The sequence below is a fragment of the Rosa chinensis genome, chromosome 5 (assembly GCF_002994745.2).
Source record: "Rosa chinensis cultivar Old Blush chromosome 5, RchiOBHm-V2, whole genome shotgun sequence".
Lineage (NCBI taxonomy): Eukaryota > Viridiplantae > Streptophyta > Magnoliopsida > Rosales > Rosaceae > Rosa > Rosa chinensis.
Genome location: NC_037092.1, coordinates 15579544 through 15693599, shown reverse-complemented (window position 1 = coordinate 15693599; position 114056 = coordinate 15579544). Strand labels below are relative to the sequence as shown.

Sequence of the window (114056 nt, the reverse complement as noted above, 5' to 3'; positions counted from 1 at the left end):
TAGAAGTTAGATACAAAGAACAACAATGTCGTGAACATTGTAATATCCAACTGTTCCATATGATAAATTTCAAAAGAAGCTCTTATCTGATACTTACATGTGGCTTCAAGTATGTTCCTTGAATATATACAAACTTTCTGCATTCCTCAACATTCCCTGCACATTATTAAAACAGATGAAAAGAAAACCGACCTGTCACTTAGATAGCAGAAATGGCATTCTTAAAAATTAATACTTATTGAATAATTTGTTGTCATAAGTTAGTGCAGATTAAACAAAATTATGAAAACCAACTACTCTTGAGTTGAAAGCTGATAAGGGGAATGTAAGTTACCTTGAATGACTAGTTGATAAAGGGTAATAGCATCTGCACCAGAACAGAAGGCTCTCCACCAGGGAAAGCCCATTGTGTAGCCTCAAATGCTACTTTGATTGATTGTTTCCAAGTTCCACCGATATCTTTTGTATTTGTTTCTGTCTTGGACTGGCTCGGATCTTCCATTGGTAACGAATAACCCGAAATTAGATGGCCCACCTAGACATCATCTTTCCTGTACATGGAAAGAATGGACTAAGTTCACAGACTAACAAAACCTATTCACTATGTCCACCATCAACAAATAGTTCTATATTTCATATAAAATTCCAGAAAGCATGCACAGACTACTATAAGTGGCTACAGAAAAAAAAATGAAGAAGAAGAAGAAGACCAAGTCAATTGATGTATTTACATAGTAATAGCACACACATTCAGAACAAGGGGTGGGGTTGGGAGGTAAGGAAGGAAATGGACGGAGACTGAAGCTCCGAATGGAATGAAGAAAGTTTAATCTACATTCTGGAAATTTGCTTGCATTTGCAGTTTTTTCAGACTTATTTACTTAGACGTTATCAATAATATGAAGGGTTAGAGTTCACACTTGATATCTAATACTCCATGACAAAGGAAAACAGAAAGGAGCTGGAGTATGTTGCTAATTAATAATTGGTTTGTAGATTAATTGAAAGAACAAAATACGACCAACTTACATTAACTTCTTCAGAAGAAATCTCAAAAGAAAAAAAAAAACTTGGGGATAGTAGAAATACTAAGAGGACACCATTTGAAAGCCAAAAGTCAAAGAAAAGATAATCGAATAAGGGAAGGAAAATGATTTATTGAAAAAACCAAAAGGCAAATGGCAATGACTGATGCTCAAGATAATCCACTAAGTGTTGGCTTTCTACTCAACTAGAGCCATAACTTCAGCTGCATCCTGCCTCTTCCAGTAATCATCTGTACTGCCTATATCAAAAACAAGAAACAAACCAAATCTCAAAGAAACTCCCAATGAAAGAACACAATAAAACAAATTGTTTCACCAAGGCCTTATAGGAACTTCAGACTGAGCAGAAGCAGTAACTATATCCTTTGCACAAAATATATGATATCAAGGAAGTAATCACCAAATCCATACAACAATATGTTCATGAGATTACTAAAACAGACACTGGCGCAATTTTAAACACTGAAGCCATGTCCATCCATTTTCCGGTTCAGTTTAGGAACAATTCATTCATCACAACATGATGTCACAAAAAAAAAGATAGAAAGGTCCACAAAGACAGTGGAAAGTCTGAAAACTCGGCAAGAGTAATGCAGAAAACATCACAGAATCATCCAACAAAGTTCACACAGAGCCTACCAATCAACATTAAAAAAATCCATTCACTTTGTCCATAACATATCCAGGCTATCCAAAACTAACTGAAATGGCACATAGCTAGAGTTCACTTAACTCACCAATCTCCAGGAACATGGCAGGCGTGTTTGTAATCGGTCCATGATGTGTAGCCTCCAAAGTCACCTACATTCAATTCACTATCATCCACAATTATCGATAATGACCTGTGCAAGACTGGGCTTCAAGAAACAACAGCAGAATGGCATATTACCTAACTATAAAAGGAGAAACTAACTAAATCACAAATTAACATGATAAAGAAAAAGATTACAGAAGAAAACCCAAAAAGGCTATCATCCTGTATCCACATAGGCATTACTCCTTCCATTTGACTAGAAGAAGAGGAAAAGTACAATAAACCATAGCTAATAAACTCATAACACACAATGACGATCATTATAAGCAAGAATAACTACCGATTTGTATAGCGATGATCCCAGAATTGCAGCCAATGTCAAGACAGTCCTTGCCTTCAAACCACTCCTTCTTGAAAACCTTCAATCTAGGATCTTCCTTTACAGATTGACAGTCAACATGTGCAAGAACTAAAATCAAACACAATCAACATGCACCAGCTCAAAAAACCACAGCTTTAAGCCATTCAAAGACAAACCAAACTTAAGTACACAAGAATTAAACAAAAAAGACTGAACTTTAGATCAAAACCGGCCAGGAAAACAGTATTGGTGGTCACCAAGAGAAGAGAGAGAGGACCTACGAGACTAGACGTTGGAGAACTAGCTAGAGCTGGCTCAAGTTGTAGAATGACAAGCTCAGGTCCGCTAATAAGCTCGAGGTCAGATCGGATCTCAAGCTCGAGGTCTGGAGAACGAGATCGGGGACTCGGGGTCAGAGAGAGAGGCAGGGGAACACGGGGTCAGAGAGAGAGATCGGGGACTCGGGGTCAGGTCGGAGGCGGCTCTAGTCGGCTTAGGTCGGAGAATGAAGTCGGGCACTTGGAGTACTTTAGGTTGGAGAAGGAGGTCAGGGACTCGACGCAGGTCAGCTTGGAGAACGATGAGGTCAACAAGGTGAATGAGCTGCTGAAGTCAAATTGTGAGAGTAGGGTTCGAAAGTTTAAGAGAAAGCGGAAAAAAATTAGAAGTGTTGGGGGGAATGAAATAATTGGTCCCCGCGGTTCTCAAACTTTAAAACTTAGGCCCTCCGCGTTTTTTAAAATTTTTCGAACAGGACTTTTCTCATCGTTTAATTTAGTGACTGATGTCTATAATAACAATAGAAATCGTTTTTTCACAAACGGATGTTAACATGTTTTTTAACATTAGGTGCAATCCTGACCGATTTAATAGTGGCGATGTCTAATGACATTATTCTAGTAGTGTACAGAGCATCTGCAAGGTCCTACCATTCTAATAACGATCTCTGATGACGACTCCTCGGAGGATGAAAGCGTGGAAAGCCACTCTGAGACTTCTGCCACTTATGAGGAACTAATGACGACAGAGATTCTCGCGGCACTAGAGGTTCAAGAGGTGAATGAGGCGGGGCCTCTTCCTCTTGACCACGTACCAGATATTGACCCGACAGCTCGAGAGGTAAGCCACTGTTTGGCCAATACTTTCCATTTCCCTTTAGATCCAACCCTGCTCTCTGACATTTCTGAACTTGACCAGGATTCTGTTTGTACCGAGGAGGTGGATGCAAACGCTGCTGGTCTTATCAGCGGGACAGTCGCCCCAGAGATGGAAAATGATACTAATGGTGGTGGTGCCCCCCAAGTCTCGCGAACAAATGAGACAACCGTCGAAGCTGAGGGTTCTGTGCTTGAATCTGCTCCACTTGCCCATGGTGAGCCGCGAGTTGAGTTTCCAGATTCCCCTGAGGCTGAAGAGATAGACCAACCTATTGAAGATGAAGAAACTGAGGAAGCTGTCCACCCTTTTGCATTGGTGGTTCGTGATCCTGTGGCGCCTCTGCCGCCTCCTCCTCCTACCAGATTTGAGAGATTGATGAGGGTGTTGGAGGTTACTCCTCCTTCTGCTGTGGATGAGGCTAAGATGGTGCTTCGCGAACATCTGGGTCCTCAGGTATTGGAGACTGACATTCTCCCGCGAGTCTTAGAAGCCCTAAGGTATCTTTGTCAGGAGAAGGTATTGACCCTGCAACAATTTAGTGCTATTGACGATCTGCTGAATGAACTTGGTAGGGCTCGCTGCCATCAATCAGCTGCGAACGCTCAGGCTCACGATGCTCGAGAGGCTTTGAATAACCTTTCCCGAGAAATGGACATCCCCCGCGGTATTTTAAATGAGCGAGCCATCCACCTGCGGGAACTACAAATCCAAAGGTCCGACTTCAAACTTCGGATCGAGGATTTCCAAGCCCGTTTAGCCTTTGTTGAGAATGCGATTGTTGCAGAAGAAGCTCAACTCGATGAACCTTTGGCTACTTCTGAAGAAATGGGCCGCAACTTGGCCCGTATCAGAGATCGGGCCACTCAGGCCGAAGCTGGTGCCATTGCGGCGAAACGCCACGTGGAGGAACTTTGTTTGAAATTGAGCTTTGCAGGCCAATCTTTGTAGGCCCCCTCATAAACCGGTTGGTCTCCTCAAATGCCAATAATCCCTTCTTTTAATAGCTAACTCCTCAAAAACCGCTCCTCACATGCTACTAGTCCCTTTTTTCTCGAGATTTGGAATTACTAATCTCGATTTACTGACATCGGTTTGACTTTTTAACCATCCATCCAAGCGTGGGGATTTTCCTGAAGTCCCTTTAAATAGTTGTATTTTAGGCAAGGAATACTCACAACAAATTTTCTGAAACATTCAAGAAATGGCCTTTCAGTCCTTGCTTCTCTTTCTCCTTCTTCACAAATCTTCCCCTCATGAAATGACCTTTAGCCTCTAAATTTTAGGCTTTATGGCGTAATCTTAAGCCTGGGTTAGGCCTTATGGCGTAATCTTAGGCAACCCCTTGTTTCGCCTTTCTGGAATTTTGCAACAACAATGCCAGGCTTCAGATTGGTTTAGAAACACGAGGGGGCTCCGAGTGTGAGATCCACGATCATGCGAGATCATCTTTATTAGGATCCCCCACTTGGAGCAAATCGGGGAAGGGAGGGAAGCCAAATTGAGGCCAAAGATCCTTCCTCGAACCCCTTCCTTCTGGAGTCGGACCAAACTGAGTCCTCCAGATGAGAAGGGCTCTGGTGGTCACCTCCTTCTCCCCCTTTCTCTTCTTGACAGAATCTTGGAGGGATGAGAAGGGACGGACTCTTTGAAGGAATTGGTTCAAGCTACAGAATGGCTATTCCCATGCTTCACGTCCAACTAATGGTGGTTACCAAGGCTAAAGGGGGTGCAGAGACTCGAGCTGATATTCTGTTTCTTCACTCTCTGCCTCTCCTTGAGATAATGGCGCGGCTCAACCCGACGTTGAATTCCATAGCTGCTTCCAATTTAGGGGGCTTGGAGGCTCCATTTTCTTTGACTGGAATCTCCCCTTCTCATGGATAATGGCGTTGACCAAGCCTATGTTGTATTCCTCTGCTGCTTCCATGTAAAGGGGGCACGGGGGTTCTGTTATTCCTCTTTTTCCTTCCCTGAAGTCTGCCCTTCCTTGAGAGATAATGGCGCGGCTCAACTCGACGTTGGATTCCATAGCTGCTTCCACTTGAGAAAAGATTCAGAAGATATCTGAAGATCCCTGTTTTGTATTCTAGCCACTTTTGGCTTTGCATGTAATGAATGTACTGCTTTTGGCCGCAAATTCACTTTATGAATACAATAATATTTTCTTATTTTGAATATTTGAATATCCGTGAGAAGCCAATAATTGTGTCTTGCAAAGCCTCAAATATAGGCCCCTATAGTTGTATATTGAAAATAATATGAACTTTTAAAATATGTTCTGCGTCAAATCGAGCCTCTCGACGAGGGTTTTGAGAAAATATTTATCTTTTGGATCCACTTGCTGGCCCCAACTCAATTCGCATTAATTAGCTGTTAAAAACTCCACCGTGAGAAGATAATATTGAAAATGGAATAGTTACATCCTCGAAAACCGTTCGGTTCCCTCATGCGCCAATAATTCATTCTTTTCCGAAATTTAGGGCAACTTTAATCACACTTTACTGACACTTGACTCTTCTCTTTGACCGTCCATCCAAGGGTGGACATTTGCATGCCTATATCTTCCTCCACATTATAAACCCAAATTTCCAATCCCAAAATCGTTTCATCAACATCAATCTTTATTAATTACTTATCATCATCACTCTTCCATTCTCACATTCTCTCAATCCATCATCAATGGAACCACAAAACCGGCATCCAATTGAGGATGGAGGAAGCAACAAAGCAGCCGAGAGTAGTCCTAACATGCATTGCAAGCAGAGTAATACTAGGTGGCTTCCTACTAGAGATCAGATAAGAATCCTCAAGGAGCTTTACGATGACAAGAATGTCTTTTATTGGTTCCAGAATCAAAGGGCTCGGGAGAAGCTGAAGAACAATAAGCTCACTTCGGATGTTCAAGTGCCCAAGCAAAGATCAGGGCTTGTTGGTGGATCTATTAATCTCAATTTTGGGTCAACTAGTTCTGCTGGTGTTGGTGGATCCATCATGGAACAACGAGGAGAAGATCACTAGGAGATTAAAACCCTTCCACTGTTTCCCATGCATGGTAAGGACATCTTTGGCAACATGAAGACTACTTCCGATGGAGGTCGTGGTCACGGTGGTGGCTCTTACATTTCCCTTGAGCTCAGTCTTTCCTACGAGGACAAAGCTGGAAAAAGTTTCCGGAGCCGCTGACTCGGCTTAGTAGCTTCGCGAGTGTAGGAACACTTAGAATTGCCCCCGAAGACTTGTATTTATGACTTTTGTTTTGTTTTTTGTTTTTTGTTTTTTGTTTTTTGTTTTTATGCTAAATGGGCTTAGTATTGTATAGTGTTGTCCCCCTAGTGTTGCTAGGCATAGCGAAGAAATGATTATGGGCCTCAAAAACAGGCCTTCATGAATGGGCTTTGCAAGTGTAGGAACACTAGAATTGTCTCCCATGTCTTATGCGAATAAACTGTCTAGCACTCCTCCGAGTCCCAGACATTGAGAAAGTATTTCTTCAAGTATCTCCCATTGATAGGGTTATGATGGACATCTCCATCCAGGTCCTTGAGATGAAAAGCTCATTTCCCTAAGATTTTATAAATGATGTATGGGCCTTCCCATCTTGGAGTCCATTTGCCGCGACCATCTAATTTTTCGTCAAGCAGGAGAACTGCTTTCCAAACCAACTCTCCTTCGCTGTAATTCCTTCCCCTCGTTCGCTTGTCATAGGCTCGAGCGACTCGTTGCTTTTCCATGACCAAACTATCTAAAGCCTCTAAGCGCTTTTCGCTAAGGTCTTCATGTTCCTGCCACATAGCCTGAACGTAGTCTTCTCCAATGAGATGATGTTGCTCTTGGACTCGTAATGATTGGATGTTGACTTCCAAAGGCAGGACTGCGTCATGGCCAAACATCAAAGCATAAGGTGTAGTCGCGGTGGGATTTCGTTTCGATGTGCGGTAGGCCCAAAAAGTCTCATAAAGGGTCTCATGCCATTGTCGCGGATTAGCTTCCAACATTTTCTTCAGCAAAGTGATGATGATTTTGTTGCTGGCCTCCGCTTGACCGTTAGACTGCGCATAATAAGGACTAGAATGGACGAACTGTATTCCCCATTCCTTTGCCAGTTTATCAACTTCACCACCCATGAAAGCTGCCACCCGGTCCGAAACAAAAACTTCTGGGATACCAAATCTGCATATGATGTTCCTAAACAGGAATTGTCGCAACGTACCACCAGATGCTTCTTTCAAAGGTTCTGCTTCGACCCATTTTGTAAAGAAATCGGTCGCGACGATGATGAACTTGTGCTGAAGTGATGAATGTGGGTGAATCATCCCAATTAAATCTAGCGCCCATCCTCTTGCGGGCCAAGGCTTAATAATGGGTTGCATTGGAACATTAGGGACATGCTGGACCGGCCCATGAGCTTGGCAGTCCAAACAACCTTTAGCGAATGCGATGCAATCCTTCAAGATACTGGGCCAAAAATATCCATGTCGTCTGAGCAACCATCGCATCTTTGGACCTGCTCGGTGAGCACCGCAAATGCCGGAATGAACTTCGAGCATAAGTTGTTTCGCTTCGCAGCCATAAACACATCTGAAGTCTATGCCATCTTCGCCGCGTCGTCGCAGCTCGTCACCTCTAAAAAAGTAATTTAGTGCAAGAAAACGAATCTTCCTGTCGGCAGTGGGATCTGGCTGCTTGAGATAAGCGATCAAAGGGATGCGCCAATCCACGTCAATGGGTTCCAGGGTCACGATTGAGGTATCATCTGGAGGATCTCTTCTCGCCATCCATGAAGGAAGCGTGCGACGCTCGACTTTAAGGATTCTCTCCCGCATGCCATATCTCAATGTTACCCCTGTTGCCAGCTGGGCCAACTCGTTCGCTGCAAAATTTCGCTCACGAGGAATATGCTCAAGATGCATGTTATCAAACTGGTCCAACAAGTCTAATGCCCTGTTCCAATAAGGAACCAACGTGAAGCTATTGCATCTGAACTCGTTGCACAACTGATTGATAACCAAGAGAGAATCGCCAAGTATTTGTACATATCTGATTTCCATTTCCTGTAGTACCTCTAGGCCTATAATGAGGGCCTCATACTCTGCTTGGTTATTGGTACACCGGAACTCCAACTGGAAAGAGTAGGAAAATTGATCGCCGGCCGGGTTTTCCAAGACAACCCCTGCTCTTGCTAGCGTATCTGTTCTTGACCCATCAAAATATAACACCCAAGGCTGGAGTGAGACTGTGGCTTGATAAAGCGTGGCGTACTCTAGCAAGCACGCTAAATCCGGGTGATCTAAAGTTGTGGCAGCGACCTCTAAATCTCTAACCGCGGGGATATCTAGCATAGGGTGATGTGCCAGAAAGTCTGCGATGGCTTGCCCCTTTACTGCTTTCTGTGGCACATACTGTAGTGAGAATTCTGATAGGGTGAGCACCCACTTGCCAATACGGCCTCTCAAGATAGGTCGCGATAGCATATATTTGACTAGATCGGTTTGAGCAATGATGCAAGTAGTAAAGGACAACATGTAATGCCGCAACTTGCATGCTGAGAAGTATAATGTAAGACACAGCTTTTCCATTGGAGTGTACCTTGTTTCGCAATCTGTGAGTATCCTACTAAGGTAAAATATGGCATGTTCAACACCATTTTCATCATCCTGAGCGAGGAGACTGCCAATGGAAGCCTTAGTTGCTGAAACATACAACTTTAATGGAAATCCCGCTCTAGGAGGAACAAGCACTGGCGGGCTTGCCAGATAGGCCTTGATTTTGTCAAAAGCCTCTTGGTGTTTAGGTTCCCACACAAACTCATTATGTCCTTGCAACTTCAACAGTGGGGAAAACGGATGGATTTTGCCTGAAGAGTTAGAAATGAATCGTCGCAAAAAGTTGATCCTACCCAATAGTCGCTGTAATTCTTTCTTCGTTCGCGGGGGAGACGCATTGATGACCGCGTTTGCTTTATCCTCAGGGACCTCAATGCCTCTTTGATGGACAATGAATCCCAGGAAATCTCCTGACTGAACTCCAAAAACGCACTTGGCGGGATTCATCTTAAGCTTGTGTAGCTGCATGCGCTCGAAAACTTTTCTGAGATCTGTGAAGTGATCTCTACTCTTCTTAGACTTCACGACAACGTCATCAATGTAAACCTCTAAGATCTTCCCAAGTATGTCGTGGAAGATCAGGTTCACGGCTCTCTGATATGTTGCTCCGGCATTCTTCAGTCCAAAAGGCATGACCACATATTAGAAAACTCCTGCAAACCCACGGCAGCGGAATGCGGTCTTGTGTCTATCTTCCTCCGTGACCGGAATCTGGTGATATCCCGCTGTGCCATCCATGAAAGACAACAATTCGTGCCCTGCAACTGCGTCTACCAACATGTCCGCAACCGGCATGGGGTAGACGTCTTTAGGTGTAGCCAAATTAAGGTCTCTGTAATCTACATAAACCCTCATCTTGCCATTCTTCTTGCAAACAGGCACTATATTGGATAGCCACTGATTGTACTTGGCTACTTTGATAATGCCTGACTTGTGCATCTTTTCAACTTCCTCTTTGACCAGAACTTGGGTTTCCGAGTTCATTCTTCGCGGTTCTTGCTTCACAGGCCTCTTATCAGGAAATGTTGGTAGTTGGTGGCATACCAAGTCTGATGATAGGCCTGGCATGTCCTCATATTTTTCCGCAAAGCAGTCCTTGAATTCCAACAATAATTCGACGAGCCTTTGTTTCTCGCTAGGCTCTAAGTAAGTGCTAATAGCCACTTCTATAGGCTCATCAGTTGTTCCCAGATTGACCTTTTCAGTAGGGTCCCTAACCTTCGGAGGTGTATCATCCAATGCTGCTGGAGCAAGCTGAATCTCTTCTTCCTCCTCTTCTTGGTCCGTGAACTCTTCATTAACAATTTCTAAGGTCGCGACTCGATCATAGGCCTCTTTTTCCACCAAGTATGAGGATAGCCTCTCGTACAAGGAATGGATGGCCTCTACCTCTTCCTCTATGAGTTCGTGATCCATTAATTAGCACTTGGAGATGGCACCGCATATCCAGGCCTTTCGAGGTCCTTTTTTGCGACCGCGAGCCCCCATTGTGCCAATTCAGAGGTCATCACCCCTGTGGGGCGGCCCTTATCATCAATACCAACGACTTGTAAAGGAGAGATTGGTTCTAGGTAATACCTTGCGTCCAAGTAGTTGGCAGACACCGAAAAAGGTCGGGGGTCTGCTTTAATAATTTCTGCCTTGTCCGCGACTCTGTCCCATATGATCAGCTCCTAATGAAAGGTGGATGGGACACAATAACTCCTGTGGATCCAGTCGCGACCCATAATTGCGCTATATGCCGCATAGCAATCTGTAACAAAGAAAGTGTAAACCCCTTCTGCTGGACCCACCTTGACTCGTAAGAAAATCAAACCCAATGTTTTGGTCACAGTCCCCTCGAAGTTCTTTAGCATAAGGGAAGTGGATTGGATCTTCTGATTCTTCTCTTTCTTGATCCCTAGTAGATGCATGGTTCTGGTAGTAATGACATTCACAGCTGCGCCGGTATCAACCATTATCTTGCTGACCTTAGTCCCATTAATTTCTGCTGTGATATACAAAGGTCGCATGTGTTGCACCATGGCGGGTGTGGGTCTTGTAAAGCTCATGAAGAAACCCTTGTTGTTAGCATCTTCAGTCTCAAGGAACACTGCTTCTTTCACCAGCATTGTTGCGGTTGAAGTGATCTGCAACTGCTGTTTTCCAATCGCGTAAGCTTCTACACATTCCTGCGCAGCGACTGGTAAGGCATACTTAGCAGGGAGCACATAAACCATATTGCAAGAGGTATCCACCATTTCTGTTTCGTCCATGTCATCATCAAGATTGAGCTTGGGTTCATCTGCTGGGATATCGGATTTGAACCTTTTAACCATGAAAGCAACCAATGATTCCTCTGCAGGGATCACGACCTTGGCTTGTTCGTGCTCCTGTACCATGGAAACCTGGTTCAATGATTCAAAAATTTGTTTTGCCGCTGGCACTTCCTCTGGGAGAGCGACCACCAAGCTTTGAACTTTCTTCACAATTGCGGACCGATTGTCTTTGCCCCCAGCCTGTCAAAGATGGAAGGCTCGCTATTTCTTTCTTCGCGAGATACTCTCCGCCAAACATTGACTTTACGAGCTGGCGGCGGTTCTTGCCTCGCGGGAACTAGGGACTTCTCCTGAGCGCTGCTTTTGGGGGCACGTGGCTTTTGCTCTTTGTGTGATACCTTGGGCTGCTGTTTCTGAACTTGCGGGGAAACGAATCTCTTGGAGGCCAGTGCCTCCAATTGTCTCTGATACTCTTCTGGAGGTTTCAGTAATTGCGATGGTTTGATCAGTCCTTGATCTAGTGCTTCCAAGGTTCGGTTTGCTTCTCCAAACCTCCGCTGGAGTTTTCTCTTCCTTGAAGAGCTCATCTCCACCGCCTTGCCCTTCTTCTGTGTATACCATCTCCCTTCTTTGATGGAGGACATCGACACTGGCGGAATGTAAGGTCTGGTTAAAACCCCTTGCCACTTATCTACTTGCTCTTCTTCCCTTGCGGTCTTCAACTTTTTGAATAAGTTTGAGTCCCTTGGAGAAAGAGTTTCTGAACCACTGTATACTCTTGGGCTGCATGGTTGGAAGTTTCTAGAGGATGATGCTAACCGTATTGGCGGCAGAGATCCAAAGCGGACAGTCTGGGATGTTTCCTCATCCAGGGCTTGAGTATCACATTCTTCCTTGCACCGCGAGCATAGGACGATGGGTAAACGAGTCTTGGATTCCCGCTTCATGACTTTGTCTCCAACCCTTTTCAAATCCTTAGCTGCATAGTCTGGACTTTGATTCTGCTTATCTTTTTCACCCCATGCCACGTCCACCATGTTGATGCCGGTATCTGGGAAGGGATCTAGGTCCACCAACGCTGCTGTTGTTGTCGGTGCCTCTACTTGCAAACTACCGTTATTTAACCAGATTTGGATCCGATCCTTCAGCTTAACACAATCGGCTGTATTATGATTCCACATATTATGGAGTTTACAGTATTTCTTCCCCCTTAGCTGCTCTGGTTTGGGAAATGGGCCGAAGTCGGTTTTCACCATCTTCGCGGCGATCATTTCATCCAAGATTTCATGCGCTTTGTTCGCATCGTAAGTATAACTTGCGAAATCTGGTTTGGTGAAAACCACCGACTTGAGCTTCACCGGCTCTTTGCACAGCTTCAGTTGCTTTAACGTTGAAGCCTTTTTCCCGGTGAGCTCCAGGGCAGCTATCTCATCCTCTTCAGACTCATCAGCCTCTGCTGTACTAGATTCCTCACTCTTGTAGTAAGGATCAAAGGAACTGGATTGATGGCTGAGTGCAGCCACTATTCGGCTTTTCCCTGGGATATATGTCCCCTTCGAGGCGTTTTTCATAGCGTCCATCTCTCTGAGAAAGTGCTCGAAACTTCCTACTTCTGTGATCAGTTCCCCCATGGAATTGAACATGCTTCCATGCTGTTTTTTGCGTTGGCGTGGCTCTAAGCCTTTGATTGCCAATTTCACCAGTTCTTTCTCCGACAGAATCACGTTCAACTTTCCTTTCTGGATTTGAAAGCGCTGAAGGTACATGACAGCGGATTCAGTTGGCTGCTGAGCCATCTGAGTGAGTGAAGCCAGATCTACTTCCGGCTCGATAGTCCCAAAGGTTTCCTTGAACAGCTTCTCCATCGCGGGCCAACTCGCAACTGACCCAGGTTGCAGCTTAGTGAACCAGGTGAAGGCAGACCCCGATAAAGAAGTAGCGAAGATGTTACACTTCAGATTGTCGTCGTTCTGGTACTGGCCACACTGTACTCGAAACCTAACCAAATGGGCCGCGACATTTTCGACTTCCTCTCTCGAGAAAGTAGAGAACGTAATGTTCTTATATCCCCTAGGATAAGGTGTCTGTGTAATATGCGGTGGGAAGGGACCTTGGTATGCCTCCTCTGGTTCGCGGCCTTGATCATTGCTTCTACCTCCTCTCTCCTTATATATCTTGGATCAGGAGGAGGTGGGTGAACCACTGTATCATCAACTGGCCAGATCAGCGGTGGCGCCTGTGAAGCCTGATTAACCAAAGATATGCCGCTCGGCCTCCATGGGTGATTTTGTGTCGGGTTAACGTCTGCGACATAAAACCCACTGCTGGCTGACCCTTTGTGGCTGCGGTGACCTTCGCTGGACTTTCAACCCGATCGATACCATAATGACTTGCTGGAGGTGGATCGTGGTGCACGTATTCAACTCCGTCGCTGTCATATTGGGGAAACAGGCTATGACCAACAGAGGCCCCTTCATTGATTTTCAAAGTCCTGGTCCCTTGCGTGACTGATGACGCAACGTTGTTCTTCCCGCCAGTTGCCACAGCAGTCTCTTTTCCTCTGACTGATACAGCAGTAACGGATGTGGCTGTACTGCCGCCGCTTGCTCTTTCTCGAGCATTTGGTGGTATGTACTTGCCAGATATGGGGGACTGACCTAGAGAGCCTAGAATGGCACTAGGATCTTCCAGTGTTTTATGTAGAACCTCTCTAGCCTGATCAAGGTCAGCCTTCTGCATGGCCACCTGGGTCACGACGTTGGATCCTTCTTTGCGAATCGTCGCGACTTCTGAAGCGATGTGTTTGCTTGCAATCAACAGCTCTTCATGGTTCTTCTGCATTCTTTGGTTCATGCCATCCAATTGACCTTGTGTTTGTTGTGCCCCTATCTCAAGCCTCTTGACCGAGATCGTGAACTCATCAAGCCGTCGACGGTCCTCCGCAAGGGCTTTTTCCATCTTCTCATGGTATGCAGTAGAATTCTGTTGAAGGATATTAATCCGCTCTTCTATGGTCGCATTTTCTGGAACGAGAATAGGCACAAAGTCAATAGTTGTAACTGCGCTCGCGGCTACTTGGGTGATGCTAGATGTATCGCCAGCCTGATTAGGCTGGGCGGCGGGAACTTTCTCGCCTTTAGTAGTAGGATGCTCCTCGTTCAGTTGACATCTCTGTCGATGGAGGGTGGGGAGAAAATCTTTGGATTACTTCTTCTTCAGAAAGACCACGACAATCTGCACTCAAGTGCAGTTTGTAACTGGAGGTCTTATGTTTCGGGCAGTTAACGTAAACCTTTTGATAAGGGTTTGCGCTTGACTTCCCAATGGCTTCTGGAAGTCTGAATTGAAAGTAGCTAAATTCAATAAGACACTGTGAATCAAGGTTTAGACTTGCGGCCCAAGTATAGTCGCTTAGACACAAACTTTCTTTCAAATCCTTTGGGCAACCTTACTGAAATGGCCAGATGGGGGAGGGCGAACAAAAGAGGCAGAATCCATTTTGGCATGAACTACTTCCACATAGTGGTTTTAGGCCCATTTGCACGTACTTCTGGATTCAATAACCTGTTATGAACGTTGTCCCCTTTCTAGACACCATTTCACATAGGCTATACTTACTAAGATGAGAAAGATCATAAGTGTGAAGACAGTTCAACAAGTGTTAATAAAAACCGCCCTTAACCTTAAGGGATCTGAACTAGGCACCAATAAGGAGTTTAGGTCAATATTAACAAAAGAGACTTCACCTATTCCGTTATGATTCACAACCCCATACCAACCTCAATTTCTTAATAGTGGTGTGATTTACAGCTCACAGTATGTCCCACTAGGCGTGCCAAAATGTTTGGCTCCAATTTTGTTGCAGCTGGTCAACAGTCTCTTTTCTTGCGCGGGCGTGCCAGCACCGTTCGGGTGCGGTCGTCGGGGGTGTCCCTCGACCTGACTTCTTTCAAGAGATTGTGGACGAGGAGAGCACCAACCTCGTCATGGGATTCTTTGTGCCTCGTGGTGAGGACTTTTGCTGAGCTTCTTGAAAATCACAATCGATACTCGATGTTGTAGATCGAGCAGAGCGAGAACCACTGGGAAGTGAGGAGAACTTGCTAAAGAGTGACTTTAGCTTGGCTGGGTTGCTAGGGCGTTACCCTTGCTTGGCTGGTTCTGTAACCGTTGTGGTCGCAGCACTACCGTCGGCTCCCGAAGAGACTAGGACCGAAGTACGTTGACAGAGGGTTTGGTGGCACTGAAAGTTGGCTTCTGAGAAGACTAGGACTAGGAGTGTGATCACCGGTAAGAGAAAGAGAAGGAGAGGATTTGCTCTAGAGAGAACTTAGATCATCTTAGAGAAGTTGTTGTTGTGAATGTGTGTTTTGTGATGAATTTGTAACCTCTATTTATAGGCTACCATGCCAAAGCATTTAGCATTAAACAAATGATAGTGAGCATTAATTGGAGATCAGAAATGAAGAATTTTGGAGATAAGGAAGCATAATTGGAGATAAAGAATGATGAATTTCGGAGATAAGGAGATAAGGAGGCATAATTGGAGATAAGGAATGATGAATTTTGGAGATAAGGAAGCACTTTCGGCTCCTTTATTCCTTCAATTATATCTCCATCAAGAATTCCGAATTTGACCGTGACTTCTTCATAACAAATGTTCCACTATGAGTGTAGATCATCTTGGTCAAATTTCAGAGCTTTTTATATAGTGGTTGGGCCGGAAACGCTGCTGGACCTCTTACAGGTCCAGTTTTCCAGTTTTGCTTCTGCAAAAGATTGGACTGATTGTTTGAAGGCCTTCCACTCAAATTTAGCTCTGACACTCTTCATAAGAAATGTTCCACTATGAGTGTAGATTTAATCTGGATAGTTTTAGCTCATTTAGATTTAATTTGGTTAGTCTGCCACCCCTCCTTCCTTGTTTAGCTTTGTTTCTCCTAGCCAAAGTAGGAAAATGTGCTAAAGTTGACTTTTCATGTTTCCATGCTTCCATGCTTCCATAGTAGGCTTTATTTAGCCTCTAAATATATATTTAGAACTTGTCGACAATATATAGCTTGAGCCACTGACATTGGCTCAATTTCTCCAAGACGTGCCTTGTCAGGCCAAAATGCTCATTTTGGGTCCAAACAAGCCTGATATCTCGCATTTACGCATTTTTGGGTGTGCCACCTATGTGCCTATTACGCCGCCACAGCGTACTAAGATGGGTCCACAACGACGAATGGGCATTTATGTTGGATTTGAATCTCCAACGATCGTCCGCTACCTTGAACCCTTGACAGGCGATCTCTTTACCGCTAGATTTGTGGATTGTCACTTTGATGAGACAGTCTTCCCATCGTTAGGGGGAGATAAGAACACAGATGTTCAACAGGAACGATAGGAATTGTCGTGGTCTATCCCCACTATGTCTCATCTCGATCCCCATACCGCACAGTCCGAACTTGAAGTGCGAAGAATAATCGAGCTCCAGAACATAGCAGATACTCTGCTTGATGCGTTTTTTGATATTGCCAAAGTGACGAGATCACACATACCTACTGCAAACGTGCCTGCAAGGATCGATGTCCCAAATACTGGACACCACGCCACTCCTGTGACATCAGGGGATGGCGCCATTGCCCAACATGGCAATGATGTGGCATCTATGGTCGCAGGTCCCGCAAGGAAGCGCGGTAGACCAATTGGTTCGAAGGATACTCGCCCTAGAAAGAGAGCGAATGAGGCACAAACAAATCCTTTGATCATCGATACTCAAAATCCGTCCTATGAGAATGTTCCGGATTATGGTTATGTCCATGAGACATCATTGGGGGACGCCTCAATGTCAGAACCTATCCCTGAGAACGTAGAGATCTCTGTTAATTACACTAGTGTACATGGGACGTGGGAAAGAAACTTCATCATCATTGATGATGTATTCGCGTATTCAGTGGCGCGTGAGATTATTGAGACCGATGACATCGAACCACGCTCCGTTGATGAATGCCAACGTAGAGCCGATTGGCCAAAGTGGAAAGATGCGATCCAGGCAGAACTTGATTCTCTAGCGAAAAGAAAGGTATTCGGATCAGTTGTGCCAATACCACCCAACACCAAACCAGTTGGTCACAAATGGGTATTCGTTAGAAAGCGTAATGAGAAAAACGAGATTGTAAGGTACAAAGCTCGCCTTGTGGCGCAAGGTTTCTCACAGCGCCCTGGAATCGACTACTAGGAGACCTATTCTCCCGTAATGGACGTCATAACGTTCCGCTACCTTGTCAGTTTGGTAGTTTCCGAAAAACTGAACATGCAACTTATGGATGTGGTTACTGCGTATCTATATGGAGATCTAGATACAGAGATATACATGAAGATTCCAGACGGAATTCAATTACCCAAATCAAGTGGCTCTAAACCACGGAGCGCGTTTGCGATCAGATTGAAACGCTCACCATATGGATTGAAACAATCCGGACGGATGTGGTATAACCGTCTAAGTGACTACTTGATTGGAAAGGGATATGTCAACAATGAACTATGCCCATGTGTGTTCATAAAAAGGACAAGTTCCGGATTTGCAATAGTAGCGGTTTATGTTGATGACATGAACATAATTGGCACCCTTAAAGAGTTAAGGAAAACCGCTGAACACTTGAAATCCGAGTTTGAGATGAAAGATCTTGGGAAAACACGGTTTTGCCTCGGTTTAGAACTCAAGCACCGTAGAGATGGTATCCTGATTCATCAATCAGCTTATACCCAAAAGATGCTTAGGCGTTTTAACACTGATAAGATTAAGCCTTCAAGCACCCCAATGGTCGTCCGTAGTCTTGATCCAAAGAAGGATCCATTCCGTCCAAAAGATGACGATGAAGATGTGCTAGAGGCAGAAGTGCCCTACCTAAGTGCAATATGCGCATTATTGTACTTGGCACAATGCACAAGACCGGATATCTCATTCGCTGTGAACTTGCTAGCTAGATATAGCTCTGCGCCTACATGACGTCATTGAACTGGTGTTAAAGATATCTTTCGATACCTAAGTGGTACGATCAATATGAGCTTGTTCTATCCCTACAGAGAGAAGATGGATTCGGAACCATCAAGTGCCAGGGACGCCACACATGGTGGACCGCGTTCTCTCTCCCCGTCCTAAAACGATATAAGTGTTTTGGAAGGTTTTGCTGATGCTGGGTACCTCTCCGACCCACACAAAGGTCACTCCCAAACTGGTTATGTTTTCACCATGGAAAAGACCGCGATATCTTGGAGATCTATAAAATAGACCTTAGTCGCTACCTCTTCGAATCATGCAGAGATTATTGCTCTTCACAAAGCAGTTCGTGAATGTATATGGCTTTGATCCATAGTTACGCATGTTCGAAGCAATTGTGGTTTGAAGTCTACCACAGATGAGTCAACGAGCATTTATGAGGATAATGCTGCTTGCATTGAACAAATGAAGCAAGGCTGCATCAAAGGCGACAACACCAAGCATATATCGCCCAAATTCTTCTACAATCAGCAACAACAGAAGTACCTCAAGATCAAAGTAAACCAGGTTAGATCTGAGGACAATGCAGCAGACTTGTTTACGAAGTCATTGCCCAAATCCACGTTCGAGAAACATGCGGCAAGGATTGACTTGTGGAAATTATCTGAACTCCCATGATCGTAATCGTCAGGGGGAGGCGCAGACATCAGGGGGAGATGTCTATATGATTCGTTTCGAATCGTGAATGGTGTGTTGTGCTCTTTTTCCCCTTCGACCGAGGTTATTTTTGTCCCACTGGGTTTTTGTTACTCGGCAAGGTTTTTAACGAGGCAACGAGAGAAGCACCACGTTTGGGCAACACAAAGGGGAGTGTTCAAGGAAAACCTAATTTGTGTTTAGCCCAAACTCTAAGTTACTTGACCTAGTGGTAATAGGATTTAATTAGAAGGATCTAGAATCCTAATCAATGTAGAATTACTTTCCTTATATGATTGAGATTCTATGTATTGTAATCCTCTATATAAAGAGGCCCCTATTATCAATGAGAATACACAGCAAATTCCTCTCAAATTCAGTTTCTCTAAAACAAAAATAAAATTTCCGAGATCTCACCGTTTCGTTTGATGAGAGAGAAACAAACTATGGTTATCAACTAAAATTCACTCAACAAAAATGAAATTTTTAAAAAGAAAAAAATGGACTAAGATATTAGAGGATATTAATTGGTTAATTTGAGAATTGGTTAGACATTTGATTGTCTCGTAGTTGCCAACATCAATACTCGGCACTGCAACTATTTGACCTGCGTTTGTAAAACTAGAGCACAACCTAATAAGCTACATAGTGTTGGGCTAATAAGGTAGTAAGCTATGAACTGTTTGTTCATCTAATTTCCAAAATGCAGCCTGTTTTGTGTTCAATTAGGGTTTAGATGGAGGTTATAAGATATATATTATTTGCTTAGGTATGACAGTTTGCGCTCCAATATGCATCATCACAATTGCAATACAGCTATGGCAATGGATGCGGTGGCAACCAGACAATAGGGCAGCTGGCGAGAAAGTCATCACTACACTGTTCTTACGGAAATCATTATTCATGAGAATTTCTTCCTCTCCCATTTCCTAGTTCCAATGACTCCGTCTACACGACCCTTCTCTCTCACCTGTCGTTCCCTTTACGTTACAGCGAGCTTTGAGCTTTGAGAGAGAAAGCTAAACCCTCTCTCTATAAGACAAACAAACGTCTGAAAACCCACCAAACCAACCTTTCTTATTTTCCAATTTTCCACTCCGCTCCAGTAGAACGTTGCCAAGTCCTTTCAGACACGTCCCCTCCACCTCTCTTCTTCTCCCACACAAAAACACATACAACACAAAACCCATCACAGCAAGCTTTTGTAGCTGATGATAATCAAAGCCTAACTGCATGGATTTGTTAGCGAAGTTTACGTTAATTTTTACTCGTGCTGTTGGCTGTTCTTGAACAACATGTTGGTGTTTATGGACGGTTTGTGGTGGAGACGGGTAGTATTAAAGTTCTGTATCCAATGACTGTAAAGGGTAAGCATGATGGTGCTATTGGAAACTTTGGTCTGCCGGACTATGGAGGCTCCTTAGTGGGTACTGGGTACTGTGGTGTATCCTGAGAAAGGGTCTACTGGGTGTGAGGCTTTTGAGGGTGATAAGCCTTTCCGGTCTCAGAAGTCTCGCCCCACTATTGTAGTTCTTGATCGTGGCGGTAAGCCAATTCTATCTGTAATCAATCTCAACGTCTTAAATTCCAATTCTTTTTCCTATTTGGGTTCTAATATCTTGTCAAATTTTTAGTTGATGGCATAGAAATGGGTATTTGTTTGTTTATGTAATAGTTATCTCGTTTCTGGTATGAAAATTGATTCTAATAGAGTAACCAAATTCAGTGGATGCTGATTTTACTTTTGTTTCAGTGTAGACAGTGTTGAGGCTATGGGTGAGAGTTTTCTTTATTTGGAGATTGTGGACTTGCTTTTCACGTAGATTGCTCTGCTTTTCCTTGTTCTCCAATTTAACAAAAGCCTATTACTTTATGGCTTAGCCTTTCCAATTCCTCTGTGCCAAGGCACTATCCTCTTTTCATTTTTAAAAATCCTGGTAAATTTGAAATTTCATTTACCTCTTCGTAAAATTTTGTTTTTCCGTGCTACAAAGGAGATTTTCCTAGTTTCATTTCTTCAGGTTATGGTTATTGCTCTTGAAATCCACAATGGGATGATATGATTGAATAAAATCCGGATAGGCTTGTCTTCAAATTGTTTAATAAGATTAACACTTTTCTTAACTTAATGCTTGTGAGTGATAGATTGATTAAAAGAGAGAGCTTTATGCTTCCAATTATGCTACACAGATGTCCTTTGATGTTTATCCTAGTGCCTTACTGCTCTCATAGGTTGCTACTTTTGTTTGAAGGTGTGGAATGCTCAAGAGGCAGGAGCTACAGCCGTTTTAGTGGCTGACAATGTTGAAGAGCCTCTAATTACAATGGACTCCCCAGAGGAGAGCACTGATGCAGATGGTTACATAGAGAAGATTGGAATTCCATCAGCTTTGATAGAGAAATCATTTGGTGACAGCTTGAAGAATGCTGTGAAAAACAGCGAAGATATTGTAGTAAAACTTGACTGGAGAGAGTCACCTGATCAAAGAGTTGAATATGAGTTCTGGACAAACAGCAATGACGTATGCGGGGCTTGCTGTGATGAGAAAATGAGATCTGTCAAAAATTTCAGGGGTCATACTATATAACTTGATTGGGTTATATAGTATGAGAAAGGGGGTTACACCCTCTACACTCCACACTATATAACTTGGTATTGTCCCTAGGCTTTTGTCCTTACCGCTCAATGCAAGTCTCAATGCATAAACGAGGGGAGATACTGTGCATTAGATCCGGAGGAAAATTTCGGAGACGGGTACCAAGGGAAGGATGTGGTATTTGAGAACTTGAGGCAGCTTTGTGTGCATAGAGTGACAAGGAGAGAAACCGGTCACGGGTCTGGTGGGATTATGTGACAGACTTCCATATCAGATGTTCCATGAAAGAAAAGCGTTACAGTAAAGAATGTGCTGAGGATGTCATGAAATCACTTGGTAAATGCTATTTCCTTGTGATTTCTGCGTACTGAATAATGTTTGTTAGGCATTTCTACTAACTCGAATATGTTTGCAACAGATTTGCCTATTGACCAGATAAAAAAATGCATGGCCAATCCTGAAGATGATGTGGAGAAAGAAGTGCTTAAAGCTGAACAAGAAATCCAGGTCATACATATATTCCTTAATGTTGGTTCAATGTATAGGTTATTTCAAATTTCAAAACCACATATAGCCCAAGTGGACTGATATTAGGACATATAATCTTATTGTTGTTTCTTTTCTTTTTTTGTTTGGTTATATTTGATTAGGTTGGTCGAGGATCTCGTGGTGATGTTACCATCTTGCCAACATTGGTGCTTAAGAATGTTCAATATCGAGGTTTGTAGAGCTTTCCTAGTAGTTTTATTGATTTACCAAATCATTATGTGGTGATCACTGGTTTCTATGAGTTGATATATTATTTGATTATGCCTGCCTATTCATGATTTTTCTGAATTTCCTGTCCTTCATAATATTAAAATAATCACTTAATTTTCACCTGTTGCCAGTACCTATATATGAATTTGCTTAATGAGAAAGCTGAAGTTTCTTGGTTTCTTAATCTGAAGGAAAACTGGAACGAAGTGGGGTCCTAAAGGCGGTATGTGCTGGATTCAAGGAGACAACTGAACCCCAAATTTGTTTGAACGGAGGTGAGCCTTTTGAGGTTTGGATAATGTACTTGAAAGGAATCAACAAAACTTACAGTTTATGAGAGAACTTGAAGAAGAAGAAACAGAATTGTATTGCAAGATGAATTCCCGAATACAATGAATAACTGCAGCTTTAGTTCTTTTAGAAGAGAGCAACAAAGAGTGCTTGTTTCAACCGGGAGGAAGCAATGGCAGGGATTGACATTGCTGATAGCTTCTATTGGAGTACTGATCCAATATTTATAAATTGGTTATTATTATCCTTTTGGAGGCCTTGTGATGTTAGGAATGAGCTGTCTAAAGTAGTGCTTGCTAGCTGTGGCTTTGGATACCTTATAGATAATGACTGAAGAATTGGACAGCTCCTAGCCTGGTTTATTCACCTATATATGTACTAGTCGGTTACCATGTTTAATTATGATATATCACAGCTTTATCTTTCTTCTGCTATTTCCTCGCTCTCTTCTTGTATTTTTGGGTTTGGACCCTTATTATCTGGTATCAAAGCCTAGTTATCATGGGACCGGCGCGTAAGGGCGGCACCACCCATCCTACGTCGAAGGATCTTTCAGCGGTGGAAATGGATTCTTTGGCGCAACAGACAGTGGCCGAAGCCCAACTTCAAGCAGTTCGCGACTCTGTCGACGAGATTCGTGCTTCTCACGAGCGTATGCGTTCTGAGAACGCTGAAATTCAAGCTCAGAACGCTGAATTTCAGTCTCAGTTGCTCGACGAACTTCGTGCTCTTCGGGTTATATCGGTGAATCATTCTTCACCGGCTCCGTTGTCTCCTAACCCGCTGCAATTTGGATCTATCCCATCTTCTGAACCGTCTACTTCTACGGTTTCGGCTCCTTCACCTATTTACCCTCACGGTCTGGGTATTTTGAGCTTCACTCCCGGTGAAATTTCTTCAGGTATAATCGTTTCTTTGACAGCTACTACTCTGCCCATATCTAATTCTCCTGCTAATACTCATGTTAATTCTGGAGCTAGTGCTAGTATTCTACGTGGTAAAATGGTTGCTACTTGTGGTAGTCCTGTTGTTGTTAGTGATGTTCCTAGTGGTCTTGCTTATACTGATTTCAATTTTCCTAATCATGTATCGCATTCATCCAATATTCCTGTTCCAAGCATGGGTTACCCAGGGTTCCATTCTCATAATATGCCTGCTCCTACTATGGGTTATATACTTGGCAATTCTTTTCATGGTGGTTCCATGCCTCTTGGTCCTTCTGGTGCCTCTTCATACTACCCTCAGTGGCAGGCTAATTCTAGCAGCGATAATGTTTCGCAATGGCATGCATACCCCAGCAACAATAATGGACCACAAAATAGACCCACCTTGCCTTTTGCTGTGAACCATTATCTTACCACTCAGTCACCAACTCAACCACATACCGTTCAAGCTCCAGCTACTTACTCCACCTATCCTACATCTTATCCTCAGTTTCACCAACCACAAATTCACAACCATAAGTATCAACCTCAGGGTGCTCAATTTCCGTTGCAACCAGACATGGATCCCAACCTCCCTACAATGAGACAGATGCGTCTTGACTTCCAGACTTTTGGTGGTGGTGACCCGCTTCATTGGCTGAATAAGGCGGAGCAGTACTTTGACTTGTATCAAATACCTGAAGCTCGCAGAGTTGCTATTGCTGCAATGCATCTCGTGGATGAGGCTGCAGATGTATGGCATTTATTTCGGCATCATTATCCAGGCACTTGGGTTGGTTTTACTGAACTTTTGATGAGGGAATTTGGTTCTCACAATCGAACAGATTATCAAGCTGCATTGACAAAGTTATCTCAATCTGGGACTGTTAGTGAATTTAAGTCACAATTTAACAAATATGCCAGACGAGCACCTGGATTTTCTGATGATATTCTGTTGGCTTGTTTCTTGGGTGGTCTCAAAGAGGATATTAGTGTGGATGTGAGGGCAATGAGGCCCACGTCTCTTTATCAAGCATATGAATTAGCTATGATTTTTGAAGAGAGGCATATGAGGCAGCGAGGAGGAGTTTCTCAGAGAGTTCAAGTTTCCAGCTCAACCCCAACCTATAATCAACGAAGCACCAATTTTTCTTCTTCTAGTGGCAGAAACTCATCGCTTCCATCCAACAGATTTACTTCTGCTCAAGGGACGAGGTCGAATATGCACACATCTAGCTCTACTTCAGCTGACAGAAAATTGTCTCAGCATGACTACCATGATAGAAGGGCAAGAGGCCTTTGTTTCTTTTGTGATGAACCTTATAAGGGTGGTCATGTTTGCAAGAAGACATCTGGGCAGGGAAGAGCCTTACTAATTGAAGGGATTCCAGAAGAAAGTGAACTTGTCACACCCCCACCTGAACTTGAAGAGGGTGATTCAGAGGGAACAAGTAGGGATAGGAAACTTGATGAACTCACAGTATCACTACATGTTATTGGTGACATTGACAATCCCAGAACCATGCAACTAAAAGGAAGGTATAACAATAAGTCGGTTCATGTATTGATTGATGGGGGGGCAACTCACTCATTTATTCATCCTAGTTTGTTGCATAATACTAGTCAGCAGGTAAATAAATTGAGTTCTTTGAAAGTGGTAGTAGCAACCGGACCACATGTCAAAACCTCTGGAAAAATGCAATTAGAGATGCAGTTACAAGGGACACCCATCGACACGGAGGTATTTGTGTTACCTATCAATGGTTGTGAAGTGCTTCTGGGAGCTTCGTGGTTAAGGACACTTGGTGATATTATCTGGAACTATGAGAAAATGACTATGAAGTTTTCTGTACAAGGTAGAGAATTTATGTTGCAAGGTATCCTTGATAATGACACTGCCTTGGTGAGTGGCGCTACAATGACTAAACTTTTGAAACAAGAAAAACAAGCAATGCTCATACAATTGATGGAGATTTCGAGTGCGGACAATGGTTCCTTGAATTTTGTAGATCCTGCTATAGTGACATTAATCAACAAGTTTGCTACCCTTTTTGATAAGTCTACCAGTTTACCCCCACATAGAAGGCAAGACCATAGAATTGAGCTTCTACCAGGAACTACTCTAGTAAGTGTCAGGCCTTATCGGTATCCTCAATTTCAAAAGAATGAGGTCGAAAAAATCTGCAACGAGTTACTGGTGGAAAAACAGATCCAACATAGCACAAGTCCTTTCTCCTCTCCTGTTATTCTAGTCAAGAAAAAGGATGGCAGCAATAGAATGTGTGTGGACTATCGATCTCTTAATGTGGTGACAGTTAAAGACAAGTTTCCCATTCCGGTGGTCGACGAACTCTTAGATGAGTTACATGGAGCAGTGTACTTCACCAAGTTAGACTTACGGTCTGGATACCACCAAATCCGTATGCACCCTAAGGATGTGCATAAAACAGCTTTCAGGACTCATCAAGGGCATTACGAATTTTTAGTTATGCCATTTGGTCTCACCCCTTCAACTTTCCAATCCTTGATGAACGAAGTATTTCATGACTTCTTAAGAAAATTTGTTTTGGTATTTTTTGACGACATATTGATCTACAGCAAGTCGTTGGAAGAACATCTAATGCATCTCTCTCGGGTATTCTCAAGGTTAGAAGACAATCAACTTAAGGTAAAACTGAGCAAGTGTGCTTTCGGTACAAAGAGTGTGGAATATTTAGGTCATATCATCTCAGATAAGGGAGTTTCAGTTGATCCGGAAAAGATTGAGGCCATAAGGAATTGGAAGAAGCGCATGACTTTAAAGGGATTACGGGCATTCTTGGGGTTATCTGGTTACTATCGCAAATTCTGCAAAAAATTATGGTATTACTGCCAAACCATTAACGAACATGCTTCAGAAGGACAACTTCAAGTGGACTCTAGAAGCCGAAAAAGCTTTTGAAGATTTGAAGTTGGCTATGACAACCACTCCAATACTTGCACTCCCTGATTTTTCAAAGGAATTCACTGTGGAGTGTGATGCTTCTGGTCATGGTTTGGGAGCAGTTTTGTCTCAAGAGGGACATCCCATTGCTTATCTCAGTAAGACTTTGGCTCCGAAACATCTCGCATTAAGTGTTTACGACAAAGAGATGATGGCAGTGGTGTTTGCGGTTCAGCATTGGAGGCCTTACTTGTTAGGACACCGTTTCAAGATCCTCACTGATCATAGGACTATCCAATACTTTCTCAACCAAAGAATCACTACGCCGGCACAACAAAAGTGGTTGCTCAAATTGTTAGGATATGACTACAGTATTGCTTATAGAGCTGGACCCCAAAATATTGTTCCTGATGCACTTTCAAGACAAGCTGAGCTCAATTCTTTGATGGGAATTTCAAGTCCTGTCATGGACTTCATGAAGGAAATTGCTGCTATATGTCATACTCATCCTGACACCATAAAAGTAGTGAGTGACATTGAGAACGGTACTTCTTCACAAAAGAATTTCACTATCATGAATGGTCAGTTGATGTATAAGAAGAGATTCTTTGTCCCAAATGTTGATGATTGGAGAGTCAAGATAATCAAGGAACTGCATTGTGGGAAAGAAGGGGGTCATTCAGGATGGTTGAGAACCTACAAAAGGATCTCAAGGAGTTTTTTGTGGCCTGGTATTAAGAAACAAGTGAAAACCTTTGTTTCCGAGTGTATGGTTTGTCAACAAGTCCACTATGAAACTATAGCACCTCCTGGCCTACTTCAACCTAATCCCATTCCTTCTGGTTTTTGGACTGACATATCAATGGACTTCATCGATGGTCTTCCTCGAGTTGCAGGTAAGGATTCTATTTTGGTTGTTGTGGACAGATTAACTAAATATGGACATTTTGTTGCTCTTAGCCATCCTTATACTGCAAGGTCTGTGGCTGAATCCTTTATCAAAGAAATATTTAGATTGCATGGAATGCCGGAAAATATCATCAGTGACAGAGATCCTATTTTTCTGAGTGCTTTCTGGAAGGATTTCTTTGAATTGCAGGGTTCTAAGCTTTGTATGAGCACGTCCTACCATCCTCAAACTGATGGCCAGACAGAGTGTCTAAACAGAGTCTTAGAGCAATATCTCAGGTGCGTAATATGTGAGTAGAAGGAGCAGTGGCCTGAGATTTTACCGTGGGCCGAGTGGTGGTATAATACTACCTACCACTCAGCAATCAAGATGATTCCATATGAAGCTTTATATGGGGTGCCCCCTCCTCGAATTCAAACTTATGTTCCTGGTTCTACATCAGTACATCAGGTGGATATCACGCTAAAGAATAGGGATGATCTTTTGGCTTTATTGAAGACAAATTTGCAGCAAGCTCAGGGACGGATGAAAACTTATTATGATAAGCATCACACAGAGAGGGAATTTGCTGTTGGTGACTTTGTGTTCTTGAAGCTTCAACCTTATAGACAGAGGTCTGTTCAAGTAAGAAAATCTTATAAATTGTCTTTGTGTTCTTGAAGCTTCAACCTTATAGACAGAGGTCTGTTCAAGTAAGAAAATCTTATAAATTGTCACCCAAGTACTTTGGACCATTTCAAGTGATTGAGAGGATTGGAAAGGTTGCTTATAAGCTTCAGCTCCCAGCTACTGCTAAAGTGCACCCAGTTTTTCATGTATCCCTACTTAAGAAAAAGCTTGGAGATTCTGTGGTTCCTTCCCCAAATCTGCCTCCCAACTTGGACTCAAACAAGGAGAATTGGGTTCCTGCTAAGATTTTGGAGAGAGCTTTATTTAAAAGGGTAATTCACCTGAAGTGCGTTGGTTGGTTCAATGGAAAAATAGCTCGAAGGAGGATGCTACTTGGGAGAGTGCTGAGTCTTTTCAACTTCGATTTCCTGAGTTCAAGGGTTAGATCATGCAATGTTTGAATGGGGGATGGGATATTGGAGTACTGATCCAATATTTATAAATTGGTTATTATTATCCTTTTGGAGGCCTTGTGATGTTAGGAATGAGCTGTCTAAAGTAGTGCTTGCTAGCTGTGGCTTTGGATACCTTATAGATAATGACTGAAGAATTGGACAGGTGTCCAATTCTTCCTCCTAGCCTGGTTTATTCACCTATATATACTAGTCGGTTACCATGTTTAATTATGATATATCACAGCTTTATCTTTCTTCTGCTATTTCCTCGCTCTCTTCTTGTATTTATGGGTTTGGACCCTTATTAGCTTCATCGGATGAGAGGCCTGCCTATAATATAGTCTTTTATTCGGAGGAGTAGACGTGAGCTGCTTAGTGACTTTTGTTGATAAAGCTTCAGTTTCCTTGAGCAATTCATGTTGCCATTCTGATCTCTCAGAAGAGTTTCAGAAAGAAAAGCATTGTCATTTGAAATCCCAATGGAAGCTGAAGGATTACTGGACATTAAAGTAGGTTAAGTAGGAAACTAGGAATGGATGCTGCCCTTGATTGAGAGTAGGAATGGACATTTGAAATCCCAATATATCCCATTAGGTCACACCCCACCAACATTGATTCTAACATAAATCTCCAAGATACATAGTTAGAGTCATCTAAGCTTACTCTGATTAGATTGGTGAAGTTGGAGAGAAGACAATTCTGTAGCACAGTGTTCTTATACATGATTCAGTGTACCACTGAAGCACTGTAGTAAAAACTAGTTGCTTGAATGTAAAAATACAAAAACAACAGTAATGCCTTGGTCCAAAGCCTGGAAGTCCTCTCTTACAATTCACAGACGCACTTTAGACAAGTCTATTGCAAATCCATGAAATCCTTGTCAATCAACTATGAACAAGTAGCAATCTTCCATATCAAGAATCTTCATTAAACAATAATGGTTCTTCTGTAACTTTTCTACAATGCTTCTTCAAGAAACGAACAAAAATTTATCAATTAATCTTGCAGACCAATAGAGTAGACCAACCAAGAATATCTCAATGGATGCTAAACAATCAGTGTAGAGATAGCAACCAACAATGGATACAAGAAATGCTTAACCAACGTGGAATTTTGTAGATGACAAAAAGCTCAACTATCAATGGATACGAACAACTTGCTACACCTTGCTTGGTATTGCAACACAACAATATCTCATCATCTACTTCCATGTATGTACAAATCAACAGAGAACAAGCATAATTCGATCAGTCATCACTTGTTCAGCATACAACACCACTCGTCTCAAATAGAATTACTGATATAGCATGATTCAAGAACCATTCCAGATCGAAGAAACCTCCTATGTTGAGACAAATCCAAAAATCGAACGAGAGGTAGTCCAACTGAGTTAAGATTGAAATGCACAGTAGGTGTTCGACGAAATAATTGCGAGAGATCTTAGTCCAATAGTTGCAAATCACTAGCAGATGCGGTGAACGCTTCAGACTTATCTTGGGTTTTGTAACCTCAAGAACACCAAATTTCACCGAGCTTCAACAATTAACAACTTTTTTTTTCTTTTCTTGAAGAAAAGCACAATCGAACACTGGATATATGAAAACAAAGCTTCAGCAATTATCTTTGGAGATCACCCTGTCAACACCTCAACGCCTACAGAAAACGCCATGGGTATGCTTCTCTTCAAGAACCCCATATGCTAATTTTGGCTTAATCGATTTGTAATTATACCGTTTTACTGTGTTTTGTTTAGACTTGGTGTGTTTTACTGTTTCCGTTCGACTTGATGAAACCAATTATCACATTTGGTTGTTTCCGATGCAACATTATCTTTGAGGCCATGGTTTACTCAAATTCGTTGATAGTTCTTATTCTTGTCCATCTCAATTTCACGTTGAAGATGATAACACAACGTGGGTTGGAGCAGGATATCTCTTAATTTGTATGATTACAAATATGCATTCTGCTGATGCACTTACTATCGTGATTGGATGTCAAACTTCAAAGGAAGTATGGGCTACTCTTAAGCAAAGATATGGTTCAACTTCTGAGTATCACATTATGCAATTGATGTCTAACTTACATAATATCCATAAGGGGTCTGATTCAATAGAGAAATACTTATTGCAATTTAAAAGTGTTAGAGATCAATTGGCTGCTTTAGGAGTGAGAATGTCAGACCAGGATATGAAAATATGTTGAAGGATGTCGACATAATGTGTGCCTCTACAAACTAGGGTTCAGAGTTGTAATAGGAAAGTGATCTAGGTATTCAATTGTATTCGGATTCTATTACCTATTGTGTACCTTGTAACTCCCTATATAAATGACTCCTATTATCAATAATAAACACAATTACAATCCTCCTACAATACGAGCCCTAACCCTAGCCGAAAAAAAAAAAAGGAAAAAAACCCCAATCACCAAAAACTGCCGCAAGCCTGCAGCCCTCCTGCCACAAGCCCTACAGTCCCTAGCCGCACACTCTGCTGCTCCCTGCCGCAAGCTCAAGCCCTACGCCCTGCTGCTGCCTGCCTCAGCTGCAGCCTCCGCACGCATCCGCCTACAACCTGCTGCAGTCCTGCAGCTACACTGCAGCCACATCGCAGCACCAAGTCCCTGCTGCTGCTCGACTTCTGCCGCAAGCCTCACCACCCTGCCCAGCCCGGTTGCTGTGCCCCCCCTCCGCCGCTGCAGCCCACAGTCCTGCAGCCTTACCCAGCGCGCTCGTGCGCCTGCAATCCTTGCACGACTCCCCCGCAGCAGCTAGCCACTGCTGCTGCCTTTGCACAGCAGCCCCCGCCAAGCACTTGCAGCCCCTACGCACCCGTGGCCCCTGCAGTCTGCCCCCGCAGCAGCAACTCCTACTGTCGAAAAAAAAAAAAAAACCCAGCAAAACAGAAAGAGGAAGAAGAAGACGCATAAAAGAAGAAGGGAGAAGGAGTGGGCCCAGAAGAAGAAAAGAAAGAAAAGAAGAAGATGGTGGAGATGTCAATCTCACCATAGAGGACTTCAAAGCTGAAGATGAAGTGCACAAGGATACAACAGATTTTGATTAGATTAGTCCTTTTATTTTTCCAAGAACTTTTGTAATGGCAATACGCCTTAGTCAATAAATGACAATTGTATTAACTCTTTCTTATGTGGCGGACCCAATAAAATGTGATGTCTAGGAAAGTCATTGAGATTATTGGTACTTAAGAGAGCCTCGCTCCACCAACATCTCTATCTACTTTCCTGGTCATATTTGATTGGAGTTACCAAACGGATAGAGTGACTAGAATGTGTCTTAGTTTGATTTTATTTTGGATTAGATTTTGGAAACTTTGATGTAATCATTGGCTATTAATAAAGTGTCAATTCTTTTACTTAATGTCTTGGACATACCTTAATTCGAACTTTATTATATAAGAGCCAATAGTTTCATGTGGAAACACATTATGAGAATGGACAGAGTTCCTTTGCATCACCTCTAATTACTACGGACATAAACGAGTATTAGAGAAACTTATGTGTCGCTCTAGTGGGTTGTATGCAACCACTATTCGAGTTATTGAATCCAACCATGTCATGAGAGATGACTTATGGGATTCTGACACATATAGGCTTTGGCATGATGATCCGTGTATTAAAGACTTTACACGGACATCCATTTTTAGAACGAAGAAAAGTAAGAACCAATAATTGGTTCGAGGAGCTGCACATGCCCCTCATGGTGCCATGATTGTGCAAAGACCAGCCACACATGGTCGACGCCGCCTACCCCCTGCGGTAAATACATGGCATTGACGCCATAAACCCTTATTCAACTCCTCTCCCTACTTCTCAAGTCCATTGTGACATTGTGGCTTAACCAAAACCTTCATTGGTTGATTATAAGGCCCATGTTTCATTCTGTAAAGCATGTTATTTAGGATTGAGACCATCCTATGCAAAGGAGATTGAGGAAATAATTCCATTCTCACAAAGAATCTAAGGGAATTCTGTGGATTTGATTAACCAACTTGCGGACCGTATAGATGTTTTATGGTGTTGGTTGATACGCAAACACGATTGTTCCGTGTTGTGCCATTATCCACTCATAATGCTGCTTACACTACATTCCTAGCACATAACATATGGCTACGGGCTCACTACCCAGATCATCCTGTTCAGTTAATTTGACTTGATAATGGTAGAGAGTTTACATCAAAAATTTTCGATGACTATTGCATATCATTGGGTATTGATATCTACACACCCAATTGATCTCGCGGAAAAGCCACAATTAAACGACTACGATGGTAGCCCGGACATTGGTAATGCGCACCAATATTTCCGCTTGGGTTATGCAATATCGCATGCAGCTATGCTAATTCGTCTACAACTCATAGGAGCCACTTAACTTTTTTTTGCATTACAGATAGTGACTGGGTTCGAGTCTAATATCTCGTATTTATGCATATTTGAGTGTGCGGCTCATGTGCCAATTGCGCTGCCACAATGCATCAACATGAGTCATTGTAACGAATGCATATATATATTTGTTGGACATGAGTCTCCAACTATAAGTCTGCTATGTAGAACCCTTGACAGGCGATCTCTATTTCGCTGGATTTGCGAATTGTCACTTTGATGAGACAGTCTTCCCGTCGTTAGGGGGAGATTAGAACGTCAATGTTCAACAGGAACGACAGGAATTGTCGTGGTCTGTCCCCACTATGTCTCATCTTGATCCCCTAAAAGTGACGAGAACATATATACCTGCTGCAAACATGCCTGCAAGGATTGATGTCCCCACAAGAGAACATGGTGCCACCCAGAGAAGATGGGTACGGCAACACCACCATGGATGGTGGTATGGTGACGCTGCAAAGATGGTATAATGGCGTCATAGGCCATGTGTTTCGCTAGAGAGAGTAGGAGACCCATAGGTTCGATGGATTCTCGCCCTAAGAAGAGAGCGAGTTTGGCACAACTTGATCAATTGATCATTGATACTCAAAATCCGTCTCATGAGAATATTTTGAATTGTGGTTATGTTCAAGAGACATCGTTGGGGGACGCCTCAATGTTAGAACCAATTCCTGAGAATATAGAGATCTCTATAAACTACACTAGTGTACATGAGGACGTGGAATTGTTGAGACCAATGACATCGAACCCCTACTCCATTGAAGAATGCCAACGTAGAGAAAATTGGCCTAAATGGAAAGATGCGATCCAGGTTGAATTGAATTCACTAACGAAGAGGAAGGATTTCGGGCCTTAGATGCCAACACCTCCTAACATAAAACCTATTGACATTAATAGGTCTTCGTTAGATAGTGTGATGAGAAAAAGAGAAGGTAATCTCGCCTTATGGAGCAAGGTTTCTCACAACGCCCTGAAATCTACTACGAGAAGACATATTCTCTCGTAATGGATGTCATTGCACTCCACTACCTTGTCGGTTTGGTAGTTTCCAAATAACTGAACAAGCAGCTTACGAATGTGGTCACTACGTATCTCTATGGGGATCTAGATACGGAATATAATGAAGGTTCTTGTGGACTTCATTTATCCAAGTCAAGTGGCTCTAGACCACGGAGCGTATTTGCAACGAGGTTGAAATGCTCATTAAAATGACAACTTGATTGGGAAGGGATATGATGAACTATGCTCACACGTTTCCATGACAAGTTTCAGATTTGCAATTGTCGCGGTTTATGTTGATAAACATAATTGAAACCCTTGAGAGTTAAGGGAAACCGCTGAACACCTTAAATCTGAGTTTGAGAACACAGTTTTGTCTAGATTCAGAACTTGTATACCGTGTTAATAGATGCTTAGGCATTTTGATAAAGTCAAAAATGCACTCCCATGTTCGTCTGTAGTCTTGGCCTTAAAAGGGATCCGTTTCGTCCCAGGGATGATGACGAAGACGTGTTAATAGCAGAAGTGCTTACTTATGTACAATAGGCGCATTATTGTACTTAGCACAATACAAGACCGGACACCTCAATTATTATAAACTTGTTGGCTAGACATAGCCCCGCGCCAACGCAACGCCATTAGATTGGTATAAAGACAATCTTTCGATATTTGAGAGGTACGATTGATATGAGCTTGTTCTATCCCTACAGAGAGAAAAAAAATGACGGAAGTGTGGGATCGGACCCCACAAGGCAAAATGCCACCTTCCGTGCTCCTCCTCCCCTCCATCAAAATGACAACAAGTACGTCTAAATATTGAAGTGAACCAAATCCGATCAGAGGATATTGTAGCGGACTTATTTACTAAGTCGTTACCAAAATCCACCTTCGAGAAACATGTGAAGAGCATCGGATTGAGAAAGTTATCCGAACTCCCATGATTGTGGCAATCAGGGGGAGATATTGACAAAAGGGGGAGGCATGATGTCTACATATTCGATCTCGAAGAGTGAAGGACCTGTTGTGCTCTTTTTGTCCTTCGACCAGAGTTATTTTTGTCCCACATGGTTTTGTTACCTGGCAAGGTTTTTAACGAGGCAACAATCAAAGCGTCATCACCGAGTTTGAGCAGCACAAGGGGGAGTGTTGAAGGATGTCGACATAATGTGTGCCTCTACAAACTAAGGTTTAGAGTTGTAATAGGAAAGTGTTCTAGGTATTAAATTGTATTCGGATTCTATTACCTATTGTGTACCTTGTAACTCCCTATATAAAGGGCTCCTATTATCAATAATAAACACAATTACAATTCTCCTACAATAAAATATTAATTCTTGCTGGACTTCCTAGTGAATATGGTCATATCAGACAGATTATCAGAGGGAAAAACAATATGACTATGGATGAAATAAGGTCATTGCTGTAGAATTTGAGATCGAACTTGAAAATAGGGCAATACCTTTATCGTCTTTAGCAGCTATGATTGCGCACAACACATCACCTAAATTGTTTGGTACTAATGGTTATGTTGATATTCACTCTGGGTTTGTAACACCTAAGTTGCCTCATATTTGGTGTGCCACAAGCAACTTACAATCCACATGTGACCAATTGCCATGTTATGCCAACTGGTGTTGTGAATACTTGTAGAAACTATGTAGCTGGTCCTACTGGTTCAGTACCTTAAATTGGATTTGCTCCACTTGCTACAAGTCAACCTACAACCGTGGTACAAGTTTCTGGCTTTGTTCACAATGGTCCATTAATCCCAAATGCTGCGTATACTCCAAATGCTCTGATAAATAATGGGGCTGTTGCAACACAAAGTGGCTATGTCATGAGTACTGTACCTCAACTCCAAAATAATGGATTCATGATGAAAGTACCAGCTTCTAGGCCTGCAGGACCAGCTCAAATCAATGGCACATGTCTTTCTCAATCACCTGGCCGGTATTGTACAAGAACCTCTTTACAACCATCTTCCTAGTGATTACACTTGGCATCATGGTGATAGGTCTCTAATACAAAATGGAAACTTAATTGGGTCACATGGAGATCTTGTGCAGCACAAAGAAAAATTTTCAAATAAAAATTTCACTCGGCAACATGAGAATCTCATACGGCAACATGGTGGAAGTAACAAGTTTAGTCCACAAGGAGGTTCTCCTTACTTTTCTGATGACTAAAGTCAAGGCTATTCAAACGGTGGATGCAATGGCAATGGAGGCAGAAATTTTAACAGCAAATCAAGATCTCAGTTCAACATCAATCAAGGCTACAATAACAGTAGTGATGGGTTTTCCAACAGAGGTTTTAATATGAACAAGAGCAGAAATTTTAACAACAATGGAGACAATGATGGCTTTACTTCTAGCAATTATAATATTTACAGCAAGGTGATGTTTATCCTAACTTTCCTAATAACAACTTTGATGGAAACAGAGGTAAACATTGTTTGTCAAATTTGTGAGAAACAATGTCATGGGGCATACAAGTGTTATTACAGGAATTCTCAACAACAGCAAGAGGGATCAAGTTCTTCGGTTGTATGCCAAATTTGGGACAAACCTGGTCACTCTGCGTACAAATGTTATCATAGAAATTCTCAACTTCCTTTTCAGTCTAAAGTTGCGGCTACACCTCAGTTATCCAGCCTTACTCAGTCTCCTTTAATGATCACTCCAGCTTCAAATGCAATTTCCAATCACAAGGGATTTGTTTTTGCAATTCCGGATAGCACTCTACTACATTGTAGGCATGCCTCTCATTCTGTGGTATGTCAGGCACTACCACTCATTCCTCCTGGTTGAAACTGTTTGTTTGGTTCCAAAACCAGTCTGGTTGCAAACATTCTCTTTTGAGTGTGTGCGCAGGCATGCCAGCACCGTGGGGTGCAGTCGTCGGGGAGTCCCTTGACCTAAATTTTGTCAAACGCTGTCGACGAGGAGAGCACCAACCTCGTCACAAGGTTCTTTTCTATGACTTTCAGAAAAGGACTTTTTGCCTTACAGATAAGGGCTTTGCTTGTGATCTCTTCGAGTCACTGAATCGATACTCAACGTTGTAGGTTGAGAAGAGCAATCACCGGGAAGTTTGGAGAAAGAACGAGTTTGCTAAAGCGTATCTTTTAGCTTCGCTGGGTTGCGAAGAAGTACCCTTGCTTCGCTGGGTTGCAACTAGGTTGCAGGCAGATTTGCTCCGGAGAGGCTTTGATAATCTGTGCTATTAGTTGATTGAAGAGTTGTGTCGTTTCGTCCTTGAACCTGGTATTTATACCCTAGGGTTTTGACTGTTCCTTTCCATAGAAGGATTATTGATTGAAGTTTCTTATTCAATCTCCGCTACTTGATTCCAATAAGGGCTCGTTTTCCTTATGGATCTCGGAAAGGATGAAGCTATAACCCAAACCCAAGTAGACTTAATTTTAGGCCGCAAGTATCGGCCTGCTATGCTAAATCCCCTAAATGGATCTTGCCAAAATTACTTTTGGGCTCAAACACTATTATCAAAGGACTCTGCTGCAACCTAGTGCTTGGCCCTACCACCAATAGTTTGAGGGGGGATGTTAAGGGTCAAAGGTAAAAATGTAGAAGGAGAAAATTAAGAGATAATAAGGACAGAAGGAGGAGTTCTGGGACTCTAAATAGCTAAGTTTAAGGGTAATTTTGTAAATTGATTAAGGGAGTGTGGTTTGTAAAAATTGGAGTGCTTATTTCAGTAACCTATAATATACGTGTTGTTCACTCTATATTTCATATGTATGAATATTGAATAATAGACAGGTCCTTACAATCCTTATGTCTAAGGGTACAAGCATGCAATAAAATAAATCAAGGTACTAGTATAGGATGCAAACATGATGTTTTCTTTTGTTCTGTTTTCTATTTGTATACATGTCTTAGTGAGAAGTTAATTGCAATTGTTGGGATCATATGGCAAGTAGTAGAATAAGCTTGACTTGATGTAAATTATGAGAAATTTTTCTATCCTACAGTAGAACCACATAGGACTGCCACATGGTATGCCGCCCCAGTCAGAATTTCCCACGTGGATTTTTTTTTTCCATCTAATATCAGGCTAAATTATCCCTGCATTTAACCAACAATAAACCAAACCAGCGTGAAAAAAAAAATAGTTATGCCTTCCATTAGCTACTGCGGTTAAAGAAACCTTAAGGAATAAAATTCTAATACTATCGTTTTTCTCATCACCCAAAGTATTCACTGCTAATTCGTCTTCTCATTCATCTACAAAGTTTGTAGTTTCTCTCTCTAACAATGAATGGAGATGGAGCCAAAGATCATAATCAAGGTAAACAAAATCTTCAGCTAAGTTATTTTAAGTCTGATATGATTAAATCGATCATGTGTGTACTTGGATTAATTAGAATTCCAGAATAACCTCGTTACAGTATTTTATAAGTTGAGAAAGTTAGGTGCTTCTGGGAAATTGAAGAACGAGAAGATTAAGGGTGGGTTTGACGAGAAAGTGCTGGGGTGAGGAGAGTGACCAAGGTTGTGAAACAGGGGAAGCAGTTGGATTGTAGCATCATAGTGGTGGTGGGTCACGAGAGGTTTAGCGGGTGTGATTTGGACCGGGGAAGGCTACGTAGATTATTCATTATTGATGGGATTCAAAAGGTCAAAATGTTGCTATGAATGCTAGGAAATTTACAGATTCATATATATATATATATATATATATATATATATATATTGGCTTCTTATACGTAATCATACATATCATGCATGTTCTACACATCATGCATGTACCTGAGTACTCATACATAACCATACATAGTCATGCAAGTTTAAATTCCGTGAACTGTGCATCCCAGCATTTTCTTCAACATCTGAACTGTACATAGTCATACATAGTCATGCATGTAGGATTCTTCTTCAAGTAGTTATAAGCAACAGTATGATAAAGGGAAACAAGTCTAATAATATATACAGTTGTAAGGTAATACACACAAGTAAAGCAAGTTTTTTTTTTTTTTTGGGTGTATATTGTTAGAGATTATACAATATGACTGCAATGAAATATCTTAGAATAAGCACATAAAAACTCATATACTATAATTGGCATATTAGGAGTGTTGTAGTAGTCGCATCCTAGTTTAGGACTGCAACAGTGTATCTATCGTAGTGTCTGTAGATTTACATGAATATGACAAATATAGGATTGATATAGTATTCTGATCCTAAGTTAGGATGCGTAAATCATTGCAATCCTATAATACGATAATCTCATATGTAAGATAATGACTATGTCAAATACAAGATTGTTATTCAACAGCAACACGAATCATAAATAATAAGCATAATCTGTAGTAGAATAAGTGTAAATTTAAAGCAAGATTTATAAGAGCATGTGATACTAACACGATGGAGTGCCACTGTCCATTGATGCTTCTCCAAGATCCACTCTTTATCTCAATTGTTAGATGGGATAATTATTTGAGTGTGTGTAGTGTTCTTGCAGGGATCAATGTAGGCTGTTCAATCTCCTTATGTAGACAAGGCAAATGAGGCAGTTCCTTCCATCAAGGAACTGTCATGTAACTGCCATACCTTTGTCTGATTGGTTTGATCCAAATAACCATACAATTTGAATTTCAAATTCAAAATAGATCATTATCATAAAACCAATTCTCGATTACAGGTTTTATGTATTTATATGTGTTACTATTTTGACTCAAAACATCTCACATATATCAGTCTAAGAAATATTGCTGACATCTAGTTCTAATGAGTTTTACAATCTCCCACTGAACTAGATATCAACAAGATTGTTTATATATATATATGAGTTGCTTCCAAAATGTGCACCTGAGTCCAACAACACAATCTGTTTTTCAAAGTTCTGTCAATTATACTTAACTGCATTGAACTAGAGAAAATTACAATGTTTTGATAAAACATTGGTCTTCTAAAATCACAATACAATGAGCAGAATCACATGAACTACCTCAAGTATGATTTTGTACATGTTTCAAAATATACAGTAATCGATTTGTAATAGATGTATGATCCAAAATCATTTCCAACTTGATAGAGAGCTGTATCTATATTTGCTGATTTCATATCAGCATTAGAATTTCTGCATATGTACATCCATAATCTATACAGCAAATGAATGTTGAAAATTAGCTTCATTCTAATAATGAATATCAGATAATGAATTTCATGAAGTTGACTGATTAAAATAAATACAGAGTCATACAATTTATTTATATAACTAATTCACATGAAATGCATCACACATCTATAGAATCTAAGACTCCCATATTCTTCACATGATTGATGAACACAGAAACTGGTAACGCCTTGGTTAAAGGATCTGCCAGTTGCTCCTTTGTTCCTATCTTAATCACCTCCACCTCATTGTCTCTAACACTTTCTCTAACTGAAAAATATTTAACATCTATGTTTCTAGAACCAGATGTTCTTCTGTTATTCTTTGAGAAGAATACTGCTGCAACATTATCACAATAAATAGGCAGAGGTCTTTATATGGAATCTACCATCCCCAATCTCAATATGAAATTTCTTAGCCATAAAGCATGTGCAGTAGCTTCATAAATGGCTATGTATTCTGCTTGAAACGTGGAAGTGGCTGTTAAGGATTGCTTGTTTGTTTTCCAAGAGATTGCACCTCCAGCTAGCATGAAAATATAACCTGATGTGGATTTCAAATCATCTGAGTCTTGCTTGTAGGATGCATCAGTATAAGCTTTTACTCTTAATTCCTGATCCTCCAATTTCTTATACACAAGCATATGATCTCTTGTGTTCTTCAAATACCTTAAAACTTTCTTCCTATCCACCCAATGTTCATGTCCTGCATTTGATTGGTATCTTGACAACATATTCACAGCAAAAGCTATGTCGGGTCTAGTGCAAACCTGAGCATACATTAAACTCCCAACTAAGCTAGCATACGGTATCTTCTCCATTCCTTTCCTTTGCAATGCATTTTGAGGACACTGACCTTTATGCAATTTATCACCTTTTGACATAGGTGATTCACCAGACCTGCATTTCTCTAAACCAAACCTCTGTAGCATCTTATCAATATAGTTTTTCTGAGACAAACCAAGTGTGCACAAGCTTCTGTTTCTGGTAATCTTAATTCCAAGAACATAATGCGCTTCACCCATGTCCTTCATATCAAAGTTCTGCAGCAAAAACTCCTTGGTAGATTTCAGTAGATTGATATTGCTATTGGCTAGCAAAATATCATCTACATATAGGATCAAAAATACCACTTCACTCCCACTAACCTTGCAGTATATACACTCATCTAACTTATTCTCTTCAAATCCAAACTTGGTAATGACTTCATCAAACTTTAGATACCATTGTCTGGATGCTTGTTTGAGTCCATAAATGGACTTTTGGAGTCTCCAGACTTTCTTCTCATCATCAACAAATCCCTCTGGCTGTAACATATATATCTCTTCAAGCAAACTTCCATTCAAAAAAGCTGTCTTGACATCCATCTGGTGCAACTCCAAATTGTAGTGTGCCACCAAAGCCATGATTACTCTGAATGCATCCTTTGTTGAAACTGGAGAAAATGTCTCATTGAAGTCAATACCTTCCTTTTGATTATATCCCTTTGCAACCAATCTGGCCTTGTGCCTCTCCACTTTTCCATTTGCATCCTTTTTGGTTTTAAAAACCCACTTGCAACCTATGGGTTTCATATCTTCTGTTCTATCAACCAAAATCCAAACTTCATTTTTGGACATACTCAAAATCTCATCCTGCATTGCCATCTTCCATTGCTTACTCAAAATCTCATCCTGCATTGCCATCGTCCATTGCTCACTGTGCTTTGATTGCATAGCCTCTGTTAGTGATACTGGATCTTCTTCCCCCAAATCAAGTTCAACTTCGGTTAAGTACAACTTGTAGTCATTAGAAATTGCTGGTTTTCTGGTTCTGGTAGATCTTCTCACTGTTTCTGATGCACCAGCAATATCTATTTCTGAGTTTTCAACACTTTCAGATTACTGAACTTGATTTTCATTTACTCCCTCTGCTACTGCGTTTTCATTTTCAGATGCCACTGCTTCTGCAAGTTGTGTCTCATTGTCTAGGACTGGTGTAATACTGCAATCCTGATCTGGGATTGATGCATTGCTGCAGTCCTGATTTAGGACTGATACATCACTGCAATCCTGATAGACGAACCATTCTTCCATATTCTGATGTGCTTGTTCTATGCTTGAACCTTCATCTATCTTTTCAAAATCATCAAATATTTCATCATAAAATGTGGCTCTGTGAGTTTCAAAAATTCTAGTGCCTCTTCTTGAGTTATAGAACTTGAATCCCTTCGATTTTTCTGAATATCCAATGAAATGAGCACTGACAGAGAGTGAGTCCAACTTATCATTCTTCTCCATGTTATAGACTCTTGCTTCTGCTTTACTGCCCCATACATGCATATGATTCAAGCTAGGCTTGTATCCACACTAAAGCTCAAAAGGAGTTCCTTTAACAGCTTTACTTGGTGTTCTATTGCATATATAGTTGGCCGTCTTTAAGGCTTCCCCCCATAAATACTTTGGAAGCCCTGATTTTGCAAACATGCTCCTTACCATATCCATTAAGGTTCTGTTTCTTCTTTCAGAAACACCATTCTGTTGAGGTGTGTATGGTGTTGTATATTGAGCTTTAATGCCACATTCTTCCAAATACATGGCAAAAGGACCTTTGTGTTGTCCTTTCTCAGTATACTTTCCATAGTATTCACCACCTCTATCTGATCTTACCATTTTGATAAGTTTTTCAGTTTCTCTCTCAACTTCAGTTTTGAACACTTTAAAAACATCTAAGACTTGAGACTTTTCAGAAATTAAATAAATAAAGCAATACCTAGAAAAGTCATCAATGAAGGTGACAAAATAACAATTTCCACAAATAGTTTGGACTGGAAAAGGACCACATACATCTGTATGAATAAGTTCAAGCAAGTTTTCAGCTCTTTTAGAACCAAAATTTCTAGCATTAGTCATCTTGCCTTTCAAACAACTCACACAAGTTTCAAAATCACCGAAATCTAATTGAGGTAAAATACTTTGCTTAACAAGTTCTTGTAGCCTAGACTTAGAAATGTGTCCCAACCTCTTATGCCATAGAAAAGATGAAGAACTAGGATTGCTCTTCCTTTTGGATCCTGATGATTTGTTTATTGACAGAACATCTTGAGGTTGGGATACTGCATTATTGACACAATCGACTAACCAATGACCATCTATCAACTTAGCATCACCAAAACAAACATTTTTAAAGTAGAAATACATGTCTATATTATTACTAGAAAATCCATAGTCACCACCTAATACAAATTGAGAACCTGAGATCAGGTTTCTCTTTATTGGTGGAATACAGTAAACATTGTTCAATACTAATACAAACTTATTCCTAAAACATAATTCAACAACTCCTACTGCTTGAACTGCCACCTTTTGGCCATTTGCTGCACAAACTCTTGTCTCATTCCTTCTTGGGATTGTTATCCTTGATAATCCCTGTAATGAATTGACAATATGTATAGGTGAGCCAGTATCAAACCATCATGAGTTGTCAAAATTAAAAACTTTAGACTCTACAAGAAAAATAGTTTTTGACAGAAATGTACCTTTCTTGTTCAACCAATTCTTGAATCCCTCACAATCCTTCTTGAAATGGCCTAACTTCTTACAAAAGAAACATTTCTTAGGACCTGAGAGCTTGAGAGACTTGCCCTTATTCAGATCAGTTTTCATAGGGTCTTTAGAAGTGCTTCCCTTGAACCTTTTATTTCCAAAGCTTTTCTTAAACTTTGGCTTTGACATGAGATTGATACTCACTGCTTTGCCTCTCTTATTCACTTCATCCTCCTCCTGCACACAAATAGAGATAAGTTCATTTAAACTCCATTTTTCCTTCTGTGTGTTGTAGAGGCTTTTGAGGTGGCTGTATTGTTCTGACAGTGAGTTCAATAGCAAGTGCACCAGAAAAGAGTCTTCAATGGTCACATTCAGATCCTTAAGTTTTCCAGCAATGTCAATGCCCTGCATTATATACTCTCTCATGTTTCCTTGACCATTGAATTTCATTCTGATCAATTTGTTCATCAGATTTCCAGTTTCAGCCTTGTCTGATACTTTGTATTTCTCTGCAATTGAGTTGAAGTACACTCTTGCATATTTTGAGTCTGGTATTCCCCCTTTCACAGCATCTGTCATGCTTTTCTTCATACAAATCATGGCCATCCTGTTGTGCCTGTGCCATTGTTGGAACTTGTCCCTTGTTTCTTTGTTTGCATTCGCAGGTAAGTCTGCAGGTGGTTCCTCCCTCAGAACATGATCAAAGTCCAGGATTCCCAGGTTCAGCTCTATGTCACTCTTCCACTTCTTAAAGTTCAAGCCATTGAGGAGTTCAATTTGATTGATACTCATGGGAAAATGCATGGCTGTGATACAATGAATTTAAATCAATCATATTGTTCCAGTGAAATAATTAATACACCAGAAATATAGGTCCCATATGTTAATCCAATTAGCATCTTGATGGAAAACTACATACTGATCAATAAGCTATAACATTTTCAAGAATTGGTATCATTTGTGATACACCGATCTCTAATGTCACATGAATGTTATTGAAGCATATATGTAAACTCAAATAACCAAATGTTTGGAAACTAATTTCTTTGGAAACTAGTATCAAATTAATTTTAAGTATAAGTGAGTCTATGTTTTCTGTTGATAAATGAGTCAGTTTATCCATTTATACAACAACCACTTCGATGGTATGATATACATGTATGAATAAGATGATCTAGAAAACACTTCAATTTGCATATAATCTTGAATACATGGCTACTTTGGCAGCATAATGTGTTGTATCATATATGCAGTAATTTCTGAAAATATTCTATTCTGCAGATCTTCAAGATTATTATCATGTATTATCTTGTAGATAAGTATCGCAGATAAATCATGAATCATAAAGCATGATGACGTTATTAACTTTGCAGTGCAATATGAAAATCATAACATGAATATCCAAGGGCACCACTTATGCAGAAGTTAAACAAATTTAAACTGCAGCAAGGATTCTAGTTCAAGAACCGGTTGTGCAGTAATATGTAAACTAGTATCAAATTCTAAGATGATCATGAGAATAAGACTAAAACAAATACTTTAACAATCTTTATTTGAGCATAGTAGGCTCTGATACCAATTGTTAGAGATTATACAATATGACTGCAATGAAATATCTCAGAATAAGCACATAAAAACTCATATACTATAATTGGCATATGAGGAGTGTTGTAGTAGTCGCATCCTAGTTTAGGACTGCAACAGTGTATCTATCCTAGTGTCTGCAGATTTACATGAATATGACAAATAAAGGATTGATATAGTATTCTGATCCTAAGTTAGGATGCGTAAATCATTGCAATCCTATAATACGATAATCTCATATGTAAGATAATGACTATGTCAAATACAAGATTGTTATTCAACAGCAACACGAATCATAAATAATAAGCATAATCTGCAGTAGAATAAGTGTAAATTTAAAGCAAGATTTATAAGAGCATGTGATACTAACACGATGGAGTGCCACTGTTCATTGATGCTTCTCTAAGATCCACTCTTTATCTCAATTGTTAGATGGGACAATTATTTGAGTGTGTGTAGTGTTCTTGCAGGGATCAATGTAGGCTGTTCAATCTCCTTATATAGACATGGCAAATGAGGCAGTTCCTTCCATCAAGGAACTGTCAATTAACTGCCATACCTTTGTCTGATTGGTTTAATCCAAATAACCATACAATTTGAATTTCAAATTCAAAACAGATCATTATCATAAAACCAATTCTCGATTACAGGTTTTATGTATTTATATGTGTTACTATTTTGACTCAAAACATCTCACATATATCAGTCTAAGAAATATTGCTGATATCTAGTTCTAATGAGTTTTACATATAACATTGTACGATAATTTATACTCGTTTCAAAAATGAATTTGTGCAACTGTTTTCTGGTTTCAATAATATGGACATGCTATGATACTTCAGGCGAGAAGACTTTTTATTTTTTTTATTTTTAAAGAATACAGGGGAGAAATATGCTACCGATGGAGAAAATAGCTGATAACAGTAGTTTGGGATTTAGCTTGGATTTTGCTGATGTTATGCTATACTCTTGAAGACTTTAGCATGTATTTGTTTGGGATTCTAGTATTTTCTTTTATTGGAGTGTAATGCTTATTTGGAATGAGTTTGGTTATGCTTAGTAGAATCCTATTTCTACCTTTTTGGTTCACATCTGATCTCTATGATTTTCTATGATCTCTATCTCTCTCTGTCTCTCTGATTTTTTTTCTTTCTTTCTGATAAGTCTTTCTCTATCTCTATCTTTGTGCCTCTAATGATTGATTATTGCTGATCTATTTCATTGGTTACCTGGAAAAGAATATATAAATATGTATATAGTACACTACAAAAGATTGGCAAAATACATGAATAGAACACACTGATCAATCCCTAATTAAGCTGCTGTATATTTTAGGCAATTAACCATGAGTCACAAAGTGCAAGCTTGATATCATATTCATAACCTACAACACATAACTACTCACAACCATGCATATAACTTGGGGCAGTTGCATGATTTAGTCCGTGAGAAACGAGCCCATTCTCCTGCATGGACAATCCTCAGGTCGGTGGGTACCATTCTCACCACAAAGGATATAGTAACCAAAATAGAAATGTATGTGCCACTGCAATAATTTTCACCCTAGAAACCTTTATAAATCCCTCCTCTAGAGGTTGATCACCCAGACGTGTGCTACTGCTGAGGCCATCCTGGCCATCTTTCAACTTGTCAACAAGACCTGGTTCTAAGTTCCTTCCATTATTACAACAAAAAGAGAAAGAAAAAAAAAACCGAGAGAGAGAGAGAGAAAGATCAGGCTGATGATGATGATGACAAAACCAAAAAGAGTAGTCACATGACATTGAATAATACAAATAAGGCAATTCATATACAAGTACTCACTGTGCATCCCAGCATTTTCTTCAACATCCGATTATCATGCACCAAAGAATGGAAACCCACAGACCTTATAAACCTCTTTAAACCCACAGAATGGCATGTAACTTTCTCACTTGCTAGCAGGACTTGCTCATGGTTCCATTATTGAATATATATATATATATATATATATATATATATATATATATATATAAAATCAACGTGATGATGATGATGAGCCCAAAATATAATAAAACCAGATGGTATTGAATATATAGTAGTAGATATGGAACCCTTCTTAATCTGAAGAGAGCTAGCAAAGGTTGAATGTTCCAACAATAACTCTAACACCAATAACTCAATTCAAACTAGCTGCACCTGTTACACCAATAACTCAATTCAAAAATGAAGTACACATTCATCTTCAGTCTTTACACTATTTCTTGACAGCGAAATAACATAACCACAACATACTTGGGATATGGTGCTAGCCATTTATCTGGCTTCTTGAACTCAATGTTTGTTGGACTGCAGGCTAATGCTTCTTCTAGACTCTCAGCTTCAAAACTTTCTAACAACACTCAATCCAATCTCAGCTTCATAAACCTGCACACGATACAACATGAACAGATTCAGAGAGATGATTGTGGTTCATAAGGAGCCATAGAAGTTATTCCTTACAAGGATCACAACTTCCATATTTCTACTTATACCATCAATCTACTCATACCGAAAGGAAACAGAGAAGAAGCGGCGGTCCTTGGAAGCAGGGACGATGGCGAAGTCGGTGAGATGCAAGAGAGAGAAAAGGCTTCGGGCTATTCCCAAAGCGATGGAAGAGCCCTACTATGAGAAGAAAGACAAGGCCAAGCTCGCCGTCCAAGAAGCAGCCCTCGCCGCCCTTAAGCATCCTATAAAGCCCTCTTGTAAGGCCTCCTCTTCTATGGAGATCGTCCCTGTCAACACCTCAACGCCTTCTGAAAATGCCATGGGTATGCTTCTCTTCAACAACCCATATGCTAATTTTTGGCTTAATTAAATTGTAATTATGCCATTTTTATTGTGTTTTGCTTAAACTTGGTGTGAAACCATTTGGCTCTAAATAAAGATATTGAGTATTTTTCTGCGATGTTTTCAGAATGATTCAAGCTAGTAACTTTAGTGAGTAAGAAATTGGTGCATGGTTTACTGAATTTGCAGTTTTTGACAATTTGGGCTGATTCTGTTGTGCGACTTTGATATGTGGATTTCTGTTTAAGTATGAGAGTTTTAAGAGAGATTAATGAGAGAATTGTGTATTCAATATTGAGAATATAAGCCTTATATATAGGGATTATAGAGTACATGTTCTAACATTACAAGGAAAACTATTCCGTATAGGACTAGGAATTCTAGAACATTCTCTCCTATTACAATAATGAAACTAATCCTAGTTTGAATAGGCACACATAAGTCAATTTCCTTCAACACTCCCCTTTGTACCACTCAAACTTGGTGGTAATGCTTCTTCCGTTGCCTCATTAAAAACCTTGCTCGAGTGAAAAATCCTGTGGGACAAAAACAAGCTCGAGGAGGGGAAAAAGAGTACAACACGTCATTCACTCTTTGAGATCGAACATGTAGACATCATAACTCCCCCTGATGTCGATATCTCCCCCTGATTGCTACAATCATGGGAGTTCAGATAACTTTTTCAATCCGATGCTCTTCACATGTTTCTTGAAGGTGGATTTAGGTAACGACTTAGTGAATAAGTCTGCTACATTATCCTCTGATCGGATTTGATTCACTTCAATCTTTAGAAGTGATTGTTGTTGCTGATTGTAAAAGAATTTAGGCGATATATGCTTGGTGTTGTCGCCCTTGATGAAACCTAACTTCATTTGCTCAATACAAGCTGCATTATCCTCATAAATGCATGTAGGTTCATCTGTGGTAGACTTCAAACCACAACTTCCTTGAATATGTCTAATTACAGACCTTAGCCATATACATTCATGCACGGCTTCGTGTAGAGCAATAATCTCTGCTTGATTATAGGAAGTAGCAACTAGGGTCTATTTTGTAGACCTCCAAGATATCGCAGTGCTTCCCATGATAAAGACATAACCCGTTTGGGAGCGACCTTTGTGAGCGTCAAAGAGATACCCTGCATCAGCAAAACCCATTAAAACACTGTTGTCATTTTGATGGAGGGAGTAGGTGGGCGGCGGCGGCAACATGGCCGGCGGCCAACTTTTGGAAGGTGGCATTTTTCCTCCTAAATTTTCGTCATTATTTTCTCTCTGTAGGGATAGAATAGGCCCATATCAATCGTATCTCTTAAGTATCGAAAGATTGTCTTTACACCAATCCAATGGCGGCGTGTTGGCGCAGAGCTATGTCGAGCTAACAAGTTCAATGCGAAGGACATGTCCGGTCTTGTGCATTGAGCTAAGTACAATAATGCGCCTATTGCACTTAAATAGGGCACTTCGGCCACTAATGATTCTTCTTCCTCATCCTTTGGACGAAATGGATCTTTTCCGGGCTCAAGACTACGGCCGATCTTGGGAGTACTCACAGGCTTTGCTTTATCTTCATTAAAGCACCTTAGGATTTTCTGAGTATATGCAGACTGATGGATCAAAATCCCATCACTAGGTGCTCGAGTTCTAAACTGAGACAAAACTATGTTTTCCCAAGATCTTTCATCTCAAATTCGGATTTCAAGTATTTAGCAGTTTCCTTCAACTCATCTAGAGTTCCAATTAGGTTCATGTCATCGACATAAACTGCTACGATTGCAAATCCGGAACTTGTTCTTTAATGAACACGCATGGGCATATTTCATTATTAATATATCCCTTCCCAATCAAGTAGTCACTTAGACGGTTATACCACATCCATCTGGATTGTTTTAATCCATATAGTGAGCGTTTTAATCTTATTGAAAACTCGCTCCGTGGTTTAGAGCCACTTGATTTGGGTAATTGAAGTCCATCTGGAACCTTCATATATATCTCTGAATCTAGATCCCCATAAAGATATGCTGTAACCACATCCATAGGCTGCATGTCAAGTTTTTCAGAAACTACCAAACTGACAAGGTAGCGGAACGTTATAACGTCCATTACAGGAAAATATGTCTCCTCGTAGTCGATTCCAGGGTGTTGTGAGAAACCTTGCGCCACGAGGCGGGCTTTATATCTAACCACCTCATTTTTCTCATTACGCTTTCTAACAAAGACCCATTTATGGCCAACAGGTTTTACATCTGGGGGTGTCTGTGTTATAGGCCCAAATACCTGTCTCTTTACTAGTGAATCCAATTCATCCTGGATCGCATCTTTCCATTTAGGCCAATCCGCTCTTCGTTGACATTCTTTGACAGAGCGAGGTTCGATATCATCATATTCTATAATTCCTTTTGCAACATGATATGCAAATGCATCATCAATAGCCATAGAATTTATATCCATCATCTCATGTACACTAGTGTAATTCATGGAGATCTCTCTATTCTCTGGAATTGGTTCTGACATTAGAGCGTCCCCCAATGATGTCTCTTAGACATAACCATAATCCAGAATATTCTCATGAGATTGATTACTCACATCAATGATTAATGGATTATTTTGTGCCAAACTCACTTTCTTTCTAGGGCGGGAATCCATCGAACCTATGGGCCTCCCGCGCTTCCTGGCAGGAGCCATAGGCCTAGCCACAATGTCACCAAGAGTGGAGATGTTGGCACCATGCTCAGGTATCCTTGAGATGGGGTCATGTCCTTTAATTTTAGGGACATCAATCCTTGCAGGCACGTTTGCAGCATGTATGTGTGATCTCGTCACTTTAGCAATATCAGAAAACGCATTAGGCATCGATTCTGCTACATTCTGAAGATCGAGAATTCTCCGTACTTCAATTTCGGACTGTGCAGTTCGGGGATCAAGATGAGACAGAGTGGGGACAGACCACGACAATTCCTATCGTTCCTGTTGAACATTTATGTTCTTATCTCCCTCTAATGACGGGAAAACTGTCTCATCGAAGTGACATTGTGACAATCAGCGAATCTAGCGGTAAAGAGATCGCCTGTCAAGGGTTCTAAGTAGCGGACAATCGTTAGAGAATCATATCCAACATAAATGCCTAATCGTCATTAAGGACCCATTTTGGTGCTCTATGGAGCCGCAATTGGCACATAAACTGCACATCCAAATATGTTTAAGTGTGAGAGATCAGGCTCATACCTAGTCACCATCTGGGATGCAGAAAAGGGTTGAGTGGCAGTGGGCCTTAGACGAATAAGCACAGCAGCATGCAATATTGCATAGCCCCAAGCAGAAATAGGGAGATTGGTGCGCATTACCAATGCCCTAGCGACCATTTGTAGTCATTTAATGGTGCCTTCTGCGAGACCATTTTGGGTGTGAACATGAGGAACTGAATGTTCAACTTCAATCCCAATGGACATACAATAATCATTAAAAGTTTTTGATGTAAACTCCGTAGCGTTGCCTAATCTTATAGACTTAATAGGATGATCAGGGTGGTGAGCTCTTAACTTAATAATTTGTGCGAGCAGTTTAGCAAATGCAGCATTCCTTGTGGACAATAGCATGTCATGTGACCAGCGTGTCGATGCATCAAGCAACACCATAAAATATCTAAATGGTCCACAAGGTGGTTGAATAGGTCCACAAATATCACCTTGGATTCTTTGCAAGAATGATATATTTTCTTTAGTGTCCTTTGCATAGGATGGTCTCGATCCTAATTTTGCAAAAGAGCAGGCTTTGCAGAACGAATGATGGGCTTTAGAAACAACCAATGAGGATTTTGGTTGAGCCATGAAGTCACAATTGACTTTAGACGTAGAGGAGGAGTCAAAGAATGGTCCATAGCGTCAAAGCCATTTTGTTGTCGTACGGGGTAGACGGTGCCGGTCCTAAGTGGCCTGTCTTGCACAGTCTTGGCACCGTGAGGCGCAAGTTCATCTCCTCGAACCAATTTTTGGTTCTTACTTCTGTTCGTTCTGAAGAATGGATGTCCGTGTGAAGTCTTTAATATACGGATCATCATATCACGACCTGAAAGTCTCAGACGGTCATGCCAAAGCCTATATGTGTCAGAATTCCATAAATCATCTCTCATAACATGATTGGATTCAATTATTCGAATAGTAGTTGCATACAACCCACTAGATTGACACATATGTTTCTGCAAGACTCTTTTATGTCCGTAGTCATTAGAAATGATGCAAAGGAACTCTTGTCCATTCTCACAATGTGTTTCCACATGAAAACCATTGACTCTTATATCTTTGAAGCTCAAAAGGGTTCTTTCAGCCCTAGGAGCGTAGAGAACTTCAGTGACATTAATGATTGTGCCATGTGGCAACAAGAATTGAGCTGGTCCTCGACCGTGAATCTATTTCGATGACCCTGCCATCGTAGTCACTGAAGATCGAGTAGGCGTCATCTCAAGAAATAACTGCCTATTTCGAAGTATGGTGTGCGTAGTAGCACTATCCACGAGGCATTCTAGCTCTCTAGGAAACATACTTGAATGAATAAAGTTCGAATCAAAATCGACACTTTATTTCAACGAAAGACCAATGATTACGACAAAGTTTCTAAATTTAATCCAAAAAGGATAATCAAACTTAGACAAGCAGTAGCTAGTTAGTTACTCAATCCGTTTGGTAATTCCAATTTGGTTGTGACCAGGTAAGGTAAGACGAGATTTTGGTGGAGCGTTGCTCACTTTTAAAACCGTTCTCTCAGTTCAAACATTTCCTAGACATCACAATTACTCTTGAGTACGCCTAGTGAGAAAGAGTTATAACCACTGTCTTTGTTGATAGTTTCCAAATTTTTGGATTTGAATTGAAACCAATGACGTTTATATAGTCAAATTTTTATGCTTACGAATGCTCTTAGTCCGTAGCCTACGAACGCTCTTAGTTTGTAAAAATCGTTGCTCAATGATGCTCTTAGTCCGAAGATTACTAACGCTTTTAGTTCGTATGTAGCGTGAATCCCCACGATTCCGCTTTTAGCAAATCGAACCCACATTACAGAAAGGTGGGATGTAGAAGAAGGGATTTTGTAAGTCCCCGAAGAAAAATAAAAATAAATTTAAATTTCAAAGACGGGAACAACTTACTAGTGAAAACTTACTCATGAATTTTAGAATTTGAAATTCTCAATACACGCCTGTATGATGCAGGCATGTAGGATTGCAGGCGTGCTATCGATCCTAGGTCGAGGATTGCAAACTATCTTTCAATCCCTGCTGTGTGGCCGATACAGGTCTGGCCGAGGTAAGCCGAGGAGCTGGCCGATAGATGCGTGCAGGGGCAGGCATGCAGATGAGGCTAGCGTGGGCTAGAAGCTACTGCAGTGATGCTTGAAGGTGGCAGTGGCGGTTTTCAAGGATTTTTTTTGTTGAAATTCGAAGCAGATTTGCCTCTGGATAGCTTTCACTTCGATTGGTGTAAAGGTCTCAAAACAATTTCAATAAGGCTGAAATTCTGAGGTCGGATAGAAGAGACAGAGACGAACAACTTTGATGAAGGAAGGATTTTGATCTGAGGTCCTGATCAAGATGTTTCAGAGCTTGTAAGTAGGCTAATCTGCACAGGAACGAGCGTCCTGTTGTGCTGCAGGGGTAGCAGGCGTGCGGCGATGCTGCAGGGGCAGTAGGCTGCACACAGGTGTGTAAGGGATGCAGGGGCAGCGTGCAGCGCAGGTGGGCAGCAGCGGCTAGTCTTGCAAGGGCTAGGTGCAACGGTGGAAAAGGTGATGTTGAAGAATTTTCTGGTTTTGGATTTTTGATCTCAAGGTTAGGGCTCGTGCTGATAACGTGTTTAAGTATGAGAGTTTTGAGAGAGATTGATGAGAGAATTATGTATTCAATATTGAGAATAGGAGCCCTATATATAGGGATTACAAAGTATATGTTCTAGCATTACAAGGAAAACTATTCCGTATAGGACTAGGAATTCTAGAACATTCTCTCCTATTACAATCATGAAACTAATCCTAGTTTGAATAGGCACACATAAGTCAATTTCCTTCAATAATTTCTATACTTCTGTTGTTGAAAATATATGTATGCATTTAAAAACTTGTGGTAATGGATAAAGGTAATTGAACAAACAATTAGAACTAGACAATTATTTTTTCGTAGATACTTGGATGACATCTTGTGTTAATTCTGTTGGTGTCATTGTAAAAAAGTTCATTCCCATTGGTAAGCGAGATATAAGACTAGTAGGATCTTTTCATGTAAATCAAGTTGATGATGTACTTGTCTTGGCTTGTTTTTCTTTTCAGGGAATTTGAAATTTTCATACTTTAGTGTTCATTATCATTATGCTTTATCACTTTTTAGTTATTAGATTACAGACATCTTGAATGATCATATTTCACAGACGAAAAAGATGGGTGAAATTTGAGTTTGTTATCAGCATATATCAGTTTATCGTTCATCCATATAAATTATCTTTACTCCCAGCTGTGTTGAAGTTTAATGATCCGGATGTTGTCTTCTCCATTTTGCAGATGTGGAGATGGCTGATGGCAGTCAAACAAAGAGTTCATTAAAACCTTTTGGTGGGGTGGGTAAGAAATCCCAACAGGTGTTCAAGCAGGGCAAGAGAAGCGTCATGGCAAGATCAAGGGCGGAAAGGTTAAGAGGCGTCATATCTGAGAGACTGATGTGTCTTGCATCTTAGAGAGATTTAAGTGTGTATTTTTTGAGAAATTGCAATTGTGGCTTACAGTTGATATATGTAGTCTCTGAGGTAGCTCTATTCCAAGGTTCCAAATTATAATTATCATTTTGTACCAATGCTAATACGCAAGACCAGTATGCTCCAATTGTCTATCATTGTGTGGTAAATCAAGCAACTTGTGTTACTTCTATTGTAGGAGAATTGTAATTGTGTTTATTATTGATAATAGAAGCCCTTTATATAGGGAGTTACAAGGTACACAATAGGTAATAGAATCCGAATACAATTGAATACCTAGAACACTTTCCTATTACAACTCTAAACCCTAGTTTGTAGAGGCACACATTATGTCGACATCCTTCAACACTCCCCCTTGTGCCGCTCAAACTTAGTGATGATGCTTTGATTGTTGCCTCGTTAAAAACCTTGCCAAGTAACAAAAACCATGTAGGACAAAAATAACTCTGGTCGAAGGATAAAAAGAGCACAACACGTCCTTCACTCTTCGAGATCAAACATGTAGACATCATGCCTCCCCCTGATGTCAATATCTCCCCCTGATTGCTACAATCATGGGAGTTCGGATAACTTTCTCAATCCGATGCTCTTCACATGTTTCTCGAAGGTGGATTTTGATAACGACTTAGTAAATAAGTCCGCTACATTATCCTATGATCGGATTTGGTTCACTTCAATATTTAGAACTGCTTGTTGTCATTTTGATGGAGGGGAGGACGAGCACGGAAGGTGGCATTTTGCCTTGTGGGGTCCGATCCCACACTTCCGTCATTTCTTTTCTCTCTGTAGGGATAGAACAAGCCCATATCAATCATACCTCTCAAATATCGAAAGATTGTCTTTATACCAATCTAATGGCGTTGCGTTGGCGCGGGGCTATATCTAGCCAACAAGTTCATAATAATTGAGGTGTCCGGTCTTGTATTGTGCTAAATACAATAATGCACATATTGTACATAAGTAAGCACTTCTGCTATTAACACGTCTTCGTCATCATCCCTGGGACGAAACGGATCCCTTTTAGGGTCAAGACTACGGACGACCATGGGAGTGCATCTTTGACTTTATCAAAATGCAAAGCATCTATTGACACAGTATACAAGTTCTGAATCTAGACAAAACCGTGTTTTCCCAAGGTCCTTCCTCTCAAACTCAGATTTCAGGTGTTCAGCGGTTTCCCTTAACTCCTAAGGGTTTCAATTATGTTTATCAACATAAACCGCGACAATTGCAAATCCAGAACTTGTCATGGAAACGCGTGGGCATAGTTCATCATATCCCTTCCCAATCAAGTAGTCATTTTAGTGAGCATTTCAACCTCGTTGCAAATACGCCCCGTGGTCTAGAGCCACTTGACTTGGGTAAATGAAGTCCACAAGAACCTTCATTATATTATGTATCTAGATCTCCATAGAGATACGTAGTGACCACATTCGTAAGCTGCATGTTTAGTTATTTGGAAACTACCAAACTGACAAGGTAGTGGAGTGCAATGACATCTATTACGAGAGAATATGTCTTCTCGTAGTCGATTCCAAGGCGTTGTGAGAAACCTTGCGCCATAAGGCGAGATTACCATCTCTTTTTCTCATCACGCTATCTAACGAAGACCTATTAATGTTAATAGGTTTTATGTTAGGAGGTGTTGGCATCTAAGGCCCGAAATCCTTCCTCTTCGTTAGTGAATCCAATTCAACCTGGATCGCATCTTTCCATTTAGGCCAATTTTCTCTACGTTGGCATTCTTCAATGGAGTAGGGGTTCGATGTCATTGGTCTCAACAATTCCACGTCCTCATGTACACTAGTGTAGTTTGTAGAGATCTCTATATTCTCAGGAATTGGTTCTAACATTGGGGCGTCCCCCAACGATGTCTCTTGGACATAACCACAATCCAAAATATTCTCATGAGACGGATTTTGAGTATCAATGATCAATGGATCAAGTTGTGCCAAATTCGCTCTCTTCTTCGGGCGAGAATCCATCGAACCTATGGGTCTCCTACTCTCTCTAGCGGAACCCATGGCCTATGAGGCCAATATGCCACCTTTGTGGCGTCACCATACCACCATCCATGGTGGTGTTGCCGTACTCATCTTCTCTGGGTGGCACCATTTCCTCTTGTGGGAACATCAATCCTTGCAGGCATGTTTGCAGCAGGTATATGTGATCTCGTCACTTTTAGGGATCAAGATAAGACATAGTGGGGACAGACCATGACAATTCCTGTCGTTCCTATTGAACATTGACGTTCTAATCTCCCCCTAATGACGGGAAGACTGTCTCATCAAAGTGACAATTCGCAAATCCAGTGAAATAGAGATCGCCTGTCAAGGGTTTTACGTAGCGGACTTATAGTTGGAGGCTTATGTCCAACACAAATATATATATATATATATATATATGCATTCATTGTAATGACTCATGTTGATACGCTGTGGCAGCGCAATTGGCACACAAACCGCCCACTCAAATATGCATAAGTACGAGATATTTAGACTCGAACCCAGTCACTAGCTGTAACTCAAAGAAAAGTTAAGTGGATGCTATGAGTCGTAGATGAATGAGCATAGCTGCATGTGATATTGCATAACCCAAGCGGAAATATTGGTGCGCATTACCAAAGTCCGGGCTACCATCGTAGTCTTTTAATGGTGGTTTTTCCGCCAGACCAATTGGGTGTATACATGGGAATATGATATTTGATATCAATACCCAATGATATGCAATAGTCATCGAAATTTTTTGATGTAAACTCTCTACCATTATCAAGTCAAATTGACTGAATGGGATGATCTGGGTAGTGAGCCCGTAGCCATATGTTATGTGCTAGGAGTGTAGTGTAAGCAGCATTATGAGTGGATAATGGCACAACACGTGACCAGCGTGTTTGCGTATCAACCAACACGATAAAACATCTATACTGTCCGCAAGTTGGTTGATCAAATCCACAGATTTCCCTTAGATTCTTTGTAAGAATGGAATTATTTCCTCAATCTCCTTTGCATAGGATGGTCTCAATCCTAAATAACAGGCTTTACAGAACGAAACATAGGCCTTATAATCAACCAATGAAGGTTTTGGTTAAGCCACAATGTCACAATGGACTTGAAAAGTAGGGAGAGGAGTTGAATTAGGGTTTATGGCGTCAATGCCATATATTTGCCGCAGTGGGTAGGCGGCGTCGGCCATGTGTGGTCGGTCTTTGCATAATCATGGTGCCATGAGGCGCATGTGCAACTCCTCGAACCAATTCTTGGTTCTTACTTTTCTTCGTTCTGAAAATCGATGTCCGTGTAAAGTCTTTAATACACGAATCATCATGCCAAAGCCTATATATGTCAGAATCCCATAAGTCATCTCTCATGACATGGTTCGATTCAATAACTCGAATAGTGGTTGCATACAATCCACTAGAGCGACACATAAGTTTCTCTAATACTCGTTTATGTCCGTAGTCATTAGAGGTGATGTAAAGGAACTCTTGTCCATTCTCACAATGTGTTTCCACATGAAAACCATTGGCTCTTATATCTTTAAAATAATAAAGTTCGAATTAGGTATGTCCAAGACATTAAAGAATCGACACTTTATTAATAGCCAATGATTACATCAAAGTTTCTTTAACCAAAATCTAATCCAAAAATAAAAGTCAAACTTAGATAGATTGTAGTCACTCAATCCGTTCGGTGAACCCCAATCAAATATGACCAGGAAAGTAGGAAGAGATGTTGGTGGAGCGAGGCTCTCTTAAGTACCACTAATCTCAATTACTTTCCTAGACATCATACTTAATTAGGTGAGCCAAGTAAGAAAGAGTTAAAATAAAATGCCATTTATTGATTTAAGGCATAACTGCCATTACATAATTCTTGGAAAATAATAGACTATTTAATCAAAATCTGCAGTATCAACATTGTTGTTTTCCTCGCCAGATTTGAAGTCTGTAATGATGAGATTGACGTCATTGTCATTTCCATCGTCTCCTATAGCTGCGAGATGAGCCTCATGCTCTCTCATATCTTTATACACTTGTATTTGTGCAGCTTTGTTTTTCCATTCGCATCTAGTGCTTAAACCAATGCTTTGATCCACATCTATAGCATGACCTCACCCATTAATTGAGATGCACCTTGTGTATTTAGACATCCTCCATGGACGTTGGTGGCGACACCACCACTACCGGCGGCGCCTGTTTTGCCTCTCCCACGTTGGCCAATGTTGCCACGTGTCCGCTTATCTGGCAATTTTCCTTCCTTTATAGGGCGGCTGTATGGACCCACATGTCCATTTTGTTGTCCCCTAACTTTTAGGGTTCCGCTCCTTGCGCCTTCCTTTAGGTGCGCAATTTATAATTCGGCTCATGAACGCTCTTAGTTCCAACGGGCCTTTGAATTATAGTTTTTCATGAGTATGTTATTAGCTTACTCAGTAACTGACATAAGTTGATGAAACCTCGTGATCCGTCTAGCATTGCACACAAGCCTATATTGTTTGGCAATCATTAGCACTGAGACAGGGAAGGTTGAGAGGATTTTCTCAATTAATCTTTAGTCTGTGAGCTCTTCTCCACAGAATCTCATTAGTAGTGAGGTGATTCTTGAATTCATTCACCCATTGGTGACAATGTCATTCGAATATGGTTTAGTGAAGTCGAGTTTTTGCAGGTTTGCATTCGACATTCAAAAAACGAAGGAGAATAAATTAGTTTCGGAGTAAAAACTTCCACGACAACTAATATAAGATTTCTGAGCCTCTTTGCGTCCAAGAAATCAATTTCCAAGAAGTTTGGATTAGACCGAAACAATGATGTTGATATGGTCAAATTCTCATGCTCACAGACGTTTTAATCCGTAATATTTCGATGCTTGCGGACTCTCTTAGTCCGAATATTATGAACACTCTTAGTTCATTGATTACGAACGCTCTTAGTTCTTTTAGCGTCAATCCCCACAATTCCGCTTATTAAATAATCGAACCCATGTTCGTATTTTACAAATCCTGTAGCAAATAAAGGAATTTAAAAGACAAGAAAGCATGAACTTTAATTTTAAAAACTTACTTGTTGATTTGAAGCTTTGCTTCACGAGTCCTTATACACGCGCGTGTTGATGCAGGCGTGTAGCTAATTTAGGATTGCCAGAATCTGGTCAGAAATTTCCGGTGGTTGGTCAGACTTGTTTGACTGGTGGGCTGCCCTTCTCCCCTCCTTTTTTTTCTTCTTCGGCCCAGGCCTGTTTTCCCTTTTTTTTTTGGCCCAGGCCCACAGTGACTTCTTCTTCTGGCTTTTGACTTGCGTCCACCTTCTTCGTCCCTTTTCCTTTTCTTCTCTTCTGGGCCGCCCTTGTTTTCACTTCTTTTGCAACTATGGGCCAACCCTTTTTTCTTTTCTTTTCCTTTTTTTTTCTTTCTTTTTGCTGGCACGTGGGGTGGAAAATTCTTCTCTCCCTTTTTTTCTTTGCCTTTTCTTCTTCTAGGCCCGCTCCCCCCTTTTCTTTTTCTTCTTTTTCTTCCTTTAAGCGTCTTCTTCTTCTGGCTTCCCTTTTTTTCTTTGACAGCAGTGCTTGCTGAGTTGGTGTTGAGGGAACGTAAGCAAGCTGGGCGGGGCAGACTACTCCTTGCACTGCTTTGATTGGGCAGTAGCGTGTGGTGCAGGAGTAGGCGCTGTGCAGGGCGGATGTGGGTTGTGCGCTGTGGGCAAGGGTGACGTGCAGGTTAGCAGGTGTAGCGAACTGCAGGGGGAGCGAAGGCGGCAGGCGCTCGGGTGAGCCAGGGCAACAGGCGAGCGCGCGGGTGCAGGGCTGCGGGTTGGGGAAGGCAAAAGCTAGCGGGGGCTAGCAGGGTTTGCGCAGGGTTGTAGGGGCAGCGACACACGGGTGCGCAGAGGCTGCGGGGGCAGCAGGCAAAGGGCTGCAGCGAGCGGTATGGCTTGCATGGGCTAGGGCTCGCGGCAGCTTATGGTGAGGGATTTCTTGGGTTTTGGTTTTTAGGGCTAAGGTTAGAGCTCGTGCTGATAACGTGTTGTAGGAGAATTGTAATTGTGTTTATTGTTGATAATAGGAGCCCTTTATATAGGGAGTTACAAGGTACACAATAGGTAATAGAATCCGAATACAATTGAATACCTAGAACACTTTCCTATTACAACTCTAAACCCTAGTTTGTAGAGGCACACATTATGTCGACATCCTTCAACAACTTCAAGGTTTTACATTTTTGGTTTTTGTTCTCCCATATAATTTCGGTGGGTTCTAGTATGTGAAGAGTTGATATATTCTGGGGATCTAGGTCCCACCAAAGTACCAGAAGTAACACAAATATCAATCTTTCCACACGGCATGTCCTATCTAGGCAGAAAACTCACAGCAAACGTAGAAAACTACAGCAAAGAAAGTAAGTCTTACGCAGTAGACTACAGCAGAGAAAGTCTTTGTTGAGTGAGAGGTGAACTTGTAAAATTGTGACACGTTAGAAGGCTAGAAGCACTCATTTCAGGTCTACTAATTAGGGTCTACTCATTTCAGGTCTTTACGTCTTGGATTACCAATCTAAAACACAACTCGTACCAATCTTTCTCAGCTAATTAGTCAGTGAGGACTCACGAGCCAACTTGTAAAATGGGTTGAGAATGATGACTTAAAAATATCTAGACACCTCATCACTATTGGGCTATAAATATCTCTTGCTCTGCATCCTACTCATCTTCAACAAACAAACAGAGCCTCAAATTAATTATGGATATTTGTGTTAACTTCAACCCTATTTCTCGCCTCATTCTCCACTTGCTGCTCTTGTTATTTTTGGCCTCTTCGTGCCTAAACACTGGCAGTATTGTGAAATCATGCACAGAGGAAGAGAGACGAGCGCTTCTCAGCTTTAAACAAGATCTCATTGATCCGTCTGCTAGGCTTTCTTCTTGGGTTGGTCATCAATGCTGTCGGTGGAGAGGGATTTCATGCAACAACCGCACAGGTCATGTTGCAATGATTAACCTCCACAGTACATACCCTCTTGATCATCTGAACTATACCGAGGCAGAAGAATCCTTTTTGCGGGGTAAGTCAATTAATCCTTCTTTGCTTGGCTTGAAACATCTGAGTTACTTGGATTTAAGCAACAATGACTTCAACAGAATTCACATTCCAAAATTCATTGGCCAGCTTACGAGTTTGAGGTATCTCAATCTCTCATATTCCAACTTTTCAGGAGAGATTCCCTCTTCTCTTGGTAACCTCTCCAACTTGAACTATCTTGATCTCCAGTGGAATGCAATTTCTTCCATAAACTTGAATTGGCTTTCTCATCTCTCTTCCCTCAAATACCTTAATCTTGAAAGTGTGAACCTTAGCATCACAGGAGTAAGTTGGCTACATGCTGTTAACAAGCTTCGTTCACTCTTAGAGTTGCATTTGTCATCTTGTTATATTCAAAACATTCCACACTCCCTGCAATCCATTAACTTCACATCACTTGCAGTCCTTGATATGTCAGGGAATTATCTTATCAATTCTTCATTTCCTAAATGGATTTTTAATCTTTCTAGCCTTACAAAACTTGATCTAAGTTATAATTCTTTCAACGACCCCTTTGTTGATGAATTTGCAACCCCCAAATCTCTAGAACACCTCGATTTATCTAGCACTGGACTCAAGGGTCCAGTTCCCAAATTCATTAGAAATTTGTGCAAGCTGAAGTCATTAGACCTTGCAGACAACAAATTTGATGGGGGGATTCAAGAGTTTTTGAGTGGTATTTCAAATTGTTCATTTAATAGAATGGAGTCACTAGATTTGTCGTTTTGTAGGCTGGTAGGCAAATTGCCTAGTTCGTTGGGAATCCTGAAAAGCCTGCAACATCTTGCCCTCGGTCATAATCTTTTCAACGGTTCCATTCCTGAAAGTTTGGGACAATTCTCTCAACTAGTTAACCTTGATCTCAGTTCTAATCTTTTCAGCGGTTCCATTCCTCAAAGTTTGGGAAAACTCACTCAGCTAGTTAGCCTTGATCTGTCTAATAATTCATGGGAAGGCAGTTTAACGGAAGCCCATTTCATAAATCTCACAAGATTAGAGTCCCTATACTTGAGCACAACCCGAGATGTGCCCATCATTTTCAATTTGACTGATTATGAATGGGTTCCTCCGTTCAAGCTCCATACAATTGAAATGGACAATTGCCGAGTAGGTGCTGGCTTCCCTCTATGGCTTCAATCTCAAACTGAGCTCGTGGATGTCTTACTTATGAATGCTGGAATCTCAGGTCCAATACCAGAGGAATGGCTCTTTAAGATATCTTCCAAAATCCAAACTTTGGATTTATCTTACAATCAAATAAGTGGAAAGCTTCCGTTCCGATTCAACTCTTTTCCGATTCTGATTACCTTAGTTTTGAGCCATAATCAATTTGATGGCACTATTCCATCATCTATCTGTAGCATTCACTCTCTATATGAACTTGCTCTGAATAACAATCAGTTATCCGGAGAATTCCCTAAAGAATGGAGTTTGTGGAGCCAGATACATGTTGTGGATGTCTCAAACAACAATATATCGGGTAATATTCCAAGCTCAATGGGCATTCCAAGTTCTCTTTATACACTGAAGATAGACAACAATCATTTTAGCGGAGAAATTCCTTCTGCCTTGCAAAATTGCTCAAATTTGGAGAGACTTAATCTTGGAGGCAACAAATTTACTGGAAGCATACCTTCTTGGATAGGATCAAAAGTATCCACATTCACAGTGCTGCAATTGCGATCAAACTCTTTAAGTGGACATATTCCTCATCATTTGTGCAGTCTTCCTTTCCTTCATATCCTAGACCTTAGTCACAACAGATTTTCAGGGACTATTCCCAAGTGTTTGAATAATTTGACTTCTCTAGTCGACTATGGTTCTAGTAACTGGATCATCAATGTTTATTCTGAGGAAACAATTGTGACTGTAAAAGGAAGAGCAAGTGAATACTTAGATAACAATGCAAAACTTCTATTCATTATTGATTTTTCAAGTAATGATTTAGAAGGTGAAATTCCTGAAGAAATCTGCAGCCTCGTTCAATTAGGTGCATTAAACTTGTCCATGAATCAATTAAGTGGACATATCCCCTCAAAAATTGGAAACTTGGAGTTGCTCGAAACACTTGACCTCTCACAGAACCAGCTTTCAGGACAGATCCCACAAAGTCTCGCTTCTCTGACCTTCTTATCTCACTTGAACTTGTCTTCCAACAACTTGACCGGAAGAATTCCTTCGGGCTACCAACTTCAGACGCTCGATGATTCATCTATTTATGAGGGCAATCCTTCACTCTGTGGATTTCCTCTCTCAGAATGCCCAGAAGACGGAGACAAGATGCATGAGCCTAGTGCAGAAGATCATGAAGATGATGACAAAAAGCTTGGCTTCTATACCAGCGCGGCGCTCGGCTTTATCATAGGGTTTTGGAGTGTTTGTGGCACATTGATATTGAAGAAGTCCTGGAGATATGCTTATTTTCAATTCTTTGACTGGATCAAAGAGAAAGTTGCACTAGCAATTGCATTGAAAGTAGCTCGTCTACAAGGAAGACGGTGATCGGAAACATAACAAAACGAAATTAGTAGTTATTAATATGCTGATTTCTATCTATTCTATCCATGTAGTAATGTACGATTGTACGATGTACATTTCCTTATGAACCTTCTCGTTTGATTAGATGTTGCTGTTGTTATTTTGGTAACGGCAGCAACGATCTAACTGCTCTGCTTTTCTTTTTTCACTTGTATTGTCAGTCTGGGTGTCCATAGTATCAAGTTTGGCTTCTGTTTTTGTTAGAAAGTTGTTGAGTTTCCTTGAAGAGGTAAGGTTCTATTGTCCAAGACTCATCATGATACTGTACAATTGTCACATGCTAGATTATTAAGATTTCTCCTATATATACAGTAATGTCGACATGCTAGATTATTAAGATTTCTCCTATATATACAGTAATGTCTCAATGAATGCCAGGATTGCCAAACCAGACGCCCAAACATCATCATCCAATACATGTTCTTCAGGGGAGTGACTTATGCCTCCTCGACAGCGGACAAAAATCATACCCACCTGTTCATATTTTTGGAGACCAGAATTATACGTACACCAGAGGAAATAACACAAACAGTAACATATGGTTCATGATTCATCTTGCAAATTAAAGATAACAAACCTTAGTTAAATGAGACAGAGCCATTGCACCATGTCCTGCTCCAGACATTAATACAGGTACTTCATCCTGAACAAAACCTGTCATTCAATTTAGCCCAAGATAAGCCGCAGACTTCAGCTTCGAAGTCAACTCAGAATCGCAAATGACTGCATTTGCATCATGCTGAAAAGGTTCAAAGCATGTAAGGTTACTGTCTTACGTGTTAAGTTACCTGCAAATGATTGACTAGGGTATGAAGGATCCATACCAAACGATCAATTGTGCACGAAACTGAACGCCTATCACATATTTGATACAATCGGTTAGATAATTCATACACAACAGCTTCACGTCCCATGTCATCAATTGCACGTAAATCTACGGCGAATGTTACCTAAAATCAAGATCATTTTCATTACCAGATTTAGCATTTAATATCAAATTTAGCAATGTCAAGAGATAAACTTCTTGCCTGTCCTGGAATAACATTACCTGCACTTGGCCAAGTCGATATCTCACCAACAGTACAAACGAGTGAAGTTGAAAGTGATTCTAATGAGTAACTTTTGCATTGACCATCAAAAGACAGAAAATCTTGAGGATGCTTACATAGGCTTTCTAACAATACAATGGATTCCACAGCAGTAGCCATAGGGTCACGACGCATGGACATTGGAACTGTTCCAGCATGCCCCTGGGAACCTCACATCGTAACCTACAGTGTTTATGAATATTGGACGGCTCAGCCGAAATAAAAGTTTAATATAATGCCACTGTATTTTATTGCTTTATACATCAACATCTGTATGATGAAATACAATATATAATTACATATAAGAAGCTTTTGTATTCAACTTCTTGACTCTCTCATGAAATTATACAGAAATTTTCCCTTATGGGAAGCTCATGAGACGTGTAGTTTCTCATAAAGATATTGGTCCACTTTTTCCAGACCTAAAAATAAATATTAGTCCCTTTTTGAATCGTCATGAGTTCCAAACATATATGTGTAGTTGCATAGTACAATTCCTAACTAAGGAAATTTTTCTTGTTTGTATGATTAAATGAAACATAATTTAGACATGCACCTATGAAAAGCTGAGACACTTTCGATACCTTTAGTCTTGTCTGTCCAGCTATGCATTTAACAACTCCTAGAGGAAAACCAACCCATTCCAGTACAGGCCCTTCTTCAATGTGAATCTACAACATGAAACAATCAGCAGAGTTTGCAGTCAGAGCACTAGAAGAACTTATAACATGCATCCATTTTATTGCTGTTTCCACAGGGAATATTCTAATACAGGTTATCAACATAACCAGCGTAGGGCATTATACCACAACATAACCCCAAACTGATTTTCAATCATATCTGAGCCGCAGCAAGCTAGTGCTCCTCTGTAACTTCTATGGTGTTTTTCTTAAGAGCATCTTGAATTGTCACACCACTGAACAAGGACTATAATCATAAATTTATTGATAAAGAATAGTGTTACAAATAGATATAAATTGGGATTCATTTGAGGAAACCTTTTATCAGTCATTTGCAGTGCTGAAACTGGTAAAATTCCAGCTACAGAAGCACTTCCTATGAATGTAGACTGAAACCTTACTCCTTCTTCATCACTAAATGCTATTACCTACAGATGTTGAGCAAAAGCAACATGATATTAGTAGTTGGAACTCTAGCAGCGCCACCAAAGAGTAATTTCTGCGTACAGTTTTGGAAGAGATTTAGTGAAATGTTTCTTGTGAAGTAGTCAATGACATTTTTCAATGAGCCAATGATATGTTTCCACAAAACTTCAATTTTACACTGACCTCAACCGGCCTCTTTAGTTCTCCCAATTTTCCATTGATACACAAAACCTTCAATGCAGATACCACAGAAATGATGCCTTTTTACCCATCAAATATCCTGGCCTCAACAACAGTATCCTGTCATAACAAATAGATAAGTGGATGGAACTGTTAATTACTCCTGTTGTTTGTAGTATCAGAGTACAAATTCAGTTAGGAAATTTAGGGGAAAAGAACAGTACCAAATGAGAACCAAGTAGTAGAGCCTCAGCACTAGCATTCCTACCCTCAACTCGACCATGTACATTTCCCAAGCAATCAACCCACCTGGAAATCAAGACCAAACATGAGCCAAGAATTCCTCAAACACTACTGTTTGGACGCAAACAAATTAGGATTGAAGCTCATGTTCGCAAACCAGCATCTTCCATCCATTCGCAGATAAGATTTCCAGCCCTCACAGCTGCTGGTCTCAAAGAATATCCTCTCAAGATAACCATCACCATCACTTACCTGTTGATTCAGACAACAAGCAAAATTCAAGAACAATAACTATGAGTTTCACTACCATAACAATAATAATGTGAATACAGTATTAACTTTAATTCAAGTTTGACTAATCTCTAGTTAGAACTATATTTCTAACAAATTGATCACTAATTTAAAATCCAATACTCGGTACTTTTCAGAAATTGGATTCAGTCTTGCAGATTGGAGATAAATTACTTTTCAGAATAAGGATTGCTGATACAGAAAATAGACAACAGCTGAAATATTTGTATACAGAAATAAAAAATGGAACCTTTCCAAGCTTCATCTCTCAATATTTCCTGATACAATTCCCATCATCATCAACAACAAATCAATGCCATGTAAAGATTGAACCTTTATTTACTCAGACCAAAAAAAGATAACACCTTTACAAAATCAACATGCCAGAGCCATTGATTAATTACCAGAAAACCCACAACATTGAGCTGATGGCTGAAGAGACCAGAAGCAAGAAATGGCAAGCCAGAGCCAAAACGGAGGTGGGACTAATGGCGGAATGGGTTCTGTGGGAGACACGTGTAACAACTGTCATGGCTGCCCGAAACCCAGTTCAGAGAGGCAAGCCACACGCAACTGAAACTCGGTGCAAAGCTTTGTGATCCTTTAAAAGGCATAAGGTTTGGTCTCTGTGATTAGGGGTGAGCAATAACCGAAATTCTCAACTTTCAGCTTAACCAATAGCCAAAATGGTAACATATTTGTTGCTTGTAACATAGTTGTTGTTGTTGAATAAAAATCCTTCCATCGCCAAAATGGTACTCCCAGGTTGCCATGTGATTTGAAATTGAACAAAGGACACTAAATTCACCACCAAAACAGCGATCCTGATACACACACAATCCACAAGAATCCCAATTTCTCCAATCTCAATCAAAACTGAAAATTAATTATACCATCTTATAGAGTTCCATGTCTAGATGAAGATTGATGCCTTGTTTGTCGTGAACAGTGGGTGGAATTGCCGGAAAACATGAAAACCCACCGTGAAACCCCAAAACTACCAAATCTTGAAACATGAACCGAATCTGAAAACCGAGTGCACCAACATGTAGAGCTCACTGAGTAGTTCACTTTTCATATCTCACTGACCATCAATGGTGACCGGAGTCGCTGGAAAACGCTTCGAAACCGCCGAAAGCACCGAAGCTTCCGGGCTTCGATTCTCCTTCTTAGGAACTCTTCTGTGCAAACCGAAACCACAAGGACGTTGGCGACATCAAGACGAACCCGAAGCCACCAATCCGCCTCCAAGGAGTGGCCGGACATCGGAGAGAGATCCTGGTCACCCGTCGCGGGAAAACGAGTCAGCGACCCGGTTTCGGGTCGAACATCCAACTTGTATATAATCAAATCTGACGGTCCAGATCAAACACTAATTAAAATGAACGGTTCAGATCATGAAGACTCATAATTTATATTTTTAAATAATTCTTTAATAATACTAATTTCCAAAATCATTCAAAACAGTTCAGGTGTCTGAAAAATCCTACGAAAATTTCTATGAACTACTAACGACCTATAGTTTAATCATACAGGCAACCAAATATTTAAATGATTTTTGAAAGCTATAAAGAGTTTAAAAATAATAGAATTTCAAATAAAGATAGCTCAAAATTATTTTTTCTTTATATATGGCATAATTATTTGTTTGTTTTGTTTCAAAAAGATTGAGCAAGAGTAGACCTGTAAATGGACCGGATAGACCTAAATCATAATCAGTTTAGTATTAAAAAATTTCAACCCGGCGGATCGTTAATAGCTCAATCCAAATTCATATCCGGTGGATTAACAGATACCCCATCCGCTAATCCAATCCGTTTATATTAATGAATATTTTTAAATTTTGAATAATATTATCAAATTTTTATCATGATACTTCATAAAATATTAATAAAATATCAAAACAAAATGAAGAGTATCGGCAAAAATTGAATTACATAACCAAAATATTCCTTAGAACGATAAACTTAGTTAACCAAAATACTAAATTTCCAAAGCAATATTTCATTGATGTTTTTGGATAAACAAAAAGAACATGAGCATCAATAAGCTTCAACTTCATATTCTCTTATTCCGAATATTGACAATACCCTTGATTATTCCACATTTCTAATATTGGAAGCTTATTTTATTTTTATTTTTAAAATTGGCTGGTGCGGTTGCCCTCAAACCTCGATTGATGAAACTGCAGAATACAAGAGGGAGACGTATAACCTAAACCTCATATTATAATAAGCATCAAGAGAATTTCCTGAAATAATATCAAGAGTCTCCACTAAATATATGTATTCTATCAAGCACCAATTAGCAAAGAGTGCACGTACAACTGACTATTCTATTTACTTTGACAAAGCGGCGACATAATGAAAAGATAACTCTATGAAAAAGAAGCATCATTACAAATAGCATAGCTTCCCACTATGTTACCTCATGGAAACAAATCAGGCAGCACTCCATTTCATCCTGCCACTAGGAGATTGCGTCCATTTGATCAAGTAAATGACTCGCATCCTCGTTAGGCCAGACATGGCACACTGAGTGTGCATATCAGGATCAAGCCCATGTCACCCTATCATGTAGTAATAGAGACTTATTACAGGCATCAAGCCACATCTAATTAAAAATAAAAAGAAATAAAACATAACATAAGAGTAGTTTGGAAATAAGTATTCTTAATATTTTATATTTTAAAAAAATAATATTTTATTGATACAAAAATAATATTTAATTATTGTAAAAACGGACTAAATCATTAGCATATCGAATTAACCTAAATCCGTATTTGATCGGTTAAATAAATGGATTAACGTATCCAGACTATTAACGGATCAATCGATTAAATTTGCAATCCAAACCACGGAGTCGGACCATTAACGAATCAAAATGTGATCCATTTACACCTAAGCAAGAGTTAAAAGAACTTTTAAATTACAACTCTACCAGTGACCTAGAAGAATAGCAAGCAGGATAATTTGCAGGGCCAACAAAAAGTTTGAACACATTTGTATATGATCTCTTCATTATAGGTTTCTATTTTACTTTTTTGATATACAACAATGTCAATAAAAATATATGTTTCTTTGGTTACACAATAAAATATGTGTTGCAATCTACATGGGAGTGACTTTACGCCTCCCCTTGAAATTTTTGGAGACCAGAATTGTTTACAAAGAAATAACACATAATCACATGGTTAGTGATTCATCTTGCAAAATAAAGATAACAAACCATAGTTAATTAGATCAGACGGAGCCATTGCATCATCTCTTGCTCTCTTTCATGTACAGAACCTGTCATTCTCTTGAAGCCTAAGATCTATTGCGAATTTGAGCTTCGAGCTCAACTCAGTCACATACCACTGCATCTGTATCCTGCTGAAAATCTTTAAGAGTTTTTCTATAGAAATTAGATATATTGACTTGTTCTATTCAAATCTCTCTGAGTTGAAAGAAGAGGAGGATCGGGTGAATGAAAGTAGCTGGGGAATCGATATATAATAGAACTTTTTTTTTTTTTTTCTGGGTCGGTGCTCTTTTGGTTCAGATGCTTTGCGCGTGATGCTCTTTTGGTGGCTCCTCTGTTGGTGGTTGCAGATATGTGCGTTTCTCAGTTATCATGTATCATTCATGAACTAGTAAATCATTTTTAGTTGACCACCCATTAATCACCTTATGTGGCTGTGGATGTGGGACTGCCACAAAAGGTGGTTTATACAAACATAGTATTTATATGAAGAAATTATAATGTTAAACCCAACAATACGTACGGAGTGTGAAAAACAAAATATGAGTGCAAATCAATTGACCCTTTTCATCCCATTTGCGTGCCTTTGGCATCTTTGTCTGCCCCTCTCCCTTGATGTACGTGATTGGGTTTCTGCTTCAGCAATGGTCGGACCACCCCCTTGGGCTGGTTGCTTCCCATCTCATCTTATCTAGATGGGACTGGCTTTTGCCTTGTCTTCCAATTCTAGGCGGTTGCTGTATCTTAATCTAAATCAAGGAATGCAGAATTCCCGTCCCGAACTCAGTCTGCCACTGGGTATGGCGGCAGTGTTGATCTTGGGTCCTCGGGGTTTGATCTGTTCGGACCGGAGACTAATGTGAAGGATGGAGGCGCGCTACTAGAAGCATGTGACGGTGTTGTCACTGTGGGGCTACTGATGTCGGCGAAGCTGGCTGCTGGTGGCAGATTTTCATGGGCTCGGGTACATAACTGGATCTGGGTGTCCAGATCATTGTGGCAAGCGTTGTGCCACTTTTGAGCTCCTATCCGAGCCCAGCTATCGGTGGCTTCGACGACGGAGACTGCGGAATTACCGTCGACTATGTCAGCGTTCAAATCATGGCTGGTTGAACAGCCGATGGCGACTCTGGTGGGGGAGGAAGCATGCTGGTGGGTCCTAGGGCTTCTTGGGCAGCTGGTTGGGACTGTAGCACTGAAATCACTTTTTGGGCCGGAATCTCTTGGGTCCAGAATGAGCATTGGGTTTTTGTACTAGGTCAAACTATTTGATCTATCCTATTACTATGAACAGGCCTATTACTATGCAAGTGAGTGATCTATCCTATCACTCACTTATTTAAAGTGAGTCTATAATTATGAACTAATCTTGCATAATAATAGGCTAGTTAAAACAAAACTAGCCTATTACTATGCAAGATTAGTTCCTAGTTATAGACTCACTTTAAATAAGTGAGTGATAAGTTTTAGGGCTAATTACTGTTTAGTACCCTGTGTTTTTGGTCCAACATCAATTCAGTCCCCCGACTTTCAATTTCATCAAAAACACCCCCACACTATTATTTCTCCATCCAATAGGTCCATCCGTGATAAATCAGTCAATTTCAGCCGACGTGGCGATCCAACTCAGCCCAGGTGGGGCCCACACGGAAGTGAAATTCCCAAACTGACCCTGGCCAACCAAATATGAAAAAAACCAAAATAAATTCCATTCTTTGAGGTTGGGGAGACTCGAACCCACACCAACACCTTTCATTTGCAAAGGCCCAACCACCAGACCACTTGCATGGTATTGCAATATTACAAACGAAAATAATATATGTATAATAGTTTAAAAAAACTCTCCTTCTCCACCCACCTCTCTCCTCCTCTCCTCTTCTTCTTCCTCTGTGCATTCCCAGTTTGCCGGACTTGCGATCATCGTTCTTTCACCAAATTATGCTTCTTCCTCCTGGTGTTTGGATGAACTCGTAAAGATTGTTGAATGCATGGGAACCAGGAATGCAATTCTGCCAGTTTTCTATGATGTGGATCCGTCTGATGTTAGAAAGCAAAGTGGAAACTTTGCGGAAGCCTTTGCCAAGCATGAAGAGAACTTTATTCAAGAAAACGAAAAAAAGAAAATGGAGAGGTGGAGAGAAGCTTTAACGACGGTGGTAAATCTTTCTGGGTGGCATTCAAAGAATTCTGGAGGTTGCCGGAATTCGATTTGGAGCAGATCGGGTCTAGTGCTGCAGGCGGGTCGAGTCCGCAGGCGGTCTGGGTAGCGAGGCCGGTATGGGCTGTAGGCGGAGGCGGAGGTGCGCAGCAGCGCGCTGGGATTGCTTCCTTAGGCAGTGAGGCCGGTCTGGGCTGTAGTCCGGCAAACTGGAATGCACAGAGGAAGAAGAAGAGGAGAGGAGGAGAGAGGTGGGTGGAGAAGGAGAGTTTTTTAAACTATTATACATATATTATTTTCGTTTGTAATGTTGCAATACCATGCAAGTGGTCTGGTGGTTAGGCCTTTGCAAATGAAAGGTGTTGGTGTGGGTTCGAGTCTCCCCAACCTCAAAGAATGGAATTTATTTTGGTTTTTTTCATATTTGGTTGGCCAGGGTCAGTTTGGGAATTTCACTTCCGTGTGGGCCCCACCTGGGCTGAGTTGGATCGCCACGTCGGCTGAAATTGACTGATTTATCACGGATGGACCTATTGGATGGAGAAATAATAGTGTGGGGGTGTTTTTGATGAAATTGGAAATCGGGGGACTGAATTGATGTTGGACCAAAAGCACAGGGTACTAAACAGTAATTAGCCTTAAGTTTTAATATAGTTGGTCTATCCTATGTACCACTATGGCTCCCCACGAAGTCTTGTTCTGTCCATTGTTATGTGGCAACAGGGGTATATAATGGTCTTCTTGGCATGAGCTATTTATCAATGAAATTATCATTACTTAAAAACAATTAATGAACTAGGTACAGTACCTAACTCAAATTTAGCAAACATGCAGCACCAAATCTGGTTGGAATAAGAACATTCTAGAAAAATATGAGCTAATGATTCAAAGTTCCTACAGCATAGACCACACCTTGATGCCAAAGTCACTCCTCTTCTTTGTAAAAAGTCATCTGATAGTATCCTACCCCGTAGCACCTTCCAGGCAGCGGCGGAATTACGTTTGGGTCTGGGGGGGTCCCAGACCCCCTTCAAGTTTTCAAACTATGCATTGATTATATATAATCATGTAGGAAGATAGGAAAGAAACTCATGGAATATAAAGAAAACTCTGAGTATGGAAATGTAATTACAAGTAACTATTGTTTTCTTTTTTGTCTTTTATTGCTGAGATTATCTTTCCTTGTAGATTAATTCATGAAATGATATCATTATTTATCGATTATATTTTGGACCCCCCCCCCCCGGTTGTAGAATCCTGGGTCCGCCCCTGCTTCCAAGTAAGTAAAGACATGATGTAAGACGAGAATGGAGTTGGTTTAGCAGGAAAACTAGAAAAATAAAGAAGCGGCGTGAAATCAAGAAAAGTGATTGAAAAATAGGTAATTTACGCATAATAAGGTTACTAGCCGCTGCAATATCCAAGAAAATTTGGTTTTGGACTTTTCGGGTTACTAGTGCAAAAAGTCAGGTTTTGATTGTGAATCAGATTTGATCAACTTTTGGCCAGAATATCCGTTTGAGACGCATGATATCTTTCCAGAATGGGAACGACGAGATCTTCAAGACTCACTTTAGTGAGCCCTACGGATTTAGGCCAAAATATGTCGTTTTAATTATCCGATTCGGGATTTAATATTTTTAGGCTAGTTTTACATTTGTTTTAGAATTCTTTTATTTTAGGTTCTTAGTTTCCTTTTTAATTTGGATCCTTTAGCTAGGATTTCTTGTTAGAATATGATTTAGGGTTTTGGATGCCTATATAAGCATCATCATGCTTTGTACTAGAAGCAGTTTTATCATATCAAATTTAATAAAAATTAGAGATTTTTCTCTTTCTCTAGTGGATTTCAGAACTATGTTTTTTTAGGGTTTATCGCTTGTAAACCCTGGTTACTTCCGACTGCGTCATTTTTAGAGCGCCCAAGTGGTGTTAGCTCAGTGGTTAGAGCGCTTACTACCTAAAATCGAGGTCATGGGTTCGAGTCACCATGGAAGTAGAAGTGAAATCCTTTGATCCTCTATTTTAAGTAAAAAAAAAAAAAAGACATTCTAGGAGTAATAAATTTAGACCATATACACTTACCCCACTATGGTTATCGACTAATATCCTCTCAACAGAATTGGATATTTAAGAAGAGAAAAATGGACTCTAATATTGTAAGATATTCATGGATTAATTTGGAAATGGACCTTAGGTTATCTCACAGTTGCGAAGATCAGGACTTGCAAGTCTACCTACTTTTTGACTCATGTTTGCAAAACTAGAGCACAACCTATTGAGCTCCGTAGTGTTGGGGTCATAAGCTATAAATTGTTTGTTGAGGTGATTTCCAAGATGCACCCTCTTTTGCGTTTAGGGTTTAGATTGAGGTTATAAGATATGAATTATTTGCTTAGGTATGATGTTATCAAAGTTCTGACATGAATAAATACGAGAAATTTCAAAATGACTGCTTTAATGTTTGAATCATATTTCATATATTTGTTCTAAATTTGTTACATGAAACCTGTAAATATAAGAATAAATAAAGATCCTATTATTAGTATAGAGCAAAATGCTCTGGAAACTTTACAAACAACGGGAAAATGAAATCAATCAAAGAGACATTACCTGAAGAATGCACAATTAAGATTGAACTTGTAAGGATCAAAAGTAATATAAACATGAATCGATGATAGCCGAACTAAACAAACATCTAGTCTTAATTGCATTATGAGGACATGAAAAATGATCACTTGCAATTTTAGATATCATAGTCTATTACATCTGTGAAAACTAGCTATATCCATATTTAACTTCACCAATTGGATTTTTTATTTTTATTTATTTATTTATTTATTTTTAGAGAAAGACACCGTTTGGAATTTGGACCATAGATTTCCATGAATTTGGTCAAATCAACTGAACACATGACCTTAAAAGTGGAAGAGAAGAGAAGTATTGGTTTTACAATATATCAACTTCAGCAATTGGACATATTGTGATGAATAGACTTCACCAATCAAGTTGACCACAAATTCCTTTGCCCAATGAGATTAAGCAGAGGGGGTGAGTTTCTCAAATCCCTCCAATGGTGATCTGCATATTCTGTCATATATTTTAAATTTGCTTGACCCATTAAACACTCCAACTTGCCTTGTAAGGTCATCTAGTTTCCTTTGACCATGCAGAGAAGACTTGAGATGTGGAAATACAGTCAAGTCTTCCTTCCTTATTTCCCTTGGGGATTAGTCTTCTTCATTTTCAATATTGCAACACTGCAATTTGCAAAACTTTATCTTAGGACTTACCTTAATCCCTACTCCATTGTTGAAGGCATGGAGCGTGATTCTGCTCAGGGTAATGATAACAAATTAACAACTGAGGATGTAAGTTAGGATTTGAAATTAGCTTGGTTACATCTCAAAACATCATGCAAGCATATATTGATGGAGTGGTACCTAACATATAAAATATAGAGTGCTTGCATCATTGTGTTATTATATATCATATCAATAATAGCATTAATGCTTAAAGTCTTCCATTGGGATATCATATAGTAGCAAAGTAGTTTAACTGCAAGTGTCCCAGATTTTGCTTAATAAGGTGTACTTTGATTGTTAAATTTTTAAGTCATCAAAGCATGATGTAGCAAGTTCATTCAGAAGATTCAGTCTGGAAAAGGGCAAAGCTTTATAGTTAAGTATGCTGTCAATCAATATAAAATTGGTAGAAGCCAATGGATGGTTGCTTTTTCTTTTTTGGATCAAATAAACAATTTATATACAAAAGGAAGACTTATACCATTAGATCAAATAATTAGTTGTTACTTGCATTCTCCTTATTAGATTATTAATGTTAACTTTATCAAGTATTAGTATACTTATTCAACTAATTTCTTATGTTTTTGAGAAGTTATTTATGCATGTATATGACGGTATGAGCGACTAATTTAAACTTCCGAAAGATGATCGTGTTAATAATTTTTAATGTAAGTATAAATAAATTCTTTTACAAACAATCATGTTAATAACTCACACACATGATCGACCAAGATAATTTTTTTAAAAAAATCTTAGAAAATTATGGTAGCTTTAGCTAATAATATGATCATAATGAGCTCTCATTCATTAGTCTTTATTAATTACCTCTATGTTTTCCTTTAGAATGGAAAAGATGGATGAATCTAAAAGAAACAATAAACAAACACATGTTCTGCATCAAAGAATATTAAAACTGACCAACCAACCAAAAAAAACTTGTAATTTCATTATAAAGCTGTACGACTTTCTTCCTCTCCCATTTCCTAGTAGTAGTTCCAATGACTCCGTCTACACAACCCTTCTCTATCACCTGTCGTTCCCTTTACGTTACAGCTATGATCTTTGAGAGAGAAAGCTAAACCCTCTCTCTATAAGACAAACAAACCTCTGAAAAACCACCAAACCAACCTTTCTTATTTTCCAATCCTCCACTCTGCACTAGTAGACCGTTGCGAAGTCCCTTCAGACACGTCCCCTCCACCTCTCTTCTTCCCCCACACAAAAACATATACAACACAAAACCCATCAGAGCAAGCTTTTGTAGCTGATGATAATCAAAGCCTGACTGCATGGATTTGTCAGCGAAGTTTACATTTTTACTCGTGGTATTGGCTGTTCTTGAACAACATGTTGTTTATGGACGGTTTGTGGTGGAGACGGGTAGTATTAAAGTTCTGTATCCAATGACTCTGAGGGGTAAGCATGATGGTGCTATTGGAAACTTTGGTCTGCCGGACTATGGAGGCTCCTTAGTGGGTACTGTGGTGTATCCTGAGAAAGGGTCTACCGGGTGTGAAGCTTTTGAGGGTGATAAGCCTTTCAAGTCTCAGAAGTCTCGCCCCAGTATTGTTGTTCTTGATCGTGGTGGTAAGCCAATTCTATCTGTAATCAATCTCAACGTCTTAAATTCCTATGCTTTTTCCTATTTTGTGTTCTAAAATCTTTGAAGTTTTTAATTGATGACATAAAAATGGGTATTTGTTTGTTTTTCTAATGAGGTCAAAAATGGTGATTTCCTTTCTGGTATGAGTTTTGAATTGATTCTATGAAAGTAACCAAATATAATAAGAGGGTGAATGTTAATTTTGCTGTTGTTTGAGTTTGGAGGGTGTTGGGGCTAGGAGAGAGTTTCTTTCTTTATTTGGAGATTTTAGATTTGTGCATCTTTTCGTGTAGATTGCTCTGCTTTTCCTCTGTTCTCCCATTTAACAAAAGTCTATTACTTTATGGCTTTGCCTTTTCATTTACTTTCAGTTCCTCTGTGCCAACTGCCAAGGCACTATCCCTCTTTTCAGTTTTTTTTTTTTTTTTTTTAACCTGGTAAATTTGTAATTTGTTTTTACCTCTTTGTAAAATTTCTTTTTTCCGTTTTACGGAAGGACATGTTCCTAGTTTCATTTCTTGAGGTTATGGTTATTGCTATTGAAATCCATAATGGGATGACATGATTGCATAAGCTTTGGATAGGCTTGTATTCAAATTGTTTAATAAGATTAATCCTTTTCTTAACTTCAATGTTTGTAAGTGATAGATTGATTAAAACAGAGAGCTTTGTGTTTCAAATTATGCTAGACAGATTGTCCTTTGATGTTTATCCTAGTGCCTTACTGCTCTTGTAGGTTGCTACTTTGCTTTGAAGGTGTGGAATGCTCAAGAGGCAGGAGCTACAGCCGTTTTAGTGGCTGACAATGTTGAAGAGCCTCTAATTACAATGGACTCCCCAGAGGAGAGCAATGATGCAGATGGTTACATAGAGAAGATTGGAATTCCATCAGCTTTGATAGAGAAATCATTTGGTGACAGCTTGAAGGATGCTGTGAAAAACAGTGAAGATGTTGTGGTGAAACTTGACTGGAGAGAGTCAGTGCCCCATCCTGATCAAAGAGTTGAGTATGAGTTCTGGACAAACAGCAATGACGAATGCGGGGCTCGCTGTGATGAGCAAATGAGTTTTGTGAAAAATTTCAAGGGTCATGCTCAGATTCTTGAGAAAGGGGGTTACACCCTCTTCACTCCACACTATATAACTTGGTATTGCCCTAAGGCTTTTGTCCTTACCGCTCAATGCAAGTCTCAATGCATAAACCGGGGGAGATACTGTGCACCAGATCCGGAGAAAGATTTTGGAGAAGGATACCAAGGGAAGGATGTGGTATTTGAGAACTTGAGGCAGCTTTGTGTGCATAGAGTTGCCAAGGAGAGAAACCGGTCATGGGTCTGGTGGGATTATGTGACAGACTTCCATATCAGATGTTCCATGAAAGAAAAGCGTTACAGTAAAGAATGCGCTGAGGATGTCATGAAATCACTTGGTAAATGCTATTTCTTTGTGATTTCTGTGTACTGAATAATGTTTGTTAGGCATTTCTAATAGCTTTAATCTGTTTGCTACAGATTTGCCTATTGACAAGATTAAAAAATGCATGGGCAATCCTGAAGATGATGTGGAGAATGAAGTGCTTAAAGCTGAACAAGAAATCCAGGTCATACATATATTCCTTAATGTTGGTTCAATGAATAGGTTATTCAAATTTCAAAACCACATATAGCCCAAGTGGACTGATATTAGTACATATTATCTTATTGTTGCCTTATTTTGTTTGGCTATCATTAGGTTGGTCGAGGATCTCGTGGTGATGTTACCATCTTGCCAACGTTGGTGATTAACAATGTTCAATATCGAGGTTTGTACAGATTTCTTGGTAGTTCTATTGATTTACCACATTATTATGCAGTGATAACTGGTTTGTATGAGTTGTTTTATAGACTCCAAACCCTGCCCATTCATCGTTTTTTCTTCTTCTGAATTTCCTGTCATTGATGACATTAACATGATCACTTAATTTTCACCTGTTGCCATTATCTAAATATGAATTTACTTTATGAGAATGCTGAAGTTTCTAAGTTTCTTAATGTGAAGGAAAACTAGAACGAACTGGTGTCCTAAAGGCACTATGCGCTGGATTCAAGGAGACAACTGAACCTCAAATTTGTTTGAACGGAGGTGAGCCTCTCTTGATGTTTAGATAATGCACTAATGTCTTTTTCCTTTCCTAGTGCCTAATCCACTGTGTTATTTTAACAGATCTTGAAACAAATGAGTGTCTAGAGAGGAATGGTGGCTGTTGGCTGGACAACCGGAGTAATTTAACTGCTTGCAAGGTATACACACCTTTACATTTCATTTTTCTAGTTGATGCCAATTCTTTCTAATTGAAGCAGAGATATTAACTTGATGTGATTCGGTTCTTTGTTTTGTCAGGACACTTTTAGGGGAAGAGTTTGTGAGTGCCCTGTAGTGGATGGTGTTCAATATAAAGGCGATGGTTATACATCTTGTGCTGGTAAAACCTCCTCCTTGTGACAAATACAGCATCTTTCTCCTCTATATTACACCTAGTGGTTGTGGAAGAGTTGTTCCTATAACATTTACTCCTTTCTTGACAGCTTTTGGACCAGCAAGGTGCGCGATAGACAATGGAGGTTGCTGGTCAGAATCTAGAAATGGATTAACTGTATCTGCTTGCTCAGTTCAGTGATGTTTATCCTAACCTTCCACTTTACTAATTCTCTATGCTTCTTGAACAGTTTCCTTTTCCTTTTCACCCATAATTATAGGAGAATTGAGTTGCAGATTGATTATCAAAATTCTTTTCCCTTCACATTGTTCTTATCTATCCTTTTTTGATGGTATCCAAGTAGAATTCCGAGTTATCTGGCTGCAAGTGTCCACAAGGATTTAAAGGGGATGGCCATCATTGCGAAGGTAATTTTTACTTCCCCTGTGTGATTGTGAAAGAATAATTTTCTCACACAAGCACTGCACACTTAACTTTCAAGGCCTTCGAAATCTATTATCCGAACTAAATGGATTTCAACCTTTTCGGTTGTGCATCAGATATCGATGAATGCAAGGAACGTACTGCTTGTCAGTGTGATGGCTGCAGCTGTAAGAACACTTGGGGTGGATACAACTGCAAATGTAAGGGAGGACATCTTTATATAAAGGAGCAAGATACTTGTATTGGTAAGTCTTGATCACTAATTGATTAATATATCCAGAAAGACTTCAATCCCTATTCATGATATGAACAGTTTTAAATGCATGATATATGTCTTGACTTTTGTTCATCTATTTCAATGCAGAGAGACAAGGATCGAGATTTGCATGGTTCATAACTTTCATGGTTCTTGCGGCTGTGGCTGGAGTTGGCTTGGCTGGTTACATATTCTACAAATACAGGCTTCGAGTATGTTTGAAATGCTCCTTTGAACACCTCTATGTCCATCGTGGTTAATTTGTTTGGATGCTAAACTAGGTACACTTGCTAACACCTTTCACTTTCACTTTCACCTGCAGTCTTACATGGACTCGGAGATCATGGCTATCATGTCACAATACATGCCTCTAGACGGTCAACAGGCCAATCAAGTCCATACTGCCGAGGTAGAACCTCTGCGACATGGCTCAGTATAAGGTAACTACTTCTTTGACTTCATGAGCGTTTTACTTGCTATTAGAATGATTTTAACTTGGAAAATCCTGCTGCTCTGCAGAAACAAATGCCAAACAATATCACTGATATTTAAAGGGCATACGTAAAAGGGAGAGTTCTATGAAAATGCTTCCTGTGGATACTCAACTCGCTTTAGATAGCTCTTAAACAGGGAAGGTCCAGTTCGAATACGGTGCACCAATTTAGGAGGAGTTTGTGAGTATATACACGAGACTTTCTTCACATAAACACTCTTTCATGTGTGTAATAGAAATGCAGAGATGTAAATTTTGGGTTGAGGAAGATCATATAAATTTTATGTAATCATAACACAAAAAGAAAGGGCAGAACTGATTAGACAAAAAAAGGGATTGTGAAACAAGATTCTGCTTATAAACACCCATAATAGAAATATGTTGCTCTATGAAAGCTTTCGGAAATTGCTCTTCAGATTTGGCTTGGAATGAATCTAGTCCAATAAGTAACAGAATCCATCCAATCTAACAGAAATTATGAAATTCTTATATATCATGGTACAACCTTCTAGCATCCTTCAATCAAATTAGAGTACAAAAATTGGCACATCCCTTGTTTCTCTCTAACTTGCAAGAATGAACAAGGCCCATCAATTCATATGGATTTGCTGCTTTCATTATCCTGGAAAAGATTTCATCTAATTCATGTACATTCGTGGTCACTATAACTTCTAAGAAACTGTACACTGTTAAAACTTGATAATGATCAAATTAATACAAACAGAAGTTAATTGGAAAGGGTCGGTATGAGGTAATTTCTCCCTATAAACACTGTAAATAAAGAAAAGCAAAACTGCAGGAAACTTGACGCAGTCGGAATAGTAACCTAGGTTTACCAGCAATAAACCTAACAAAAGGATTCTGAAGTCCACCAGAGATAAAAGAGAAAATCTCTATTTTATTGATTAAAGGGGGCGGATCCTTGGCATTATAAATTATAGTTAAAATTATACTTCAATTACTAACCATTAGATTAAAAGGTTATCAATGGATGAGATTAGTCATAAAGAATATATCATTACCTATTATTTTTTCTTTTCTTTTTAATTAATTAATCAAATCTATTTATTATGACTTAATAAAAATCAATAATTGCTATTCTGATTTGGAATACAATTAAGGAATCAAATCTTTCAATTGTTTTCCTATTGAAACTCATCTACTGCTCAGAAAAGAAAAAGAAATCAATCAGATGAGGCCTTTGACGAAGCATGATGAAAACTGATTGGTTCTTTCTCATCGTTTCCTCATCAAGATGACAGAGCAAAATCAAGATTCATCATATTTTCATTGCATATCTCCAATAGGTTACCCTTAATTCTTTTCTTTTTCTTTCTATTTGCTCTAAATATTGTACAGTTCCTGCCATTTGTTGATGATAAACATCAGGTCTCATGATATCTAGTTGAGTAGTTGACGTTGTGTAAAATTCTTTCATGTTCATTTAGTTTGTTAAAGTTTTCATTTAGTTCGTCAAAGGCCTCATCTGATCGATTTCTTTTTCCTTTTTGAGGAGTAGATGAGTTTCAATAAGAAAACAATTGATTTGATTCCTTAATTGTATTCCAAATCAGAATAGCAATTATTGATTTTTATTAAATCATAATAAATAGATTTGATTAATTAATTAAAAAGAAAAGAAAAGAAAAGAAAAATAATAGGTAATGATATATTCTTTATGACTAATCTCATCCATTGATAATCTTTTAATCTAATGGTTGGTAATTGAAGTATAATTTTAACTATAATTTATGATGCCACGGATCCGTCCCCTTGATTAAAAGATGAAAGATGCGTTCTGCAGCCGCAAGAGAAAAATACCCTAAGGCGACTAACATTGAAACCCTAAAGCCCATGGATAAAAACGAAAACAACCCAAAAATAACTAGGAAAACCAAAAACGGGTAAAATAGAAAAATGCAGTTTTGAGGCCCTAAACGACCTCGAAAGCCCGAAAAATGCTACAGCTCATGGAAACGCAATGAGTCTTGTTCTGGCGCGATTCCCATTCCGGAAAGGTAAGGTACGTCCCAATCGGACTCCTAGATGTTTCCTGTCTACTAGTTACTTTTCGTTTTCCTCCTTTAGCACGATCTAATTGTTCTTCAAATTTAGTTGTCATCCGTTCTGCATCAGTCTCCTCCACCTCCGAAGAACTCGACCCCGAGTTCTCATCTGGATAAAGAATCTCATCTTCACGAAACTCATGCAGGTCAGCCACATTAAAGGTGTTAGAGATACCCATGGAGTCAGGAAGGGCAACAACATAAGCATTGTCGTTGATCTTCCGCAGCACCTTAAAAGGACCATATTTTCTGGGCTTTAGCTTGTTATAGGTACCAACAGGAAATCTCTCTTTCCGCAGAAACACCATCACGTCATCACCCTCTTAGAACACTTTTATTCTGCAATGCTTATCAGCTGCAGCTTTATACTTAGCATTAGTTGTTTCCAATTTGTTCTTAACTTCGTCTCGAATAGCCTGCACATCTCTAGCCATACTTTCAGCAGCAACACTAGCACCAGGAACCTTAGGAAGCTTCACTAGATCAACCACATGTCGAGGAACAGCAGTATAAACTAAGGAGAATGGTGACTTTCCTGTTGCACTATGCACAGCACTGTTATAAGCAAACTCCACCTGTGGCAAGGCATAATCCCAGTGTTTGGGTCGATCTCCACAAATACTTCGGACCATGTTACCCAAAGTTCTGTTAGTAACCTCTGTCTGTCCATCAGTTTGAGGATGAGCTGTGCTGCTACGGTTCAAAGCGGTCCCAAACATCCTCCACAAGGTAATCTAGAAATGGCTAAGGAACTTTGTGTCTCTATCAGAAGTAATGGACTTGGGTACTCCATGCAAACAAACCACCTCCCTGAAGAACAGTTTGGCTATATTAGAAGCATCTGCAGTCTTCTTACATGCAATGAAATGCGCCATCTTGGAGAACCTGTCAACTACCACAAACACGGAATCCACACCCCTTTGGGTACGGGGTAATCCCAATACAAAATCCATAGCAAGATCCTGCCAAATATCTTCAGGAATAGGTAGAGGTAGATAAAGACCTGTGTTTTGGGACTGACCCTTAGAAACCTGGCAGGTGTAGCACTTTCTCACGATAGTTCCTACATCCTTCTTCAACTGTGGCCAGAAATACCTCTCCTCAAGACTAGCAATAGTTTTGTCTCGGCCCAAGTGCCCACTCAATCCCCCTCCATGCAGATCTCTGATCAGTTTCTCCCTCAATGAAGAACTAGGGATACAAAGCCGGTTGCCCTTGAATAAATATCCTTCATTCTCATAAAAATCTGCAACTGCATTATTATTGCTGCACTTGGCCCAAATCTCCTTGAAATCAACATCTTCCTCATACAACTCCTTCAAGAGATCAAACCCCACAATCTCCTGAGCTAAAGTGACCAGCAAGGAAGCCCTCCTACTCAAAGCATCTACAATCCGGTTAAGAGTGCCAGATTTATGCTGAATCACAAAAGGGAACTTCTGCAGAAAACTCACCCACCTTGCATGCATCTTATTCACAGTCTTTTGGCTATTAAGGTACTTCAAGGCCTAATGATTAGTGAACAGTACAAACTCCCTCTGAATCAGGTAGTGTTCCCATTGCCTCAATGCCCGGAACACTGCATAAAATTCTTGGTCATAAGTGCTCCACTTCTGACGAGCTTCACTAAGCTTTTCACTAAAGAATGCTACTGGTTTCTTTTCTTGTGACAACACAGCACCTACTCCCACGCCACTAGCATCACATTCAACCTCAAATACCTTGTCAAAATTAGGAAGAGCAAGAACTGGTGCAGTACAAAGTTTCTCCTTGATTAAGGCAAAACTCTTCTCTTGTTCCTCTCCCCATTGGAATTTGCCCTTCTTCAAACATTCAGTAATAGGGGCAGTAATGGTACTAAAATTCTTCACAAACCTCCTGTAGAAAGTAGCTAAACCATGAAAGCTCCGCACCTCAGAAACTGTATTTGGAGCTGGCCATTCTCTTATTGCTCTCACCTTTTCTTCATCAACCTGAATGCCTTCTTCTCCAACCACGAATCCTAAAAATAACAGTTTGTTGGTACAGAAAGTACACTTTTTGAGGTTAATGTACAGTTTATTTTCCTGTAAAGCCCCCAGAACCTGTCTCAAATGTACCAGATGTTCTTCTTTGGTCCTGCTGTAGATCAATATATCATCAAAATACACCACGACAAAGGAATCAATAAAAGGACGAAGAACCTGGTTCATAAGCCTCATAAAAGTGCTGGGTGCATTAGACAATCCGAATGGCATAACCATCCACTCGAATAAGCCAGCCTTGCTCTTAAAAGCTGTCTTCCACTCATCTCCTGGTTTGATTCGAATCTGGTGGTAACCACTTCGAAGGTCTATCTTGGTAAATACTTTGGAACCCTCCAGTTCATCAAGCATGTCCTCCAAACGAGGAATGGGAAACCTGTACTTCACAGTTATTTTATTTATGGCCCTGCTATCAACACACATCCGCCATTGATTGCCCTTCTTAGGCACAAGGAGGACTGGAACTGCACAAGGACTCATGCTTTCACGAATGAACCCTTTTTTTAACAAATCTTCAATCTGCTCCCTCAAAATCTCATTCTCCTTGGGACTCATTCGGTAATGTGGTAGATTTGGTAAACTAGCTCCAGGAACCAAATCAATCTGATGTTGAATGTCCCTCATAGGTGGTAGTTCGTTGGGCAACTCATCAGAAATCAACTCTTCAAACTCTCTCAACATATCCTGCACTTCCCTAGGGATCACCACATCCTCCTTTTCTGCAGCCAACAACCCCTTTATCACCACTGGGCAGTAAACTTTAGATTCTTTAAAGGACTCCTCCATCTCAAATTCACTGCTACACAAGGTCAGAAAAGTCTCCCCTTTCTTTCCACCAGATTTCTCAAATTGACACACAAGAGCCATAGCAATTTTATGACTATTCCACATAAACATCATCACATTATCTCTGCGTTTATAGATCACATCCACATCATATTGCCAAGGTCGTCCAAATAAAATATGACAAGCATCCATATCAATAATATCACACAGAACTTCGTCTTTATAATGCTTACCAATGGATACTGGTACTTTGCAGGAATCAGTAACTCGAACTTGTGGACCTTTCTTGACCCAACCAAGGGAATAAGGTGCTTCATGAGGCTGTGTAGGTAACTGCAAGTATTCCACCAGTTTCTTGGCTACAAAGTTTTCACAACTCCCATTATCCACAATCAAATTACACACTTTGTTATTGATGGAACAAAATGACCTGAAAATTTTGCGTCGCTGCCCATCTTCTTTAGGACATAATAAGACCCGCTGCAACACAATATTAACCTTTTCAGGAGACTCCTCCTCCGCGAACTCAGCCCCATCATAGTCGTCACCTCTTCCGTCTTCTTCATCTTCATCATATTCACCTATAAGAGCAGTTTGTCTCCTCTCAGGACACACATTAGACCTATGCCCAGGCTTGTTGCATCGATAACAGATATCTGTTGTAGGTTTAGCATAAGGATTATTAAACCTCTGATTCGGGGCCCTATTTTGAGCACCACTAGAACTGTTAGAACTGCCCGCGACTTTAAAAGGAGGATTAGAAGCTTTAAAAGCGTTTTCTGCTCTCTGCAGCGTGGTTGTACCCTTGGCAGTTGAGGCGTTAACCAAATCTGTACTCCTTTGGTAGTTATACCTCTGGAAAGAAGAAGCTTGTGAAGGCTTCTCCAACAACTCTGCCTTCAATGCTAGGTTTGTAACTTCGGCCATAGTCTGAACAGTTTGTAACCCAATTCTCTCCTGAATGGAAGGCTTCAGCCCACTGATATAGCGAGCCACCTTCTGGCCTTCAGTTTCTCCTAATTCATTAAGCTCCGAGTAGCGTAAGAACTCAGCTGTATAATTAGCCACCGTCCTAGTTCCCTGGACACATTCAATATACAGCCTGTATAGAATCTGCTCATAATCATCTGGCAAGAACCTCTCCATCATCAACTGCTTCATTCTTCGCCATGTTCTAACACCCTGCTTCCTCTGCTTCTTTCGAGTGCTCTGCAACTTATCCCACCATACTGCAGCAGTACTCTTCAATCTCCAGGCAACATGCTTAACTTGCTTGTGTTCAGGTACTTCCATAATCTCAAAGAATCTGTCCACCTGAAGCTGCCAATCCAAATAATCTTCTACACCCAAATTGCCCGAAAAGAAAGGAATTTCGGCCTTGACTTTGTAATCCTGGTCAGCTTGTCCCTGTTGTTCATGTTGTAAAATTTCTTCTTCAGGCTCAGATCCTGATGTATTATCAACAACTTCACCACGTGGAGCCCTAACTCGCTGGCCTCCTTCCCCACCTCTATGCCGATTATTGTTGTTGTTGTTCTTCTTCTTCTTCTTCTTCTCACCCAACATTCCACGAATTTCTCCAATCTGATTGTTCATGGAATTGATGGCAGCGGTAAACGCTGCCGTAAGAGCTTCAATATCTAATTTCGTAACCTCACCCATTGTTATGAAGGCAAATAAAAGAGACAGGGAAGACCTGCTCTGATACCACCTGACGCAGTCGGAATAGTAACCTAGGTTTACCAGCAATAAACCTAACAAAAGAATTCTGGAGTCCACCAGAGATAAAAGAGAAAATCTCTATTTTATTGATTAAAAGATGAAAGATGCGTTCTGCAGCCGCAAATAAGAGAAAAATACCCTAGGGCTACTAACATCGAATCCCTAAAGCCCATGGATAAAAACGAAAACAACCCAAAAATAACTAGGAAAACCAAAAACGGGTAAAATAGAAAAATACAGTTTTGAGGCCCTAAACGACCTCGAAAGCCCGAAAAATGCTACAGCTCATAGCGATGCAATGAGTCTTGTTTCTGGCGCGATTCCCATTCCGGAAAGATAAGGTACGTCCCAATCGGACTCCGAGCTGTTTCCTGTCTACTAGTCACTTTTCGTTTTCCTCCTTTAGCACGATCTAATTGTTCTTCAAATTTAGTTGCCATCCGTTCTGCATCAAAACTGTTCTTAGTAAAACTCTGGGCATAGATCATACATATACAGTGCAATACTCCAATGCTTCCTTATATGACCCTTCTATTGCATACTTAAATCGTGACAATACCACTGAAATAAAAGTAACATGATATTAGTTTCGCTAAGTGCATGAAATCAATGCAGCTGACACAACATAGATATGTCGATCAAAAGATCAAACATGTTCCATTGTAATTCACTTTTAGAATTAGATGAGATATTGGAAGCAACTAAACCAAGTTTTTTATATTGTTACCTTCAGGTTTAAGCGTTTATGAGTGAGTGAGGTTATATGAGGTTAAAAATATACATGTCTAGTGACACCCAAGAAGTAATAAATACTTGGGCATGAATTTGGAAACAACGATCCTTATTTGCCAATTAAAATGTTGGCCCAATTCCAAGTGGTTGTTTCACTGGAAGCTCGGAAATCTCAGCTAAAAGACCGCCAAACTTGCTCTAACAATCGATCAAGATCGATCATCAACACTGCTCTAGGTTGTTGATGTGGTGCAAGAATGCTAAATATTAGTACATCAAAAGTGGCAAAAACCTCAACAACAAAGCTAGTTTTTTTTTTTTTTTTTTTCTCCTCACAACAAAAAAATTAACAAATACCAACATTATATAAGATTGATCCCAACAGACAGTAAACATTTCCAATTTCAATTTTTATTTTCTTAAATGAAAACATAAAAAATTTTCATAAATGGCTTCTTCCATTTGACTTGGTTATGGACGGATTGTCTTTCAAAATTCTTGGTATTTTTGTACTTGTGAAATTGAATTCAGTATTTCAACTAGACAATTACTCGATCAACACACAATTTTTTGATTTGAAATTTTGACATTTATCTTAGTATCGTTGCTACAGTTTCTTCTTAGATATCATTTTTTATGAAAATTGCAAGGAATTTTTCTTCGTTGTTGAGTGACGCTCATTTTGGTTCCTAAAGCTCACTTATACAAGATCAACCTAGATAGGAGTTGGAGTAACGTTTCATTTTTCAAATTTTTAATCCGATGAGATTACAAAAGAAAATAAAAAGATTGTTAAACTTCTTCAACGACGAAACCATCGTCGGCAAATGGGATCACTGTCATATAAATATGCCAACGACAGTGTAACCACTTCAAACCTCGGAGAGACGGAGACCAGTTGATAGCTGAGAATGAAGTCAGTCCAGAAAGCACAGCAAATTTTCTCTCTTGCCTCAAAACCCACCATCACACAACTCTCAATTCCCTTCTCCTCTTCTTCAACCATTGATTCGATCACTTCAACAAAACCAACACAAACTCAAACTCAAACTCTAACCCAAGAAGACCTCACAAACATCAACCTCCTCCTCCCACGCCTCTGCCTCTCAGGCCACCTCGACACCTCAACCCACCTCACCATCACAGCCCTCCTCACAAACCCACCTCTCCATTCCCTCTCTCTCTCCATTCTCATCCACTCCTTCACTTCCCAACCCGACATGGCCCGGCCCATGTCACTTCTGACCCGCCTCCGCCACAACCCACCTTCCCATTCCTATCTCACTCCCATCACAACCATGCTCATTGCCTCTTATTTCAAGAGAAAGAGACCCAGAGAGGCCCTCAAGCTGTTCAACTGGATGGTGAGGCCTGGCTCCCCAGTTGTGCTTGATGAGAGAGTTTGTGGGGTTTTGGTTGGTGGGTTTTGTAGGAATGGGATGGTGCTTGAGGCTTTGAATGTTTTGAGGGCAATGTTGGGTGCGAGTATCGTTCCGGGATGTAATTTGAGGAAGTGGGTTTATAGGGGTTTGTTGAGGGAGGCTAGGATTAGGGAGGCATTGGAGTTGAATGAGGCTTTGGATTGTGTTGGGGATAGTGAGAAAGGTTGTGTATCTGAGGGTTTTAGGAAGGTTTTGGCTTTATTGGATCATATGATTGATAAGTGGACAGAATAGAGCAGGTATATATGCCTCAACTTTGTTTTCAGTTACATTTTATGAATACTAAGCAAGCTATAAAATTGTGTGCAATAGTTGAGAATGTAGAGTACTTTGATATGACCAAAATTTGGAATGAATCTTTTGATGAAGAAAATTAGCCATCTAATTAGCACTTTCTCTAATAGGAATGTTGTTCTGGTTTTCTATGCTGTTTGAAAAAGTTAAATGATAGTTTGTGATGTACAATGTGTTGGGGACTTCCACCCATCTGTTTTGTTGGAGGATTTTCAGTATTCTGTGTATCGTTTTGGTAGATTATGCTATGGTATAACTATTTGTTCACTTATCCACTGTGTATTGGGAGCCATTCCTTTGTGATTCCAGGAATGGTGTCAATTCAATCATTCGTTTTAACAGCTTTATAGGGCATGTATCTGAGTAACAGTGTTGATTGTGAGTGTGTGTCTAACTCAGTAAGCTCAACTAAATGACTCTGATTTCGACAAAAAGGTTTTTCTAGAATAGATTGAAGTATATATTCCAGCTGTAATGATTTGAAGTATTTATTTTGTTCTCCTCAGTGTGCGAAAGTGTGAGTCTTTGATAAATAATTAAATACTTCGGTCTCCTCGGCTGGAATGGATTCTGTTCTTCTATATAGAAAGCTACTTTCTATAGGAAAAGATGTTGGTCTGTATCATGGCTGGCCTTCTTTTATGTGTGCTCTGGTTAGATGCAGTTCATTTTAAATGAAATATGTAGCCAACCTCTGCTAGTGGATATGCATATGTGAGTTGTGTGAACTAATTGTTGAATTCAGTGCCAGGTTCATGTACCCCTTCTCTTATAAAAAGTGGTTCATGTGCACCTGGAACCTGCCATTTTTGCTTCTATGGTTGTTTAATCTTCTAATTCATAGAAGTGTATGTATAACAGCCTCTTGCGAAGGAGTATGGAGTGACTGATGTGCCGACATTGCTGCTTTCTCCACGCACAATTGGGAAAAGATTCTTGTCAAGCTGTTGTCTCTGGTGTTGCTCTTATATGTTCCTTAGCTGAAGCCATAAAGAGCTGCGAACTCTAGTCATGTCTTCACCACAGCATCTATTATATCATGGTCCATTTTTCTTCTGTTTAAGAGGCACCTGAATACAAAAGGTTTGTCCTCAGTGCAGAATACCAGCTTGATAGAAGCAGGACGCTTGAACTTGGAGAAATTTGGGCTCCCAATCTTTGACAGAATCACTGTTTGAGTGGTCCTGTCGCCAAATTTTACTACCATCAATCGTGCCTTCAAATGCGTAACAGACGTGCAAAGTTGTTTGTTTGCAGTGCTCTTCTTTCAGCCTTCTTATTTGCAATTCCTTCCCCCACCCCAGTCCCTGAAGCCGAAACTGTAATGCTGCATTTGTGACATTGCCAAATGGACAGGCTTAAAGAAGTTGTATCAACTCATGTTGGTGAATGACTTGAGTTCTGATTACAAATGTAATGTTCAAGTTGACAAAGTCTTTAGGGCTTCGTTTATTAGATAATGCCATAACCCCATGTTATTCATGCAGAGGTGATAATACAGCGAATCTCAAAGCTAGTAATTTCGTGAAGTGAGAACTGTAAAATAACATGATTGTTACGGGAAAGTTATAACTTGCAACCAGGGCTGGTCCTGAGCATTTAGGGGCTTGAGATTGATTGATTCCTTTAATGCAAAATCTAATTCATAAGATATGAATAAGAAACTTCAAACTTGAATATTAACTAATAAAGAAGATAAGAAAATTGAAGTTGGAGTTGAAACTATGGCTTCTAGTCCTTATAGTCTAATAAGAAATTTTTGCCTTCTAATGACGAGGGGAAATGGGGAATCATGTTAAGGAAGGTCGAGTCACTCGAGTGTTGTATCCTAGGTAACGAAAGTCCATCATTTTTATGAGAGACTTTCAGTGATGGATCATTCATCCATAAATATCTACTTTTTATTTTATTTTATAATTTTTAGACAAAACATTAAATGATTAAATTTCATCGGTAATAAGACTTTTTTTTTGGTCAGAAGCCTCTAATTATTCTGTAATTCAATGTCCTAAAGCCATTCAGGACTTGCAATCTGAAAAGTGAAAAAAATAAAAAAATAAAAAGGTAACAAGGATTTCCTACTCGAACTCGTTTAAAACAGAGGAGACTGTCAAAGTGGATAACCTTGTCCAGTTCGTCCTTCACTTCTAACACTGCTTCTGTTGCTTTGCTCTGCTCCGCTGCTATCTAACATGTTGGACTCTCAATTCTAGTACTCTGTCTCTTCTCTCCAATGACTTCTTCTCTTCCTCTTCATCACCCTTCCCACTGCCTCATCTCCAATCCTCAGGTCCCATATCTTTCTCTCATCTTCATTTCTCATTTCCATTTTCTTCTTCTGTCTTGTTAATCTTGATGTGTGTATGAATCAGTTGCAGGGCTTCAGCTATGGAGGCTCACCAAGACCCAGATTCTCTTTCACCACTAAAGACACAGACAAAGGCATTCGTATTCAACCCATTAAAGCCAAAGCAGCCACCACCGAGGCCTCTCCGTTTCCTCTGCTTCAGTCTCCCCGAGCTGAAGACTCTCCCTCTGAGGTAAATACCCATTTCTGATTCTCCTTTATGCTCTGTTTGGCTGCTCAGGAATTTAAAGAAATGTAATTTGGATTTCACAGCACTTGGGAATTCATCAAAGTTTGGTTTTCGATTAAAGGTTTCAACTTTCTTGCCTCTAGAACTGAAATGAATCAGTATCTTCATAGTGTTTAATGCTAATTAGCCAAACAGTTGCTTAGTTGTTAATGTGAATTGTGTTCATTGGAAACAAGGACAGCATGATGTTATGATTTTGGACTGAAAGGTGTTTACTTTTAATGAATTTTTTTTTTTTCCTTTCATTGCTAAAATCTTATCCATGTTCTTAATGTCTATAGTTGGAGCCAACAGATCCTGATTTCTACAAGATAGGGTTTGTTAGAAGTATGAGAGCTTATGGAATTGAATTTAAAGAAGGCCCAGATGGGTTTGGAGTTTATGCTTCCAAGGATGTTGAACCACTTCGCCGTGCTAGGGTGAGTTGTTTCTCTGGTTTTTTTTTTGGATAATCTATTGCACTTGCTGGTGTGTTAACAATAACAGTTGCATGAATAATGCAACCAATGCAATTCAGTGTTTATGATGGATATCATAGTACTAGTTGTTGATTAAGTGTTGAGTTTTCGGTGTTAATGTAGTTTTATGCTCAATTTCACAGGTGATAATGGAAATACCACTAGAACTGATGTTAACTATAAGCCAAAAGCTCCCATGGATGTTTTTCCCAGATATAGTACCAGTGGGTCACCCAATATTTGATATCATCAATTCAACTGATCCAGAGGTATCATATTATTGTATTTCTATTCGATTCTGAACCATGTCTTCATGCACTTACCAGAAAAACTGTCATTTATTCTCTATTTCTTCAAGTTTGTTTATTTGTAATTAGATTTTCAATTTTTATTGTCTTCCTCCTGGTGGCAGACAGGTTGGGATCTAAGGTTAGCTTGCCTTCTTTTGTATGCATTTGATCGGGAGGATAACTTTTGGCAGTTGTATAGTGATTTTTTACCCAGTGCAGATGAGTGCCCCAGTCTGCTTTTAGCTAGCGAGGTGAATGAACTAACAGTGCATAAATTTTTCATTGTAAAGAAATGCAGTTCCCTTTTTTATTTATTTATTTTTTTCCTCTTTTGACTAGATTCAAGATTGAATCAATACACATTACAGATGTATCTAACTGCTTTGAGTTATGCTATAAGACCAAGAGCTTTGACATTCTTTGAGGACTATATCATTAAATTTTGAGGCGCTCTTTGACAAAAGTGTAGAAAATTTTCAGAAGGCCAGCTTTAAAGCTTACCCTTCTTGTAAATAAGATTTGCACCTATGGCCTTGAGTTTGCCTAGTGTAGCAGGAATATCTCATAGCTATGATGTGGCTTTCTAGAATACATCCCCATTGTTTAGGTCATTCCTTTTGATAATCTTTCTTTAAATCATGTGGTGTCATATTGGATGCTACTGTCAGCTCCTCTTTTTGATGGTTGGTTGGAGGAGGAGAAGAAATGACATGCACATGCATGTCTATCACTTTTTCAAAACTTCTTCATTTTCATCGTGTAATTTTTGGCTTTGGAGGTTCGCGAATAATTATTCTTAGTCATGCTTTTCTTTGATTGTGCTCCATATATGCTATAGGAGGAGCTTTCAGAACTACAGGATCCCAATCTTGCTTCAACAATGAGAGAACAGCAATGCCGAGCTCTGGAATTTTGGGAGAAAAATTGGGTACCCAGCAACACCTGCATTCTGCTTTTCATTTCCTCTGTGCCAGTTAAAGTGACTACCCTCTTTTAACTCATTCTGCATGTTGTTTGTGTACCTCAATTAGCATTCTGGTGTACCCCTTAAGATTAAACGCCTCGCTCGAGATTCTGAGAGATTCATCTGGGCACTGAGTATGGCACAATCACGATGCATTGGCATGCAAATTAGAATTGGTGCACTTTTTCAAGACTCAAATATGCTAATTCCTTATGCAGGTAAGCTTCTGCCTCTTAACCTCTTGGTTCAATGTATAACTTTTTCCGCCATGAATATATCATGAAATTAGATAAAGTGTTGCCATTGGGGAGGTGAGATTAAAACTTATTCATCCTTAAATTTTTATTTTTCTCTTACACACCTTTGTCCACCATTTTTATTTGGCAACATGTTAGTTTGATGCAGAAACAATATTCTGTATGAAATTTTTTACTGGACAAAAAATTGTGTCTGAAATCAATTTATTTTACAATATTCTACGAAGATGTGCTTTCTCATTGTCACATTTTATTATAAGAACCATGTGTTGTATTATACTATTATTTACATATAAATGGAACTTCTATGCTTTAGTTTAAGCAAGAGACCTTGATATCAGATGGCTTTATAATGATAATAAACTTGCCACATTGTGCAGACATGCTAAACCATTCCTTCCAGCCAAATTGTTTTCTCCATTGGCGGTTTAAGGATCGTATGCTTGAAGTAATGATAAATGCTGGACAACGGATTAAGAAAGGTGATGAGGTAATTTTCGTCCTATATTATGTAATTTTGATATGATAACTCCCTGGAAAAGGTGAAGCTGTCAAATGGTCTTAGATAAGGCTTTTAAGTAACAGCAAAAGTCAGAAAGTTGACTCTTTGAGAAACTGCACGGGAAAAAGAATGGAAACATCTGTAAGAATGATATCTGATCCCAAATACCATCAATGTCTATAGACATGCCAGCAAGCCATTACAAAAAGTATCCCATTCTTGATTGAATTGAAAATTGGAAAGTAATTCTATAGTTTAGAAGCTGAGAAGTAGAACTTTTTATTACTCAGAAACTTCTCTTTAACTCTGACAACTCTTGTCATGCCCCATGAGACATGAGCAACTTGTGCTCACTTAGTACTGTGTTTTGGCCAGAGTTTCTGATCCACATTGGTTATACTTTCAGTTTTTTTCTGTAATATCTCTCTCCCCTTCACCTCAAGTTATCTGTTACCTTGCAGTTTTTGTTATATCATTTTAATGTCGCATCTATATGGAGATTGTCTGCTACTAATTTGATGAATATTCACAGATGACTATCAATTACATGAGTGGACAACAGAACAACATGTTGATGCAAAGATATGGCTTTTCTTCATCTGTGGTAATTTACTGTTGGCTATATTGGTTCAGTAATAGAAGCATTATGATGTCATTTGTACAATTCTAAATTTATTACTTTCATCTGGCTTGTGAATTGCAGAATCCATGGGATGTAATTCAATTCTCTGGAAATGCACGTATTCATTTGGATTCCTTCTTGTCAGTATTCAATATCTCAGGACTTCCCCAAGAATACTATCATAACAGTACAAGCCATTCAGATTCTTTAGTGCTTTTGTCCTAGATTGATTTGTACTTTGATTAAACCAAGCATCTCCATAGTTTGAAATACCTGTAAAACTTTGTAGCAGATCGCCTATCTAGTGGAGGGGATACTTTTGTTGACGGAGCTGTCATCGCAGCAGCAAGAACATTGCCTACTTGGTCAGATGGGGATGTGCCTCCAATCCCAAGCATGGAAAGACGAGCGATAAAGGAATTACAGGAAGAATGCAGACAGATGCTTGTCAAATTTCCTACCAACTCTAAGGAAGACCAAAATATCCTAGGTAAGCTTGCTACATAGATCTTCATTTCTGGGGAAGTTGTTTTCTTGATGTTGGAAACTCATGTTTCGCCCCGTCTTATCTCAACAGATTCTATGCCAGACGCTACGAGGACGCTTGAAGCTGTGGTCAAGTATGTAACTGTTCCATTCCATAGCTTTGTGGACTTGAAATGTAGGGGAAGTCATAAAACCACATTGATGATTTAATTGTTGGTCTGGACTTGTGCAGGTATAGGTTGCACCGGAAGTTGTTCATCGAGAAAGTCATGCAGACACTGGATCTCTATCAAGAACGAATATTATTCTGATACCGTTTGCCAAGTTTAGAAAAGCTAGGAAAATTTTGTTGCATCTAATTGATCCAAACTCTGCTTCAGTGCATGAAAGTTCATGTTAGAATATATGAGTGCTTGCAGAGATTTTGCATTTTTGGTATCTCTTTTGTTTCAAAATCCTATCAGATCATGTCAATCTGCGGTAGTTGGAAGAACTAATGTGGCATAAAACAAAGAACAGAAAGGGGGCGTTTCAAATACCATGAGAGGATACCTGTACAAACCCAAGTACCAGTGCTTAAAAATTGTATGATGAAAGATCATTCTTGGACCAGGTGAGAGGCCTCTGCCTCAGCAATCTACCATAGTAATCTACTTTCAAAAATGCAACACAAATTGGTCTAGTATTCACCTAAGGTTTCTGTCTTTAGATTACTCTTTTTCTAGGGAGAAAGATTACACAAATGAACGTTCAAGAATAGAAACCACAACGTCAATCGTGAAATTGGCCGATGGTAATTGCAGCAGTCACCTGCCTGGGCCACAACTTTTCAGAGATTTCGAAACTCTCAAACGGCAAACCAGAGCAATGATAATTAGTAATTGTCCAGTGGAAAGGATGTCCCGAAGAAACACGAGCCACTTGACAGCATTAGCAAAACACTCATTCGTTTTGATTTTTGAACAGAGCTTTGCAATCCATAACTTTGTCATAATAGAGACCTAAGATTACTAGGCAATAACAGCTTTTACCCTCTTCCAAAAAGGCAGAAAGGGATTGATCACTAAACTTGAAAGCTAAATAAATGGGCAAGGGCGAGTCAATATGGAGACCCTCAAGAGTAGAACACTAACAGTATGACAAGGATTTAGAGATACCAATTGAGAGTAGACAGAATTAAATTTATTTCTTCAAACATAACGCCTACTTGAAAATCATTTATATATAAACCATCCAGTAATACCGTCAAGGCCAATCCGCTAATGCCAAAACCCTTTTAACATAATCTCCCCTATACTCTCCATACCAATAATGTTATATATCAAAAACAAGCCCGTGCTTCAGCGACATCTCCATTCTACTTTTTAGCACTAGCGTTGTCCTCGTGAGACTGAAGACCACCATCAGAACCAAATGAATTGTTGCAGGACACAAAAAAGAAATTACCACCAGCAGACTTCGGAGTTGCTGCCTTCGATTTATCAGTAGCAGGTGTCTTTCCCTTCTTTGAAAGGTGTGGTGTATCACTCTGGGCACCCTTCTTACCATTTGTTAGAAAAGAAGAAGAAGAAATTGAACTGATCAGCAACAATCTAGAAAAAGACTATAGCATCGATATCTAATACAAATTGGAAACTTTTTACCACAACAAGGCAATGCTGAAGACTCAAACTCCTTAAACATCAGGCAAAAGTAACAGCAAAAACTGACATTTCAAAAACTGGATGTACCAGTATCTATATTTGCCTTCTGAGCAGAAACTGGAGTTTTAGCTGATGCAGAGGCTTGGGCTCTTCTCTTAGATCCAGGCTTTAAAATTGAAAACAAAGAAAAAAGACAAAAATCAATACACCAATGGTAAAACCACAAGGAAATGAATTGAATCCTCATAGAAATCTAGGGAAAAGAACTCAATAAGTACCCAGATCAAAAATAATAATAAAGAAAAGTAACACAACATGACAACCATTCCAACATTTATCAAAGTACAATAAAGAATTCACAAATAAGAAATTTGATAATGAAGTTCTAAACACAGCAGTAAGTGAAAAGGATACAAAACACAGCAGCAAGTGAAAAGGATTCAAAACACAGCAGTAAGTGAAAAGGATTCAAAACACAGCAGCAAATGACTGAAATTTTTTTTCTTTCTTTTTTTTCAATGGATAGAAAGAACAGACCAGGGCAGGTAATCATGGCACAATCAAACTACAAATTAGATAAGAGAGATACCTCTGGGTCATCATCTTTGACAGCATTGCTCTCAACTGAAGCTGGCTTTGCAGGCTCCTTCTGTTCAACTTTTCCCGAACAATACGAAGCTGGAATCAATTATTCAAATGAAAAATGCATGGCAACCATCCAGCAGTGAAAAGGGATTTTCGTTTTGTAATAATAAAATAATCTCCTCCATCCATCACTGCTTGAAGCTGGCATCTTGAATCAACCCGCATGATTCTTTCTGTTGAATCTTGTTATCTCACCATTGAATCTCGTCTTCGAAGGAAGACATCGAAGTGAGCAACTGAGATCTCAAGACTCATCATAGACTTTGTTTTTGATACTAAAGATCAGAATTTGATATTTTCTCCTAACATGCAATCACCGATCCAAATCCACCTTTCTGGGCATTCTCCTCTTACCTCAAAATATTATATGTGTCTCTCCAATTTCAAGTCCATTCACTCTGAATCCCTAAATTTTTATAAGAATACCCAAGATTCTGAAATAGGAAATTAAAAGGCAACAGAGAGAGGACCCTTAACTTAAAGAGAGGCATGATTCTAAATGTCTGGTTTTGCAATCCATAATGGCTTGATCGAAAAAGGAGATCGATGGATGTCAAAACCATCTTCTGGGTTTTGGTTGGTTTGAAGCTTCGCAGTTGAGGAGGATAGAGTCAAGAGAGATATGGGTAGATGGGAGTCGAGAGATATGGGTAGGTGGGTTCTTCTTGACCCGCAAGGTGATATTTGGATATTTAAAGTAAAACCATTGAATAATATCAAATATATGAACAGAATGTCATGAGAAGAAAAAGCAACTTTGATGGAACATATAGATAAATGAAGTTACAAATGCAATGAAATCTAATCCCATCAACAAATATCTAGTCTGGCAGGAGAAGCTATCTCTAAGCAACGTAACAAAGAATGGCTTCCTCATAAATCTTAAAACAAGAATAAAGAGCATACCAGGAGCACTAGTGCCGCGTGAGAAATCCACGTGAAAGACACCTGTTTGGAGTTAACAGTTACATTCAAAATTGAGGCCTTTTTACTTTTCTATTTTGTTATTCAATACTGCAAACATAAAAGGCAATAACGATTTCTCTACAAACAATCGAATTAAATTTAATGGCAATTTAATTTCAAGGATGGTAGATGCATAATAGAAACTAAGAAACTTTACACAAATGACTCAAATTTTGTCAAGAACTATTCAAAATTTGAATTTAAAACAGACTTAGGAATGACTCGACCAGCATTTACTCGATAATACCTAATTCTGTTCCCTACAGTAAGTAAGATGAGAACATATTGAATGATTAGCATATTCCATCGGCTATGCATCAGCGCATGCAACAACTCAAACTGACCAAAATAATTCGGCACAATACATTATCCAAAGAGAGAGAGCATCAATTATTAGGCCTTTTAACTATTTTAAGAGCCTAAACAAGGATATAAGATGGAATTATTTATGGCATAAAATGAAAATTGTCAAAACTCATGAAACTTGAGTACACTCCAGATAATCATCATCAAAGACCAGGAAAAGAGGAAAATTACCAGGAGGAAGGTCCAAAAGTTTCTTGTCGACTCGATTGTTGCGTGGGCACCATCTAGGCCAGTGGTCACCGTACGCTCCACAAATTATGCACTCTTTGAGAATAGCACGGCCTTCATCTAGACCACAACAGGTGCCTGAAAACGGACTTTCACAGATCCTACAAACTAGTTCACAGCCAGGGCCAACAGGTGCATTCTTTGGGACACGTCTCGTGTAGGAGCAAGATGCAATACCGTGTACCTTTGTACAATACATACATTTTTCTGTTTGGAGCTTCTGTATGGTATATGCTAGAGAAAACAAAACAAGTATATCAGTAATTCAGTACTGGTGACATTGAATAACAAAATAAATACCGATACAATGTCATAAGAGCAAAAAAAAAAAAAAAAAAAAATTAGGAGGAGATTGTAGAAGATATAAAAATAAATGTGTGTGGTGTTAAATGAGAATGTCCGGAAGTAGAGATACAATATGATGTACAAGTTGGTCAAGAAATAGTTACTGTATGTATGTGAGCCAAGCAATAAATAAGATGTAGGATGAAGAGGGCAAATGATTTATCCCTTAAGAACAACATAAACACAGAGGACAAGCAAAGTGTGACAAAAATCAAAAGCATACCATCGTCAAAAAAACTTAAAGGGTGAGGAGTCAGGGGAGCAGCCAGGGGTGCTTCTGTATTGATAATTACAAGAAAACCCAATAAGACCATTGAAAATATATGAACAGACAAGATTTGATGGAATGTATAATAAAATGCAGGAGAAGCCATCAATCTAAAACAAATATATAGTTGAAACCAAAAAGTGAAGAGCATACCAGGGTAGGGAGAGGCAGATGTAGAAGTAGTAGTGCCCGCCGATGGATCTGGAATCTTCACGGTATCTGTTTGCAGTTACGAATTACATTCAAATTAATTTTCCATTTTCTCACTCAAATACTGCAAACATTCTTCTTCAAACAATCCAAAAGAAAAGAATTACGTAGCCTAATTCTCAATTCTCAAACCAAAAAAAAAAATAACAACCTAACTAGATTATTATCAAGTACGATGTCAGAAACAAAACCCTAAAGGGAAGCAGAAATACCACGATAATCCCGGGCGAGGCGGCGGAGAACGGCAGCTGGTGGCGAACGGAATCCCAATGATTCAAACGGGTCGGGTCGGCGCCCTGCGTATTCCAGGTCCCGGAGTTCCCGCCAAGACAGAGACGACATATAGTTGGACTTTGGGACTTTGGGGGTCAAGTTTTTTTATTTTGGTTTTTGGTTGTCCTCTGGCTCCCTTTTCTGTTCATGTATATAGGTGTACGGCCCACCCTAGCCTAGCTTTTACGCTTTCTTCTTTTTCGTTGTCCGGTTTTGTTCTCGATTAGGGTCCCAGGGCGTAACCTACACGCGGAAGTCAATCTTTTGTTTTCATAAAATTATTTTCTACTACGTTTTTTTGGGCCCTTTTCTTTTAAGATAAATGATAAAATAAATGTCACTTGGATGCGCCTTTACCATAATTTAGGCCACCCTTAATAATAAATACGAAAACTGGAACTGGCTGTTTTCGACAATTTCAATAGCCAAAACAGTCCCTATCCTTTTGCAATTTGAATAACCTGAAACCGCTTCACAATTTCACTCTCTTGAGCTCGCTCTTCCAAAATCCAAACCAACTCCTGCGCATAACCTTCACCAACCGCTACTTCTACTCCACCGTGTAGCTGTGACTCGAGCGGTCGTCCTCCAACGACCCAAAGCATCTAATTCTAGGGGTTTGTTGAATTGAATTTAGGGATTTTCTCCAACAACCTGAACTGGCATTTTTATATTCACCTCTCACTCTCACACAAGGAGAAAGCGGAGTCTAAAGACTATGGACGAGAAATTGCTAAATTACAACATATTGGAAAAGTTGGAGATATGTTCTTGTTCTGTGAGACAAATTGTAGAAAAAAACTAGGTGGGTGTGTGTGTGTCACACTTATTGTCATCACTGGCCATATTACTATCAATCATATATCACTAGCCAACTTACTGGTCATTTCACTGCTCAAGTCACTAACATACTTTGTACTTTTCTTTCAAAAACTCTTCAATAGGGTCAAACAGGATGAAGAGGATGAACAATAAGGGGGGCACAACGTCTCTCGCCCAAGTCTAAAGTTGAACTCTTTCAGAGCCATTACTTTATTTACATCCATCCCTTATTGTTGTTTCAATATTTCCCAAATATCAGTCATCCTTTTTAACGCATCAACAAACTATAGAGCATATATTTACCTGCAACTCCTTCTATCGTTCAGAAATCGATCGCGAACACAAACCAATTCTTTTTTTTTTCTTAGTCAAATAAAACATCTCAATTAGCATTAAACAATATTGAGTTGAAAATGTATGTTCCTTATAACTTCACAAAATAAGTAAATTTTGCTAATTATTGTGTTCATTTTCAAACCATAAAGAGTCTTTAAAAAATAAACAAAAGGAAATTAAACTAATGTAAACAATTGCACATGAGAACGCAGTCCATTTGGATGCACAAATACGCATGCATGTAGGAATGCAATCAAGAAAATTGAATAAATAACATTATGTTAGCATCCAACAACATCAAAATCGATCAAAGCCTCATTGAATATTGAATTAAACAAGTCATCCGAGAATTTAAATTGGCTTCAAACATCTGATAACAACTTTCAACACCTTTCAACACCTTTAGTGATGGCTTCACAAACACAGCAAGAATATGCACATTGAAGAAGACTATGAATAACATAATATTGAAGATCTCACACTTGAGGAGGAATATCCTAGTCATTTGTTATGTTCTCATTTTCAAAAGTCAATAGACGGATTGTACACTTTTTCCAAAAATTGTGTTTGAAAATATTAGGTAAAAGTCTCACTAGTTGCACAATCATATTTGTGGTAACAATAATACTAAATAGTGAAAATTGATTGGGAAAAAATATCTCCGCAAGAATCATATCTCCTGGCAAGCACATGAAGTACTGGTTTGTAGTACTCTTAGTGAGAACCATTTAGCCTTAGCTGATAAATTTGAATCTTTGCTTTACTAAGTTGATCAAAAAACGCTATATTTAATAAACATTCATTCATTGCTCTCAAACATTCTTCTTCTTAGAAATCACTTTTAGTTTTGAAATTTTGAAAATAATCTTCAGCAAAATTGTAACCAAATTCGATTGCACACCCCATTCTTGGTGAAATGTAAAATATCTTGAGAACTAAGTTTATATATTTGAGAGGTTTAGTCTATTAAAAATAGTTATTAATGTAGCAGTTGAAAATTGTATTTGTCACAAACATTAGAAATACCATAAATAAAACAATATGGAACATCTCGCCTTTAGTGATGAATATCCAACTTAAGATGGGGTTAAAGAATGAAAATTAGGTTTGAAGCCCTAAAAGCATCATATGTACTTCTCTACTGGTTCATATGAGCCATTCGCTACGTTCTCATTTTCAAATCAACTATAAACATCACATAACAGTTTAACCATCTCCTTGAAATACAGCTAAACAAGTCACCAAGAATTCAAATCAGCTTCAAACATCCTATAACAGCTTAATCATCTCTGGTGATGGTTTCACAAATATAACAGGAAGATTCAAATTACTATGAATAAAACAAAATGGAAGATCACGCACTTGATGAGAATATCCAACCGAAGATGGGAGAAAAATCCAAATTAGGGTTTGAAGCACTAAAATCATCATACATACTTCTCCACTGGTCATATAAGCCATTAGCTGCATTTTCATCTTCAAAACTCAAAAGTACTCATGATCCGGATTGCACAAGTTCTTATCAATCCTATCACGTGTGCATGCTTGGCAACTTGGCTTTGAAAATAATGTTGATAGGTCTCGCTAGTACCGCGATTATTAAAACCAGAGAGTGAAAATCGATCGGGAAAGAATATGAAGGCAACAATTAATTCTCTTCGTAAGCATGTGAATGACCGGTTTGTGAAACTCTTGATGACAACCGTATTGCCTTAGCAGATAAACCTTCAGCTATCCCCAGCTAAATTCTTCCGTAAGGGCAGTCACTAATAAACCCTCCTACGTTGCTTTCAAATACTCTTTCTCTTGAGACTCACCCTTGGGTATGTAACCCTGCATATAACTTTCAGCTTTTTCCCCATATTGAACATGGGTATCCACTGCTTGTGCAAGTCATTAGCCATGTTCATATATTTGAAAGTGAGTATACAAATTGTACACGTTCTTATTATTCAAAAAAAAAAAAAATTTGTACGTGTTCTCATATTACATATTAATTTCGATATTATGTGATATGAGAACAAGCTGAAAGTTATTGTTAGTAATATGGGAAGAACCCTGCAGCGGAGATGTTAGTGCTTTTAAAAATATGGGGAAAAAGCTAACTTCTTAATATGTTCAACCACATCTCCCCTGCATATAACTTTCAGCTTTTTCCCCATATTCAAATTAATATGGGAAGAATATTCAAATTAGGAGGCTCACATATTAATCTTATATCACATGCACACATCTAAAAATTGTACCATGAAGATATTATATGAAATTTTACTAACAATAGTCTATTCATGAGTCTAGGATGACTGTCACACATCTTGTAATATATTTATCACATCTAGTGGCAGCTTAAAAAACATAACTTGAAAACGAGGAAAATTCTACAAAAAAAAAAAAAAAATTTAGTGGAGGAATGTCAAACTTAAGAGTGGAAAAAACATCTAAATTAGGATTTGAGACACTAAAATCATCACATCCACGTTTGCACTGCTCATATAAGACATCACATATGTTTTTATTATCGAAAGTGACTATAGAAATTGCACATTTCATTAATTTTATCATATGCTCATGTCTAAAAACCGTGCCTTAAAGATATTGTTTAAAAGTCTCACCACATCTACATATAAAGTAAAAAATATTATGAAACTCAAATTGGTCAAATCACAATAGCATTGGATGAAATTGACTAGTATCTTCCTTTTTTAAGGTGATTACCCGAAGAAAAATGTTTGCATAAATGTAGCAGTCCTTATTAATGGCAGTGTTTTTTGATCAATTTTATAGTGAATGAATACATATTTATGAGGCAATGTCATATAGTTGTCATCAAGTGTATCACAAACTAGTATTTCTAGTGCTTTTAAAAATATATGATGCCTAATATGAGCAGCGGAGATGTGGCTGTTATGGTATAATGGTTACAAATCCTAATTTGAATATTCTTCCCATATTAATTTCGATATTATTTTTCCAGTTCGAGACTTTCCATATGATTTTGTTAATAGTCTTACTCACAAATCTGTTATGTTTATGAAGCCATCATAATTAAGAAGTTACAAGATGTGTGATGGTTACGATTATTAATAAAACCAAGCCAAAAGTATTGTTCATCTTTTAGTTAAATCATAGATTTAGACTGCCGACTGTATGTGAATATGAGAAAGTTTTGATGCTCACATACATACTGGTTCGGATGCAAGTATTTTTCATTCCATTCATGTAGAATGAAAACTTACAAGCATAATTACAATGAAGCACATGAGCTATAATGTTGGGTGCAGAAAGATAAAGAAAGGTAAAATGGGGTTTAAAGATTCATAATCATTCATCTCATCTCAGCTCTTGGTAGTTTGATTACAGATATAGACGGATTGCCATCAGGACAAAAGAAGAAAGCGACGTTTGGTACAGGACCACCAAGACGTCATTCCCAGCTTGTATGGCTAAGCTAAGCTGCTGGGCCTAATGGGCTATTACAAAAGGATTATGGGATCTGCGGTGGGCTTGTCCTAACAAGTCCCGCCCCCTTGAGAGGCAGGCCGACCACGGCTGCCAAAGTGTGGGAAACGAGCCATGACGGACTGGGCCTCCTCTCAGGTTGCATCGTCGGCAGGCATACCAATCCATTGCAACAGCCATTGGGTGATAGATCGGCCACGTTTATGGATCACAGCCATGTCAAGCACTCATTCTGGGGACCATACAATGTCACCCTTTTCATCGAACTGAGGCAACATTTGGGAGTTGGGAACAGAGTCACCGATTCGGCGTTTCAACAAGGATACATGGAAGACCGGGTGGATCTTTGAAGTCGGCGGCAGCTCTAATTTGTAGGCCACTTCTCCGATGCGGTCAACGACCTTGAAGGGCCCGTAAAATCGCGGGGAGAGCTTGTGGGAGGGCCGTTTGATGAGGGATTTTTGGCGGTATGGGTGAAGCTTGAGAAAGACCCAATCGCCAATGGCAAATTCCCTCTCAGTGCGTGATTTGTCTGCCATTTGCTTCATCCGATTCTGGGCCATGGACATGTGAAGTTTCAAGGCCTGCAACAACTCATCTCGATTGCGCAAGGCGGTGTCCACGGCATGCACAGTGGTGGATCCAGGTAAATATCTAGTGATTGATGGTGGTGGGGTGCCGTAGAGGGCCTGGAATGGAGTCATGTTGATAGTGGAGTGGTAGGAGGTGTTATACCACCACTCCTCCCAATGGATGAGGCCGTTCCAAGATGAAGGCTTGTCTGCAACAAAGCACCGAAGGTAGTGTTCCAATGATCAGTTGATGACCTCAGTTTGACCGTCGGATTGGGGGTGATAGGCCGAGCTTTTGCATAACTTTGTGCCTTGCAATTTGAAGAATGAAGCCCAAAAATGGCTAAGGAAGATGGTATCGCGATCGGAGACGATGGAGCGGGCATGCCATGAAGACGGAACACTTCTTTGAGGAACACTTCAGCGATCTGGGAGGCCGTGTACGGATGCTTGATAGGGATGAAGTGACCGTATTTGGATAGCCGATCGACTGCCACCAAAACGGCGTTCATACCTTGGGAGGAAGGCAGCCCGTCCACGAAATCCATGGATATGTCACAGAAGACTTCATCCGGAATTGGAAGTGGTTGCAGGAGGCCAGGAGGATGTATGGCTTCATAGTTTTGACGTTGGCACTGATCACAAGATGCTATGAAAGTCTTCACATCCTTCCGAACACCCGACCAGGCAAAGTTCCGGGAAAGGCGGACGAAGGTACGAAGGTAGCCAGAGTGGCCAGCTTCGTAGGAGGCATGAAATTCGTGTAAGACTTTGGCCCTCCACTCGGAAGTTTGAGGTATGAATATCTTGCCTTTGTAAAGCAGCTTGTTGTCCTGCAAAGAAAAATGCTTTCTGGATTGGTGGCCCTGTTGCAAAGAATGGGTGATAAGCTGTGCGTTTGGGTCTCTGAGGCAAGCTTGCTGAATCTGTGCTAAACTGTCAAACACCAGAGAAGAGACTGCTTGAAGGGCGCAAAGCTCTTGGCGCCAAGAGAGAATATCCGGAACTGTGTTGAGATGGCCGGACCGGTACTCAATTTTATAGTCATACCCAAGGAGCTTAGCCAACCACTTGTGCTGGGAGGGAGTGGTGATGCGTTGGTCCAATAGATGCTTCAATGTTTGGTGATCTGTTAAGATTGTAAATTGGCTGCCCAGAAGGTAAGGACGCCATTTATCAATTGCATAAAGGATAGCTAGCATCTCTTTGTCGTACACTGATAAAATCTGATTCTTTGGTGACAACGCCTTGCTCAAGTAAGCCACTGAGTGTTTTTGTTGAGACAGGACCGCACCAATGCCTAGGCCGGAGGCATCAGTTTCGACAGTGAAGGGCTTTGTGAAATCTGGCATAGCAAGAACTGGTGCGGTGGTGACAGCCAATTTGAGCCTGGTGAAGGCATTCTCGGCTTCAGGTGTCCAGAGAAAACTATCTTTTTTTAGCATAGTGGTGAGAGGATGAGCAATAAGGCCGAAATGCTGTACAAAGCGTCGATAGTACCCAGCAAGGCCTAAGAAGCCACGCAAGCCTTTAACTGTCTTGGGCTTGGGCCAATTTGTAAGGCATTGAACTTTTTCTGGGTCCACAGAGACCCCTTCACATGTAATCACATGGCCCAAGTATTGAACAGATTGTTGGGCAAAAGCACACTTGGATAATTTGACTTTTAAGTGATGACAATGTAATAATCGGAAAACTTCCTCATTGTGTTTGATGTGAGAAGTAAAATCCGAACTATAAATCAATATGTCATAAAAAAAAACTAGAACAAATTTGCGCAAAAGAGGCTTAAACACATGATTCATTAAAGCCTGAAAAGTAGAAGGGGCGTTAGAGAGGCCAAATGGCATTACCACAAATTCATAATGGCCTTCATGTGTGCGGAAGGCGGTTTTGTGGATGTCGGCTTCACACATTCGAATTTGATGGTAGCCGGCCCGGAGATCTAATTTGGTGAAGTACTTAGCCCCGTGGAGTTTGTCCAACAACTCATCCACGACCGGAATGGGAAAACGATCTTTGATGGTGACGACATTGAGGTTACGATAGTCCACACAAAACCGCCAAGAGCCTTCCTTTTTTCGAACTAGAAGCATCGGTGATGAAAACGGGCTATGGCTCGGGCGGATAAGCCCATTTGCAAGCATTTCGTTGACTTGGGGCTCTAATTTAGTTTTCTAGGAGTGTGGGTATCGATACGGGCAAACATTAACTGGGCCGGCTGATGGAAGGAGTGGAATCTTATGATCAATGGGTCGACATGGTGGCAGGCCCGTGGGTGGGTCAAACAAAGTGGTATACGCGGTCAACAGGCCTTGAATCTCAAGAGGATGGGCCTCTGTCTGGATGACTTTTGGGCCCGCTATATAAGACCCGGACTCCCTTTGTTCTGGAGCAATCAGGGCGAGTAGCGCATTGGGATCGGGCTGTGGTGCCTTGGATGTAATTCCCTGCAATATCTGGCACCGGCCATTAGCCATAAACACCATCACCTTTTCAAGAAAGTGCCACCCGACAAAGCCCAAGGTGTCTAACCACTCCGCACCCAAGAGGAGATCACAACCCGGGACCGGCAGAAGTACCGGCGAAGATTGAAATTGGTATCCCTGAATGGTTACGGTCACATCAGTGGCTTGTTTGGAGGTCGCGACCACTTCGCCGGTCGCGGCAGTGAATCGAAGGGCTGGGGCGGGGTTTGTGGTGAGGCCCAAGTTTGTCGCCACAGTGGGGTTCAAGAAGTTCCTCGCGGAGCCACAATCGACAAAGACGTCGATAATGTGACCGTTGATTGAGCCTTTGAAACACATCATCTCACTGACGGATGTGTCGGTGATGGCGTGTAGGGGCAGTGGTTGGTCGCTATCAGAAAGCTGGTCCTCGGTCTGTGGGGCTTCAATGGGTGGTTCGTCCGAGGAAGTGTATGCTTCCAGAATAGCCATCACGGGTTTCTTACAAACATGTGCCTTTGACCATGGTTCATCACAGCTGAAACATAGGCCTTGAGCTCTGCGCTCTCTGTAATCACTGGGGGCCCACTTTCTTGAGGGACCTTCTGCTCTAGGCCTTGGGTTGTTTGGGGGATTGTGTTGGAGTGGGGTTGTGGTTGTACTGGCTTGGCTGGTAGTAGCTGCAGAAGGCATGTGGGGGTAGGAAGAGGATCTGGTAGAGTATTACCAAGAAGAGGAGCGGTTGCCCGAGAAGCTCTGATGTGAAGCAACTTTAGTTTATAGCGACGTGCCAATCGTTGGGCAGAGGAAAGAGTCCGAGGCTCCATGGCGATGACGTCATGCTGAATCTCGGGTTTGAGGCCGCCGAGAAAGATCCGGAGAAGTTGAGAATCTGACCAGCCGGGCGCGCGGCAAGACAATTTTGTGAAATTGATGATGAAGTCGTCCACCGTCGAGGTTTGTTGCAAGTGGGAAAGGGCGGTTTGGAAATCCGCATCATTGCCGGCGCCGAAGTACTCAAGGAAGGCTGATGCAAAGCGGTCCCAAGTGGGGTTGAGATTCCGCTGTTCAAATGCGTTCATCCACATACACGCATCTGGTCCGAAGTGAGAGGCTACCGTGGCGATATGCTCTGCCGGCGGAATGTTTTGGGCCCGGAGGTAGCGCTCAGCCATGATAAACCAGCCTAGGGCATCGTCCCCGTTGAACCGAGGTAAGTCGACTTTAGGTGGTCGAAAAAATGGGGCCTCAATTTGGTGGTGGTGGTGTTGGCGGGGGAAGGAAGTAGTAGCAGAGTGTGAAATGGGGAAGTCCGGCAAAGTCCAGGGGTGAGGTGGAAGTGAAGTGAAAGGAGAAATTGTATGTGTAGGAAGGGAAGTAAGGGTTGAATATTGGGGAGGGGCAGAGGAGAATGGTGGTGGAGTGTGGGGTGAAGAGCCGGAGAGGGAGGTGATGTGTGTTGTGAATGGTGTGGTTGGAATGGTTAAGCCGATGCTCGCTGTAGTAGAAGCCGGTGAGGAAATAGAGCCAAAGGTAATGGACGAGAGTTGTGAGAGCGGGGGTAATGGTAGGTGTGAGGATGTGGTCGTAGTCGAGCAGATTGGTTGCCGCTGTTGAGTGAGAGCGTGGATCATCGTGCTCTGGAATGCAGCGAGTTGGGCGGTGATGCGACTTTCAAGGGTAGCCTGGTTGTGGTTGATAGAATCAATGGAAAGGTGGAGTTCATCTTGAAGGAGGTCCAAGGATTGGTGGAACTCTTCCCTGTCCAGAGGTGTAGGATCCTCAGTTGGGCCTGAAGAAGATGCTACACGGGTTGGGTGTGGAGATGGGGGTGGAGGTGGGACATGGGCAGAGGAGGTGGGGATGAAGGAGGGGGCGGAAGTTTGTAAGGCCCTCATCGGAGCCATGCTTTGATACCAGATGTTGGGTGCAGAACGATAAAGAAAGGTAAAATGAGGTTTAAAGATTTATAATCATTCATCTCATCTCAGCTCTTGGCAGTTTGATTACAGATATAGATGGATTGCCATCAGGACAAAAAGAAGAAAGCGACGTTTGGTACAGGACCACCAAGACATCATTCCCAGCTTGTATGGCTAAGCTAAGCTGCTGGGCCTAATGGGCTATTACAAAAGGATTATGGGATCTGCGGTGGGCTTGTCCTAACATATAACGACCTGCTTCTAATTCAAAATTAGATCAACAGACCTGAACATATCTCTTAAGACTATTAATACAAAGAGCTTAAGAATCTCCATGCATGAAAATATAATCAAAGCAACCTCATATGAGCAAATTGAATAGTAATACTAAATGACCAAAATATAATTGAAAAAAAATATTCAAATACACATCTTTTATTTTTAAATTTCTTTTAATCCTTTTTTACCTTTCGATTCTAATAAGGTGAAAAAAAAAAAAATTGATATGTGGTCAATAATATCCAAATATGAGGATTTGGTGGTAGTTTTGGACCTTTGTTGGGAGTGTTTGAGCCCAAAAGTAATTTTGGCAAGATCCTTTAGTGGATTTAGCATAGCGGGCCGATACCTGCGGCCCAAAAATAAGCCTACTTGGGTTTGGGTTACAGCTTCGCCCATTCCGTAATCCAGAAGGAAAACGAAACCTTATTGGAGTCAAGTAGCAGAGATTGAATAGGAATCTTCAATCAATAATCCTTCTGTAGCAAGGAACAGTCGAAGACCTAGGTATAAATACTAGGGTTCAAGGACACAAAGAGGACCTCTCTCTAATCAATCAATCCCAGTGATTACAAAGCCTCCCCGGAGCAAACCTTCAACCTTGTTGAAACCCGGTGACCGCCCGCCAGTCCTAGTCTCCTCGCGAGCCGACTGTCAGCATCACCAGATCAACCCGGCGACCGTGCTTCCAGTCATAGTCTCCTCGCGAGCCGACTGTCAGTACTACTGCTACCGATACAACCAGCGAAGCAAGGGTAACGCCCTCGCAACCCAGCAAAGCTAAAGATATGCTTTAGCAAACTTCGTGCTTTCTCAGAACTTCCCAATGATTGCTCTGCTCAACCTACAATGTTGAGTATCGATTTTGGTGACCGAAGAGATCACACCCAAAGTCCTTATCCGTAAGGCAAAATTCCTTTTCCGAAAGGCTAGAGAAGAACCCTGTGACGAGGTTGGTGCTCTCCTTGTCCACAACGCTTGAAGAAGAAGTCAGGTCAAGGGACTACCCTAACGACTGCACCCCGTGGTGCTGGCACGCCTGCGCAATCACTCGCTCAAAAGAGACAGTTTACACCCCTACAGGATTTACGCGTCAAACATTTTGGCATGCCCAGTGGGACCCTGCAATAGTGTCTTTTCGTGAACGTAGCCATTGGGAAGTCTAGCGAAAACCCTTACCAAAAGGTTTACGCTAACTACTCAAAACACAAGACCTCCAATTACAGACCGCACTCTCGCGTGGACTGTCGTGGTCTTTCCGAAGAACAAGTGACTCAGCAATTGGCTTACCCCACCTGTTCATCCAACATGTCAACTGAACAAGGAAAGGATCATCCGCCCACTACTGAGGGCCAGAATGTTGATACCAATCAGGTCAGCGAACCTGTTATCCCTACCACTGTTGCTACCACAATGGGAAGTGGGGACGGAGAGGCTTTCGTTCCAAAGCCTATTCCAGAGGGAGCGTCCTCCGAAGTCAGGTTCGCAATCATCATGGAGAATATCTAAAGCCATCGCAAGAAGATGGATGCTGACTTCGCTAGAGAGACCGCAAAAACGGAGAAGCTCATACGAGAAATAGATCAGCGAGTTATCCGCCATGCTGAGGAGACTAGGCAGCAGATCGCACAGTCAGAGAGTGCGGTGAAGGCACATGCTGCGAGCGTCGCTAGCGAGCAGGACCGGCGTCAAACACAGATTTTAAAGGCTATCGCCGACCAAACCAAACAGACCGCGTCAGATATGGCAGGTCTTCGCAAGGACGGTGCCAACCTGGCAACTGAAGTGGCCGTGCAGAGAGCTGAATTGAACCAAGCGAGAGAAGTGTTGAACAAAGCTTTAGGGGACTCTAATGCTATCCTTGGCTCTCTTGGCCAGCCATCCGGTTCAGGTAAGTACGTGCCACCAAATCAGCGTGAGAAGGCTAATAATAGCGCTTCTGCCTCAACTACAGTTACTGCTACGCCACTAAGGGGTAAAGAGCAAGTGTTGGTTATTGGTGGCAGCAAGGAAAAGCCTACTTCGTCGGACGGACAGGCCACCAGACCGAAGCATCAGGCTTCGAAAGGTGTAGGAACTTCATCTGAGCCCGTCACGTTCGTCCAATATGACAGCGACGGAACAGAAATGACATATCAGGAGCTGCCAGGAAGTTATTACGGGCTCGACCAGACTGGTACCCCGATTAAGATAACAGCCTTGTCGAAAGAAGAGATTAAGCCAGCGACTGCTGCCCACGCGGTACACGTCGAAAGGGAATCGGCAACGGTGAACCAGGCAACACCTGTGCAAGCTGCTCGCCAAACTATGGCAGTACCACCCCCCCCTCCGGGTCTAGAATATGTAAGACGAGATGAAGTAGAGGAGATGATCAGATTGTAACCCTAGAGCCCAGCCAGATGGGGTCTATGAGGGACCTTTCCCGCCACATATCATGCTCGCACCCTTTCCCCGAGGCTATAAGAACATAATATTTTCTACTTTTTCAGGGGAGGATACTGAGGACGCGGTGACACATCTGGCCAGGTTTAGGGTACAGTGCGGCCAGTACCAGAACGATGATATCCTTAAATGCAGGATTTTTGGCACTTCTCTATCAGGCGCTGCCTTCAGATGGTTCTCCAAGCTTCGGCCAGGAACAGTGGCTGACTGGCCTGCAATGGAACTGCTCTTCCGCGAAACTTTCGGAACTATCGAGCCTGAAGTAGACTTGGCCTCTCTCACCCAAATGGCCCAACAGCCTACAGAATCAGCAGTGGCCTACCTTCAACGCTTCCAGATCCAGAAAGCCAAGCTAAACGTCATCCTGCCCGAAATGGAATTAGTCAAGTTGGCAGTGAAAGGTTTGGAACCACGTCAACGGAAGAAGCAGCACGGTAGCATGATTCAGTCGATGGGAGAACTCATCACAGAGGTGGGAAGCTTCTAGCATCTCCTTAGAGAGATGGATGCAAGAAAAAACGCTTCCAGAGGGACATATGTGCCAGGGAAACATCGTACCGTAGCAGCCCTAAGCTACCAGCCGTCGACCTATGACCCTTAT

The 114056-nt window shown here is 40.4% G+C and overlaps 8 protein-coding genes and 1 pseudogene across 22 annotated transcripts; 7 read left to right on the top strand and 2 right to left on the bottom strand.

Moving 5' to 3' along the window:
• Positions 1–5998: 5998 nt before the first annotated feature.
• Positions 5999–6337, top strand: LOC112203257 (protein WUSCHEL-like). Its single transcript, XM_024344250.1, has one exon. It carries the CDS (start codon positions 5999–6001, stop codon positions 6335–6337), a length of 339 nt encoding a protein of 112 aa, XP_024200018.1.
• Positions 6338–19846: 13509 nt separating this feature from the next.
• LOC112201707 lies at positions 19847–28564 on the top strand. 4 transcript variants are annotated; one of them, XR_005800280.1, is made up of 6 exons: positions 19847–20406; positions 21114–21794; positions 21877–21965; positions 22109–22178; positions 22409–27250; positions 27454–28564. XR_005800280.1 is itself a non-coding variant. In XM_024342617.2 (5 exons), exon 5 carries the CDS (start codon positions 23010–23012, stop codon positions 26370–26372), a length of 3363 nt encoding a protein of 1120 aa, XP_024198385.1. In that variant the 5' UTR covers positions 19847–20406; positions 21114–21794; positions 21877–21965; positions 22109–22178; positions 22409–23009; the 3' UTR covers positions 26373–28564. The 4 variants fall into 4 exon arrangements, 3 of the variants coding, with proteins under 3 accessions (XP_024198385.1, XP_040362839.1, XP_040362840.1); XM_024342617.2 differs by having other exon boundaries at positions 22409–28564; XM_040506905.1 differs by having other exon boundaries at positions 21094–21794; positions 22409–28564.
• Positions 28565–47545: 18981 nt separating this feature from the next.
• Positions 47546–54496, top strand: LOC112203249. The gene is made up of 2 exons (XM_024344242.1): positions 47546–47762; positions 54324–54496. The coding sequence occupies exons 1-2, from the start codon at positions 47546–47548 to the stop codon at positions 54494–54496; spliced, it is 390 nt and encodes a 129-aa protein (XP_024200010.1).
• A 6752-nt stretch (positions 54497–61248) lies between these two features.
• LOC112203248 (receptor-like protein EIX2) lies at positions 61249–64089 on the top strand. The gene has a single exon (XM_024344241.1). It carries the CDS (start codon positions 61249–61251, stop codon positions 64087–64089), a length of 2841 nt encoding a protein of 946 aa, XP_024200009.1.
• Positions 64090–64346: 257 nt separating this feature from the next.
• Positions 64347–68336, bottom strand: LOC112166446 (annotated as a pseudogene).
• Positions 68337–76756: 8420 nt separating this feature from the next.
• On the top strand, positions 76757–80937 carry LOC112166200 (vacuolar-sorting receptor 6). Its single transcript, XM_024302972.2, has 12 exons — positions 76757–77326; positions 78079–78771; positions 78854–78942; positions 79074–79143; positions 79380–79463; positions 79545–79621; positions 79722–79803; positions 79907–79989; positions 80162–80225; positions 80358–80486; positions 80606–80709; positions 80820–80937. Exons 1-12 carry the CDS (start codon positions 77029–77031, stop codon positions 80934–80936), a joined length of 1890 nt encoding a protein of 629 aa, XP_024158740.1. The 5' UTR covers positions 76757–77028; the 3' UTR covers position 80937.
• An 8251-nt stretch (positions 80938–89188) lies between these two features.
• LOC112165194 lies at positions 89189–91759 on the top strand. The gene is made up of 2 exons (XM_024301638.2): positions 89189–90001; positions 90918–91759. Exon 1 carries the CDS (start codon positions 89232–89234, stop codon positions 89994–89996), a length of 765 nt encoding a protein of 254 aa, XP_024157406.1. The 5' UTR covers positions 89189–89231; the 3' UTR covers positions 89997–90001; positions 90918–91759.
• Positions 91760–92166: 407 nt separating this feature from the next.
• LOC112165191 (protein PLASTID TRANSCRIPTIONALLY ACTIVE 14) lies at positions 92167–96844 on the top strand. Of its 4 annotated transcripts, none has more exons than XM_024301629.2 (13): positions 92169–92346; positions 92435–92596; positions 92935–93072; positions 93255–93380; positions 93524–93652; positions 94240–94329; positions 94433–94583; positions 95003–95112; positions 95657–95728; positions 95828–95933; positions 96036–96236; positions 96324–96366; positions 96465–96844. In XM_024301629.2, the coding sequence occupies exons 1-13, from the start codon at positions 92290–92292 to the stop codon at positions 96541–96543; spliced, it is 1464 nt and encodes a 487-aa protein (XP_024157397.1). In that variant the 5' UTR covers positions 92169–92289; the 3' UTR covers positions 96544–96844. The 4 variants fall into 4 exon arrangements, with proteins under 4 accessions (XP_024157398.1, XP_024157397.1, XP_024157395.1 ...); XM_024301627.2 differs by having other exon boundaries at positions 92429–92596; XM_024301628.2 differs by having other exon boundaries at positions 92170–92346; positions 92429–92596; positions 96039–96236.
• A 577-nt stretch (positions 96845–97421) lies between these two features.
• LOC112165193 lies at positions 97422–101360 on the bottom strand. 9 transcript variants are annotated; one of them, XR_002922702.2, is made up of 8 exons: positions 101116–101350; positions 100847–100912; positions 100649–100702; positions 100024–100314; positions 99427–99468; positions 98465–98553; positions 97876–98041; positions 97422–97772 (listed from the first exon to the last, which is right to left on the bottom strand). XR_002922702.2 is itself a non-coding variant. In XM_024301632.2 (8 exons), exons 1-8 carry the CDS (start codon positions 101243–101245, stop codon positions 97756–97758), a joined length of 768 nt encoding a protein of 255 aa, XP_024157400.1. In that variant the 5' UTR covers positions 101246–101350; the 3' UTR covers positions 97422–97755. The 9 variants fall into 9 exon arrangements, 7 of the variants coding, with proteins under 7 accessions (XP_024157400.1, XP_024157401.1, XP_024157402.1 ...); XR_002922701.2 differs by having other exon boundaries at positions 97422–97769; positions 101116–101349; XM_024301632.2 differs by having other exon boundaries at positions 97963–98041.
• Between the last annotated feature and the right edge of the window lie 12696 nt (positions 101361–114056).

Bases quoted from the DNA above. Each gene is read 5' to 3' on its own strand.
- LOC112165191 (XM_024301627.2), top strand. From the start codon at position 92,290: ATGACTTCTTCTCTTCCTCTTCATCACCCTTCCCACTGCCTCATCTCC. The intron at 93,381-93,523 runs GTATCATATTAT...TCCTGGTGGCAG, and splicing joins TCAATTCAACTGATCCAGAG to ACAGGTTGGGATCTAAGGTT. The intron at 94,330-94,432 runs GTACCCAGCAAC...TACCTCAATTAG, and splicing joins AATTTTGGGAGAAAAATTGG to CATTCTGGTGTACCCCTTAA.
- LOC112165193 (XM_024301631.2), bottom strand. From the start codon at position 101,245: ATGTCGTCTCTGTCTTGGCGGGAACTCCGGGACCTGGAATACGCAGGG. The intron at 100,315-100,648 runs GTATGCTTTTGA...TGTTTTCTCTAG, and splicing joins TTTAAGTTTTTTTGACGATG to CATATACCATACAGAAGCTC. The intron at 99,469-100,023 runs GTAATTTTCCTC...AACTCCAAACAG, and splicing joins ACTTTTGGACCTTCCTCCTG to GTGTCTTTCACGTGGATTTC.
- LOC112201707 (XM_024342617.2), top strand. From the start codon at position 23,010: ATGGGACCGGCGCGTAAGGGCGGCACCACCCATCCTACGTCGAAGGAT.
- LOC112203248 (XM_024344241.1), top strand. From the start codon at position 61,249: ATGGATATTTGTGTTAACTTCAACCCTATTTCTCGCCTCATTCTCCAC.
- LOC112165194 (XM_024301638.2), top strand. From the start codon at position 89,232: ATGAAGTCAGTCCAGAAAGCACAGCAAATTTTCTCTCTTGCCTCAAAA.
- LOC112166200 (XM_024302972.2), top strand. From the start codon at position 77,029: ATGGATTTGTCAGCGAAGTTTACATTTTTACTCGTGGTATTGGCTGTT. The intron at 78,772-78,853 runs GTAAATGCTATT...TGTTTGCTACAG, and splicing joins GGATGTCATGAAATCACTTG to ATTTGCCTATTGACAAGATT. The intron at 80,710-80,819 runs GTATGTTTGAAA...TTTCACCTGCAG, and splicing joins TCTACAAATACAGGCTTCGA to TCTTACATGGACTCGGAGAT.
- LOC112203257 (XM_024344250.1), top strand. From the start codon at position 5,999: ATGGAACCACAAAACCGGCATCCAATTGAGGATGGAGGAAGCAACAAA.
- LOC112203249 (XM_024344242.1), top strand. From the start codon at position 47,546: ATGGCGAAGTCGGTGAGATGCAAGAGAGAGAAAAGGCTTCGGGCTATT. The intron at 47,763-54,323 runs GTATGCTTCTCT...TCCATTTTGCAG, and splicing joins GCCTTCTGAAAATGCCATGG to ATGTGGAGATGGCTGATGGC.